The sequence below is a fragment of the Vicugna pacos genome, unplaced genomic scaffold (genome assembly GCF_048564905.1).
Source record: "Vicugna pacos unplaced genomic scaffold, VicPac4 scaffold_66, whole genome shotgun sequence".
Lineage (NCBI taxonomy): Eukaryota > Metazoa > Chordata > Mammalia > Artiodactyla > Camelidae > Vicugna > Vicugna pacos.
In genome coordinates this window covers 2,340,567-2,484,745 of record NW_027328747.1, presented here as the reverse complement: position 1 = coordinate 2,484,745, position 144,179 = coordinate 2,340,567, and the positions used below count along the sequence as shown (strand labels likewise).

At 44.5% G+C, this 144,179-nt stretch overlaps 1 long non-coding RNA gene and 1 pseudogene across 1 annotated transcript; one reads left to right on the top strand and one right to left on the bottom strand.

Moving 5' to 3' along the window:
- Window positions 1-27,017: 27,017 nt before the first annotated feature.
- Window positions 27,018-33,692, bottom strand: LOC140694613 (uncharacterized). Its single transcript, XR_012070194.1, has 4 exons — window positions 33,577-33,692; window positions 31,930-32,180; window positions 28,706-28,834; window positions 27,018-27,853 (listed from the first exon to the last, which is right to left on the bottom strand). It is a non-coding gene; the product is annotated as an uncharacterized lncRNA (long non-coding RNA).
- An 11,360-nt stretch (window positions 33,693-45,052) lies between these two features.
- On the top strand, window positions 45,053-117,215 carry LOC140694622 (melanocortin-2 receptor accessory protein 2-like; annotated as a pseudogene).
- Window positions 117,216-144,179: the final 26,964 nt, after the last annotated feature.

Below are 144,179 nucleotides of genomic sequence, written 5' to 3'. Positions count from 1 at the left end.
GGCCTCTGCTGCCCCAGTTTCGTGGAACTCAGGTTACAGGTCAGCCTGCTCCTGGAAGGCGGGTGCTGTGCTGTCAGGGATTGGCGGTGGATGCCATGGCTTGATTGGGGCTGCCCTGTGAGAGAGCGGGGTTTGCAACCATTTCCTGCTGCTGCTGCAGCCATCCCAGCACACTGATCGCACCGAGCCCACCTCCCAGGAGCAGACTGACCTGTAACCTGAGTCCCATGAACCTGGGGCTTTAGAGGCCGCCCCCAAGGTCAGCCCGCGGGGAAGATGGGAGCAAATCCAGGGGCTCTCATGGGGCAGCCCCCATTCCATCCGAGGCCCCGCGACTGCACCGCACCCGCCTCCCAGGAGCAGGCCATGGTCTGAGGGCTGGTTGGAGATGCTCCGGAGCCGTCCAGCACACTCCCACCTCCTGGGGCTGTACCTGCTCTCCTAAATCCGGGTGTAAGCGGCGGCACAAACGCGGGGTTCAGGAACTACTAATAGCGGGGTTACCACGAACCACAGCGGCGGCTGGGACCCGCCTCAGGGTCCTAGCGGGACGCGCGGCCGGGACCTCACCTCCGCACCCCTCCCTGTGCGCCTTCCCAGCTGCACAGCCCAGGCGTCACCCGCCGGCTCCCTGAGCAGCGGCCCCCACTAGCGCCCCCTTAACTGCCCAGCAGCGGCAGCCGAGCCGAGGGCAAGCGGCGGCCCAGACCCCAGGCCGTGTTCCTCCTCCAGGAGCTGGTCCAGGAGCAACCGGCTGCCGCCAGCTTCCACGCGTTCTGGGCGGTTCCGGCGTCCGCGCGTCTGTCCGTCTGCGCGTGCGCGCCCCTCCTCCTCCCGCCTACAGCGCAAACTGCTCGGGTGGGTCTCCTGCTTTACCGGACCTGGCCACTGGGGCCGGGAGGAGCCGGCTGGGGCCCCTCCTGCTCGTCCCGCCGGGTCTCCATTCCCAGAGCTTTCACCCCGCCACCGACTGGGTCCTGGCACAGAACTAGAACCACGACTGCCCTGGGCCAGGACACACCCCGCCAGCCCCACTTCCCCTGCTCACCTTCCCCTCCCTGTTACTACCCTCCCACCCCTGGCCAGGCCCAGTTTCCCACCAGACCTTGAAGACAGGGCTTCTTCTCCTCACACCGAAGTCCTTGCCCTGACACTCCGTCCTGCTAGGTCCTAACCTATGGCCCCTACACACTCATGCCTCACCACAGGACCCCCAACATCCTGAAACTGTACCCCTCACCTCTCAGCCAGGTCAGTTCCACTCTGAGCGGGCCCCACACTCCTCAAACTATACCCCCTCACCGTGGGATCCCCTTCACTCTGAGTGCACCCCTACCCTGAGCTGACTCCCTCACCCCTCACCCTGTGGTTGGGGTGGGGAAATCCGGGCTCCAGTAATGATGACTACTGCCACCAGTGGGGGATGCAGCCTAGTGTGCACCTTCATAGTTAATGTCTGAGTCTACAGGGCGAGGCAGGCTGGGTTGAAGGCGGTTCCAATTCCCGCCCTGGCTCCCTGATGCCCACACCCTCTGTCTCATCTGACCCGATGGGTCAGGGTGATCCCAGGCTGCCAGCCACTGGCCTGTGGGCCTTGGGTGGTTGATGGTCCTGATGGTGATCTGGATCCCTAGGGTGGAGGCACTGGGCACGCGGACCTTTGGGGTGGGGGACTTCAGAGGGTGCACTTGAGCCCAGGGGTAGACAGCAGATGGTGGGCTGTGTGCATGGGGCTGTGTGCGTGACCTAGGCTCAGCCCAGGTGGGTGCAGGGATCTTGTTCATTCACACCAGGCCAGAGGGAAGAGGGACGGAAGCTTTTAAAGCATCAAAGTTAGGAAGCCAAGGCTGGAGAGCAAAGTAGGAAGGTGCACTGTCCAGGCCACCATGGATCCTGCCGCGACGCTGTTCCCTTGCATCAGTGGAGAGTGGCAGTTGACTGGTGAATGAGACATCCCCTGCTGTGGTATAGTTTACAGGCAATTGAAGGGATTTTGACAGGTAATTTTAATCCAATAATTGTCACTTTCTCTGCGGGAGATTAGGTCCAAAGTCATGGGGAATCTGGCAGTGATCCTGCCTGAACTCCAGCCAGGGACAGTGGAGGACCCACCCAGGAATCATCATCATAGCTCTCACCAAAAGTCACTGTAATAGAGAAGAACAAATCTGACTCCATATTGGATCTGTTCCTTTTCCTTTAACCCTCTGCCGTGTTTTCTAGGCTTAGTCTTGCTAGCTCTGCCCCTTTTGTAATACAATGTTGCCTTTAGCCTGAAATAAACAGGAGAGCCTATTCTCAGGGCTCTGAACTTTAAGGATATTAACATTTTTGCACTCCTATAAAGATAACAAGTTGCAGAATAGAAAAAGTATGTTTTGTTGCAGGTTTTACATGAACACCATGATCTGACCCACGTGGACAGCTGCAAAGGATTCCAAGAACAAAGAAATCCTACACCAAGAAGTTTGCAACAACCAACCACAGCCCCTCCCCTTTTTAGTAGAAAAGGAGCCTGAAGTCTGACTTGGGGAAGATGGTTCTCCAACATATTAGTCTGCCATTATCTTGGTCTGCAGCTGTCTACGTAGACTAGGTCATAATGCCTCTGTAAACCCTCTAACAAAACAAAAGTTATTTTCTATTCTGAAACTTGTTGTCTTTATATAACTGCAAAAGTGTTAATAACCTTAAAGATCAAAGCCTTGAAAATAGGCTCTCTATATTTCAGGCTAAAGGCAACATTGTTTTACAAAAGGTGCAGAGCTAGTAGGACTAAGCCTAGAAAAGAGGGCACAGGGTTAAAGCCAAAAAACAGATCTTCTATGGAGTCAGATTTTTTTCTTTTCTATTAGAGTATATTCTATTTTAGTTTCAAGTTTATAATAATAAAGTTTAGCCTTTTCCCATGTTAAATTGTGCAATTTTCAGGAGCATTAAGTGCATTCACAATGCTGTGAGACCAACACCACTGGTTTCAGACTATTTCCTTCCTCAAAGTAAAAGCTTGTATACAAAGCGCACCCCACATCCTACCTCCCCCAGCCCATGTCAAGCCCTAATCCCCTTTCTCTCCCTATGTCTTTACCTATCTTGGAGGTTCCCTATCAATGAAATCATATAAAAGGTGGCTTTTTTTTCCTGTCTGCCCACATATTTTAAGTAGGGACGGGTGAATTTTTGTTTGTTTTCACATGAATCAGCATTTTTGTATTTTGAGAGGAAAACCCAGATGGATTAAAGATGAGACGTACCAAGTGAAGCCCTTTTAGTAACTCTGGCATAATCTCGGGGTAGGCACTGCTGTCCTAAGTGTGAAACCAGAGCCAGAAGGGAGATGCTTAGCTCTTCTTGTGGCAAAATAAAAGCAAACAAAAACAGAAAACAAAGGCCAAGAAAGACAGACGGAAAGACAGACCACAGCCTGGAAAAACCTTTCCTCTTGACCCAAGGTCAGAGAAAAGCTTCACATCCCTGTGGTCCAAAAACCTCTTGAAGCCCAGTGTTCTGAAAAGAAACAAAACACACACAGGCAGTTCCAACGAGAGGCAGTGCAGGTGGCCAGTGTCTGCTAGAGTTGTTTGATCTCTCAGGTGAGGACACAGGCAGACGGACAGACTGCAGACACAGCATTGGCCACCATCACACTGGTAGGTCTTTAGCCCGGTGATAACCAGCCCTGGTGGCAACGTGAACAGGCAGAGGCCCCAGGAGGTCCCCTGGAGGGAAGAGCAAATGTACGCTCCTCTCCGGCAGAACAAGGTGCAGGATACGTCAAAGTGCCACAGGTGCATCCCTTCCCTAGCAGTGCTGATCCTTAGGGAAGATCCCACCAACGTTCTTGCACAATTTTCAAAGATAATTTTTCTTCAGTAACATGAATTCAAAATAATGAATATGTCATCAAGGGGTTTTCAGACGTGACATGCCGTGGGCCCGAACAACACACACACATAAATACACACATATACATATAAATATATGTACACATACATACAGGAAAAGAGACAGACAGACTGAAACACAGAGAAGCAGGGGGAGACAGAGAAACAGAGAGAGAGACAAGACAGAGAGAGAGGCACTGATAGACAGAGACAGAGAGAAGAAACACTGGAGCTGGAAATGAGTGGAACTCACGCACATTTTCACAAGTCAGTCTACATGTCAGAACCTGGTCCCAAAGTCCATCCACCCTCCAGGGGAGGGTTTGGGGATCACACAATTGTGTGGGAACAGAAGGCAAAAAATAGGTAGCCACTGTGGGGCAGCCCACCACAGAGGCCGAGATGAGACACTGGACCTGTATGTCAACATGACAGAATGACCTAGGAGGTTGTATGCCAGAGCAGACGATGTCAGAGTTGTATTTAATTTCAGTCTCACGACTGGGAGCTGGGAAGCAAGCAGCAAGGAAAGTGACTTTCTCCAGACCCCAGGGCAGACCCCGGCCTGTGTGGCATGTGCTCTGCGCTCCGCCAGCCCTCTGTGGGGTCCTTCCTTTGCTGAGTCTGTGCACGAGCTCCCTGTGATGCCAGCCCTTGGGGTTGACAGAAGCAGTAGGTGTTTCTAGGTCTAGAGACAGGATGGCTTCTCTAGGAAGCAGGGGCCAGAATGATACCCACTGTGCCGATGGGGGATTGGGGAGACCCTGAGATGCACGTGGCTTGTCCAGGGGATAGCACTGCTGAGTGGGGAGAGCCGGGTATGAACCCAGCTGTGTCTTCAAAGCTGCGGCACTGGTTGCATCCAGGCCTCCCCAGGGCTATGGGGGGGCTGAGTTGGTGTCACTGTGTGTGAACACGGCATGGAGTGAGAAATGAGAGATCGGCAGCCCAGAAAGGCGCTTGGGGAGCTTTGTGTCAGGAGGAAGCTTGGATAAGTGGACCCCAGGTAGTGACCTCACTTCCCTGGCAATAGAGCCCAACAGAACTTGGAACTGAAGCGACCAGGCACCCACTCTGTAGAGAAGTCCCTACTCAGCTCACCTGGTTGGAGACAGAGGCATGTTCTGCTGCATCCCAGTATCCCGAGGCCGCAGCCCCCGGAAAGCCCGCAGCAAGGGGCTGTACCAACGCTGCCAGCGCTGGGTCAGGTCTCACTCAAGGCGCCTCTAGCCTTTTGGCCAGAGAGACCCACAGGAAACACAGGGAGGCCCAGGGCAGGCCCGCCCAGGCCGGGCCACCATTCAGATCCCACCCAGGTAGAACCACGGCCCCTTCCTGGCTGGTGGAGGTGGAGCAGTCATGTTGGGGATGGGTTTCTGCCTCAAGCAAGAGCAAGTCAGAGGCCTGGGGGCCCGGTCACATCCACAGCCCAGGTCAAAGCTGGCTGGCTGGGATGTGGAGAACCTGGGAAGGGTCCTGCTGCCCGAGGTGGAGCCCATGCTCTCTGGGTATGTCTTTTCCCTCCCGGGTGTCTGAGCTGAACAAGATCCCAGTCTGATCTGGCAGTAGAGGGTCGAGTGGACAGAATGAGGTGTGTTCCTGATCGGGCAGGGCTCTGAGACTTCCAGGCCGGTCAGCTGCTGGTCACTGTCATTGCAGAGCCAGATACCACATACTGAACAGAAGCTGATGAATAAGGACACCAACGCCCCCTCCCCAAGTGAAGGGCTGGTGTGCCACTCTTCTGAGGGCCAGCGCAGGCTCCAGGTGGGTCTGGATAATGATGAGTCCCCACCACCATGGCCCAGAAATCAGTGGGGCAAGCCTCCGACCCAGACATCACCCAGGGCTCTACCAGGGACCTGCTCGGGGCTGACGGGTAGCTCAGCACACCCGGCTCTGACCTAGAGCACCGTGCCCAACTCGCTGCAAGTCAGGTGGAGGACCAGGAGCCCCCGAAGCAGAGCCCGAAGGTCAGAAAGGCAGGGCTGGTGCATGTGTGTAGGTGAGGGAGGGGTGAGGGCTGGGCCACACAGGGAGGAGTCCCCAGAGGCTACTGTTGGGACCAGAGCAAAGAATGGCCTCAGACCACCTGTCTGGAAAAATTCAGTCACAGAACACATCCTGTGGGCACTTTCTGGGAGGGAGCTGTCTGGAAAGCTCTGGGAAGTTTTCTGTCTTTCAAGAGGCACATGGAAAAGGAGGCAGGTGGATAAATTTTTCCTCTCTCACAGCATAAGCTCTTCCACAAGACTTAAAACTCTCTCCACATCCAATAGTTACAGAGGAGGCAGGGGCAGGGGAAGATGTCAGAGACCAAAAAAAGGACGATCTGGATCCAGCAGGAGACCCCGAGCTCCCTCCTGCCGCTCCTGCAGCTCCTCCTGAACCTGCATCTGCACCTGGACTGCTGGGCAACGGAGAACCAGTTCAGGCATCACCAACACCTGGGGCAAAGCCCCCTCTGCACCCACCCACACCTTCTTCTCCAAAATGATCTCCAATATCCCACTGTCAGTCCCCCCCCCAAACTTGACGTCCCTTCCGCTGGAGATGTTTTCGTTTGGTTTTCTTTAGTTTCCTTTGTTTGTTTCACATCATTTATGGCATCCTTTATTTTTCTTTTTAGAGTTTCATGTACTAAAATATAGACTTTTCCCCTTTTAAATTGTGCAATTCAGGAGCATTAGGGGCATTCACACTGTTGTGCGACCATCACTACCATCTAGTTTCACACTATTTCTTTCCTCAAAGTGAAACCATGGATCCAGAGAGCGCACTCCCCTCCCTCCTCACCCAGCCCCTGACAACCCCAAGTCCTCTTTCTCTCTGCCTGTCTTTACCTCTCCTGGGTGTTCCCTTTCAATGAAACTTTATGAAAGTTGGCTTTTTGTGCCTGCCCACATGTTCTCAGCTGGGGCTGGTGATTTTTTTGTTTCCACTTGAAACAGCATTTTTATTATTTTAAGGGGATATCCAGGAGGATTAAAGATGTGATGTACAAAATGAAGCCCTTTTAGTAACTCTGTGCATGATCTCAGGGTAGACACTGCTGTTCCCCCTGTGACACCACAGCCAGAAGACAGAAGGGAGATGCTTAGCTCTTCTTGTGGCAAGAACAAAACCAAACAAATCAAAAAAATTAGAAAAAGCCCAGAAAAACTGCTTGAAACACAAACCGCAACCTGGAAAAAGCATTCCTCATAACCCAAGGTTGGAGAAAGGTTTCCCATCCCTGTAGTCCAAAAATCTTTTGAAACCCAGTGTTCTAAACAGAAACAGAGCAGACATGGGCAGTTCCAATGAGAGGCAATGCAGGTGGCCAGTGTGTGTTAGAGATGCTTGACCTCTCAGGTGAGAACACAGGCAGAGGGAAACACTGCAGAGACAGCACCGGTCACCATCACACTGGCGGGTCTTTAGTCAGGTGACAACCAGCCCTGGTGACAATGTAAGCAGGCAGAGGCTCCAGCAGATCCCCTGGAGGGAAGAGTGAAGGGACGCTCCACTTCAGGAGAACAGGGTGCAGGATGCATCAAAGGGCCACAGATGCATCTCTTCCCCAGAAGTTCTGATCCTTACAGTTCATCCCACTAAAATCCTTACACACCTATTCAAAGATGCCTTTTCAAGGGTGTTCATCACAGCACTGGTTGAAACAGTCGGAATTAAAGAAACACTAATGTTGATGGAGAGGGGATGGGGTCCACTCGTTCTGGTTCATGTGGATGAATGAATGCTGTGCAGTTGGAAAAGCGGGTGCCTGGTCTCAACCCAATGTCAAGGGAGGCCTCAGGGTGGAAGTATGCAGACCCACAGTCTGCATCCAAGGTCCCATCTGCACGACCACATACGTGAGAAATCAGTATAGATGTAAATTGATCTGATTGTGAGTGTGTGAGAGAAAGAGATGGAGAGAGACATACTGAGAGACACAGAGACTGAGACATAAGCACCAAATCATTCATGACAGTCACCTCTGTGTGTGGGAATTACTAATCTCTTCTCTTTTAGGCAATATTTCAATTTTTCGTACTGTGTATTACTCTACTAATTCTAAAAGGAATAAAATCCTATGTTAATGTGACCCATTTATTACTCATCTATGGAGTAATTAAAGTACATTAATCCTATTTTTAAAAGAATTTAAAGCCTTCTCAGGACTCAGTTCCATGTCAGCTCCATGGCAGTAGAGGTTCTCCAGGAGGTCATGTATCTTCTGAATCAGCATCCACAGGAAGTGAGGAATAAGTCCCAGACTTGGACACTGAAGACTACAATACATGAGAGATTCTGTCAAGAGAAATTAAGACCTACATTCACAGAGATTAATCCCATATTCATTGAACAGAAGGCTTCATTCTACTAAGATGACAGTAGTCCACGAATAGATCTAAGGATTCAAAGTATGCCTACCCAAATCCCAGGTGGTGTTTTGCAGGAATTGACAATCAATCTAAAATTCACGTGGAAAATCCAGGGGCTCAGAATACATGAGTGAATCTTGAAAAAGAAGAACAAAGTTCGAGGAATGGAAAGTCAGATGGAACCCACGGTTAATACAAAAGCCCTTTAGCTGAAGATACCTGAGATTCAATAGATGTAGAAGAAAACCTGTCATGGAAGCCAATTCTCTCCTCTCCCTTTGCCCTATTCAGTTAGGTTGATAACAAAGCCTTTTAACTTTCACCATTTAACATGGTAGTTACTTTTCTGGTTGGCTCCTGCGGTGTGTATAAATAAAACGTTTCTCTCTTTCATCTCCTCTTTACTTCTGTGGGCTCTTTGGTAGGGACTCTGGATGATGGGGACCTGTTCTTTTCTCACCTTCTTTAGTGATATCTTTTGTCCGTGGTGAAGTGATTAAAAAAAAGAAAAGTCTCATTGGTTTTGGGTCAGAATTGGAACATGTATACTTTGGAGAACCCCTGGAGGAACAAGGGGGTTCAATACTGCTGGGAGAATTTACTGGTTGTCTTGTCCAAATGCCTAACAAGACGCTATTTGCAAGGGTTTTCTTTTTTTAAAGATTCTTACCCTAAAACAAATACCCTATCTAAACCCCTTGGATGATCAAATAGAAAGAAAAAAGGAGAATCATGTCTGGCCTAAGAACACTTCCTTAACAAAACGGAAGGACAGAATCAGATTCAGAGCAAAAATTAAAATCCATTTATACCATCAACCCTCCCACTCTTTTGTACACTGTCCCCATGTAATCTGCAAGATGGCGCCCTGGAGAAGGCCCTTTGCCCAGAACTAGTACTCATTTTCAGAGCTTGGCCAAGTGGGAGGTTGGTCTCCAGGGCCTGAGAAGGGCTATTTGTGATATCTTCTCTGCTGAGACCCAGCAGACTGAAGGGAACTGTGTGCTCTGAGGGAGAGAGAGCACACTGAACCTCTGTGGAGGCATCTCTGAGGTCATCCCAAACTCACACAGCTCTAACCCTGGACACGGGAATTTTTGATTGGCATCTTAGTTGGAAATCTCCTCCTGCATAGAAAGAAGCAGATTCAAGATGCTGCAATTGGATGGGCAGGTCGGCCTCTCGAATTTGTCGATGAGGAGGACACGCAATTCTCTGCAGAAGTAGGAACACCCAACCCTACTCTGCTGACTTCATCTACAGAGAAACAGAGACGCGGCTCTAGGGGGAATTCAACACCCACCAACTCTTCTTACCGACGTCAACGTCCCCACTTTATTCTCCTGTCAGGTCTCTGCACAAAAACTGTGGCTCAGCCCCGGATATCACATACCCATCACCCTGAAGCACTCTGTGTCTGTGTCCAACTCGAGCATTAAGGCCTGTGACCGTTACTGCCAAATCGTGTCCCCATTTCAGCCCGTCTCCCGCCATCATCCCAGCCCAACCGCGGTGTCTCTCTCCAGGTCAGCAGCACTCTTCCCACTGGCTTCCCATCAGCTTACCTTGCCCTGCTTCCATTGCTTATTCCCCATATGTTACCCACAGCTGTCTCATTACACTATGAATAAGATCAAGTTGTTCCGCTTTGCAAAATACTCTCGTGATTTTCCATTGTACTCAGAAGGATATCCAGAGTCCCTACCAAGGCCCTGTGTGATCCGGACCCTCACCCGTCTCTGCAGCCTCAGTTCTCACCGTTCTGCTCCAGCCCATCTTCACCGCCCAGATGGTCCCCACCAGGACAGCTGTGTTTGTAACTCCAAGTCTCGTACTTACACTTCTCCCGGCCTGGGAGGCTTTTCTTGTCTGTTACCTACGTGGCTTATTCTTTTGCTTCATTCAGGACTTTGTTCAAATTATTTTACCCTCAGAGAGGACTTATCTGACCACATTATTTAAAATAGCACGCACATATTTCCTATTCAATCATTTTCTCTCCTAATATGTTTTATGTTTCTTTGTGGAAATTATTAGTACTTGGCAGTACATAATATATTTTTTGCTTACTGGTTTATTGTCTATCTTTCTTACTAGACCTATATTCACGGAATCACAAATAAATATTTTAAGCAGTAACTTTCAAACCACCTTTAAATGAATTCTTTATAAGGTGAGAATTTCAGGGGTTTCCACGGGTTGCTTAGGGGAAAAAAGAGAAAGGATTCAGGTTGAACTAGGTTATTAAGGACCTGGGAGTTGGTTATTTATTTTATTCATAGTAGTGTGTACCTGTTAATCCCAAACTCCTAATCTAGCAAAAGACTGAACTGATTACTATGTAGAAAATGTTTTTATTTACTTTTAAATTTGGGTTGTTTGAGATCTCTTTTCTTCTTTGTCCTTTTCCTTTTTTAAAAAAAAAGAATTTTTCTTATTATTTTTTTACATTGAGGTACTGGGAATTGATCCCAGCACGTACTCTACCCCTTCAACTATACCATCCCCTCCAAAGACAGTTAATTTTTCACTTTCACAATACCATACTGAATTAAGAATTTTTTACTCCATTTTCCCTTCAGAGAGTTTATAACGGAGGGAGAGAGAGTCAGAGGAAGCCCTGGGCCATCGCTTCCTTCTCAGCGGGTTACTACACAGCAGAGGAGCTCGGCTCTCGCCAGGCCCAGCTCACCTTTCTGCTCTGAGGGCCGACTCAGGCCACTTCTCTAAACAGAGGCGTGTTAGAAGCAGCAGAAAGCCAACTAGCGAGCAACAATAACAAAACTGAGCCACCTGAAGTTGGGCATCATCTGCTCTGAAACGAACTTCTTAAAGCTCTTCTTCCTATTTGTGGATTGTTTTCAAAAATATTCCCAAGGAGATGACTCTCACTCTATTTTTCTGGATTTCTTGGGCCTTCTATGACTTTAATGGCAGGCTTGATTTTCTGCACAACGTCTGCATTGAAGCCAGGCAGAAAACGTGAACAGACCCTGCAGGCCACGGCTGAGGCCTCCGGTCAAAGCATCCTTGTTGTGCAGAGCCTACGTTCATGGGACTATTTTCATGACTGCTGTAATTAGTTCTCATCCAAGTGTCCCACCGAAAATGTTTCTAGATGGAAGGTGGTCTGACGCAGGTAAGCAGTGGGGATGTGGGATGCACATGGCAGACAGACTGGAAGGAGAGACGGGAAATCTTTCCTCACGCTTCAGTTTGGAAGATTACTGATTTTCATATGGACATTAAACTGGGTCAGGCTGAAGCGCCGTTTGTTCTAAGACGGGGTGATGTACATGTATCCCTTCAACTTCTAAAAAATATGTTGAAGTTGGATGTGACAGCCTAGGGGACAGACAGCTTAGAGTGACACCTACGTTCCAGGATGCCTATGATCTCGGGCTCACAAAGAGGAAAAGAATACACATATTTTGCCTGTGTAGTTCTATGTGAAATTATTTTGACCCTTGCCGGATGGTGTAAGATCAGAGATCATGTAGTCTTTCTTACGTCGCAAAGACGACAATTCTTCTTGATGAGTCAGCAGACTGTTTCCGATGGCCTGGGATCTGTGCCAGACATTAGCTGTCTAGACAAATACCACACAGCCCCCATCCTTCAAGGAGATCACAGTGTGTCGTGGAAGAGACAAATTTAAATAGGTTTTCAAAACAATGTGGTAAGCGTCACTTGGCTTCATGTATATTGTATGTTCAGAGGGGCTCTTGCACTGCCTGGGGCAGGGTTCTAGAAGGTAGGGAAGGTGTCAGAGGAGAAAAGCTTTCTGCACTGACATCTGAAGGATTCCAGCAAATCTCTAGACCAGGAGAGTGCGTGGTGGGGACGGGATTCTCCGCAGCTTGTGTGTCTCGTGCAGAGGTCTGGTCGTGTCTATGAGCCCTTTGCACTTAGGGAAGGAAGGTCAGTGAGGCTAGAGGCTGTGGGGAACTAACGGAAGCTGAGGCTGAAAAAAAGCAACAATTAGGTGATGAGAAGGTGTGACGTTAAATCAGGGAGCGTGGACTTCCTCACATACGCAACGGGGAATTCTTTGGGGTTTTAAGGAGGAGAGTGACACAGATTAGTCATTAAAAGTGAGAAAAGTGGATTGTTCACTCTAAAGAACAGCACTGGGGAGACTAGCGACGGGTGTGAATTAATGCAGTGGGAAGCAAGAAGAAGGGACTTAGTTGGGGGTTATTAAGGAAGAGAATTTTAGTACTGATGGGGGTGAGGGAGTGGAAAAGTAAAGGAAAACTCCCAGATGTATGGCACGGAAAATAGATGGGATAGTGATGCCATTGTTTGAAGAAGTAAACTTAGTTCTGAGCGGGTGTAAATTCAAACACACAGAGCTTGAGATTTTTATGGGCTAATCAAGTGGGAATGTTTACTTGTCAATTATAAGTATATTTCTGGGACTGAAATGAAATGTCCTTGCTGGAAAAGATTTGACAGTTAATCAGTGGACAGAGAGAAGTTGAAGCCACGGGAATAAATGCCACCCACAGACAGTTTACCAAAGAAAAGCGAAGGAGGGCACTTCTGGTTCAGAAAACATGGCAGACCGGAAACTTGAAGACCCACTCACTGCAGACACATAAAAACGTAGGACACAATGCCACCAATCTTTTCTTTTCTTTTTTTTAAAGGCAACTTTATTGTGGTATGATTCCTGTATAGTAAATTACACATATTTCACATGTACTATTTGATGAATTTGATAGATGTCTACACCCAGAATACCATCACCACAATCAAGATAGCTAACATTTCCATAACTCCCCAAGAGGGACACTTTTCCAATTCCCATATTTATCCCTTCCCATCCCCTTCTTTCCCTGGTAACCGTAAGTTTGTTTCTCTATGTCTGTGGGTCAGTTTCTCTTTTGTAGTTAAGTTCATCTGTGTCATTTTTTAGATTACACATATAAGTGATATCATATGGCATTTTTCTCTTTTTCTGGCTTACTTCACTTAGAATGACTATCTCTACATCCATCCATGTTGCTGCAAATGACATTATTTTGTTTTTTTCATGGCTGAGTAGTATTCCTTTGTATAAATATACTACTACATCTTTATCCAGTCAGCTGTCAATGGACATTTGGGTTGTTGCCATGTCCTGGCAATTATAAATAGTGCTGCTTTGAGCATTGAGGTGCATGTGACTTTTTGAATTAGAGTTTTCTTCTGATACATGCCCGGGAGTGGGAAGGCTGAATCATGAGTTAAGTCTATTTTCAGTTTTTAAAGGAAATTCCAGACTTCCGGGCAAGATGGCGGAGTAGAAGGACGCTTGTAAGCCACCCTCTCCCACAAATACACCAAGACCCACATCTACAGACCCACTCAGCCAACCAGAGCACCTGCGGAACTCCAACAGATCATCGCCCTCTTCAAAAGACAAAGACGACAAAAATCTGGTAGGAGAAAAGGAAAAAAGAAAGAACAAAAGGCAAAGCAGCACGGGACGGGTCCCGCGGGGAGGGAGCGGCAAAGGAGGCCTGGTGCTTGCTCGCTGGGTCTCCCCTCTCCAACTGAGAGGCCAGCGGGACGGAGGGGGAGCCTCCGAGGCTCGGATCTGTACAGAGCAGCCCTTGTCTGACAGAACTAAGTTAAACGGGCACAGAGCGACCCCCCAACACCCAGCCTGAGACACGGGCCAGCAGCGGCGGGCAGGGCCAGGCTGCATAATCTGGGCGGAGGACGGGGGCGGCTGCACGGAGGAAACTCCGGGGGACTGCAAGGGGCTGGGCGACGGGGCTGTGGGTGTACAGGACAGAACAACCTGGGCCCTCCATAAAACAGCAAGGTTGATGTGCTCTCGGGGGAAGGGTGCATACCCCCATCTCTGAAAACACGCGGAAACTTTTCAGGGGAAGAGGGGCGGGGCCCAGGCAGAGCCGCCATATTCCCCGGCGCTTAACACCCAGGCAGGGGCAGAGACGAAACCTGCGTCCGCACCGAAGGGCTTAGCAGCCTCAAGGGCCAGACTGAGACGGGCCTACAGCCCTGGGCAGATAGGAACCTTCCATTCTGGTACCCCAGAGAACTTGCTCCACAAAGACAAACAAGCAGCTGGGTCTTGGCTCGGAGCAGGGACGAGGCTGCCCCTGGGTCTTCCCCGAGCCCACCCGCGGAGCGCGACCAGGGCGGAGCGCCGACCGGGGCGGAGCGCGACCGGGGCGGAGCGCGACCAGGGCGGAGCGCCGGCGCAGAGCGCGCAGCCGCACAGAGCAGCGGAGCTACCGGCGGCACAGGCAGGGGGAGAGCGGCCCCCCGCCTGTCGGGCAGGAACACAACCCCTGACCGAGGTGCTGGGAAGGGGCACGACCCGTCCTCCTGACTGGCCAGTCTGCAACATCTGTCTGCGGCATCCAGAGGGGCAGTGACCCGCCCGCCCGCAGCAGAGGAGAGCTGCATCTGACCCCGTGTTAGGAGGAGGCGCGATCTGCTTGCCGACAGGTGCTGGGAGCAGCACAGAAGAGGGCGCCAACGGAGGGCCTATGAAAACAAGCTGAGCTTCCAAAACAGGACAAGACAGAAGGACATCACATTAAAAGCACACACACTCCAGGAGAACACCAACAACCCCCTATTTTTGTTTTGTTTTGTTTTGTTTTTTTTGTTTTGTTTTGTTTTTTGTTTTTTTGTTTTTGTTTTTGTTTTTTTTAATCTGTTTTTACCTCTTCTATTTTCAATTACTCTCTTAATTTTTACTTCTTAATTCATTTCTATTTCTCTTGGGTTTTGATGTCCTGTTATTGATTAGACACAGGCTTCAAACACATATATTCATCTCCCCACCCCTTTTTTTTTAAAGGTTTTAAAAGGACGTCTCCACCTGATTAATACTCTGCTTCAACTCGCTCTTCTATTATTCATTATACATTGTTTTCAAACCCTCTTTCTCCCTTCTTTTAAAACTCTTTTTCTCTCTCTCTTATTTTTTTCTCTTTTTTTGTTTTTTCTTTTTTCTTTTTTTTTCCTAAGTTCTATTCCTAAATACGCATTAGATAGATAAAATCCTTAAGATCCAAAATAGACAACTGATACTCCATAAACCACAGTGCCAGAGAGGTATGGGCAAGACGAAGAAGCAGAGAAACCTTTCCCAATTAAAAGAACAGGAGGAATCCCCTGAAAGAAAGCTCAATGAAATAGACATCGATAGCCTACTAGATCAAGATTTCAAAAAAAGAGTGATCAAATTGCTGAAGGAATTAAAAGAGATAATGCTTAGAGAAATAAAATATGTCAAAAATGAAATTGAAGCTATAAAGAAGAGCCAAGCAAAATGGGAAAACTCATTGACAGAGATGAGGAATGATCTAACAGCTGTGCAAAGCCGACTAGTTAATGCAGAGGAACGAATTAGTGATCTAGAAGAAAGGGCAACAGAAAGCACCCATTCACAAGAACTACAAGATAAGCAAATAAAAAATAATGATAATAGCATAAGGGACCTATGGGATAATATAAAGCGTCCCAATCTTCACATAATAGGGGTCCCAGAAGGGGAAGAAGGATCAAAGGGAATTGAAAAGGTTTTTGAAGAAATCATGACTGAAAACTTCCCAAACTTAAAGAAGGAATCAGATATACAAGTACAGGAAGCTCAGAGGGTCCCAAACAGGAAGAACTCAAATAGACCCACAGCAAGACATATCATAATCAAGATGGCCAACGCCAAGGATAAAGAAATGATTCTAAAGGCAGCAAGAGAAAAGCAAAGAGTGAACTACAAGGGAACCCCCATAAGGCTCTCAGCTGATTTCTCTACACAAACACTACAGGCCAGAAGGGAGTGGCAAGATATATACAAAGCCCTGAATGAAAAAAAGATGCAGCCTAGGATACTTTATCCAGTAAGGCTATCCTTTAGGATAGAAGGAGAAATAAAGAGTTTCACAGACAAAAAAAAGCTGCAGGAGTTTAGCAACACTAAACCCATGCTAAAAGAAATATTGAAAGGGCTATTCCAAATAGAAAAGCAGCAGGATGCTACAGAAATGAGAAACGTACAACTGGAAAGGTGATAACTCATGAATTACAAATAAAGAAAACACGAAATTATAAAAGAAGACATACAAATCACTGAGAGTGGGAGAGGGAGGCAGGGAAATATAGAATTTTTTTTCTTTCTTTTTTAAATTTTCTTAACAGTAGGATGGGTTTGAGATCATGTTATTATCAGTTTATTAAAAACGGGTATAGGTTAATAGATTTAGAAAAAAGGGTAACCACAAGTCAAAAATTTACAAGGGAGTCACAAAAATTAAATAAAATCCATGATAATACAAAGGAAAATTACCAAACCACAAAAGGAAGAAGAAAGGAACAAAGAGGATATACCAATTCAACTGCAAAGATAAGTTCAAAATAGCAATAAACACACATCTATCATTAAGTACTGTAAATGTTAATGGACTAAATGCTCCAGTCAAAAGACATAGAGTGGCAGAGTGGATAATAAAGCAACAACCTTCAATATGATGCATACAAGAGACCCACTTTAGGGAGAAGGACACATATAGATTGAGAGTGAAAGGATGGAAAAGGATATTCCATGCAAATGGAAAAGCCAAAAAAGCAGGTGTTGCAGTACTGATTTCAGACAAAATAGACTTTAAAACAAAGGCCATAAAGAAAGATAAAGAAGGACATTTTATAATGATTAAAGGAGTGATACAAGATGAAGATATTACACTCGTTAATATATATGCACCCAATATAGGAGCACCTAAGTACATACAAGAATTACTAACAGAGATAAAGGGGGATATTGATGGGAATACAATCATAGTTGGAGATTTTAACACTGCATTAACATCACAACACAGATCTTCCAGACAGAAAATAAACAAGGCAACAGAGAAATTAAATACTACAATAGAAAAACTAGATTTGGTGGATATTTTCAGAGCTTTACACCCCCCAAAAATAGAATATACATTCTTTTCAAGTGCACATGGAACATTTTCCAGGATCGATCATGTACTTGGACACAAAAGAAACCTCAACAAATTTAAGAAGATAGAAATTATCTCAAGCATCTTTACTGACCACAATGCCATGAAACTGGAAATCAACAACAGAGAAACAAAGGACAAAAAAAGAAAAGCATGGAGATTAAACAATATGTTATTGAAAAAACAATGGATCAATGAGGAAATCAAAGCTGAAATTAAAAAATACCTTGAGACAAATGATAATGAAAGCACAACCACTCAAAACCTATGGGACACAGCAAAGGCAGTGCTAAGAGGGAAGTTTATAGCGATACAGGCCTTAATTAAAAAAGAAGAAAAATCTCAAATAAACAAGATAACCCACCACCTGAATCAATTAGAAAAAGAAGAACAAAAAGCCCCAAAAAGCAGCAGAAGGAAGGAAATTATAAAGATCAGAGAGGAATTAAATACAATAGAGATTAACAAGACCATAGAAAAAATCAACCAAACCAAAAGTTGGTTTTTTGAAAAAGCAAATAAAATCGACAAACCTCTGGCCAAACTCACAAAGAAGAAAAAAGAGAGAGCACAAATTAGCAAAATAAGAAAGGAAAATGGAGAAATTACAACAAACAAAATAGAAATACAGAATATCATACGAGAATATTATGAAAAACTATATGGAAACAAACTGGATAACCTAGAGGAGATGGACAAGTTTCTGGAAACATACTGTCCACCAAAACTGAATCAAGAAGAAACTGAACACTTGAACAACCCGATCACTAGAAAGGAAATAGAAATAGCAATTAAAAACCTCCCTACAAATAAAAGTCCAGGACCGGACGGTTTCACCGGGGAATTCTACCAAACATACAAAGAAGAACTCATACCAGTCCTTCTCAAACTCTTCCAGACGATTGAAAAGGAGGGAATACTCCCAAACTCTTTCTATGAAGCCACCAACACCCTGATACCAAAACCAGGCAAAGACACTACAAAAAAAGAGAATTATAGGCCCATATCACTGATGAACATAGACGCCAAAATCCTCACCAAAATTTTAGCAAATAGAATCCAACAACACATAAAAAAGATTATACATCATGACCAAGTGGGGTTCATCCCAGGGACACAAGGCTGGTTCAACATACGCAAATCAATCAATGTAATACATCACATCAACAAGAGAAAGGACAAAAACCACATGATCATCTCAATCGATGCAGAAAAAGCATTTGATAAAATTCAACACCCATTTATGATAAAAACTCTCACCAAAGTGGGTACAGAGGGAACATATCTCAACATAATAAAAGCTATATATGACAAACCTATAGCCAGCATAGTTCTCAACGGTGAAAAACTCAAAAGCTTCCCACTAAAATCTGGGACAAGACAAGGATGCCCACTATCACCACTCCTATTCAATATAGTCCTGGAAGTCCTAGCCACAGCAATCAGGCAAGAGAAAGAAATAAAAGGGATCCAAATTGGAAAAGAAGTAAAAGTGTCATTATATGCTGACGACATGTTACTATATATAGAAAACCCTAAAAGGTCCACAAAAAAGCTACTAGAGCTGATCAAAGAATTCAGCAAGGTAGCAGGTTACAAAATTAATGTTCAAAAATCAGTTGCCTTTCTTTACACTAACGATAAATCAACAGAAAAAGAAAGTAAAGAAACAATCCCCTTTAAAATAGCACCCAAAGTAATAAAATATCTGGGAATAAATCTAACCAAGGAGGTGAAAGAATTATACACAGAAAACTATAGACCATTGATGAAGGAAATTAAAGAAGACTTTAAAAAATGGAAAGATATTCCATGCTCTTGGATTGGAAGAATCAATATTGTTAAAATGGTCACACTGCCCAAGGCAATCTACAGATTTAATGCAATCCCTATCCAATTACCCAGGACATATTTCACAGAACTAGAACAAATCATAATAAAATTTATATGGAACCATCAAAGACCTAGAATTGCTAAAGCATTACTGAAGAGAAAGAATGAGGCTGGAGGAATAACTCTCCCAGACTTCAGACAATACTATAGAGCTACAGTCATCAAGAGAGCATGGTATTGGTACCAAAACAGACATATAGACCAATGGAACAGAATAGAGAGCCCGGAAATGAACCCACAAATCTTTGGTCAACTCATCTTCGACAAAGGAGGCAAGAATATACAATGGAATAAAGACAGTCTCTTCAGCAAATGGTGTTGGGAAAACTGGACAGCAGCATGTAAAACAATGAAGCTAGAACACACCCTTACACCATATACAAAAATCAACTCAAAATGGATTAAAGACTTAAACATAAGACAAGATACAATAAACCTCCTAGAGGAAAACATAGGCAAAACATTATCTGACATACATTTCAAAAATTTTCTCCTAGAAGAAATAAAAGCAAGAATAAACAAATGGGACCTAATGAAACTTACAAGCTTCTGCAGAGCAAAGGAAACCAGAGATAAAACAAGAAGAAAACCTACGGAATGGGAGAAAATTTTTGCAAGCGAAACCGACAAAGGCTTGATCTCCAAAATATATAAGCAGCTCATACGACTCAATAAGAAAAAAGTAAACAGCCCAATCCAAAAATGGGCAGAAGACCTAAACAAGCAATTTGCCAAGGAAGACATACAAATGATCAAAAAACACATGAAAAAATGTTCAATATCACTAATTATCAGAGAAATGCAAATCAAAACTACAATGAGGTATCACCTCACACCAGTCAGAATGGCCGTCATTCAAAAATCCAAAAATGACAAATGCTGGAGAGGCTGTGGAGAAAGGGGAACCCTCCTACACTGCTGGTGGGAATGCAGTTTGGTGCAGCCACTATGGAAAACATTGTGGAGATTCCTCAAAAGACTAGGAATAGACTTACCATATGACCCAGGAATCCCACTCCTGGGCTTGTACCCAGAAGGAAATCTACTTCAGGATGACACCTGCACCCCAATGTTCATAGCAGCACTATTTACAATAGCCAAAACATGGAAACAACCTAAATGTCCATCAACAGGTGACTGGATAAAGAAGATGTGGTATATTTATACAATGGAATACTACTCAGCCATAAAAACCGACAACATAATGCCATTTGCAGCAACATGGATGCTCCTAGAGAATGTCATTCTAAGTGAAGTAAGCCAGAAAGAGAAAGAAAAATACCATATGAGATCGCTCATATGTGGAATCTAAAAAACAAAAACAAACAAACAAACAAAAACAAAGCATAAATACAGGACAGAAATGGACTCATGGACAGAGAATACAGACTTGTGGTTACTGGGGTGGGGGGCGGGGTAGAGGGTGGGAAGGGATAGACTGGGATTTCAAAATTGTAGAACAGATAAACAAGATTACACTGTATAGCACAGGGAAATATACACAAAATGTTATGATAAATCACAGAGAAAAAAATGTGACAATGAGTGTGTATTTGTCCATGTATGACTGAAAAATTGTACTGAACGCTGGAATTTGACACAACACTGTAAAATGATTATGAATCAATAAAAATGTTAAAAAAAAATAAAGGAAATTCCACACTGTCTTCTCTAGTGACAATGCAGCCCGTTTTGTGAAAGCAGAGCCGTGCTCAGAAAGTAATGGGTATTTCTAGGGGCCAGACATGAAGCGCAGTGAGTGTGGCCTGTTCAAGAATCAGAGGGCAGTCTGCCAGGGCTGGAGGAGAGTGACAAGGGAAGTGTGGTAGAGGTAGGTTTCAGACCACGTGGGGACCTGACAGGCTGGGATAAGGAGCCTGGACTTGCAGTCATCCCTTGGTAACTATGGGGCACTGGTTCCAGGACTCCCCTCAGACGTCAACATCCATGGATGCTGACACCTCTTGTATAAAATGGCATAGGACTTGCATGGAACTTATGTGCACCCTCCCATGTACTTTTTATATATATATATATACAAACATTTTTTATTGAGTTATAGTCATTTTACAATGTTGCATCAAATTCCAGCTTAGAGCACAATTTTTCAGTTATACATGAATATACACGTACATTCGTTGTCACATTCTCTTTTGCTGTGTCCTCCTGTGTACTTTAAATCATCTCTAGATTACTCACGGTATCTAATACCACATGAATGCTATGTAAGTAGTTGTCAGTGTATGGCAAATTCAAGTGTTGCTTTTGGAAACTTTCTGTTTTTTCACGAATATTTTCAAACCACAGTTAGTTGAATCTGCTGGATAGGGAGCCCCTAGATACGGAGAACCCCCAAGCTCTTCCTTTCCACCTCCTAAATTTCCACTGCAAGCACTGAAGGGGTCCAAACATAGAAGAGAGCCATCTAACTGCTGGAAACGCTGAGGAATTCCTTCAGCTTTTGTAGCTCAGGAGAGAAGGTATAGGGACAACTAGTGGGAAAGGAGGGCCTGCCTGGAGAGGAAGGAGGAAGGACCGCATTGGAAGCCAGCTCGTACCCTTACTTGAGCTAGCTGATAGCAGTGAGGGACGCTGAGGAACTGAAGACACGTCACGTGGGGGGCAATCCTGGCCACCATGTGCAGGGTTCGCATAGCTGGGACCCAGTTTGCAAGATCAAAATTACAAGGGGGGAGAGGGGCTGCCTCAGTCCCGGGATCCTGACAACGGCCACAGCGCCGTGACCCCAGCTAATGCGGCTCCCCTAGTAAGCCAGAAAAAGGAAACTCTGAGCCAAGATATTGCAGATTCCACCGCAGCCACACGGATAACTAGATCTCAAAGCTGACAAAGTTTAACAACCAGAAACAGGAATCTTTCCTTTTCTCTTCATTTGGACCTTTGGACCGGGAGCCACACATCTCTGACGGGAACCATCTTTAATCCAATAGAGAGCTCACTTTTTCAGGAATAAGCATGGAGAAAAAGAGTGGGCTGATGGTTTAAAGTGGAAGTCAAAGCGGAAGCCCATCTGAGAAATGGTAAAAACATGTTTCTCAATGAATCCGAGTTATGGCAAAAAGAAGGAGGAAGGTTAAGGAAATCTCTATCCACCAGACAAGACTAGCCAGTCATAAAAAGACAGCACTTTAAATCAAGAAAACTTTTTTGCTTTTTTGGTGATGAAAAACAATGCCATATTTTAAAACAAGGCTTGGGCCATCAACAACAGGCTGAGAGTTGTTGAGGAGAACATAAAGCTGCATATAGACATGAAAGTGTTCCAATTCCACTGTTTGAAAAAACTTAACCTATCATGTGTCCAGTTGATTTGAAAATACCGATAAGTAAATAATTCAAAAGTGGGAAAGACATTAAATAGTGGTAGTGAGCAATGAAATCCAAGAAGTTTATACCTATATTTTCATTGTTAATATAACAAACTGAAAGCAACTGTCTAAAAAGTAGTAACTGGAGGACACACACAAACACACACACACACAAACGCACACACACACAATCTGGAACAGCAGAGAGGTAAAATATGCTAAATTTATCATTATTGAGGAACAGGATCTAATAGATTATTTCATTTTTGATAGTGTTATAGGAATACTGTTCCAATTACATGTAAAGTTATGAACTTAGAGATGATTTATAAAAATTTAGAGAGAATTTTCATTAAAAGGCAATATAGCTTCCAAATCATTGAAGAGAAAATAAACAATAAAAAAATTAATCAATCCAGCTAATATGGAGTAACAGAGACCATATTCACCATCCTAAAATAAACCACAAAATGGATACAATACATGAAGCAATGATTTTTAAGAGATGTGAAAACGATCATCCGCTAGGACCCTGTCCTGCCACCCACACATACCAAGGCTGCTTGGCTTCCTACTGCCATCACCAACAATGTCCACCAAGAGGCGACAATTCATTCCTCTGCTCCTACTGCAGGGCCAGTCCTGAGCAGTCCTTTTCCAGGTTTTGGCAGGCACCTCCCAGAAGTGCTCTCGTGGGCCTTGGTCCCTTTTGGCCACCAGCAAAGGGATCAAGGATGAGCAGTAAGCCTCCTTACTCATCCAAGACCCAGGAACCTATCTGATTTCTGAGCAGGGCTTCACTCTTGTCTGCTGTCTGGTACTCTCTGCCCGGCTTCCGGAGTCCCCGGCTTGGGCAGCCTGCATGCTGGCCGCAGCCCATTAGAATCTGTTCCCCCGCCAAGAGGCCATGCGTGATCGTGAGCAGGGCTCCAGGCCTCTGGAGCAGCGTGGCTTGGACTGCGTCCTGGCCCTGGGCGCGCGAGCTCCATGCCCTTGGTTGAGTCAGTTAACATCTCTAAGCTAAGTTTCCTCATCAGTAAAATGAAGACATATCAATATGGAAAAAATAATTCAGAATCAGGGGGCAATAAGTTTCTGGTGACTGAAGATTTTTTTAATATTGAAATATACAGTGAAAGACATCATACAAATTTTACGACTTCAGAATTCTAAAGGACAGCTTCTACTGTTAAAACTAATGCATGCATGTACACACACGTGCAGACACACTGACTCTGCTCTACATACATCCCTACACACACACGTACATGGACTCATGTACCACACACACACATACCATACACATAACCACACACGTCCTCAGGCGCACACACACACAGCATACACACAACCACATACATCCCCAGGCGCGCGCGCGCACATCCACACACACACTCACAGTCATGTACCACACAATTCCCCAGGTGCGTGCGTGCACACTCACACGTCATACACACCTTTGGCGTTATTCTAAATCAATTTACAATTGAGGGTCTCAGTGTCCATTGTTTTATCCCCTCAGATGATCCTGACTTCGGAGCGTGAAGCAGGAGCCCCTCCTCTCTGGAGACGGTCTTTGCCACTCCAGAGAGCCAACATAAATGCTCTGGACCTTTGGAAGTGCAGTTCCAGAGCATACCTGGGAGCTCACATCCTATATATCTAAACATTTTAAGTGCAGTAGGTTCTAAAGTCCTGCCTTTACAAATATACATTCATTATAAGGGGGAAGGCCAGGTTCAAAATTAGAATTCCCAGACTCAGGGGAGTCCTGCAAAGAAAGTGAGCGTGTGGGGAGAGCTGATTCCCAGACTCTGATCACTAGCCTGACCCTTTTCTTCCCAATGCTGGGTCCATCCCTTGCAATAAGGGGCCTTGGATGTGCACAGGGGGACACTCAGACTTCACGTCCGGGCTCTGCCTATAACCTCCAGGTAAACAGCTGCCCTTTGGCCTCTCTGTGAGTCCTGGAAATCTGAACTCCGGGGAGAGGCGGTGCAGGCACTAGAAATGGGTCAGGGGCTGCTGAGGCAGGGCATTCAGGGTCCTGGGTTTCTAGAGCACGGGATGGAGCCAATGACCATGCCCCCTTGGCCCTGCTGACTCCACCCGATGGAGGGCGTGGCCAGAGGAAGTGTCAGGGCCAGGGGGACCCTCTGCAGTGCAGGACCCAGGTCAGTGGGCCCCCTTGCCGGGGTCTAAGGCGAGAAGCCCTAAGGAAAGGTCTGAGGAGGCTGTAAGGTATTTTCATTCACATTAATTAAAAAAAAACAAAAGCTTACCACAGGTGTGCGTGAGAAGGGTTTTGTTATAACAAGGGAAGGCACTTGCCAAGGTCTGGCCATAGAGGGCTGGTGGGTTTGCCAGGTTGATGAGGAACCGAGAGGCCGTTAACATCCCCTGGGTCTAAACACTGCCTGAATTCCTCCAGGTGACACTTAAATGCAGTGAGTCATGGAACCCTCTCAAGTTGTTAAAATATTCATGGTGAGCCATTCAACTCTCTCCTCATTCTTGGCTACGAAAGCATGAAAAACACAGGTGGGAATCTCATTAGCTTGTCGGTTGGTTCACTGTCCATCTGGCGCCCCCTCTTGTAGGAGCCTTTATCACATCACCCGGGGCTGACCCATCTCAGAATTACAGCTGATTTTCCACAGGTGGCATCACTTGCTGGTGACACGGAGGCATTTTAGCCACCTCCCAAACACTGAGGCTTCTCCTGGGAGGAGCCTGCAGATCCCCAGTCCAGCCTCTGCACAATGATGCTCCTCAGTGTCACTCCCGGCTTGCTGCCCTAGCCTCTAACTCTGGCCAGAACCTCGCTGGATTGTCGATAAATGTCACCCATGCACCACGTCTAAGCTTGGGGTCCAGATGTGACCATGGTTCTTATTTTCTTCCCATCGATGGATTGTTTGATCTTCTTGTAATTGTGTTGGCAGGAAGGCCAGTACCGCCCTCTTGAGGCCTCCCCGATCCGCCTCTGTCTATAACTGTCCTGGCGCCCCAGGGGATCGGGTCTGAAGCCTGGCAGTCAGACAGGAGGATGACAGCTGGAGAGACAGGAATCCACTCCTGCTGTGGCTTCTGCTGAGGCTCGATGTGGCCATACAAACGGATCCCACAGGCCCTGACGTCACTTGACTCGCTGCAGGGATGCTCCCACACTGCCCCATTCCCCCGAGAGACCGAGGGCTTTCTGCTTGTTCCCGAAGGCCCCATCCCCGAGGGGGCACTGGGTCCAGTGGAGCTTCCAGCCTGGTTCCCCGCCAGCCCTTAGGGCTTTGGTGGGGCCTGGAACATCAACTACGCTCCCCTTAGGGGCCCGTTTATCCTTTCCAGCCAACAGACCTAGGTCATAAGCACTTTAACTCCCCTGAGGGTGTTTTCCTCACTTCAGGGGCAGTGAGGACTGGGTTTCTTCACACTCCAAGTGCCCCCAGTCTGGATGCAGACAGTCTGGCTCTCCCCCAAGTCCTGCAGGTCCCGGCCACACCTGCTGCTGGTCACTGAGTCTGTGCTGTGTTCTCTTCCAGGACAAGAGGTGCACTCTGCCCCCCACCCCGCCCCCACCAGCGGTGGCAGAGGCGGCGGACAGGCAGGTGAGCTGGGGCCTGAGACTGTGCCCGCAAATCAGCGCCCCAGAGGCCGCTGGTGACTAGAGGGACCACGGGGCAGAAGGTAGCATGGGAAGGGAGGAGGAGGAAGGTTCAAGATAAGGAGATGTAAGGGGGAACGGATAGCAATGTGAGGACCTCGACCATGAAAGGGAAGAGACAAGACAGAGACAGCTGGAGCGGTGTCGGCGTTAAAAGTTGCGGGCTTTTTTTTTTTAATTTTATTAATTACCAATATATATTGACAGATTTCTTATTTTATTAAAGATTATGTGCCATGTCATACAACAGGATATAGTATGTTATTATTTATTAAATAATACATAATAGAAAATATACTTGCATATTATGTTCTGTTTAATAGCAGATAGTATATAATACATATGTAGGTGTTTATATACATAATATATCATTCATGCATCTATATAATATATAACCCATAACAAATAATGTAAGACTATGATTAATATATAATATAACAAGATTACATAACAATAATGATGTAATATTACCCATTGTATGTTTTGGTTCATGACACATTCTCATCATAGGTGCCTGTCAGAGGTATTTATGTATTAAAATTAATATTATAAGACACATTTATGAACATATCACCCAGCATCATAACAGGAATATTGACAGTGACATACTGTGTCCTCTTTCCCTATCCTGCACTTGGCCTCTTCTCACAGGAAGTAACCAGCATCCTGAATCCTGGCTTACCCTTCTCTTGTGTTATTTTCACACACACAATATTTAAGATCAGTTAAAACAAATGAACTGCAGGTACATGCAATGAAATGGATGAATCATACACTCTATGTTAAACTGAAAAAGTAAGCCCTAGAAGGTAGCCTACAGTGTGCTATGCTTTTAACTTTGTATATATATATCAACTAAACTCACTAAATTAAGAACAACTACAGCTAGAGTGCAGGTGGGAGAAGGACAGATGAAAGGTGAGGTGAGCAGATTTGCTGCAGGTGAGCGAGTTTCTTTCCAGTAACATGTCATTCTCTCCAAAGCAGGAGGCAAGGCCATCTGCTGGGAGTCAGGGAAGAGACAGAGGGAAGCTTAGACGTGTGCAGAGAGCAGAGAATGTTGACACCACTGAGTGGTAAGTGGGGAAATGTGCTCACAAGAGAAATCCTGGAGGATTGCCTGGCAGTGGCAACATGGTGGGCATTGATTTGTAGTCTTAGAAATCTGTGCTGGGAGAGCCTGCTGCCTGCAGGCTCAGAACAAATAGAGCTGGGTGAAGCGAGATGGAAGTCGTCCTGGTGAGGAACTGAAAAGATCAAGGGTCAAGGGGGTTTTGTTTGTCATAAAGAGAGTGCTGACTGTGGATGCAGAGCTGGAAGGTGGGGAAGTGGAAGTAAGAGGAACGTGGACAGGCAGGAAAGCAGAGGAGTCAGTGCTTGATGCCCCAGTGAGGGTGAAGGAGGGCCAGGGAGGCTGGTGGAGAAGCAGCTGGACGGCTAGAGGTGGGCACTTAAAGGAGACAGGCTGGACCTGGGTGGAGACACGCCCGGGTATGAGCCCGGGGGTAGGATGAATGGGGGGTGGCTGGCTCAGGCTGACGGAGAAGAAGACCCTAAAATGACCATACTGGTTGGTGGAGGGAGAATGAACTTTGACATCTTGATGGTAGGAGGTGAGGCAATACAGAGCTGGTGGTCCAGGTGCTCCTGACTGAGGCAGATGAGCAGGGAGGCCAGGGTGGCAGACACTGCTAGGAAAGGATCTGGGTTTTCCAGGTGCTCCCAAGAGAGGAGGAGCAATGATCTGAAGGTGGAAAGTGAGCACAAGGAGGTCAACCCAGGCTCCTGATCAAATGGGGGGGTGTGAGGGGGCAAAGCGTCAACTCCAGAGATGGTTACCCAGGAAGCAGGGACCACGGGTGAAGTGAGGGGACACTCAGAGAAGAGAGGGAGAAAAGTCTTCTGGGTGTATGGGGAAGAGAGGCCCCAGGACAAAGGAGCACAGAGGCACAGTGATGAGGATGGTCTGGCTCTATGGTGACACTGAAGGGATGGCTGGATCTTTGTCCTGAGGGCTTAGCTTGGGGGGACTACTGGCCTCATGAGGACTCCCCTCTCAGCAGCCAGGAAAGACTCTCCCGCTCCTGAGAGCTGTGTGGCCACCACTGTTCCCGGAGGGCCTCTGCCTCCATCTTCTCTTATCAGACTTTTCTGCCCAGCCCCCGACTGCCAGCGAGGGAGCCTGGGCCTCGCAGCTGCTTTCCGTGGAGGGACACAAGCTCCCTGGAGAAGCAGGCTGATCTTACTTTTCTCCGTAAACCAGAGCCTAGCAAAGCGCCAGCCCATGCGTGAGCCATGTAGGGGCTCGGATACTTACTAAACTAACTCAAAGCAGTAGAATAGCAGAGCTGGAGGAAGTGACCACTGAGCTCACAGAGTTCACTGCCCACACCCCCATTTGACAGATGAGGAATCAGAGACCAAGCAGTGAAGCAGCCTTGGCCAAGGTCACGCTGCTCTTAAATGCTGGCCTGTGTCAGGCATGCCAAGTGATGAGCTGCAGTGAAGGGGCTGAGAGAGGGCTCTGGGGCCAGACAGCTTGGGTTCAAGTCCCAGCTCTGCCATTATTAGCCGTGTGATTAATGAATGTCCTTACCTTTAAAGTGGAACTCATAGTGGTGTCAACTCATTGGGTTGTCGTGAACACAGCGTTCCTGGAACAGCAGGACAGAGTTCTGTAGGGTTTGCTATTGCTTTGGTTACTATTATTATCACCAAGTGAACCCTGAAATAAAGAACAAAGGCAGCAAGAATTTTTATTTTAAAGGATTTTAAAATCCTCTGATGAAAGTTTCATTTCATCTATTCAAGTTTGCCTTTGACCCTTACTAACAACTACACAATGGATGACTTTTGAGGCAATCTTGCTTCATGTCTTTAATTCTCACTAACGACACAGGCTATTTAACAGGCAGCAGTTTCTTTTCCAGGAAGAGGGACAAAAAGTTAAAAATGACTCAGTGCCTCTCGGTCTCCAGTGAGTTGGTTGTGACCTGTCAACCCAGCTTTGGGGAAGTGCCCGCTCCCCCTGGGCTCGCTAAGCTGCCCCCCGGACTCCAGGGGGCGCTGTACCCCCACATGAATCCAGTCTCTTGGTTCCTATCTTGCTTCAGATCCCTCAAGGACTGCCTATGCCCCAGGGCCCCTTCTGCCCCACCAGCCTTGGCTGCTGGACTCCAGGACACTATCCTGGGTCTCATCCATCCTCTGTTCCTACGCCCGCCCCACTACTCTACATTTTGTCCTTCAAGTGTGGGCTCCTGTGGCTCGCCACACAGCAGGGGTCTCCCTGTCCTCCACCTAGGGTAACTGCATTGTCCTGCAAGGTGCCTAGCGAACCCGTGTGGAGGCAGGAAAAATACAGAACAACAGGTGCTCAGAGGGGCTGCCTTTCCCACTGCAGGGGCCCTAAAGGGCTTCCTTCCGGCTGGTTATTCACAGGCGCTGAAGCTGTGGAATCTCGATCTCACCAATCTAAAGGACATCATCACTAATTACAAAAGCAATCATTTCTTCAGTAGCAAATGGAGAAAAGACTTTGTGTTCCCACCTCCAACTTTTTCCCCCTACCTTCAGATGTTTCTCATCTCTGGGCAAGGGTAGAAAGAAACGCACAGAATATTATTTTTCAATGTTTTTTCCCACTCTGAAGATTGCTTTCCCAGAACCGATGAAGGCTAGAATGGTTTAGCTTTCCTGGACTGAGTATTCAGAGGCCTAGGGGGGGAGGAGGGAGGTGAGATAACTCAGCAATATTGAACCTAACAGAGACATTAAAAGGTTCTATTCTAAACAGAAAGGAAGCAGGATGCTATAGAAACAGGAAAACCACAGTTGGAAATGCAATAACGAGTTACAAGAGAATAAACATAAAGATGTAAAAATGAAAAAGGACATCAAAATAAAAAAAGGTGGGAATGGGAGAGGGGGGCAAGAAAATATAGATTTTTTTCTTTCTTTTTTTTCTTTGTTATTCTTAGGATGTGTTGGAGCCTACGTGATTATCAGTCTAAAGGAAATAGATATAGTAATGGGTTGATATATTTGAAGAATAAGGTAACCACAAATCAAAAACATACAATAGAATCGCAAAAAAAACAAAAAGAAACAAACTCAAAATGGCTTAAAGACTTAAATATTAGACAAGACAGTATAAACTTCTCACAAGAAAACATAGGCAAAACATTATTTGACATACATCTCAGCAATGTTTTCCGAGGGCAATCTAAGCAACCCAAGCAACAGAAATAAAAGCCAAAATAAATAAATGAGACCTAATTAAACTTATAAACTTTTGCACAGCAATAGAAACCATAAGTAAAACAAAAAGACAAACTACGGAATGGGAGAAAATATTTGCAAATGATGAGACTGACCATGGCTTAATTTCTAGACTATATAAATAGTTCATACAACTTAATAAGAAAAAAATAAACAACCAAATCCAAAAATGGGCAGAACAACTAAAGAAGCAATTCTCCAATGAAGACACACAAATGGCCAATAGGCATATAAAAAAATGCTCAATATCGCTCAATTATCAGAGAAATGCAGCTCCAAACTACAATGTTATCATCTCACACCTGTCAGAATGGCCATCATTCAAAAGTCCACAAGCCATAAATGCCAGAGAGGCTGTGAAGAAAAGGAAACCCTCCTACACTGTTGGTGGGAATGTAGTTTGGTGCAGCCACTGTGGAAAACAGTATGGAGATTCCTCAAAAGGCAAAAAAAAAAAAGAAAAAAGAAAAAGACTTATCACCTAATCCAGCAGTCCCACTCCTGGGCATATATCCAGAGGGAACCTTAATTCCAAAAGATACCCGCACCCCAATGTTCACAGAAGCACTGTTTACAGTGGCCAAGACATAGAAGCAAACTAAACGTCCACTGACAGATGACTGGACAAAGATGTGGTATTTAGATATAACAGAGTATTACTCAGTTGTAACAAAGAAGGAAATAAGGCCATTTACAGCAAGTTAGTTGGAACTGGAGATTATCTCACTAAGTGAAATAAGTCAGACAAAGACAAGTATCATATGATATCATTTATATGTGGAATTTTTAAAAAATGATACAAATGAACTTATTTATAAAACAAAAACAGACTCACAGACTTATAAAACAAACTTAGGAGTTTGGGATTAACAGATACAAATTACTATATGTAAAACAGACAAACGACAAGGATTCACTGTAGAACACAGGGAACAATATTCAGTATCTTGCAACCTATAATGGAAAAGAACCTGAAAAAGAATAGACTATGTATATGTACAACTGAATCACTATGCTGTATACCTGAAACTAACAAAACATTGTAAATCAACCACATTTCAATTTAAAAAAATTGATAAGCTCTAAATAGCTTTATTCAAAGAAAATCTTGAACTGTTCCCTCTTACAAAACTTAAAATGGGTAGTTTGAGCAGGACCAAATTATACTGGCTGGGCAGTTACATATCTTCTCCAGCACGTGGCCTATGCTACACACACATCGTGTTTTCCTACAGGTAAGAACAGCCCTGACTGCACAGGGAGCGAGTCCTTCTGGGACAAGGCCTATGTGGCAGTGTCCTCCTTGTCACTACTCCATCTCACTAGGAGGCCAGGTTTTTCAGAGGTGAGGGGACATAGAGCTCCTACACTTCAAATTGACTTCCCGAAAAAACTATGGAAAAACCAAATTCACCTGCAGTGTGGGAAACTTGAGCAGGGCCCCTAAGCAGACCGACAAGCCCAAAGTAAGATGGCCCGATGTTCATTCGGAACCAGAACAACGACCACCTGGCCCCAGTTAAATGACCACCACCTCACCTGCAATGAACTGCTCGTACTCAGTGTCAGGGATGTTTCTTTTGAGACTTGGGAGGTCAAAGGAGTCGGACCAGGGAATCCAGACCTGGTTGATGTCGGGGTTCTGCCAGTGGTAGAGGTGGCCCCAAGGGGATAGCACCAGTACCGGCTCTTCCATCTCCAGCAGGGTCTTCAGGAGGAAGGCAATGTGGATGCAGACGTTCCTACGGAGGCTGAAGCCCTCTGGAGGGTTGAAGTCACACAGAAGGTACCTGGCAGGGAGCAAAGGAGGGCGGGTCTTCAAGGCCAGGCCTCTGCACAGGAATCCCGGCTTAGATAGAACAGATACAAAGGGAATCCCTGCACACCCCATGGCCTAGACTCCAGACACATTCAGCAGCTTCTGGTTTGTAAACTGGAGGCACTGCCCACCCATCTCCATGTGGCCAATTACTTCAAGTCCGGGAGCAGTTGCGGAAGACATCTTGGCATCCGTCTAACACCACTAAGCACCTGACTAGCAACTGAGAACCCGTTCTCCAGGGGCTCTCAAACTTCTTGTTCTACAGAACCCTATACACTCTTAACAATTACTGAGAACTCCAAAAGGCTGTTATTTATGTGAGTTAAATCTATCAATATTTCCTGTGTTAGAAGTTAAATAAGAAGTTAGAAAAAGTGTATGAATTCACTTAAAAATAATAACAATCTACTATATGTTACCATTAATACTCTTAAACAAAATATAATTCTATTTTTCAAAACAAAAACCATTAGTGAGAAGAATAGCAGTGATTTTAATTTCTGCAAATCTCTTTTGGACTGGTGAGAGCTGAATTCTCCTATCTGCCTCTGCATTCCCTGTTTTGTGATATCACAGGCCAGGTTTTTTTCCCTGGAAAACCCCACAGGAACTCGGGAGAGCAAGAGTGTGCAAAAGGCAGGTGACATCCCGGCGTTTCTATGAAAATGGTCTTGCACCTCCGGGGCCTTGGATACACTTTCAAAACTGCTGCCCTATCCTAGGCGAGACTCTTCTACACAAGAGACAGGCAAGGGTCCTGGATTCTGTAATGAGTTACCGCCACCACACCCCTCCCTTCTGTGTGTTTCTCACAACCTCCATTACTGCAGATGAGGATTTAATCCTCAGCTGGGGCCTCTAATCCCAGAAGACTGCTAACTTCAAGAGAGAGGGTCCCATCTACCACCCCTACACCCCGCATAGTTTATTTTGAGTCAAGCCCTAGATAACTGCTTATCGGCACTGACCCTTGTGTCTTATTCCTGAGGTTGACTGAAGGAACCAACATCTGGATGGAACTGAAATTTCCCTGCAGATAAACAAGGCTGATAAACCACCCCATTCCAACATCTGATTCTGGGGCTCTTCAAAACCCGGGTAAGGCCCCGCTTCATCTATGATGGGTCCTCCGCCTGCCCTTCCCGGGGGTTTCTGGGAGGCCGCGGCCACCAAGGGCGACCCAGACTCGCGGCCCCAGCCCCAGGGCCTGAGGGGGAGGAAAGCTTGAGGCTGTGCCCAAGCCCTGCCCCGCTCCGCCCCAACACGCTCCCCGGCACCGCAGCCCTCCCCGGCCACCACCCCAACCCCCATCCCACCCCGGTTCATGTCCAACGGCCCCGCCGATGGCGCGGACGTACATTTACCGTCTGTGGGACGCCGCCCCAGACAGGATGTCTGCCGCCGACTGACCAGGCCAGAACTAGTCGCCCGGCCGTGCAAGTCGCCATCCCCAGCAGCAAGCACCGCCATGGTCCCTGGCAGCTACACACTTCCGGAGCCCGCTCCCCGCCCCAGAAGCGCACGCCGGTCCGCGCGGAGCGCGGCACCTGTAACCATGGCAACGCCGCGGGGCCCTCCCCTAGCGCTTGCGTCGTGCGTCCTCCCGAGTCTAGATGTGCGAGAGCAGAACTTGCGGAGCCAATGGGAGGCAGGGCGCGGCCCGGACGGGGGTGGGGGGAGGCTTATGGGACAGCTGGGCTGGGCCGTGGCGGGCGGGGCCGCGCGGAAGTCCTGACCTGCAGGTGGCGCCGGCCGGAGGCTGGGGCGGTGCTGCCACCAGTGGGCGGGACGGCGGGGCGGCGGGGCAGCGGTGCAGCGGGGCGGGGGCACCCTCACCTGTCCGTGTGTGGGGATCAGCCTGGGCTCCGCGGCCTCCGCTTGCACTGGACGTGGACCCAGGCTACCGGTGGGCAAGATAGAGGACTGAGCCCAGGCACGCACGGCTGGCCAGGTAGGGCATCTGAAGTGCAGATCCGCCGGGCCCGCTGCCGGCCTTGAATACGCGCTGCTAGGCAGTTTCCAAGAAGACGGGATCTGTCATAAGAGGGGAGGTAGGGCTGGGGTGCCAGATGCCGGGTTGGGTGCAGTCTCACAGGAGAGCCACGGTGAGAGGGCGCAGAGTGGCCCCTGTGTTGTTGGAGCTAAGAGTTTGGGGTATAGGGTGGGGGTGGTGTGTGCCTTGCTCTGTGGTCTCCCCAAGAACCCTCACTCCAGAGCAAGGGGCTCTGCTCCCCCCACCCCTCACTGCACTCCCTGCCTTCCCCAGCACCACCAGGGGTGTGGTCATGTCTGGGCAGGGAAGACCCAGGGAAGGGGCTCATTCAGGGGCAGGGGCCACTCTGCAGGGATGCTGGACCTGACAGCGATGTGGTGCTTCGGAACTCCCCTGGGCTGGGTTTCTAACCAGTGGGATGGAAGGGCCTCTCCTTCCTGGGGTGCAATTGGGGGAACTAGATCCATCATGAATGTCAGCCCTGAAAATGGAGGCTGCGCTACATGCATTCCTGGAAAGAAAAATCAGGCCCCTCCAGCCCAGGTGACTCACAAAGTCATTCAGCAATTTTCGGGGTCCCCAGTTTAGGCTTTCAATTAGAGCTGAGCGGCTCAGGAGGCCAGATCCCTGTCCGTGGCTCCAGGAGTAGGCTTTCTGCTGGGGGACAGGATCCTCACAAACACCTGTGTCTTTGTGGGCCACTCCCCTCTGACAAGCTGGGAGGCAGGGTGCAGTTGTGGGAAATCGTGTTTCCATGAGGAGAGGGCCACCAAGTGGTGGGGGCACAGGAGACAGTGAGAAAGAGTCCCACAGCCTTTCTGGAATCAAAAAACTGGCAAATGTGAAAAAGTGCATAATTTGTTTTATCGAACAGGCTGCTTATGTACGTTTGGAGGGCCAGGTTCAAGGACCCTGCATCCCTGCAGGACAGTAGCCTCAAGAGAAGAACACACAGAGCAGGAGGAGATGTGGGGTTTCTCCCAGGAATGAGGCGGAACAGGGATTTCTGCAGATTTGCAAGGAGACCCCGACCACTGAGCACGGGCTTACAACCCCACGTGACCCCTGTCGTGTTTGGCTTGGGCTCTGGGTCTGGCCTGAACATGTATTCTTCAAGCTGAGTTCCAGAAACTCAGAGGGTAGACTTAGAGAGGCTGCGTTTGGAACCCGGTGTGGAGACGGAGGGACCTTTATCCTGAGTCCCCTCAGCCTAATCACTGTAGCTGAGTTCCAACACCACCCAGGCCCCCAGGGTGGCCGTTGAGGGAGAGCAAGCCTGGCAGGTGACCCAGGGGTCCCACTGCTGTTCCCTTCCCTTATCTTTGTTCCCTTTCACCCCGGAAGGTGTGATTGTCTCATGTCATGGTGACAAGCCATCTCTCTTCTCTGTCAGGTGGGGTCCCCACCCCTGCTCAGCCTTCTCTCTGCATGGATGCTGAAGGACAAGGCTCACTTGAATTTCTGAGCTTGAGCAGTAAGGTGGAAACAAAGAAACCAATGGAAACAAAGAAACAAGTCATTGTGGCAAAGCTCCCCACCACAGAGAAGCTGCCCTGAGTGGAAGGGAGGGTGTGGGCATGCCCATTTGTTTCCTGTCTCCCAGTGCTCTTCACTTTCTTATTGCAGACCTGCATGGTTACAACAAAATGATCTGCAAAACTGAAAATATTTACTCTCTGGCTTTTACAGAAAAGGCTGACCAGCCTCTGGTTCCCGGTCAGGTGATTGGAGTACCTTTCCAGTTTGGAAACATCTGGGCAGGCCCAGGTTTGCAAAATTCTTTGAGTAGTTACGGAGTTTTGCTTCTAAGCATTTTTACGGCTGTATATTTCTGAGCTGAGGTTGTGCTGTGTAATTCTGAGCCGGGATTTTCTCAAACTGTTTCTCATTTCTTATACCGGACACCCCTAAATTCCAAGGGGAATGGGATGTTAAGGAAGCCATGGAGTTTAGGAAAAAGATACAGATTTCATTTCCATGTAAGCATCGATGTATCTCCATCCTAGGCAGTATCGGTTCTGTGGTATTGATAGGGGAACTAAATAGCAACCAAATTTATAGAAAATAGTGGGGCATTGGGTACACAAGTTCTTCTTTTCAACATTTTTGTAATGTTTGCAGTTTAAGATGACCATTCCTGAGAAGCAGGCAGCCTCTTAGAATGAAATAGCATTTTCCCTGAACCATAATCAATTTTTATTTTGTAGACAGCAGGAAGGGCAATCACACATCCAACACTTGGGGACCTCAAAGATAAAATGCAACTTTCTGAGAGCACACTCCCCCCGTCTCCCTGTGCTCTTTTCACTGTCCCATTGTCCCTGAAGGCTCTTCCGTATCTTCTGCTCATGACTCCAGTAACTCTTCCTCCTCGTTCCTCAGCTGGTAAGTTTACTTTTCTACTTTGACCAAGCAAACTGAAGCCAACAGAAGAGAACTTTCACCAGCAACTCCCAGCACATCCGCTTGCCTTCTGATGTCTGTGACCTAACTCTCGCTGCCCCACCTCTTATTACAGGTGACATCGAAAGCCAGATCATCCAAAAGTCGCCAGGGGGCCCATCCATCCAATCTTCTCCAGGCTGTCACTCCCACATCCATCCTCTCTGTCACTAACTCATCTATTTTGTTCTCCTGCTAGTTGGCTCCTATCAGTATATAAAAGCCCCTCCTCTTAAAAGAAACAAACAGCACTCTTTGACCCTAATTCACCCCCACCGATTGCCAGCCCATGTCTTTGCAGCAAATCTTTAATGAGTAGTTTAAACTCACTGTCTGCATATTCTCCTGAGCCATCCCCTTTTGCACCCACTCTGGCTTTTCCCCTGATCCCTCGCTCTATGGAAACTGCTCTGTCAAGGCCATCAGTGACCGCACGTTGCTAAATATTGTGGTCAGTTTTTAGTCTTCATCATGCGTGGCCCTTTGGCAGCATTTGACCCAGCTCTGCCATCTCTCCTCCCCCGTGTTCCTGCTTTACTTGGCCTCCAGCCCATCGTTCTGCTTTCGATCCACTGGCTGGTCTTTTGCCAACGTCTCCTCTTTTTTCCAAACATTTACTGTGAATGTGCCCCGGAGATGGGTCCTGGGTCTCTCCTCTCTCTCTCTGCTATACCTTTGGTGGAAGCAACCAGACTTGGAAATTGACATGCCATCAATTTCTCGATTTGTCCAAAACTCCCTGATTTGCCCTTTCCATTTGGAACTCTCTCCCTGATACTCAAATTCTTTTTCTTTCGTTCATCTTGCTTTCACATTCATACATATGTTCTACTGTGTAAATTACTTTTCCAAATTTTGAATCAGTCCATACGTATCATGTAAAATGCTCAGATCTCTATTATTTCCACTAAGATGCTTATTCTACCTTAGAACCTTTCTGCATTTCTGTATTTATGTCAATAAAGTGAATAGTATTTCTACAAGCCTCATAGTTAAACAGTGTGTTGGTTTGGGGCTATTATGTAACATGAAATAATGATACATCAACATAGTCCTTTTTCATTTAATTTTATGTAACACCAAGATGAGGTTTTTGCACTGAAGACTGGTTTTATTGAAATTTAACCTACGTTATGGACAGTCAGTTTATGTGAAAGCACTCATTCCTCCCCTTTTCTGATATATTTTCCATTTGGCTATTATAATGTATACCTTGGCATGAAATAAAATTCCAAACTCATTCACATAATAAAATTAATACATTTAAATTATATTTTTTAATATTAAAAAGAAAGAAAACAAAAAACCACACTCCTCTACCTATTGGGCATTTCTGTGGCAATATCTAATAGACTCCTTAACCATGACATTGAAGAACTGAGCTGATTCCAGCCCCTTTCCACCTGCTCAGCCCCATCTTGTCCCATCCCCTGTGGATGGAGAGGACATCCATCCCATTTTCCAGGTCCAGATGTTGGAACCATGTTCTTTCTCTCCCTTTCTCTTACACACACACAGCAAATCCAGCTTGTTTTTTCTAATTTTCTAATTCTGGCTACTCTGTCTTCATTAACCACCTACTCCCTGTTCCCCACCTTCCTAGGAGCCACCTTCAGCGCCTTCTTGGACACCAAATAGCCTCCTTCTTCCATCTTTGCTTTTCTACAATCTCATCCACACAGAGTCAGAGGGATCCTATAAAAGCATCCATTGAGGTGGTGGGTGTAGCTCAGTGATAGAGCGCATGCTTAGCATGCATGAGATCCTGGGTTAAAACCACAGCACCTTCACTAAAATAAATTACCCTCCCCCCCAAAAAACAAAACAAAAGCAAAAATTGGACATCACCCATCCCATCAAAACTCACTAAAAGGGTCACCATTTCTTTAGGAGCCAAAGTCGTCCCAAAGTCTTCCAGGATCCGGCATGCTCTGTCTCTCCATCCACACTCTCCCCATCACTCTGGGGGCCTCTGGCTCCGGCTCTTCCTTCTTCCTCCGGATCTATTCTGCTTCAAGTTCATTACTCCGTGAGATCTGCCAGGATTGCCTTTTTCCCTCCTGCCTGCCTCCCACCCCACCAGCATCACCTGAGCTTGCTCATATCACTCTTATTTTTCCCCAAGCTCTTGCTACCCCCAACATGCTGCCTGTTTCCTCTGCTAAAACTCTGAGTCCCCAGTGATGAGGAATCGTGTCTATTTTGTTGACTAATAAAGCCCAAGACCCTTGGGAATGGGTATAGTTACTAGATTCCCATATGTAGTAGGAGCTTATACAGATTTGCTGAATGAATGCAGAGGTCCTGGTCCAATCCGATGGAGCACTTCGGTGTCCTGCTCAAAGAATAACTCTCCTTTCCTCCTGAGAGGGGATGACCACTTCCTTGGTGATCAAAGGCAAGATCTATTTTCTTTATGCTGTTAAGCTTAGGCGGGGAGACTGGGGGATCTTCATTTATATTTTAAAATTTGATTCACTCTGCAGTTTGTCTTCTGTCTATGTATCCTTTTGAGAAACCATTTATGAGTGATCATTCTTCCATCAGACTGAACAGGATCCAGGGGTAAGTACCAAGCCTGTCCCATCGGCCATCCTGTGTGTCATGTCCTGTGACCCAGTGGATGCTCAGCACGTAAGTGAACCGACAGGAGTGAGTGAAGAGATGGGAGCATCTCATTATTGTGGTGGCTGCACTCTGTCCGATGCCTTGAGGTTTGGGGAACGGTTTACAAGTGCGGAGGTGTGAGGGCAGGGCCTCTGTGCTCTTCCTGAGTGCCCTGGCCTTACCCATTCCCCCATCCCCCTCTGGGCAGCTAAGCCCAGGAGCTGGGCCACCGGCAATTGTGCTGATCAATAATCCACCTCACCCAAAGTCAGGGGGTAGGAGGGACAGCACAACTGGTTGTAGACTCTGTAGTCTGGTCCTTGGAGGAATTCCTCACTGAACCATGTTTTGGGCCTTATATTTTTCTCTATAGCCTCCAGCTGAAGAAACAGTTAGCCTTAGATACATGAAAGTTGAGGACACCTACTATCCCCATGGAGCCCAGGTGGGGCTGGGAGTCTGCTGTTTGTACAGCCGGTGGGCTCGTGTTGCTTTGGGCATCCCTGTGCCTGAATTCCTGCTGTACACTCGGTGGTAAGACCGGGGGTGCCTGGCAGGGAGGGAAGCGGGTCGGGAGACTGCACAGCTGGGGAGACGTTAACCTGGGGTGAGCGGGAGCCTGCTGATGCATGGAATCTCGGTGCAGGGAACTCTCCACACTCAGAGAGGTTCCCACTCCCGCAGGGTCCCTTTGATCAGGGTGCTGGGCTGTCAGCACAGCAGGGTCCATGTGAGGATCATGGTGCCTTCAGGCAGCGGGAAGTGAGGGGTCCAGTGGCACTTAAATTAACTGTGCACCCGAAGCCAACCCCCGTGTCTTTCAGCCTGTTTCCTAATCTGCAAAACTGGAATGATGTCAACCATCCCGCAGGTTCGTTGATGGGCTGGGACACACTAGACAGCCAGGGGCTGGAATTCCTCTGTCCCAATTGTTTTCCTTCCTTCCCACTATTTGCTCTCACAAGCTCAGTCTCTTTGTCTCTCTCTCATTCACTTGTAACTTTCCCTCCTGCTCTGGTTTCATTAGATTCCCACCCTCCTCCCAATCCCCAGATGAGTGAAATTAATTTCTGTATGTCAGTTCCAAATTCCCGGGAAAGATGCTCTGTCCCCTCTGGATTGGTTGTCCAACCCATCAGTTGCAGCCAGAGGAGTGAGTCCCACTGTGACCAGTGGAGGGGCTCTGCCCAGCCCCCCAGCCACCACTGTGGGAGCACATAGCTCTCCGAGGAGGAGGTACTGGCTGTGACTTGGTGTCACTAAGTTTGAATTTATGTCTCCTCTTGCCCCACCTTCATCCTCCTAAACAAAGATGAAAATTAAACACTCCCGAGATTTGTGTCATGGAACACTCAGGGTGGGGGCTAAGAGGGCTGGATTCCCTGCTGAGTGTAAGGGGCTACAGTGAATCCCCAACGAGAGCCTGTAAAGGGAACAGCACCAGCCCCACCGGACACTTACGGTGCTGAGTCTGCGTGACACTGAGCCAGGCTTCTGACCACAGCTCAGGGGTCTGGTCCGACCGGTTAGTCTTTGAAACCAACCAGCTTTGGATTCCTCAATCCCTCCCTGTGGTTTTACCTGAACTACCAGCTTCTGTATCTCTGAAGACAGATGATGAGGACCCTTCACGTAAGCCGTTCGCACAGCCCTGTGCAGGCCTTTGTGCTGCACGGTCTGCCCGGCGAGCTGACCGAGGTTGGTATTTTACTGATCTTAGAAGTAGTCTGGTTTCCTGATGCACTGTTTCACTGAACAAGCAACAGAAGCCACCTCTGGCTGATAAAAGCAAAAAAGGGACTTAATGAAAAGATACTGGGAGGGTGCATGGAGTGGCCCGGACCAGAGCCGACCCGGAGGCCGTAGGAGATGTTGGGGAGCCCCAGGCACCAGGCTGGGCAGGGTGTTACCGGGCCCCCTGCTGCTCCAGCAGGGACCCCCGCTCCTGACACTCCACCTCACTGCAGGTTCATGTCCTGGCAGGGCCAGGTCACACTGAAGCCACCAGCACACACCTCAATGGGGGAGTTGGCCCCGTCTCAGCTGAGAGCGTGCCTGGCGTGGGGAGAGGCCCAGTTAGAGGAAGGCAGTTCCCCTACTGTTCCGAGTAAACGTGCAAGTCAGTGCCCATCACTCAGGAGAGCCAGGCTGGTCTGACCTCATTGAGGTGACTAGGCCGTCTGAGTTCACTTATTACTTTTTAGGTCGGAAGGCCCAAGAGAGAGAAGTGGAGGTTCCAGTACTTATTTTATATTTCCCATGTACCAGGTATAGTAAGCAAGCCACTTCAGACAAGGCCCAGAACAAGCACGTAAATTGTCCACGGAGCAAGTCATGCAGTCAGGCCACTGCAGTCCCGAAAGCCGTGTCCTCATCAGCTCCGTAGTTACCAGTGGAAGTTGTAGGGATTTATGGGACTGTGTGCTCCTGTGGGGGCTGGGATGTGTGTGTTTAAATCCACATCTTCAGAAACTCGGCTAGAACCACAGCCACTGATTGTCTGCATGGAGGCAGAGGAGGGGAGGCTTCCAGCCTCTGGTCCAGCTTGTGAGGAGCTCAGAAGTTGCTCCTTCTGTCCTGAAAACAATACCAGAGCTGAGGGAGCTGAAAACCCACTGGTCTTCTTAGATCCACAAGAAAACTGAGGGGGAAAGCTTCTCCCAACCCAGAGAGGCAGCCGGGCAGGCTTGGAGAGTCACAGTTCCCAGGGCAGAACCCGCTTTTGTAAGATCCCCGGGGGCAGGCAGATTTAGCAGGTCCCTGAGGCCAGCTGGAGGCTCAGCGTGGGGAAGTCTGAGTGTGACAACTCCAGGGGGCCAGTCAGAGGATCCCCCTGCTCTTTTTCATGCATTTTACTTCCAGGACCGTACCCTGTTCTCAGAGTGAAGATCATAGGAAAACTCCTCATGCTTTCTGCCAGGAAAGGAAAAAAATAGCTCTATTGAAATACACCCAGAACATTCTCTTCAATTGTGGGGGGTTTTGTTTTGTTTTGTTTTGTTTTTTAATGAGAAGTTATTTTACAGAGCCTAACCTACCTGGGAGAAGGGAAATACCATCTGTGTCACCCAAATTGGGGTGGGGGAGGGAGACATACTTGTGGAGGTCACAGCTCAGGGCACAGGCTCAATGAGAACTAATCACAGGACTACAGATGCCCTAATCTGTCCCGCTCCCCCAACACCTTACCTCCATGTCAGTAGGGCCCCTGTGTAATAACAGGAATAAAATTAAAAGAAGTAAATGTCTCAGGAGTGTCTAGGGAAAACCCAAAGACAGCGGGGAGATGAAAACAAGGACACACAGGCGGCTTTAGCCCCTCGCACGAATAGCTGTAGCAAACTACACACAGCCCAGCCTCAGTAGATAAACAGAAATCCTCACAGAAGAAACTATTTATTTTGGTTCTCTTACCCAATGCATTCCATGGTGCATCCTCGCCTAGAATTGCGTGGAAGCAAGTCCATCTCAGAAGGGACATAACTGAAGGGGAAAGGCTTTCCAGACTCTGAAGGGCAAAGAAAGCACCAGCCTGGGTTAGAGAAAGGTGAGGGGTGGGGTAGGGGGTGGGCTGCCTTCTTCCCCAAATAAGGAACCTTCCTGAGGCTAGCACAGTGGGAGGGAGGGCCATGGGGTGGAAGCAGCCAGACTTCTTCCTGAGAACTGACAGGATGCCTCCAAGGGAACATTCAGGTGCCCAAACTGGGTCCTGAGGGTGGGAGCCAGTCGGTCTGCCTCAGAGCCCAGGACTGAGGTGGGCGCACAGCAGGCTGGTCTTACTTGGCCGGATCCGTTTCACTTCTCCGAAGCCCTGTGTAAAACATGAAGCGTGGACCGCCTGCTGAGCACAGCTCTGCCCTCAAGAGCAGTTTCAACTCCTCTCTTCCCAGAGAACAGCATCTCTGAGCCCGTCCTGGGTGACCTCCCAGAGATCACCCTAGTGTCCCAGGCTAGTGACCGGGAACATGTACCTTCCTGCAGCCAACCTCAGACGTCCACTGATGCATCATATACTGGCAAAGAGTGAGTCCCTGTGCATTGGTCTAACAGCAGAGACTCTGCCACAGGCCCAAGAGGTGGTGTGTGGGACATGCAGGGGTGCAGGAGTGTACGCAGTGCAAAGGTGTAAGTGGTGGCAGGGGTGCAGGGGCTGTGGAGGGTGCAGGCAGTTCAGGGGATGCGGGGGTGCAGGCAGTGCAGAAGTGCAGAGAGTGGCAGGGGTGCAGAGGTACAGGGAGTGTAGAGGTGCAGGGAGGTGCTCAGGCACGTAGCCAGGATCAGAAGGCAAGTGCACATCCTTGCAGTCAGCCTGACCCCGGGAGGCTAGTGCAATGGTTTGGGGCGGCGGCGGCGGCGGCGGCGGCAGGTGGGAGGCTGCCCGGGCAAGCCGGTCGATTTCTTCTCTTCCCTGCAGCCTGGACTCGGGGGGGGGCCTTGGCCGCCGGAGATTCGCCAGATGTTGGACTCCAAGTAAGCTTGCTCCTGGGAGGTGGGGCGGTTAGGTCAGCGGGCGGCGGCAGCGGCAGAGGGGCGGAGCGCGGCTGCCCCTGGCGAACTGGTGGAATAGCTGCCTTGCCCCGGCTGCCGGGCCTGGGAGCGGCCTCTGCTGCCCCAGGTCGCCGGACACACCTGTCCCACTCAGCTTGCTGAGTGGGGAGTGGAGGCGGTGTCGTTAAGGTGCGGGGCCCACGTTGGTAGGGGGCCTGCCGCGGGGGAGCCGGTCAATTCGCTCCGCTCTCCCCCGCGGTGGAGTCTAGGAGCGGCCTCCGCTGCCCTAGAGGCGGGACGCCGGCCTCCAGGTGTGCTTGCTCCTGGGAGGCGGCAGCGGCGGCGGCGCCAGGGGGAGGGGGGCCGTTCCAGGGAGCTCTGCTCCATTTCTTCTCTCCCTCGCGGCCTGGCCTGGGGGCGACCTCTGCCGCCGGAGATTTGCCTGAGGTCCGACTCCAGGTGAGCTTGCTCCTGGGAGATGGGTGCGGTGCGGTCAGGGAGCTGGTAAGGTGGTGGCTGCGGGGATAGGGAGGCTGCCCCGGGGTAGCTTGTGGATTAGCTCCATGTCTGCACCGTGTTGCCTGCAGGCGGCCTCTGCTGCCCCAGGTTCCGGGACACCCCTGTCCCACTTAGCCAACTGGGGGCGGGAGGCAGGGTAGTCAGGGTGCAGGGGTGGCGGGGGTCGGGGGCCTGCAGCGGGGAAGCGGGCCCATTTGCTCCCATCTTCCCCGAGGCTTGTCCTGGGGGCGGTCTCTGTTGCCCTGGGTTACGGGACACGTGTATCCTAGTCAGCCTGACCCCGGGAGGCGGGCGTGGTACTTTGTGGGTGGTGGCAGCAGCGGCGGGTTTTCCCATGAAGCCGGTCCATTTGCTCCCATTTCCCCTCATGGTTTGCCCTGGGGGCGGTCCCTGTTGCCCCAAGTTCGCCGGACGTCCATCTCCAGGTCAGCCTGCTCCCTAGAGGAGGCCACCGTGAGGTCAGGGGGCAGGAGCGGTGGCTGATGCGGGGGGATGGGGATGCCTTGGGGAGTTGGTGGATTGGCTCCCGTCTCCCCGATGGCCTGGTGTGGGAGTGGCCTCTCCTGCCCCAGATCAGCAGACACACCTGTCCCATTCAGCCTGCTGGGTAGGGGCGCCCTGGGCGGTGCCTTTAAGGTGCGAGGGTGGCGACGGCGGGGGTAGAGGACCTGCAGCGCGGAGCTTGTCAATTAGCTCCCCTCTTCCCTACGGCCAATCCTGGGGGCGTCCTCTGCTGCCCAAGAAGCCGGATGCCCGTCTCCAGGTCAGCTTGCTCCTGGGAGGTGGACGCGATGAGGTCGAGGGGCAGAGGCAGCTGCGACTGCCGGCTGCCCCGCCTAATGGGGCCTCTTCTCCTTTCCCCTGACCTGGCCTGGGGACGGCCTCTCCCGCCCAAGATTCGCCTGACACAACACACCAGGTCAGGTTTCTCCTGGGAGGTGGGCGCAGTGAGATCAGGGGGTGGAGAGGAGAGGGGTGCTGCCTATTGCGAGCTGGAGGATAAGCTCCCTTCTCTCTGGAGGCCTGACGTGGGGGCGGCCTCTGCTGCCCCTCGTTCCCAGGTCACCCTTCTCAGGGTCATATTGCCCCGGGGGTGCGTTAAGTTGCGGGGGCGGCGGGGTGATGGCGAGGGTATGGAGCCTGCCACTTGGGAGCTAGTGGTTTAGCTCCCATCTCCCCAGCAGCTTGGCCTGGGGGCAGCCTCTGTTGCCCCAGGTCGCAAAGCACGGTTTCCCTGACAGCTTAGCCACCGGAGGTGGGCAGGATGTGCTGAGGGGGCGGAGGCAGCCACCAAGGCAGCGACGGAGGGTGCTGTCCCAGGCCAGCTGGTCTATTTGTTCCCATCTCTACCTTTGCTGCCCTAGTTTCGCAGGACGTCCTTCTCCAGTTTATCCTTCTCCTGGGAGGTGGGTGCAGTGCATGCAGCCCAAGGTCTGGGCTCTCCTCTGGGGAGGGGAAGAACTCTCTTGTTCTCCTTTGTCTTTATTCTTCAGCAAAGGGGTTACTTGACCCAATTCTTAACCCTGAGAAAGTGTAGCCTGTGTTACGGAAGAGCTGCTGGACAGTGTGGTTTCTAGGTGGGTTTTCACATCAGCTGATGCCCAAGGTAGGCAGGAAAGCTATTACTCAGAGGTTCTTAGTGTGGAGTTGGGGGATGGCCCCACTGTCCTCACCATACTTTTTAAAAATGTGTTTCTCCCCTCTTTTTCCTAGGTGACATTTTAGGTTATTGGGTCACAGATTGCTGGCACACTCATCCCTGTTCTCAAACATCTTTTAAACTTGGGTGAAGTGATAAGTAGGGGAAGAAGATGATTTACTGAATGGTAACAATACTTAAATTTGCATTAAAGTTAAATTCTGTCAATCTTTCTCAAATGATTTTCCTCGGATTCAAAATCCATGACCTAGTGAATGTTGTACTCCTGTGTAAATCATTGATCTTCACATCACATTTGTTAAATGGTCAATGAGATTTGTTAAGTAGATTATTCCTGAAAGAAAAAGCTCAGGCTTTTGAGACTTCCTTGTCTGATGTCACCCAGGCAGTCACAGTAGAAGACAGAGCTGATATAAAAAATCCCTCAGCTGCCTGAACTGCAAAGCTTCTGGGATTACTGATCCCTGAAATGCAGGTGACTCTTGATGATATTCTGGGGGATGGTTTACATGATCAGATTGTTCCAGTCCTGTAAATGGGTTCCGTGGCCCCAGCCCTGGGAGAACTGGTCATAAGGGCCATATCGTGAGGGGTGGGATGGGAAGGCAAGGTGTAAGAGCTGGAATCACTGAGATTCCACACTCGCTAAACACAGACTCCAGAGCCTAATTGTTGTCAGGTTCTGTTCTGGATTTGAGAGTGTGTTCAGACATGATTCTTGCCCTTCAGGAGTCACTGCCTGGGTGGAAGTAACCTTTACACAAATCTGGGAAGGATGGCAATTAAGTAGATGGGCTGTTATGGTTCTCAGTGTGCCCAGGCTCCCTCTTCAGGCACTCGTGGGACTAACGAGAGTCATGTTATTCACTCATTCACTGATTTATTACCCTTGAATTGATCATTTGTCCCATAGTAAGTGAAACAAGGGATCAGGGACCTGAGTTTTGTCCCCTCTCCTATCACTGATGGTATCTGTCAGTCGGGCGCCCTGCGTATGCATTGTGAAGTGGTGGTATTTCTTGCCCAATGGGGCTGCACTGTCAGTTCTGAGAATCAGGGGAGTCTCGTGGGTAGATCAGCACCCTGACACACATGACACCCCCCCACCCCGTGAGACAGCACTGTCGATGCTCAGGTGACCCGATGTAGACGGCGGTGTTAAACGTGAGCGTGTTTAGTGATCTTGCTGGCTCTGAAAATACAGACTACCGGTCCCTACCTCTGGAGACGCTGAGTGTCTGTACCCCAGAATTCTGCATTTTAAGAGGCACTTTAACTAATTCTGATGAAGATGATCTGAGTGTCCCATTGAGAAACAGTGTTGTGCGGTACAGCAATATTGAAGATTCTCAGGGAAAGATGTCTTTTCAGGATGGTCCAAGGGCCCTCACTTGAGACTTTTGCCTTGGGTTTAATTGTATGTGTTCAGAAGTGATGTCTCTCACTTCCAGTGCTTGTAAGCGTGCTCTGTGCAGGGACTTGCACTCAGTAGATGGCAAAAACTATGATTCTTCAGGTCACTGAGCTAGAGTGTGAGCGATCTTTTATTTTGGTTTTCTTTATAGCAATGCAGAGTCTCCCAAGAAGAGATTCAGACTGAACAGCTTTGTGTCAGACTTTGGAAGGCCGCTGGTGCCCAAGGTGTTCTCTGGCAGCGCAATGACGAATCTAGGTCCCTCTTTCACTGCTACGTCATTGAAGTGGACCACTTGGGCAAGGCCAAAGCTGGTATCTCAACCATTGCCCTTGACAGTGATATTCAGCTCCAGGAAGCCATCAGATGCAGCAGGTGGCCAGAGGAGGAGCTGAACAGGCTAATGAAATGTGACATCCCCAACTTCATCAACACGGACCAGAACTCTTCCTTTGGGGAAGATGATCTCCTGTTTTTGGACCCACCAATTGTTCTAGAAGATAAGCCAGTTGCTCAGACCTCACACAAAGACTTGAATTGAGAAACGTGCTTTGTCAAGTGTCTTTCTGAAGATGTGAAGTCTGTCTTTGTATGGCAGGAATTCCCCTTTCACAAAATTGTATGTGTTTGTGTCTGAGAGAGAGAAATGGAGACAGACAGAAAGACGGAGACAGAAGAGAGCCCCTTCAGAAGAGAGCTGGTTAAGGTGAGTTTTTGTGCCTTTAAAAAACATTTGGGGTTTTGGGGGGAACAAAGTATTTACACTGTCTCATTCTCCTAGGTGGAGACCTTGGCCCCATACTCATTGTTAGCGGCCTTGAACGGGGGTTGGCACGGTGCCACTTCCACGCTCTGCCTTTAGCACGTTGCTTTGCCTCTCAGGGCTACCACCCTTTTAACTGTAAGGAGAGGAGTCTGGAGTAGGTGATCCATCCCAGCTCTGCTGTTTTGCAAATTTCTGATTTCGTATTCGGATGAGGATGGGATACACCCAGAGCAGTATAAACCAGGCCCTAACTCCTGCCTATTGCTGGGGCATCCCTCAGGTCTGTGCCTTCTACTCAACCCTTTACTGAGGAGCCCAGCTTTTGTCAGGAGCCCAAGTGCCTACCGAGATGGCAGGGGACGTCTCTCGTGGTCACGGTGGCCATCGTTTCTGTTGGTTGTGCTGAAACAGCTCTTCTGAGATCTCCTGGCCACTCTTGCTCAAACCTGAGGACAACCCTGTCATTTCTTTCCTAGGAGGAGGATCAATGCATGGTGCATTTTATGACAGTCCTGTCCGCAGGAATGCACGGAAGTTTATCAGCTGAGTGAGGGGAGGTGCCTCTGTGTCCCTGTGTCCCTGTATCTCTGTCTGCTCACAGTGCTCTGCCACCGGCTACTGAGCAAGAAAAGTGCTTTTCACCATGATGTGTGTTTTGCAGACGTGTAGGTGATGGTCGTGTGGCTCGTGTGTGGGCTTTGAGCTGGGATGTTGAAGGGCTTATACATACCTCGTCAACATGTATTCGAGGTGGCCTGGTGCCACACAGACTTGATTCATGAAGGCATCAAGCCTGCACACCTGTTTGGAAACAACTTGCTTTTGATCAGTCACACTGCATGCATGACTCGCTGCTAATCTCTGGGTGTTTTTTTCTTTTTAGATTTATTCACCCAGTGTCTTGCTTAAGCTGAAAAATAGTTTTATTTCACCAGAATATTCTCTGATTCTTTGTTTTCACACATCCAGTTTTTTAATTCCTTTAAAAATTGTTCTGTGTTTATAATGCCTCCTTATTTTGATCATCTCTAGGTTCCCAGTGGCCTGAGCCATGCACCAGATTTTATGTAGGAACTGTAACACCAAAAGAAATCCCCTCGCCATAATATCTTTTGAGGAAATTATTATTCTTTAAGACTCTAACTCTAAATCGTAGAACAAAGCATGGAACATTTCTTGTAGTTAATACATGTTCATGCAAAAAGAAACTTGATATTTTCATTGAAGAATGTTGATTTTAATAAATTTTACTAATGTGAATATTATTATTCATAATTTAAGTAACCAAATAAAACCACAGTTATTTATTATTAAGATTGAAAACTATTTACACAGTCTCTCATTTAGAAGACTGAAGTGTACTTAAAAGATGATAAAATACCCATGATGACACCATCTTTTTTATTAACTAAATATCAAGAACTGTGCAGGGTTAAGATTTGACCACCTGCAAGCTGCCAAGTTCGCATGAGGTAGTTTGTGGATGCTGCCAGAAGACAGGACACTCCCCCAGGATCAGAGACAAAGGACTTCCTGCCAGCACAGCAGGCAGCCTGTGGTTCATGTTCATGTTGGTTCCTGGGTTCCTTTCCTATTGCTGTTGTAACAAAGAACCACAGACTCAGTGTCTTAAAGTAACACACATCCATTGTCTCACTGTTCTAGGGTGCAGAAGTGCAAAGTCAATGTCAGTGGGCTAAAACCAACATGTGGCCAAGGCTGCGTTCCACACCGAGGCTCTTGGGAGGGATTCATCTTCCTACCTTTCCCAGCTTGCAGAGGTGCTCACACTCCTTGGCCCAGGGCCCTGTGTCACTGTGACTTCTGCTGCCACTTCACATGTCTGTCTCTGACCAATGTGCCTCTCTCCACTAAGGACCTCCGTGATGATGTTTGCTTTCCCACAGTGATCTGCTATCCCAAGGTCCTTGACAGTCACACCTGCAGAGTCCCTTTTGCCATGCACTGTGACATATTCCCAGGGAATTCTAGGGATCAGACCGTGGACATATTGGGGGCCATTATTCTACCAAGTTCTTCCCTTTGGCCCCACTGGTTCTTGTCCATCCCACATGCAATATGCACCCACGTCATCCCAGCACCCTCCAGAGTCTCATTTACTATACCATCAACTCAAAGTCCAACATGTAGTCTAACTATTATCAGCTCAAAAGCCTAAATATTTTCATCCTCATCGCCTAAGTCAGGCATGATTGAGACCCTGGGTGTGATCTTCTCTGCTCAAAATCCTGCAATGGCTTCTCATTTCACTCAGTGAAGAAGCGAGAGTCCTTATGGTGACCTTACAGCTTTCCTCCCCCTCCCCAAGCTGAGCTCATCTCCGGTTTTCTCCCTGGCTCACTCCGCTCCAGCCACACTGGCCTCCCTGCTGGCCCTTGGGGACATCAGACATGCACCCACAGGCCTGTTGCCCTGGTCGGTCTCTGTCCAACTCATATGCTGAAGTCCTAACCGCCAGGACTACAGAGCATGACCCCGTTTGGTAATAGGGTTGTTGCAGATGTCATTGGTTAAGAAGAGGTCATTAGGGTGGGCCTTAATCCAGTATGACTTGTGTCCTGATAAAAAGGGGCAATGTGGACACAGAGACACGTGTACATGGGAGTTGACGGGTTGAGATGTGGAGAGAAGACGGTCGTCTCCAAGCCAAGGAGAGAGGCCTGGACCAGCCTCTCCCTCCCAGCCCTCAGGAGGAACCAGCCCTGCTGACACCCTGCCTGCAGACTCCCCGCCCCCAGGGCTGTGAGACCGTGAGCCTCTGTGGTTCACGTCACCCAGCGTGCGGTGCTGTGTTAGAGGGAGCTCAGCAACTAGCACCCCCTTCTCAAGGTCCTCAGTGAGGCCAGCTCTGGCCATCTCATTTTAAACTGGAAACTGCCTTCCCCTTGTCTCTGCCCCAGAAACCCCCTCTCCCGGATCATATTATTTCTATCACCCTCTATAATACCATATATTTCACATGACTGTCACGACTGTAGTTTATGTTCTGCTCTTCCTCAGTCCTACAGGGACAAGGATCCTTATTTGTTCACTGACGGACCTCAGGTGGCTTGAGCAGTACCCGTGGCACAGCAGTCAATACAAATTGGCCGGATGGAAGGAGGGATCGTTCCTTACATTCACAGGTGAGTGAACGAAGATTCCGGGGGATTGAATGTCTCGCTCAGGCACAGAGCTGGTAAGTGTCAGGCCAAGGTGGGTTTCAGGTACCTATGAACCTGAGGGAGGCTTGAGTGATAACATTTCCATTGATTAGTATTTCTCAGGTGTCTCTTTTTCTGGCTCTAACTTTTGACCTCTTTCTGTTATTCTTCTAAGCTTTCAACCAGTTTTAAGTTTTAATTTTGCTTTGTCTCAGTTAAACAAATGAAATCTGTAAATCTTTTAACTCATTATTTATTTCATCTAAATACATTGTGATTAGTGATGATGTTTTATTTCTGGCATCTTGTTTTGTGACTTCTATTTGCTTTGCTCTGCTTTTCTCCTGCATGTTATATACCTTGCAGTCATGGTTAAGAGCATGGCGTCTAGAGACAGCCTATCCGGGCTTGGTTCCCTCCCTTGCTAACCATGTAACCAGGATATGTAATCCGTTTGAGACTCACTTTCTTCGTATACAAAAAGTGGCACTATCCACCTCAAAGACTGTGAGCAGTAAGTGATAAAATAGATGAAGAACTTAGAATAGTGACCGGCCTATTTTGCATTCTTCATTTTGACTCCTTTATTTTTATTCTCTTTTTAAACAATTACTTTAGAGATTTCTGTTGAATTTTAATGAACACCCTAGATATTGAAGATTAAAATTTACTTAACCCATACATTGAATTTTATATACCAAATGATATCTGTATTTTGTTTCCATAAGTTCTGTTTAGTTCTCTAAAAAATTGATCTGTTTTCTTTTTCATGATGTCCTGATTGTTCATTACGCTATATAAGATTCATTTTATCTTTTAATGATTCAGTCATACTTATTTTATGCTCTCTCTTATATTTTGTCATAATTTTAGGCTCTGGAATATTAATCATCCTGTGTTTTACAGTTAGCTCTTTCTTCCCTGTGGCACTTATTTCCTTCTGGTTTTAGTTGTGTGTCTGTGTGTGTGTAGAGTTGTGGGAGTTTCTCTATAGTGAGTACAATTTTTTTCCTATGATTGTGCCTTACATCCTGGTTTTTAAAGTTTCCCTAGAGAACAATTTTGTGTTGCTTATCCAAAGGCTCCAGGTGATATGATCAACCTTGAATTATTGTATTTTTTGGTTAGGGAATTCCGGAATCTTAAGTGGAGTATCAATTTGGATTCCACATTCATATAAAGCAGGGGCGTGGAGATTAGATTTTTTTAAGGGAGACTTTGTTTTTCCCTAGAGAACCGGTTGTTTCACCCCTTTCCTGTGTGCACATGTGGAGAACTTTGAGTCTCCCTTTCAGTGAAGAGGCAAGTCTTCCAATACGTCTTATGCAGAGGTTTCTATAAAGGAAGACTCTTCTACATCTGGTATGGACCCTTTTCCCTAAATGGACATTGTATCCCTATTTATGTGCAGATGAAAACCCCTTCCCTCCAGGGTGCGGTGGCATCAGCTCACAAGATTACCATTTTGGCGTTAAGTGTCCTCTTTGTATTGTCACCTGGGAACTTCTCTCTCCACAGTAAGCTCTGTGTTACTTTTGTTGTTGTATTTTATCCGGCATTACTGAAAGTTTTACTTCAAAGGGATCCTAATTAGCTCTGTTTACCTGTTTCCAGAGCTGAAAGCTTCAGTTCTAGAGTATCTGTTTGATTTTTCTTAAAAATACATTCCATTATATTTCTCTGGGGAAAGTCTTGACCCTGTTATCTATTCTCCCATCATTTCCTTATTTTCTTGAATATATTAAAAGTATTTTATAGCCTCTATTGGTAACTCTGATGCTTACATCACCTGGGGGTTTGTATCCATTGTCTAACGTTCCTTATTCTCATTTTATCTATCATAGAGTCTTGACATGTTGCATGTCTAGAAATTCTTTATTACATGGCAGACATTGCAAATGAAAAATCCATATCTTATCTTCCGTGAGAGGTTTTCTACCTTCCCGTTAGGCAGACAGGGTGAGGGACTGATCATCTCACTCCAATCAGGCCCTGAGTTGTGTCAGGACAGAAGTGCCTTTTTTCTAAAGACAGCTTTGAGGTATACTTGGCAAAATAATTTTCACACATTTAAAGTGTACAACTTAATATGTTTTAACATAAGTATATCACCAAGAAACCATGACCATATTCAAGACAGTGAACATACCCATCACCCACAAAACTCTTCTCCTGCATTTTGTTGTCCCTCCCTCGCTCCCCATCTATTCCCCTGGAAACCATTGATCTGGTTTCTATCACAACATAGTGGATTGCATTTTCAAGATCATTGTATGAATGGATTCATGCAGTATCTACTCTATGTTGTCTGACTTCTTTCATTTAGTGTAATTATTTTGAGAGTCATCTGTGTTGCTGTATTAATAGCTTATTTTTCTTTTAGCAGAGTATTGCTTAGTTCTGAGTTTTTCCTGAATAGTTTATTGTGAGCAGTGTTTGGATAGACCATCCTTTGTTTCTCCATTTACTTCTTGATGGATGCATGGGTTATTTATAACTTGAGCTATTATAAATGATATTGTAGTGAATATTTGGTTACAAGTCTTTGTATGGACATATGCTTTTCTTTTCTAAAGCATCAGATGAGGAATGTCTGGGTTATGTGGTAGATAGGTGTTTACCTTTTTAAAAGAAACTGTTAAACAGTTTTCCAAAATGGTTGTGCTACTGTAAATTCCTCGTGGTGTGTATCAGTTCTGGTTGCTCTATTTCCTTGCCAGCACTTTGTAAGGTCGGTCTTTCTAATCGTATACATTCTAGTAGGTATGTGTAGTAGTATCTCACTGTGGTTTTTAAAAACATTTCTCTAATGACTAATGGCATCTTTAATCAGCATCTTTTCATATGCTTATTATCCATCTGGATATCTTAACTGAAGTGTGTTTTCTGGCCTCATTCATTCATTCAGGTGTTTGCATTATTATTGAGTTTTGAAACCTTTTTATTCTGGATCAGACACAAAGAGAGACACTTACCAGATATATGATCTGCAAATAGCTTCTGTCTATGGCTTGTCTTTTCATTTGCTTCACAGTGCTTAGAAGAGCTTTGAAGAGTCTTCATTTTTGTAAAGTTCACTCTATCAGTTAATTTTTAAAATAGATTATACTTCCGGTGTCATAGCAAAGAAATATTTGCCAAACCCAAGGTCATAAAGCTTAACCCTATGCTTTTTCTCCTAGCTGTTTCATAGTTTAAGATTTCCTAATAAGATCTATGATCCACTTTGAGTTAATTATTGTATATTTTGTGAAGTGTGGATCAAAGTCCATTTTTGTTTTTTGCATATCACTATCTAACAATTCCAGCACTACTTGTTGAAAAGATCCTTTTCTCCACTGCATCCTTTTTGAGAATCAATTGTCTATATAAGTGTTGGTTTAGTTCTGAACTTTCTATTCTGTTTCATTATTTTATTTTCCTGTTTTACACCAACACCATACTTTCTGATTACTGTAGCTTTATAAAAAAAAGTCTGAAAATCAGATAGTGTAAGTCTTCCAACTTTGTTTTTCTTGTTCAAAGTTGTTTTGGATATTTGGGATCCTTTGCATTTTTATATGAATCTTAGAATCAGTTTTTAAATTCCTTACATCCTTTTCTGCCAAAATTCCACCCATGTCTTTGGCCATCTCCAAAGCCACATTTTCTGAAGAAGTCTCTCTAGATCCCAGGTGAAAGGAATTTCTCTTTCATCTGTGTTCCATTCACATTTCATAATATTTGATTACATTTATTCATATTTGGCTGTATGTACTTGTCTGATCTTTCCTGCCATATAGTAAACCTCTCAAGATTAGGAATCTTGACTTGGTTCCCTATGTCTGCTGAGAAAACTAGTTCTATGCTTTGCAGGAGTGAGCCCTGAAGTAAGAGGTATCTGCAGCACACATCCAGCTCATTGCTTGCATATTGTCAAGGAATCCTGCAGATTTAGAATTGTTTATTGATTGTTGTCTCCAAGATGGCTCAGTCTTTTTTATTTCTATTACTACTCCTGCAGTTTCAAAGAACAATGGGCTAATTATTTTCCAAATATCAAAACGTAGTGTAATTGAGTTGTGATGCAAATTATGAGCTGCTGTGTCTTAAAACCTGCTTAGTGTTCACAGGCTCCTTCACTCATGGAACTTTTGGGAGAATGACATATCCTTAGAGATAGCACTGCTGACTTTGGCGACCTGAGCAGCAGTATCTGAACTCACTCCTCCTGTATTTCCAGTGTCCCGTCTAGCCCTCCTCCAGCCCTCCATGGGGGGACCTGCAGTTCTGCCCTCGAAAAGCCTGTTGCTTCTCAGGAAGACTTCCCTATGAAACATAATCATATCCTTCTTGTGGTGACATTCAGTCCAGTGACCTGACAGCAGGGGAAAATGTTTAGTCTGCTCTTAGTAGAGCCTAAACTCTTCCATACTTATTAGAAGCAAATCCAATGAGGGAACTGTGTTGGCATTTAACAAATCGGCATAAATGTCTGATGAGGAAGATCAGCTTCCCCATCCCACTCAGGCGTCATGTTGATGTGACACTCACCTTGGCTAACATTTTCTCCTGTGTGCAACGTAAGTTTCAAGGCATATGAATGGCTTTTTGTTTTTCTTCCTTGGTCTTTCCACATTCACTGTGTCTGGTGAGATTATATGAATCCTGATTATTTTCAAACCAGCGCTTACACTTTTTAAAGGATCACGTGTTTGAAAGGCTAGTGGACAATTGGTTAGAAGATAGAAATCCTTAGATTTTGGTGCTAGAGTTGAATCTTGGTTAGGGGTGAATGAAAATTCCCATTAAAATTTTAAATTCAGTGTTACAAAGTTTTAAAAATAGTTAAATATTAGTCAATTTCATTAAACACTTTAGCAGTTATTTAGTTTTAAGCCTGTTTCTGGGGCAATTTTGTAATGATTCCCTCCCTTTATTGATTCCCTCTTTATCAGAATCCTTGAGAGGCCCCTGTCATCACTGTCAGTATCATCATCATCATCATCATGGAACTGATTCCTCTGGAAGATTCTAGGAAAATAAAGAGATGGGTGGGGTTATGTGTAGGTCAGTGTGTGCATATACAATAAGAACAGTTATCAGACATTAGATGCAAGATATCCATTTTATTTGGAGAAGAATGTGGTCATGAATTCCTGATGTGGTGAGTGAAGGAAGCAGTGGGAACATGATAGTCAATGGAAAGGAGGAGGAAGTAAGTGAAGTGGGGAGCATAGATCCTTGGTTAGGCGATCATCAAATTGGTGTGAATGAGGGTAGAGTGGTGGCAGAATCATGTTCCTCCCCCGCCACATGTTGGCCAACTGTGACATGTTACTGTACATGGCAAAAAGGATGACAGATATATTTGGAGAAAAATCTTAGAGGATTTCTGTCTTCTAAATTGTCTATTAGCCTTTTAAACCCATGGTACATTATTAAAGATTAGTGGAGGGCCACAAATAAAAAGGATTCATATAATCTCACCACACATACTGAATGAAGACTAAGGAAGAAAAACAAAAAGTCATTCATAAGTGCCTTGAACCTTAAATTGCTCATGAGAGGAAATGTCACACAAGGTGAGTGTCACAGCCACATACATAATGCCTGAATGCGAGGGGAGAAGGGGATCCTGAGATGAGACAATAGGGTGAGTAGCCTGGATTGTCCAGGTGGGCCGAATGTAATCACAGGGGTCCTTAAAATGGAGGACATAGCCCAGCTGAGTTTAAAATCAGAGGGAGGTGTAGCCATGGAGCAGTGTTCATAAAGGCTGCTGGCCATGAAAATGGAAGAAGTCATGGGGCACAAGCTAAGGAAGGTGGGTGACCTCTGGAAACTGGAAAGAAAAAACAAAAACAAGGAAATATTCTCTTCTAGATCCTCTGGAAGGAAGGAACCCTACTGGTAACTTGAATTTAGCTCAATGAGAACTGTGTTGGATCTCTGACCTCCACAGCCATAAGGTGATAAATCTGTGCTGGTTTAAGCTGTTAAGCTTATGGAAGTTTGTTACAGTGGTAATAGAAAAATAACACAGTGAGCGGTAGTGTAAGGGATTAAAGTTCTAGGCTGGGGTGTGGAGAGGATTCTGACATTTACACCTAAAAAACAACCAGGTTCAGTGGGAAGGTGTTTTAAGGAAGACCTACCTGGTAGGGCTGTTAAGAGGACTGTTTGGTGTGAGGAGAGCATTGGAGTAGAGGAATCAATTAAATCTCTACCAGAAAAATAAGGAATAAAATATAACAGGGCTTCAGTATTAGTGGATGCAGGAATGGAAATGGGCAGAGAGATATAAACATTACTTTGAAATTAGCTACAGGTTTGATGATTGCATGTTGGGGAGAGTTAGCCAATGTGTGGACTGAATGTTTGCATCCCCTCAAAACCCATATGTCGAAACCCCATCTCCCAGGGTGATGGTATTGGGAGGCGGGGCCTTTGGATGGTGATTACTAGGATAAAATGAGGTCATGAGAGTAGAGTCCTCATGAATGGGATTAGTGCCCTTATAAAGGGTCCCAGATTGCTTGCTTCTCTCTGCTCTGGCCCATGAAGATAGTGGGAAGACAGCCATCTTCGAGCCATGAAGGCTATCCTCTCCCAGATACATTGACCTCAGCCTCCAAAACTTAAGGACCATGCTGGTTGTTTAAGCCACCCGACCCATGGTAATTTGTTACAGCATCCCAGACTGACGAAGACAGTGGAGAATGCCTCTGAGTTTGGCACTGATTGCCTGGAGAATGCTGAAACCCAGGGAAGTGGGCAGCACAGACGCTTACTCATTTAACCCTGGCAACACGGTACGAGATAGAGTCTACATATTCCTCGCTATTTAAAAGGGAAGGAAAAAGAGGCACAAATAACAACAACAACAACAACAACAACAACAGCAATAATTTTTCCAAGATTCACACAGAAACCCCTGGAGGCAGAGTGAGAATTTATACTCAGGCAGGCTGGTCCCAGAGCCCCTGCTCATAACTACTAAGTCAGATCACCTTGCTTATGTGGATCAATTTATTTCAAGTGTGATATGAGGTTACTGTGTCCAGTAACTTATAATTTCAAAATTACTCACTGTAAGGGAATCATTAGTTGCAGGCATTGCAAACCACAGAAAGCTAGACATACAAAAATAACTCGTTAGGGCAAGATAACCAATAATGTTTTTAAATATTATACTTGCTGAACCTTTGCAATAAAATGTGTATTTATAATTCTGTCTGGCTACAGAATAACTTCATAATCCTGAATGTGGCTGGTGGCTCCCATGGTGGACAGCACGGGCCTAGAGAATTTAAGTGACTTGTCCAGTCTCGCCCAGGAAGCTCGTGGTGGGATCAGAGCTATAGGCTGGGAGTTTTCCTTCCTATCCAACAAGTCCCTCATGGAGGCTTAGAAGCTTCTCCTTTGGTGCCCAGCTGTCTATCCGTACTTATGACATCTTGTCAGGTGTCCCAGCCTGCTCCTGAACAACAGTCAGTAACCACTTCTGCTCTTTTCTGGCCAGGTAATACATTCTAGCAACTTCCATTGACTTCTTGGCATCAGTTCTTACCTGGAAGGGTAGTGCCTAGAGATGCAAATGTGTCCACATGACAGGGTTTTCATAAACATAGCAGGAGTTGTCAAGAGAAGAAAACGTCAGGAAGACGAGTGGAAGCAGGTCATTTAATATACCAAATGGGTACTTTCAATGTATTTTTGTGTTTCCAAGTCCAGACTTGTTCTGTTCGTGCATTACAGGCCAATAAATCGGGAGACCAGGACTTGGGGCAAGAAATAGCGACTTTAATTTGGAAATCCAGCTGAGAAGATGGAAGTCTAATGTCCTGGAAAACCATCTCCCAAAGTCAGAATTCAGGCTCTTTTTATATTAAAAAGGGGAAGCAGGAATGCTTGGTTGTTGCAAACTTGGTTTATGAATTCTTTGTTGTTAGAATCTTTTGTTCTTGCAGCTCTTCACCAGGGTCAGATCCGTGTAAACCTCCAACAGACAAATGTTATTTTCTATTCTGTAACTTGTTATCTTTATATGAGTGGGAAAGTTTAAAGTCAGAGCCTTGAGAATAGGGTCTCCTGTATATTTCAGGCTCTAGGCAACATTGTTTTATAAAAGGTGCAGAACCAACAAGACTAAACCTAGGAAACAGGGCACAGGGTTAAAGTCAAAAGAACAGATCTAATACGGAGTCAGATTTGTTCTTTCTTATTTCAGTAGTGCCATGCAGAAGGCACTTTGGGCAGCTTGTTGTAGGGTCCTGGAGGCTTTCTCTCTCAGCCTCTGGGCGCCTATATTGTAAACCCTTCATAGCTGTCTGGCCTGCTGGAAAACCACTCCAACTGTTTTGCCTGGAAGATGTGTTCTGTTTATAACTCATCTCTACAGCTTGGAAAACAACTCAAGAAAAACTCAGTTGGTTTTCCACCAGCCCTGGGCAGGGGTGAGGGATAGCATGTTATTATTTTATAAAATAAAAATTAAAATTAAAAAAATAATAAAAATAATAAAAGAAGTCTTAAAACAGCACTGGGCACATAGGAGAGAGTCAATAAATGTTTCCTGGCTTAAATTAAAAGTGATGGATCAGTGATTCCATGGCTGCTGTATTTGCTGTGCTAGTTACTCCTTTGCTCCATTACAATTTTTTTTAACTGAAAAAGAAATACATGCATATGGTTAAAAAAAATTCAAACAGAGCACAAAAATACACAAGTGAAAGAAGTTTTCCCTCATCCTCTGTTCTTTCAGCCCTAACTGGAGATGCCGCTGTTTATTTTCCTTTGTGTGCTTTTCCAGATATGCTATGCACAGTCCCACCTATGTATGTAAGTTCCTTAAACTTTTACTTATTTTTAACTTAAAGGGGTTTAAATCCTCAAGTGCCTTCTGCCCGGGTAATAGAAAAGAACAAATCTGACTCCATACTAGATCTTTTCCTTTGACTTAAACCCTGTGCTCTGCCTCCTAGGCTTCATCTTGCTTGTGAAACAATGTTGCCGAGAGCCTGAAATATACAGGAGAGCCTATTCTGAAGGCTCTGACCTTTAAGGATATTTAACACTTTTTCATTCATAAAAAGATAACAAGTTGCAGAATAGGAAATAGCGTTTGTTTTGCTGGAGGTTTACAGATATTTGACCCAGGCAGATAGCTGCAAGAACAAAGGATTCTAACAAAAAAGAATTCCTACACCAAGAAGTTTGCTACAACCAAGCACATAGGAAAGGAGCCTGAATTCTGCCTTGGGGAGATGGTTTTCCAGGACATTAGTTTGCCATCAAGGTATACAGAAACTTGCTATTCCATGCCCCAACACCTGGTCTCCGAACTTATTGGCCTGTCCTGCACTGAGGAGAATAAATTTGGACTCGGTAACACTCCTGTCTACCTAGCAAGCTGGGCACTGGAATTGAGGACAGCTCTCCCACACCCAGGGACCTACTGTGAGCCCTTGATGGTTCCCCTAGGGTGGGCTGTGGTTTACTCAGGAGGGATGCGGACTATGTACCAACAGTCAGGCAGTCTGCTCTGTCTGGGGCTCTGATCTTTTACCTGCTGCCCCCTGGCAGCCCAACACCTGGGACATTGGAGCTAAGGCAGAGACCCTGCCAGCCTGTTTCCCAGCGTGTAAAAGGGGAATATGTACTCTTCCCAAGGTAGTTCTGAGCGACAACACTTGCGGGTGCTTGTTTCCCAGAGCAACAGGAAACCCAGCTCTGCATGGGGGCAACGGGTGTGATCCCCATAGGGGTTCTGCACAGGCCTTGGCTGGAGGGCTTGACCAAGGAGGTAAAATTTGAGCTGCAGGCCTTGAAGGGTTAGAGTAGGGTACAGACGCAGTACTGCCGCCTCTTTCAGGGTGCCCCCAGAGGTAAAGCTTTTTCTCTCCATCTCGGCTACTCCCCTCCCCCCTCCAGATCCCTCCCTTCTCTCTGCACCTCCTGTCCGTCTCCCTCCACTTTTCCCCTCCTCTCATCCTCCTCCCAACATCTCCCTCCCTCACTTCCCCAGCTTGTCTCACAGAACCCAGAGGATCGCTGGCCGTCCTGCGCATGCGCAGTCGGTGCCAGCTGGACCGCGGGTTGGAAGCTCCAGCTCCGAGCCGGGGATCGGCCCCAAAGGCTTCTCAGCTCTGTCGCCCGGTAGGCCTTTGGCTCCTGCCCGGTGCCGGGGCCTCCGGCTGTGGACGTGCAAGGTGGGGGGCTCACGGGAAAGGTTCAGGCGGCTGCGGGAGGGCGGTCCGCGTATCACAGCCCGCCAGGGCGCGAGTCAGCGTGTGTTCAGCTAAATTGCTCGGGCCAGGCCCCTCTGCCCGCGCCACCTGCCCCGGCGCCCCGGCCACACCTGTCCAGGGCCAGGTGTGCACCTGCCGCCTCTCGCCCAAGCCGGACTCCCCTCAGTCCGCGGCTGGCATCCCCTTCCCCTCTCCCGCCCAAGAGTCCTCTCCTCACGGGCTTCCTCTCCTCGGCCGCCTACCCGTCCCCGCCCCTGGGTGGGCTGTGTCCCGGAACGGCGGTGTCTGTGGACCCGGACGGGAGAGAGCGGCTGGGGCTGGGGCTGGCCTCCGAGCGGGGCTGCAGCCCGCGTCCCCAACCCCCCGCTTTCCCTGCCCTGTGACCCCGGGGCTGCTCTCCTCTCCCTTTCTCGCTCCGTCAGGACCAGCTCAGTGGCTTGGGCACTGCTCCCCGGGCTGAGAGCCTCAGGCTGTAAATTCCAGCTTCTCCTGGTGAAGTCAGGAAAAGGGAGCGTCAGTGCTATGGGAGCTTCCATCTCCTCCCTCAGTGTTTCTACCCCAGGTAAGTTCCTTGAACACTTTCAGGTGCTATGATGGCGGTGCTTGATGATGTCGCGTGTTTTTATAATGAGGAGGATTACAGTGTTGAAAGCAAGGCTAGGTTCAGTTAAAAATGAGCTGAAGGCATGAGTCTGTGACATCTTCCAGGCTTCCCTGTCCCAGGGTGAAACGTGACCATCGATTTTAGAAAGATAGTTAGAGTCCCTAACTAGTCCAGCCCAGCTAGTGTGTGTTAACAGGAACAGCACCACCAGAGGCGTTGGAGACCCAGGGACATTGCAGTCCTAAAGAGCTCCTGGCACAGTTTGGTTTGTTTTGTTTTTTTGTTTTTCTTTAATTGTACGGCAGACTAGTTGTATACAGGGGAAAATCATGGTCAAAAAATATTTTTTCATATAACACTTTTATTGTGATATTGTTCACACATCATGAAGTCCATCCATTTAAATGGTACAATTCAGCAGCTTTTAGCATATTCACAGTGGTGCAACCATTATTATTCCAGAACGTTTTCATCACTTCAGAAAAAACAGTGGAAACCAATGACCTATCCACCCTTCCCCAGTGGTGGTTCTAAAGAAGTTTCTTGGCTGTTCCTGACCATAAATTAACTTGTTACATTCCATGAAATATCTGGTAGAAATTCTTAACAGAATTGCATTGAATCTGTCTATCAAAACAGGAAGAATTAATGTCTTTATGGCGTAAACTTCTTCTACCCATGAATATATCTGAGACCCTATCTTTTCATCTGTCCAGAGCCTGGCCCATGGGAAGTCCTCACTAATTGTTGGGCTTGTGAATGATTAGATTCTATACATTGTTAGTTGCAAATGTAGCCTTTCACAGAAGAGAAAAGTAACCTCAGTGAAACCAAGTGACTCTCTGATGGTCAGAAAGGGTGACAGTCAGTGCTGGAGTGATCCAGTGAACTTGCTGCTTGCAGACAGAATTCTCCACCACCTACAGCTACAGGGATTACAGTGTTCTTTTATTTTTTTAATGACTTGCTTTTATTTTTCTAATTATTTTTTATTGAAGTGTAGTTAACTTACAATGTCAGTTTCAGGTGTACAGCAGAGATTCAGTTGTAAACATATGCATATGTATATACATACATTTTTGATTGCTTTTAGTACAACTCATTACAATAACTTGAATATAGTTCCCTGTGCTATATAGCAGGTCCTTGTCATTTATTTTATATTTATTAATGTGTATCTGTTAATCCCCCATTTCCTGCCTGCTAACCACAGTTTGTTTCTATGTCCATGAGTCCATTTCTAGCAGCACCATTTTTCCTAGTTAATATATGGTGCTTGGCTGCTTTCAGTTTCAGTAATTCCATCTTATCTGTGGGTGTTTTTCTTCTGGTGGATCTGTATGTGGTTTGCACACGTGGTAATAGAGATCTGTATTTGGGAGAACTCCAGGCCTTGTGTAGTCCCTGGTACAGAGCGCCCTCTGAGATGATGTTTGACCTGGGAAAAAAGCATAGAAATTGTTGGAATTTCCACTATGCTTGAGACTTCCAGGTTTGTATAACCTCTCTAGCCCACCTTAATGTGGGCTGCACCCATACTGGGTAATTTGGTGGAACTCCATGGTATGGTGATGTAGAGACAGGGCCTTGTATGCTTCTTCTCTTTCCTTTTTCTAACACTCATTCTCCTGGGCCTCCCAGATCCTCCCACAGCAGCGCCAAGGGCTGGCTTGGTTCTGCACTCAGGCAATATTTGTTAATAAGGCCCTTTCCTCATCTCTTTGGAGCCTCCGTTTCCTCCTCTGCACAATGAGACCGTAGACTAGATAAGTCCTTTTCAGTTTCTTTTTAAGCCATGTTTCCTTTGAGAAACAGAAAATGCAAATCTCTCCTCCCATTTCAACCCTTTAGATTTTGATAAGTCCTCCAAGGAGTGACATAGCTCTTCGTGGAAAACTGATGTGATTGTGATTCCAGGTGGCACAGAAAAGACTCTTCAGAGATTTATTGCAGGGAAAGGGCAGGAAAGGGGCAGTATTTCACACTTTCTAGTGTGAGCAATGGAGCAGGGGATTGGGTTTAAATACGGTGGCTGATGTGGCCTCTCTCTAATTTTGCACAATGTGATAAACCTCTCTCCATCAGTTTCTTCATGTGTCAAGTTGGGGTGATAGTATTTTAGGGTTTTTGTGAAACATTATACACATAATCCATTTGTGTCTCGGTAGAAACAAGACCTGCTAGGGAGTCAGTGATTTCTTTAAAAAAAAAATAAATCTTATCCGTAGTACTCTGTGTGTATTTTGAAGTTCCTGGAGGGTGAGTGTTGAAACTGAAGTCCATCGTGGGACAGGTGGCCCATGGTTCTCTGTGCCCCAGATTGCCCCCTCCTCCCCAGTCCTCTTCCCCTCAGTCCAGGATGAAGTTCCCTAGTAGATTTACACAGAGTTCTTGTGGAAATGGCTTTTCATTTTATTGTTTCACCAAGAAGGGCTGCCATCATGATCTCTGTGGTCATGTTTTGGTGACCTGAAGGCTATGCAATTGGGGGATTCTATTTAATAAAAAGAAAAAAAATACAAATACAAAGTTAGACCTAGGGTCGTGACAGGGGCTCTTGGAAGTGGGGACCATTAGCTTTGTTAGCTTCAGGTGCAGTAGTCTCTGGCCACGAGGACCCATCCTCGTGCTCTGAAGTTGGAGGGACCAGAGGGTTCAGTGGGAAATTTAACTGAGTGTATCTCATGGTCTAGGGATTGTCCTATTTGTGCTGTGTGTTCCTTATTTGTGACAGTGAGCTCATTTAATCTCAATAGCCTCTTTAAAAAATTAGACTTTTAATTTTGTGATGTTATGTAGATTCCCATGTAGTTGTAAGAACTAATATGGAGAGGGCCTATGGACACTTTGCCCAATTTTCCTTAATGGTTCCATCTTGCAAAATTCGGGTACAATTCATTACTGACTCACTAACCCTTTGAGGTTTGTGTTATTGCCCTCATTTCTATTCATGATTAAACTGGGGCTTAGAGAAGCACACAGGCCTGCCCAGGTCACCCACATGGTTAATGTAGAGTCGGGTGAACGTGGGCTTGGGATTTCCAGGCAGTACCATTATGATGGTCTGTGGCAGGGAGCAGCATTCACTTTGCTTGTTTATTCATTCATTCAACATTAATTGAGTAACCTCAGTGTGTCAGATGCTTTTATAGGGTTATCAGATTCTTCAGCAGTACTGAGAATCAGGTAATGTTTCCTTTATTTTAATCTGAGAAAATTAGCTCTGAGAGGTTATAACCAGCCCCCAAAGGTAATAGAGCTCATAAAGGAGGGATAGTAAATTTGTACAGTCCCCCCTTTTTATGCAGGTTGTAACCTAGGCATTTTACATTTGCAAACTTCCGTAATCTAGATATATTCTTGTAAGGCAAGGAATTTTTTTTAATTGAATTATAGGCAAGTTTACAGTGTTGGGTCAATTGCAAGGTGTTTTTTTAATTTTGAATTAAAAAATATTTTTTGAGGAGGGTAATTAGGTTTGTCTATTTGATTCATTTTTTAAAGTGAGGTACTGGGGATTGAACCCAGGACCTCGTACATGCTAAGCACGTGCTCTAACACTGAACTGTACCCCCCTCCCCAAGGCAAGTTTTCTTATCCATTATTCTGCAGCTTAGGAGTTCAAATAAATTGGAGTTGAAATCCAGATGTTTTGATCCCACTGTGGCTCTTTTCTTTATATTCTGCTTAAAGGGTTGTGGAAAGCAGTTCCTTTGTTCATTTTTTATTCAGCAGTTTTGAGCACTGACTTTGCATCAGGGTCTGGCTAGGTGCTTGGAGCAGAAAACAAGAAATGACCCTGCTCTGCAGGGGCAGGAAGCCTAGACCAAAAGCTGGGTAATGTGATCCGAGCTACGGTAGCCATGTGCAGACGCTGAGGACAAACTGTACCCCCGGCTTTGCTTGGGCTTCCCTTGCCTTCTGGCTGGTACACACCATGTCACCACAACCCAGAGGGGACCACAGCCCACAGCAGAGTATGTATCTCGATCTCCTCTCCCCTCTCGGCAGGGGCTGCAACATGAGCATCCCTGACTATGTGCAGTGCACTGAGAACGACCAGATTCTCCTTGTGGTGGTCCAAGCCATTGGGTTCATCTCAGAAGAGAATTTCTTTTGCATCTATAAGCGAATCAACTTGGTGAGCCAGATCAGCCCGTGCGGCTCCCATTGGGCACTCTGTATCCACTACAGGCACCACTATGCGCCCAAGAATGGGTGGAGAAACTCCCAGACCCACAGCAAAGTAGTGGGCCTTGTCACCATTACCGACTGCCTCTCGGCCAAGGCCTTCGAGAAGCTCCAAGTGCAGAGGAGCTGTATGGCACCTCATTAATGACTCTCAGCACTTTGTCTTTGTGCTGCATGGGGAAGTAGCCGAGCAGACACGCACCGACGTGGCCTTCAATCTACGAGGACTGCAGGTTGTTGGAGAAGAGGATCGAGGACTTCACTGAATCACTCTTCATCTTGCTCAAGTTCAAGTGGCTGGATAGGGCCCCCAACAAGTCTGGGGACAAGATCCCCCTCCTCTGCAACTTGATTGAGAAGGAGGACTTCATGGGACTGGACACAGACATCAGGTAAGTCTACCTGAAGGCCCGGCTGCCCTGGCTGTGAGCCGGATTGCTTCCGGACATCCAGGAAGGGATCAGCAAAGAAGAGAGCTGTCTTGTAGCCAAGGGTGGAGGGAGGTGCAGCCCGCCGGTTTACAGACATTTAAAAGTGAATCTGCCTTTGTTTCAGAGAGATCCTTTTAGGGTTAGTGTGGACACTTACTCCCGCGTTTCAGCCAGGACCCCTGGTGGGACCCTTGGACTTGCTGTCCAATAGAGTAGGCACAGCCACTGATGTTAGGAGCGCTGGGGAGGAGGCTGGTCTGAGCTGACATGTGCTGTAGGTCAAATGCACATCAGACGCTGAGACTTATCTAGTAAGAGGAATGTAATCTATCTTGTTACTTTCTATATTGATTACATGTCAAAATGATAGTATTTTACATACAGTAGAATAAGTGAGATCTGTTCTTAAAATCAGTTTCTAGCAATTGTTTTTTGTTTGTTTGTTTCTTTGTTTACTTTTTAAATATGGCAACTGGGAAACTTTCTTTACATGGATCTCATTTCATTTCTGTTGGGCAGCCTGCCCTGGGACAGTCTCATCCCTTTGCTTATACATGAGACGCTGAATCCCGAGACACATAACGAGGCTCTGGTTGAGCTGGGGGTGGTGCCGGTGTCTCCTGACTCCTAGGCCCAGCACCTGCAAGGCTCAGGCCCTCTCTTCATGCCCAACAGCCACCATGCCAGGTTAGGACATCAGAAACACCGCCAGGGTCTTCCGAATGAACTCCTTATACAGGGAAAGTCGTGTCACAGGGTATGGGACAGAGCAGGGAAAGGTTCCTCCTCACTTTGTCCCTGTGATCAGGTCAAAGGCCTCACTTTGCCTCGGAAGTGCAGACAAGCTCTTCTGGGCTGCCTACCACCCCACCTTCTGCTCTGTTTCCCCGTGTGTCTATCGTGCTGTCCCTTGGGCAGAAGAGGGTGTGATGCCTTTGCCAACAAGTGGTCCCCCTTTGCTGAGGAGAGTGAGGGAAGTTGTGTCCCTCCGGCCTACAGCCTCGGGCCTTGAGTCTGGAGAGCGCTGATGGCGGTCCCACAGGTGACGGTCGGAGGACCTGGCACGTGCTGCCGGGCCCACTGTGGAGGTGGTGTTCTGTGATTCTTGAACTTAGCTAAGATCAGATCCTACTTTCTGGTTGTTGATCAGTTGGAGGAGAAGATGCCAGAGAATTGAGAAAAAGAAAGTCCAGACCAGCCCTGTGAGTGAGAGGCACAGGGGACCCGAGTCCCACCTGTGTGTGGTGCCTGGCGAACTCTGGTTGAATTTTCAGTTCCTCCCCGTATATTCCTCTATGGCTTAAGGAAGGGGCAAGGCATGTCGTGGCCATGATCTGTACTTGTCCTCACAGGGCCCTGTGATCTACATGTCCGCACTCCCCTTCTGCTACTTGGAGATGAGGTGGCAGTTTTAGGAGCCTGAGCCCTGCTGAAGGCACAGCTGCCAGCACCGGTCTTCTCCCAGAGTGGCTCCGTTCACCTCACCTGTCACCTCCTGCTGAGCCCCCAGGCATTAGTCAAGGTAGGTGCATCGGAGAAACGTAAGCAGGGACCAACTTCTCCCCCTGGACAGACTGGTTGGTGAGCAGTGGAAGCCTGGGGCCCTGCCCCAGCCTGCTGGCCAGTGCCTCCTCTTTGTCATAGGAGTCACTGGTGACATTTTTGCTCAGCAACTGCTTGGCTCTGAATCTGCAGACCCACCAGAGAATGCCAGCTGGATTTTGCCTTTTGAAGTCTGTCCTTGGGATTTGGCGGAGTAACTGGATGTGTGCTTAGAGCATAGTGGTTGACACTGTCACCATTGTTTACCCAGAACCTCGTGTACCAGGCATGGCTCTCGGCATCAAAATATAGCAGTGCATTAAACCTCCCTCCTGGTGGGTCTGTTTTGGTACAATAAGCGTCCAGCCAGCATCTGAACGTCAGGGAGATAACGCGGCCAGTGAGCTCGGGTCAAGCACGTTCTTCTCCAGTCACTTTTACTCCATTGTTCCTTTTACTATTCCACAGTCATTAATTTATAAAACAATGCTTTGGTACAGGAGCAGAGCCTAATTCTCTCGTGCTACTCTTGGTGGGAGTGAGTAAAAGTGTCCAGCCTGAAATGCGGCCACATTTTGTAGCTCAAAAGCTATCTAGACACATGTAGGTGGAGTTTTGCTTTGGGGCTCTGACCACGTTGGTGTCCCCCGGCAGCGCCGCTCCCCACAGGCCCCTGCCTTCAATGGAGCAGGAGGTGAGTGTGGGTGTCACCGTCCCCACGTCCCTGTCCTCATCACACTCACGTAAGTTCTTGTATAGGCTGTCAAAGTCATTTTTGTTCTTGTGTGTTTCTAATTTTCGCTTGTTCACCTTTTCTTTTTCTTTTTTCCTTTTTCTCTTGTACTGCCCTGTGAGCATGTTGTTGCGTCTGAAAAGGTGGGCTGTGCACACCCTGCATTGGAAATAGCTAGATCGCCCTCCATGCTGTCTCCATCGCTTTAAAAAGCAAAAACTTAACAGCTGCCTTGGTCCTTGTATTATCCTAGTCATCTTTTTATTTTCTAATTTTTTGGAATATTTGCTTTGTTAGCACATCACCCATTGGTGTTTGATACCTGTTAAAATCCTTGCTTTGTGGAATCTGTTTTGTCCTCCTTATATTTAGTGACAAATGCGCCCTTATTAAATTTATTTGTTTGTTTTGAAGAAGTGAGATGCGAATTGATTTAGGCTGCTGCTGAGGGATTCTTTTCATGGAGTATTTAAACTTGGAAAGTCAAAGTCTGCAGCATCTTGCTCGATTTCTGCTTTTACACAAAAGTGCTCAGCACACGGTTCCTGGCTGTCGCTGTGTGACGTGCGTGATGGCTCTTCCTGGCCGGTGGTCACTGGTGAGTAAGTGGCCGTCTCGGGGGTGAACAGCTGTTGGAGGAAGCAGTCACTTTTTTTTTTGCATTCAACTCCCCCGTGCCATTTACTTTACTTTGCCTTCATAAAGGGGCAGTATCGGTTCTAAAATCCATGCCACTCTTTTGTTCCCTGTATGAGGCTGGTTTTTCTGAGTATCAGGACAACATGGCCTTCTCCGAAGAGGCTGGCTCACCTGGATCTGGTGGACAAACGGACCGCTAAAGGGGACCGTAGGTTCCACTCTGCTTCAGCCAGTGGGCATTCAGAGCCGGGTCTGTGGTTTGCCTCAGCAGCCATGCAGGCCTCCCTACACCGGCCTTTACTTTTAACCCATGTTGGCAGTAAGTAGCTGACTCGTTGTCTGTTGCAGCTGACATCCACCATTGACGGCCGTGTCGTTAGTTTGCGGTAGTGAGTGTCCAACACCCCAGTCAGCCGTGTAGGAAGAAGCTTTGGCCGACCTAGGACCTTGGATTCTCACCCCCACCATGTTTCATCTCACCCGGGGGAAGGGTTTGGCCACCACCATCATGCTGACCATGAGGCCTTGTTTCTCCTTTCATGTTGTGGTCCAAATGTCGGCACTTCATCCTTCACTGACTTGGTCTCGCTTGAGACAGGCCAGACTTTCTTAAAGAGTCCATCACATTCTTGGGGGGAACAGAACAGAAGTAAGTGTCGCAAGTAGAAGGAGTCTAGGCTGTCCGGGTTGGCAAATGCAGGCTGGGATCTCTGATGGCTGGGCTGTGCCCTGGACACAGGCTTTTCCCGTGGCTCCCGAGGGCCCAGGGGTCGGAGTGAGAACAGCCTTGCCTGGGTTCCTCCATCCACATCTGCTCACTGGCAAGTGTGTCTGCTAATTAGGAGCTCCCCCAGACCTCGGGCCCTTCAAAGTTCAGACCACGGGAGAACTTTGAGTCCCTTCTCCTGGGCCTCCTTTGTGAGAATTCAGTGCCTTCTGAGGTGCCCCGAGCCAGGAGATGCCTCCCCCTCCAGGGAGCACCCTTTGGAGGATTGTGACTCACTGCACCATGCTGTGAGCTTGTGGGGTTCTTTCCGTGGTCCCTGCAGAACCAGTCTTGAGATGGGCTTAGCAACGGAAATGACAAGACAGGTTCCAGGGCAGGGCTAGGGGGAGGGAACAGGGGAAATTTAATGTGACTTCAAACACCTAGGTGGGTTCTGGAGCTGTTACTAAAATGGGGAGCCTGGGAGGTACCTGCCAGGAATCGAATTCCAGAGTAAATGGTGGACATGAGGGATATTTAAGATGCCATTTGTCATCCAAGTTAGGACTTCAAAGAGGCACTCGGGTCTATGAACCTGGGGCTCAGGTGAAGGAGCCGGACTAGAGATACACATTGGGAGTCGTCATTCTCAGCTGGTGTTCACAGCCGTATAGGGGGCTGAGCTCATCTTGAGATGTGCAGACTAAGGCTGAGGGGGGACAAGGCTGTGCCTCGGTTGGAGGAAAGCCCAGACCATTCAGCTTTGGTGTGTCAGTCAGTGGCATTTGCGATTTTCAGAGCAATGCCATTTATCCTTAAGGGGCTAGGGGGTGGGGAGGGCCACCCAGGAAGAAATCTGAAGGGAAGGTTGTGGCCACGTGTGTGCGTCTTGGGACGATGCAGAGGGTGCAGGGTCCTGGAGGGGAGACTCTTCAGAAGCTGGAGTTGGAGTGGGGAGTGGGGAGAAGGTAGTCACACTCACCTGTGAGGGAGGGAGGGAGGCCTAGGGAGTCCCCAACCTACCGGACTTGCTTTCCCATGAACAGAAGGCAATCAGACAGAGGATCTGAGGTGAAAAGGGATGGGCGCTGGGTGAGGAGCCAACCTGGAGAATGGTGCTTGGACAGTTCTGGAATAGTCTCCCTGCAAACTAGAGTTAAAAAATCTCAGACTCTTAAGAACATTGATAGTGACTGGGGAGGAGACAGTTCTTTTTCTGGCCTCCTAAGGGTAAGGCATGTATCCGGGGATACACAGAAGAATCAGGCAGTCTGTTCCATTGGTTTGACCCTTACCAGGGGGAACAGAGCAAGTTTAAAGGGGGAGAAGGGCAGTGGAGGGAAACTAGCAGGGCCCCGTGTCAGGTACCAGTCGGCTGCCCTACTTGCGTGTTGCATTCACATCCATGCCTCCCAGGTGGTCGGTGGCAGCCCCCTTTTGCAGATTGGGAAGCCTTCTCAGAGGGGTTAAGGAATTGGTCCGTTTAGCGGCTAGTAAATGCTGTAGCAGGATTCAAGCAGGGCCTTGTCAGACTTCAAGGGCATGTTTTCTCTACTAATTCTGGTACCTCCCTGTTGTACCTGGAATGGTGAAGGGGGTCAGTTTTGGAGCCTTTCAGAAAAAGTGCGATTCATGTGCCTCAGGACTGTTTCACAAAGCTCAGTGTTCTTTGATGGTTTGGAAGCACCGCAGTGCTTTTCGGCCCATAGAGGTAAGGTCTTACTCCTTTGACGATGACGTGGTTGCAAATGATGTACAGGTGCAAAACCAGACTTAGCAGCTTCTGAAGGGAAACTCTCCAGTTCTCCCTTGATAGACTTTCTTCCACGGGATATAACTGTGCTGCAGGTTAGGCCTGAGCTTTCCATATGAAGTGAGGGTTTCTTATCCAAAGTTAGCATAAAACGGTCAGATGAAGAAAATCGACGTTGACAATTTATTTTTGGATTTCATTAGACAAGATGTACTATCAGTTCATGGCCCATGTAGCGAATGAAATTGAGTACAGAACATTGCATTTCTTACTTTCTATTTAGAGTTCTCTTACAACATAAGGTTGCCTGCTTTGGAACATCAGCTCCACCACCAGGGCGCCTGTCGGTGTGTTGGTGTGATTGCATTTACACAGTGAATGTAATCTGGGCTTCCTCAGCCGCAAACACTCCAGTGCAGAATCACGGGCTGTAGCCATCTCTTAGTCACGCAAATACTTCTAAAATTATATGATGCCAGAAAAGAAAGAAGAGAGAGAGAGAGATTGCCTTTATCAAAGATCCTTTCAATTCTAACTGCAAACTGTTGTTGAGCAGCTCTGGTTTCATTTGGATATGAATATATACATTTCTTTGCATTTAACCTGGGTTTTGGAATAGAACACCAAGCTCTTGCTGTCCACAAGCCACAAAAATAGTAGCCAAATTGCACTCTTGTGAAATATTTTATTCTTTTTTTCTGAGAAAGGATCCTTGAACTTGGGACTTGGGCTGTGATTTATGCTTTTTGCTTTTCCCACCCCTCTTGTAATCTCACTCCTTCCCACATGGCCCCCAAGAGGTCGTGGTCTCAAAGGAGCGGGCAAACACACAGTTGGTCACCATGCAGTGCTGCTGTAGAGGGAGCCCAGCCAAGACCTAAAGGACATTATCAGAGAGGACTTCCTGGAAGAAATGGGCTGTACATTCAGTTGTGAGGACATAGTAAGTGTCAGTCAGGAGAAGGCATCAAGAGGATGGCTCACGTGGCAGGTGCAGCCTGGGCAGAGGCCTGGAGGCTTGTGGGGTGGGGACTCGGGGAGAGTGTCTTGTGTGGTCCAGGGTGGAGGGTGCCTTGCTTGGGAGGACACTGGAGATGGCCTAGGGTGGAGGGCTTTGGAAGAGTTTGGGTTTTACTAGACCTGTCACAGGAGGCAGTGAAGGGTGTCAGCAGGAAGTGACCCTCAGGAAAGGTACTTCTGGTTTTGCTTCTGATATTCTACAGAAAGTAGGGTCGGGACGGGCGACAGCAGGTATGTCTCTCCCTTTGAGACCCACCCCGTCATTCATTTATTCATAACACTAGCACTTCTGAGTGTCTAGGGGAGAGAGGGTGGACCCACATTAGTAAGCAAAATGTATTTGCTTCTTGGGAGCTTAGCAGTGTCAGAAGTTGACTTAACCTAGAATGTTCTTGGAAGAGAGGAACAAAGTGCGGAGGTTGGAGGGAGGGAAGGCTTCCTTGAGAAACATTCAAAATGAGCCTGGAGGCAAGTGGGAAGTAGGAGCAGGTCAGTGGGCCCCTGAGGTCACTGGGGACCTGGGTACTGAGGTGAAGCTGGGCGGGAAGTGTCGGGGGTGCGGCTAGAACTCCACCAGGGAGCCTCTGAAGGGTTTGAAGTGGGGATGATGTAATCAAATTTGTGCTTTGGGCAGGCTGCCCTGGCTCTGTGTGTGTGTGTGCGTGTGTGTGTGTAGCAGGGAAGAGGGGGAGGGTGCCACCAACTGGGGGGGGTCATTAGAAGACCATTCACAGGCTGGGAGGTGACCCGTGGGAGAGGGGCGTCGGGGCTGCTTGGGAACTGCAGGGGCAGTGTGGATGCCGGATTTCCTTATGGGGAGGGCTTGTTAGCGGGGCCGCCCTAGCGGCGCCTTTTGGCTGGAAGTAAAAAGATGGAGGCCGCTAGGTGGACTTTCCTCTTCTCTCCTTCCCTGCCTTGTGTGATTATCTTAGCTCAGCCAACATTTGGAATAGAAGAGCTAAGTTTCAGGGTAGCCCAGGAATTTGTTGAGCTCGTTGGAGTGAGATCTGATAGGATTTAGGTTTGTTCTGCATGTTCACTTAGCTAGAAACGTCCCGTCTTTCGGATTTCCATAGGGGCTTTATTCTTGATAAAAATTGCGTTCTTGGTGAGAAGAAAATTAATACAGCTGTTGTCTTTCTCAAAAAAAACATATCTTTTAAGAACATTAATATTCAAAAGAATAGGAATATATAAAAATGATAAAGTAAGGCTTTGGTGTAGTTTCTTTGGTTTCTGAGTTAATGTGGAGTTACAGCGTTTGCATTACTTAATAGCACATCCTTATCAGTATTTAAAGAGCTGTTAGTGAGCGCCCCAGGCCCCACCTCTCAAAGCATCATTAGTTTGCTCTGAAATAGTGAGGTCATAAAGGTCTTGATTACAGAAGCCAAAGAGTTGGTTTATAATATGCAGCATAGCTCCCTTTAAAAAATAATAATAGGATCAACATTAAGAAAGTGGAAGATAATTGATTTTTTGAAAGCTGAAACATAAACTTTCTTGTGCTAATGTTGCAACTGGAAATTTTGAAAAGAAAAATCCTTCTGTAATATCATCTACGTGGAATTCATATGTGCCTTTCACGTTTAAAAAGTAACTGCGCAGTGGTTTTTGAAGTCAGGAGCATTCCAGCTGAGATACTAACATTGATGGTTGCTGGTTTTCAATGGAAGGGCCTATATTTGCCTTCTTAGCTGTTTTGTTTGTTTGTTTGTTTGTTTGTTTGTTTTGTTGTGAGAGGGTTGAGTAGTGCTTTGCCAGCAAGATTTTGGGGCAATTTAGGGGCAGATGTCGTGTACCAGCAGTGAGAAATTTCCATGCATTTTATTTTCTGGACATCAACGGGGCACATGTGGGGTTTGTGCCTGCAGGATGGAATGCTGCAGGACTCCCTGATCCATCACTGTTATGTCCTGGAGCTGCTCCGGTCAGTGAATGATTTTCTGTGGCTTGGAGGTAAGGTGGTCTGATGTAGATGATCAGATGTGTAGTTAAAGTGCTATTACTTGAAGTAAGAGAAACACAGAAACATGGCTCTAAAAATACAGGATGAGGGAGGAGAACTGGCTGAGCTGCTTGCAGTGGGGCGTCTTCTCAGGTTACTTCCTCACCGTGATTCCTTCCAATATCCGCCCCAGCCCTGCACGGTAGTCCTGCCGAAGCAAGCATTCACTTTGCTCAGAAACTCACTGAATTTCCTTGTGCCTCTGTTTGTTGGCTTTTTTTTTTAAAGAAAATCTTGCCCTTTGCTTAAATGCCATCCCTGCTACTCACCTCTTACATTCATTCTTCTGGACTTCGTCCATACATAGCTGCTGAATGGATGAACAGAATGTAGTATCTCCATGTAGTGGAACATTATTCAGACGTAAGAGTGAATAAAAAAGAAAAAAAAAATAAAGGGGAAGATGAAAAAGGCCACCTGTTCTGGGAAGCCCACCCTGACTGCTCAACCCGCCCTTTTCCCTTTGAAACCCAATCCCTTATGCTCCACTCTACTCTTTTTGATAGTACTTACCACCTTCTAATAAACTTTAACGTTTTCAAAAAAAAAAAAAAACAGAGAGAGATGCTGATGCCACTTCAAAATGGACGAGCCTTGATAACAGCATTTTAAGTGAAAGGAACCAGACAGAAACGGCCACATATTGTTGATTTCAGTGATCTGAAATGCCCAGAATAGGCACATGCAGAGGTAGAGAGCAGGTGTTGGTTGCAAGGGTCTTGGTGGAGGGGGGATGGGGAGTGACTACTAGTGGACAGGGGGTTCTTTTGGGATGATGGAGTGTTCTGGAAATAGATGGTGGTGAGGACTGCACAACCGTGAGTGTGCAGAAGACTGCTGAGTGCTGTCTCTGGGAGTGCCTGTTGTTGGGGCGGCTTTATCTTTTTCTCACCCTGCAATGTGAAGTGTCATCTTGTGCTGTGGCATTTCTACTCCTGTGAGTGGTGAGGATCAGAGACTTTGCAGAGTCATGTTTCTTTTTTCCCCCTTGCTAAGTGTAGGCAAAATAGGTTTATGCCTGAGAAATTGCTCCATCTGCAGAAATGTCTTTCAGTTTTGCACAGTGTAAAAATCTTGAGAGCTTTTTAATCATTGAGCACAGACTGTGGGGGGAAACAGCCCGTGAAGCCTGAGTGAGACATGGAAGATGCGCGCTTTCCTCCCTGACACGGGTGGGGATTTCACCCCCGTTCATACAGTGAAGGGCCCAGACCCGTGAGCGGAGTTGACACTCGTGAATATTTACGTGTATCCACTGCATCATCTTGGATATTAATTCCAAGCTGAGTCAGTTTGTGGCGGCAGCCTCATCCTACATCAGGAATTTATAGTATCTGCTCTTTGAGGTGAAGACCAGACAGACTTGATTATTCAACAGCCTCCCTTGAATTGATATCTCAGATTCCTTTGTCAAAAGCAAAACAGCAGAAATACAGACGTCCTTTAATGTCGATGTGACTTGGAACTGGTTTAGTCTCAGTGCCTCAGTGGCCTTATCTGCGGGTGGGGGAGATGATAACAGTGCTTCCCTCAGAGGGGCTGGTGAGGGGGGAGTGAGAAGCACAAATGTAGGACTTACACGAGATGCTCATGAATGACCGGATTTAGTGCTCTCAGCCTGGTGAGGCCTCAGGGGCAGAGATGTCAGAACAGCAGCCCTAGCCGGAGCTCGATCCGCGTTGGCAGCTGTTACGATCACTATCACCACTGTGGGTTATCAGGTAGTTTTAAGACTTGGTAATATGAATTCGCGAATAATGTTAAAAGACTAGACATCTCAGATCCAGTTTACATAGTTCTCAAGATTTCCTCTTGTTACGGAAATGACAGGCCAGCCAAGAAACAAGCACCACTCGGAGGGTTGGAGTACTCAGATTTATTACGCCGGTGCGCTCAGAGGGGCTTCTGCTCCGAAGCTCTGAGCACCTCCAAGACGTGCACATGAGGTTTTATAGGGTTAATTACAAGTATGGGGCTATTAGCCAATAAGGTTGAAACAACATAAAGCAAGGAATCAGTACACTGGAGCTTATCAATTTGGAACAGATCACGTTACTGACGCTAGTTGAGCTTGGATTTACGAGTTAGCTTGTTAGCCCAGTAAACTGACACTAAACTTTAGATTTACAAGTTAGCCCAGCAGAACTTATATCAGTAAACTGACACTTATCACACTTAGATTTGTGACTTAGCATGTTAGCCCAGCTGGGCTTTTCCTTCACACTCAGAAATAGATGTTTTTTCCCCATCTTAAATCTGAGTTGAGTCTCTAACAAAATTCTGTATTCCTCCATTTTTTGCTTTAATTCTCCATTTCTTAAAAAAAAAGTTTTAAAATGGTGTTATCGGGGACTGAACTGAGGGCCTCATGCATGCTAAGCACATACTCTCCCAAATGAGGTATAATCTCCCCCCTGATTTTTTTTAAACTTTACTTTCTTAATATTCAGAGGTTAGAGGCCTCTAATTCTTTTTCTGGAGACTTGTCCATGAACCTGTAAATCTATAATTAATGGACAAAACTTGGTTTAATAAAAAAATCAATAGAATATTCTGCAATCCATCCAATAGGAAATGCTCATTGACTTAAAATGATTCTCCTTTATGGTGATTTCTCCTTTTTGGTCTAGCTTAATTTATTAACAGCCATCCTCATCATCATAATGACCAAACTCACTGTAAGTGGTCACCTACCTAAGGCTAAAATACCTTCCTCAAGTTTTACTTCATAGCAGGTGTTGGAGGGTAGGTATCAGTGTCTCCTTTTTTGCAGCTGAGGGATTGAGAGATGGGCCAGCTTGTCCCAAATCACACGCAGCTGGCGGTGGGTAGCTCGGTGCTGGAACCCTGGCTGCACAGGCTGCATTCTTAATTGCTCCTCTAATCATCCTCCCGTTGAGTTGTTTCCCGAACTCCTCTGAGCCCATAAATGACCGATTTTTGTGATCTCAGCCTGATGAGGCCTTGAAAGGAGAGACACCAGTGAGAAAGTGAGACAGAGTGGCATAAGTTAAAATTGTACATTTTCACAAATGTTTTATTTTCAGGTAGTTACTTAAAAATTTAGTATTTAAATTTAGTGCTCTGTAAGCACTAACAGCAAAACATTAAAAGTAATTATAGTGCAAAAGAGAAGTGGGCTTTGAAAATCCAACCATTGCTAATGATGTTACTTGTTTTTCTCTAGTGGCCCTTATTGTCAGAAATACTTACAAAGACTGAATTGGTTTTATGTAGTCTTAGTATGGAAGAAAAGATTGTCAGAGACTATTGTACGTAAAATCCTTACTCTTTTCTTTCCTGATGATGAATATGTTAGTTGTTTTCATGGCTTAAGCACATTTCGTCATTTGTGAAATTTGAGTACTATCGTTTACCTTGTCTGACTGTGAGAGTTAGACGCCTTGTATACAAAGCACCCAAGAGGTGCTTAATAAAAATATGCTGTCACAATGACAGATAGTTTAGAAGGATCAACTCTGAATACTAAAGAGGGTGGCTTATTTCTGATGCATATTCAATATGTATATATATGATATATATGAAAATGGTTTAAAGAAACAAGGGTTCTTTTTTTAGTGCAGTATGAAGTTTTAATGAAATCTGTAACATTCCAGTGAGACAGGGACTAGTTACATTGCCTTAAGCAGATGACCTTGAAGGTTATTTACTCAGCATATGTATTGTTGCAACTCAGAATTCATGTTGCCGTGTAACCATCCACTCAGACATTTAAATTCGTCTGACTCTGAACAGATCCATTAAGTTTAGGAAAGTCCACATTGATCATTTTCAGGGAGTAAGCTTCTCTATTTTGTGATTAAAGAAAATTTTGATTATTTTTTTCTGCACTCTTAACAGGTTTAAAATATCAAAACATTGATTTGACGTGTCACTTTTTTAATAGAGAGAATAAAGCTCATGCTGTTGTATTATGTAAATAAATGTTTTTGTATTTCATCAAACTTGTATGATTTCCTGGCTCTTTGAGAAGTATTTTGCAAGATACTTAGATAACCTGCTGTTGGAAAAATACAGACGTGACTTTTATGAATGTAGGCGTAGTACAGATCTGTTGGTTTTTGCTACAGTGCAAGACACGAGGCCTAGGAGAGCATTGCTGCGGATTGCCAGGAGGACAGATCCCAGGTCTCAGTCTCCCCTCCTGTAAAATGAAGTTTCTGGACTGTATTCTTCCCTCTTTTAAGACGAGTTTCCATGAGCCTATGACTTCTGTTTATATCCAGGACTATTAGCAATATCAGATTAAATACTGAATACCCCTCCCTTCCCCCGAATCAAAGTGTAGTATGTGGTACGTAAGCTTTTAGTTACCTGATTCTCATTTCTGATCCTACAGGCAATTTTTGTGTTGCATCTTTCCCGGCAACCTGGAAGGTCTTTTTAGCCATAGGTGGCACAGATGCACCTTCTTACAGTCTTAATTTTCCTGTTTGTCAAAGAAGGCTTAAACAACGTGATTTTATTTTGATTACTTTGCTTAACGCTTCAGAATAGCACAATGTCCATTGTGTCTCTTTACCTGGAAAAATTATTCTGCTTATAACTTTGTTTTATTCTGTCATCTCGCTGTGAACATTTCAGACTTGCTGTGCAAACAGTGGCAAAATCTGACTTTGCTTCCAGTGTTAGAAACCAGTGAGCCAGGATTTTAAAAAAGAGCTAGAAGTGGCCTCTGGTACACCTTAAAGGTGAAAAGTGTATTGAGTTCCCTGAGTATTGACCCCGCCGCTGTCTGTTAATTGGTGGGAGGTGATTTGGTACATATACGAAGGGGTGTAGTGTTTTGAATTGGGTTTGCGTGCACGTGCTGCCACTGAGCCACGTGAGCCTGAGTCAGTTCGTTCTGAGTTTTTCCCTCGTCTGTGAGATGGGGACGCTGGTATCTGCTTTGTAGAATTGTGAGAATTAGAAATTATGTAAAGTGTTTCCCACAGTGTGTATGTCAAGAGGGCTCTTAAACTTTAGCTGCTGTTTTCTGTGAAGCCATCATTTATGGTCTTTGGCAATTACTAAGAAACAGGAAAATAAGAAAAGCTGGTTTTATGATGAAAGATATTTGAGGAGGTTCCATAGTTCCTATACCCATAATTTAGCATTTAGCAGAGTTAGAACTGTTACACAGTCGCCCTGAACCAACGTTAAGCCACAGAATTTTTTGTTACTTTATATATGTTGGGGCTTAAGGGGATCCAATACTTATACACATGTTGTCTCCAGCAGCCAACTGAGAGATGACACAAAAGACTAGGCAGGCGATAAATGTGTTCTTTGTTACTGATGAAGCCACGTTCTCCATGAACTTCAGGGCTCTGGGAAAATGCGTGTCATGATTCTGTGTCCCAGAAGTAGAGACTCACCCTGTCGCAGGTATCTCTGGGCCACAGCGAGCCTTCCCTTGAGAGGATGTGCCCCATCATGCACAGGGCTGTCCTGCCATGGAGCTGAGCATCCCGGTTGCTTCCCAATGGTGGCCAACACTGGAGGGAAAGTAAGGGTTTCATATGCCTTGCTTGTCTCCCCGGAATCACAACTCACTCTGTTAGTGTGACGAGGGCTAGCTGTGGGCCAGGGGTCAGGGTTGTGAAGGGAGAAGCACTCTCCATGGCCCAGAGGAGTGGGGAGGAGGCATCCCCTAATTCAGTTTAAACTGGTGGTGGGATGGAACAGAAGGCTGCTCCCCAAGAGTTTATAAAAGGAGAAATAAGGATTTCCTTTGGGACTTAGTCTAGCCAGGAAACACAGAAGATGATTAGAAGGGAGACTTGTAAACCACTTTAATATTAAGTTGACGTTTGTTGAGCACCAAAAATGTGCTGCATTCTTTTCTGAGAGTTTTACAGAAATGAATCCTTCAATCTTCTCAACAAGCGAGTAAGGAAGGTTTGATTGTTATCCCAGTTTTACAGTGTGGAAATTGAGGCACACAGAGGGTAAGTAATTTGGCCAAAGTCAGAAAACTAGTAAGTGGCAGAGCTGGTATTTTAACCCTGGCTGTCTGGTTTTGAGGCTCACAGAGATGAGCTTTGGTTGTTTAGATGTACCTGCATGCCTTGATCTCTGTACCTCTGTGCATCATTTAGCCCAGAAAGACAGAGAAAGGAGAGTTACACAGGTGCTCACAGTCGAGTATCGGCCACTGTCCACAAAGAGTGCACCGTGATAAGCGTTAATTGTTTTCCAGGCAGTAGAACTTTTCGTATAACAGAAATTTAGTCCATTGAGTTAATCTAGAAACCCTTCCTGCTCTGCTTCTGTCCATGCTTGCCATGTGACTGCCTGCCCGTGATTAGGCCGTTGAGGAGAAAATGTACTCATGGTTGAGCTCTGATATTGCAGCCTGGTTCATAGTTTCACATCTTCTGTTACATTAATAAGTTAAGTTTCTGGTTTTCTTGCATCAGTGTCTCATGAGTTTGGTTAATGTGAAACCAGTCCATGGGAGCCCAGGGGTGCTGACTGCATAATTTTTGAGCACGTTGTGGCACTTCTACCCATGCAGTCCTGACTGGAGTATGTCCGCCTTCCGCACTGATTTCCCCCAACAGCAGGGTCCTATCCCACACCCGGATGTGAGGCTGGGAGCTCTCTGAGTAGGCCAGTCAGAGGCCAAGTCCACTAATCAGAAAATGATGAAGTACCTGATAGTGGGTTTAATAGAAGAAAAGGGCTTCCAGGAAGTCTGATGGGCTGTTCAAGTCCATTTGGTGAGAAGCTGTCCACTGTGTGTGGTTGAGCTTCTTCTTTGCTGTTGAAAAGTCTGGAGTAGATGAAGGGACTTTAAAAAGCAGAAAGGAGTGATTTCAGGTGGTACATCCACACCGGTGAGAAATGATGGATGACCACCTGTGTGAGGCATAGACAGAGTCCTACAAACTTCATAAAACAACTTTAAAAGCTCTTCCATCTGAGTGCAGTTCATATGGGGTCCAGTTAATCACTGGTTGCGCTGAGCGGGCAAGTAACTGATGATGACAGAAAGGACACGGAGGCATCAAAACGGTCTCAGTCATGTTCCCTGTTTAAAGGATGTGGCACAGTGTAATATATTTGAGCTGGTTTTTCACTGAACAATTTTTAGTGTTTTCTGGGACTCCCCAGTGCCCCAAGTTTCCATGCAGCTGGGAGTCCCCTCTGTGCAGCTCCGTCAGCGCTTGCCCTGGGCTGATGCGGTGTCCCGGGGAGCAGGACGGTCAGCGTCCCCGGCTACTCCGAGCCCCATCTCCTCATCCGCAGGGCCGGGTTTCTCATCCATGTCTACTTAGTAGGGTTGCTGAGAATCACACGTGATGGTTATCAGGTGTGATTTCTGGTTGTCTCTGTGATTGGCATATAGTCAATATTTGATAGAAACACTTGTTTTTTTTTATTGTAATTGTGGCTTTTATATTGCAGTGGTTTTTAGTCTGTATTTTTTATAACTTTATTCTTATTTTTAAATATGCCCTTATTTTTATTTATTTTTTGGAAGTACTGGGGACTGAAGCCAGGACATTGTGCATGCTAAACAGGTGCTCTACAACTGAGTAATAGCCACTCTCCTTGTCTGCACTTAAAAATACACATTGCAATACACAAAAGAGCTCTTAAACACCATCATGTGACCTAGTCTCTGTATAGGCAATTGAACACGTATACTATTTCAATAAGAATAAATGTTGTTGGGACATACATTTCTGAATCTGTTAATGTGCTTAAAAACGATCGTAGCTAGTGATAAACACAAGACTTGGATCCAGAACTTCTTAGGGTCTGTTTTGCCATCATGGGAAATTACATTCTACAGAAAAGGCTAATTGGGTCTCTTTGATATTTGGATGGTTTAGCAGATGATCAAGGCTTTCAAAAGCTGACAGTTTTGTATTTTAAACTAACTACAAAGTTATCTTCTAGAAGTTGTAAGTCTTAAGCTTTTGAAGTGCCCAGTAATCCAGGGGGTATGTGTCTGGGTCTGTGTGAACGTTTGTGTGTGTGATTTCAGGAAGGTAGAAATAATTTCCATATAGACTTTGATACCTTTCTCCTCCAGTTCAAGGTATAGGCATATATTTACAAAAATAAATTGATTTTCTTTTGTCATTTGGCATATTGGTGGGAATAAGTGGTTCTCATACTTGTTTCTGAAGTGTTGTGGAGCATGAGCTTAGAAAACGGGAGGAGAAAGAGGCAAGGAGGCACTTCACACTTTATGCAGGATAAGAGAAACAGTAGCTTTTCTTTTCTCTTTTCTTCTAAAGCAAACTGGCACTGAAATGTAACATACTATTACTTAGAATTGCTTTTCTAATCAGATACAAGGGCCTCAGGTTTTTCAAAACAACATGAATGATGAAATGTGTGTTAGCATTTATCTTTGAAAGTAGTTTTAATTTTCAAGTAAAAGGCTATAGCCTGTTCTTTCTTCCAGTGGTACATGAAGTGCTCATTGATCCAGGTACATGATCTATGTGCTTAGTTTCTTTGGGTTTTTTGTTTTTTTAAGTGCTTGTTTCATTGTGGTGAACATTATGGTGAAACATTATGAATGTTTAAAATTTTTGGATTTTGATCTTTAGAACATGTTGATTTGTCAGAACTTTTAAAAACCTGATTGTTCTTTGGTCGTAGTTTGGTGGGGCACCCTATTGGTTTCTGCTGTCTGTTAAAGAGTGAAATTGTTCCTCTAGCCTGCAGATCATTAAGTGAATGTTTTGCAGTGTGCTTTAAAATTCATTGAATGCATTGAGCATGTTTGTCCAGTGAATTTTGAATTCACTCATAGTATTACTTTGCTTTGGTTCTGTGGCTTTTGCTCCTCTCCACAAGAATTTGAATTCTCTGTTGCATTTTGTATACGTGTTCTTAACAGGGGAAGATATTTTGCATTTTTTACAGAGGTGGGTTTTCCCATCCCCTCTGAATGTCTTCTGTAATTGATACAACAAAAATCTGTTATTGCAGTGCTAAATTATTTCATAAACTATTTTTTGGCTTAATCAGAAACAATGACAAAGAGTGATAATAAAACATACGAAAACCTTCCTTCCTTTGAAGAATATGTATCAGGTGGTTAGGCTCACGCATGCTTTGTGCCTGACACACTTATTCTCATGTCATTGTGTATCATGATTCGGAGATGGAAATACTTCAGGTTTATAGATTTTTGTTTTAACATTTGTGTTGAATTCTATCTTCAGGCTGATGTTTTCTGTTGGGTTTGTGGAAAGTGTAGAAGAAGGGAAACAAATGCTTTGTCTTGTTTTCAGGAGGCCTGAGTTGCTGATGATAAAAGAATTGAGGGTGGGCTGAGGAAAAGAGTGACACTCCCTCTCCTCCCGGTTGAAATTGATGAAAATGAAATCAATTAAGTGTATCGGTATTTGACCAATAGAAGTTAGCGAGACCAAACTGGCTAGTTATGCACAATGGAAAGTATTGAATTCACCTGCAGAGTTAGGTGCTTTACCAAGTAGCAGCAGCTTAGAGCAATAAGAAAAATCAGTCCTATGATGAGCTATAAAAATTATATAATATCTTTTATTTCTGAAACATTTCTACTTAAATTGTGTAGAGCTAAAATTAAGTTTCACACCAGGAGTTAAGAATGTGGGTGGTTCTGTGGGATCGTTATTCAGGGATGTGCCTAGACCCTGCTAGAGTGGCTGAAGCTGGCAGGAAATGACCCAAAACCAGGATTTGTCATCCCAGGGTGTTCTCCATAATGGTTCCATTTGGGAGCCCTTGATTGGGTTAACAAATTGTAACAGACCCCAGCCGCCTGTCAACTTTAAGAAGAAAAAATATGCTTAGTAACTGCTTTGCAAGCAGGGGCCTGTGCATCCTCACTCCTGTCTCCTTGCCTTAAAGAGCAGAGACAATGCTTTGCTTGCATAGTTGAGGTTTTAGATAGCACTCTGCTCATTGCAAAGCAAGGACCCAGGACCTCAGCTATAAAAGCTGGGCTTGTGTGCTGTTAGATAGTCTGTTACCCCCACAACAAGGACCTGGCTGGTCTGGTTGTCTGCTTTGTAATTCACATATCTAAAGAATGTATTTTGTTCCTCTCACCCCATGACTTCCCTAAAGATACACTAAGACTATGCACTCCTGGTGGATTCTACAATCTCTGTCTCATACAGACTTTGCCCAAGTTCCTGCTTACTATCACACAACTGTTAATGACTATTTTCTTTGATTAAACACAATAAATATGGGAGAATTTGAGAGGCTCGTGGAGTAGGCTCCCTACTCCCTATCGATTTCTGGACTTTTTCCACTGTCTTGAATAATCATTCCGTGTCGGTAAGATTTCTGCCAGCCAGAACTCAGAGTTCCAGGTGAGAAGGATGCAGTTTTATCTCTCCTACCGGAGGGAGAGAGAGAACATAATTGAGATCTGCTTCCTTGTGGTTCACCTGCAGCCTTCTGGCCTCTGCTCACAGGGCCTCTATCCCAGGACTGACCACAGCCTTTTCTTCCCTTGTCAACATTTCCTGTGCCTTTCAGAAGTTGGTCTCTTCTCTACAATTCAACCCTGGCAGATGTGATGGTGGTCAGCGTGCTGGTGGGCAGTCACTTGGGGCTCCCAGGAGCCATGCTGATACTCCTGAGTCTCTCATTCGGGATAACAGAACTGTGGAGCACCGGAGGAAGCCCATTCATGCGAGGTCAACACAGCATTGCATCATTTTCATTTTACTTTTGAATTTTCAGTGGAGTAATTACTTGTAGCAAACTGTTCCAGATTTTCGGCCACCTGCTTTCCTCACCACCATTTCCTTGTTGGCTCTGGTGCTTGTTTGAAGAACCAGGTTTCTTCTCTGGTCATTTCTAGCAGCTGGGCTTGCCGAATCCTTGATCATCATTTGAAGCAGAATGCTTCTTCGTGATGTCAAACTGATTTTCCTATTTGTGAATATTTCATGTACACTCAGCAACTGTTTCAAGTGAAATGCTCTTATCCAATTTCGGTTAACTCACATTTGCTGATCTCCTGCTTTCATGCTGAGGGCAGTTTTTCTTCCTGTAATAAAAGCTCGCAATTTGCATTTACTATGGGAAGGTACTGGCCCGAGGTGGCTTTTGTTCTTAAGAGTTTTAATACAATTCACCCATTAACATATACAGCGGTTTTTACCCTATGCCGAGAATTGTGCATCCCAGTGAATCTTAGAACATTTTCATCCCCCCAACAGGAAGCCCCGTACGCATAAGCAGTCTTTCCCATTTTCCCCATCCTCCCCCAGCCCCAAGGAGCCACTCTTCTCTCTCTGTGGATTTGCCTGTGTTGGACATTTCATGTAAACCCAGTCATTTCAAGTAAATGGAACCGTCTATTGTGACTGACTTCTTTCACACTGAGTAACGTTTTCAATTTTTGTCCATGTTGCGGCCTGGGTCAGTACTCTATGCTTTGCCATTGCTGAATTATATTCCACTGTATGGCTGGGACCCACTGTTTACCCATTCATCAGGTGATAGGCATTTTTTTTGTTTCTGCTTTTTGGCTGTAATGAATAATGGCGCCGTGAATATTCCTGTAGGAGTTTTTATGTGGACATTTCTTTTCAGTTCTCTTATGTGTGTGCCCAGAGAGCAGAATTGCTGGGTCATCCAGAAACCAAACATTTCACTCTCTGAGGCCCTGCCAGGCTGTTTTCCAAAGTGGCCACGCTGTGTTACGTCCTCACCAGCAAGGGCTGCGAGCTCCAATTAGTCTGTGTCTTCATTACTGCTTGTTACACTTTTTTAATTATAACCTATTGTAGTGAGTGTGAAGCAGTTTCTCCTAGTGGTTTTGACTTTATTTCCCTTAAAGCTAAAGATATTGAACATCGTTTGATTGTGCTTATTGGCCATTTGTATATTTTCCTTGAAAAATACCTTTTCAGATCCATTATTCACTTTTTAATTGAGTTGCCTTTCTATTGTTGAGTTGTAGGAGTTTTTTTCTTATTTGGAGATACAAATTCCTAATCAGATAAATGATTTGAAAAAATTTTCTCCTGTGTGTTTTTTTTCACTTTCTGTATGGTGTCCTTTGAAGCAAAGTTTTAAATTTTCATGAACTCCAATTTATCTCTGTTTTCTTTGTTCCTTGTGCTTTTGGGGTAATATTTAAAATCCGAGGTATTTTATTTAAACTTTTATATATAAAATAACTTAATTCTTAGGACCGTTCTAGGAGATGGGTGCTGTTGTTCTTCCCAGTCTGTGGATAGGAGACTGAGATGCAGAAAATTTCACTGACATATCAGTGTTACAGCTACCCAGTGTTGTGGGAGTTCAGACCCTCATGTTTGTCCCGAGCATCTGTGCTCTTCCCCTCCATGCTCCACTCCTTCCTGGAATCGTTAATGAAAAAGTCTTTCCTTTTTTGATTTCTTGTTAGTTTGTTTTCTCATTGGGGACCGCATCACCTCATTTTCCTTGCAGAGGTCAGTGTAGCTTTATTTTAGGTCTCATGTAGGCAGAAGCATTGCTATCAGTTAACTTCTTTATTACTCACCCTCGAGTGATGATTGTTGCTAGTTGACCCAATCAATTCATGCTTAAGTCTCTCCTGCTCATGACACTAAAAACAGTCATGACTTACAGAATGCTCAAAGAAGAAAGTACCTGATTGATTTCATTTTGCTACCCAATCAAACCAATCAAATAAAAACCCCGATGTTGACACAGATTATAAGCCCTCCAGAATATGGTCACTGTCTTCTTTGTGTTTCATTTGTTTGGTCACAGTGTCTGGATAGTGCCTTGCTGTCCAGCAGTTTTGTTAGGATACGGTGCTCGTGAATCATTGTAAGGACAGTATTTGGACAACAGACTGTGTTGTTCATTTCACGAGGGAAAAGAGCATATAGAAATACTGCTCAGTTCTATTTTAAAATTAAGCTTGGAATTTTGAGAAGAGTTCAAGAAACCACACAAAGCTCTTTTTCACTAACTTTAGATCTATCTTATACACATTATGGTTACATAGCAGAGTAACTTATCAACTAAATTTGACAAGAAGAGTGTATTATTGATTATTTGTTTTAGTTGAAATATTCTACCTGGGATAAAGTAATCAGTGCCCATAAATGAACAAATATGTTTGTATTTCTATGCAACATGGGAGCAGACTTCATATGTTTCTATATAATATATATGACTGTGTGTTTTAATCTGTCTGTCAGTGTTTTTATACTTTTTCAGCAATGTTGTAACTTTAGAATTCTTCTAAGAAAATCACCCCCGATTCTAGTGCAGTTTGTACAGTGTATCCTCTCTTATGCATGGGATTCCACTGTCCCCTCAGTGAGGAATTTCCTCTCCTATTGAGTCAGTAGCAGAGTTAAAGGAACTGTGATTTCTAGGCCTTTGCTCTCCATGTGTTTGCAGTTGGCTGTCAATCACAGTTTTCCCTTTCTTGAGTTTTCATTGTTAAATTAGAATTATGGAAATAACTATTAATATGTTGCATCGGTCTCCCTAGAAACTTGATGTGTTTGTGCTTTTCAGTTTTCAATTTATGAAAAATTTAAACGCACTTTTTTTTAAGTAGTCCTTTCTCACTAGATATTTGTTTAACTCTTTATAGTTAAAATATTTTTTTCCCAATGAATGAATCGGTGTGCATGTTTTAAAAGGTACGTTACTTTTTAGTTTTCATATTGTAACAGTTATATTCATTGTAGAGAATTTGGAAAATAAGGATAAAAACAATAATAACTTAAAGATGGCCTCTAACCTCACCTGGAGATACAGTTGTAAGGTTTGATATTGAGAATTACAGGTCCTCTCATGTTGTTCTTCTTCTTCAAGTATGTTTTTGTCACTTAGACCCTCGAATTCCCATATGAATTGTAGCAGCAAGCTGTCAGTTTCTGCAGAGGAGCCTGCTGGGATTGTGATCGAGACCACGTTGAATGTATGGATCGCTCTGGGGAGCACTGCCATTTCAAGAGCGCTGTCTTCTGATCCAGGAATGTGCGTGGTGTGTCTGTCCAGGTATTTAGGTCTTCTTTAATTTTTTTCAGCAATGCGTTGATTTTACAGAGTATTATTTTACTTTTTTTTCTTTGCCTTTATACTGAGGACAAGTGTGCAAGGTACCGGGATCAGAAGTGTATTTGAGCCCCGCCACTTGCTGCCACCATGGACGCTGTGCTCTTGCTTTGCCCTCTGTAAAATCTTCCACAAAATAAGACCTCAGTAACTCTCTCTTGAATGAATGATTATATGATTGTTGGATGATGCTTGAGAGTCCTTGTGATGATGTCTTTTTCTCAGCCTTTCCCCTCTTCTTAACTATGCCCTTTCTCTTCCTTTCCTCCAGCCTGGTTTTCAGCCTGCCTGTGGCATTGATTTTCCCTGTCTGTAGACTCTTCCTTTCACTGGTACATGATAATGTTACATGGGGGCTGTGGAAACTTGCTAGATATCAAGAAAGAGCAAATCCATTGCATGCTAGTATTTTTAGACTGTGGTATTTTTTATCGATTGAAATTAAATGAGTCACACCACCGGAGCCCTCCCGTGAGCTCTTTTCGCCTTCCTACAGGTGATACTGCTCTTGTTGCTGCATGTGCCCTGCCCCCAGCCTTGGTTTTGGAATTGAGAAAGTCACCCTCAGTGGAGCCCTCTCTTTAAAAGATGAAGAGAACATTTGCTCCTTCTCCCTCGTTGGGGACTTGGATGAGATGAGGTACCAGATAAAGAATGGAGCCCCTCCTCATTCTGACCCCTGCTCTTTCCATTCCTTTCTCCAGGGGAAAAGAGTACAATTGAACAGTATAAAGATTGATTGTGAGCTAATGAGATAGACAAGACAACCGAACATTAATTAAATATCCTTTCATGCCGGAAACAAATGAATTATACACACAAAAAGCACATAAATCACGGTAGTACTGTGGTTACAAACATGGGTCCGAGTTCGAGTCCTGCTCTGGAGTGACCAGCCCTGTGAGTTGGAGAACTGGTAGGTCGGCTTAGCCTCTCCTGGACTTGTTTTCTGTCCTGCAGAGACGGGGCTCGCTAGGCGTCCCTCCCCCGTAGAGGTGCTGAGGGGTGTAAATGATGCGCGTGGGCAGCCCGAGCACAGCTGCTCGTTCCTCATAAGTGCAGGATAGAATGGATTTGCGGAGACGGCTTTATGACCGCCCCGTGTAGACTCTCAGTGCTCCAAAGGGATGCCTTGTGGTTTGGAGGTGGGATTCCCACTTCTGTAAATACCCAAGGATTGTGTTATTTGGCCCTGCTTATTTGAATGTATTCTTTAGTAAGTACATATTGTAGATATATTTTTCAAGCATGCATGCTTTTTTCTTTTATTATTTATATTTCTACCCTCTCGTCTCTTGGTGTGACATTTCATGGAATCCAAGAAACAGTCCTAAGCTACCTGCCTCTTCACACTTCTCCATGGTGGTTTTCTTCCCAGACTAGAAGAGGGTTTTGCATAGGAAATTTTCTTTGTTCCCCTTTTCTTGGAGTCTCTCTGTCTGTCTGCCCATCTCTCACCTGTCCATCTGTCCATTTCTCTACCCACTCGTTCTTCTGACTTGTTCCAAGAAGCATTTCAGGCAGCTTAGAGAAGAACAGATACCAAATAAACAGGTGAGAAAATAGGGCCAAGTTCAGACAGTGAGGCTAGGAGGCGAGCCTGTTTGAGGGTTGCAGATGTGAGACACACACCTCTGCCCTGTCATTTATAAGATGGACAGCAAGAGTGTGCCCGAGGCTCCCACCAGACACAGGGTAACAGAGTTTATGGGAAATGCTCACTGGCTGTGAAATAAATAAGTGGCTTAGGAGAAGCCCAGTCTTTCCTGCTACTAAGGCTTAGGAGAATATTTTGACTGTCTTCCAAAATCAGAGTATTTCATCGTTTCTTTTGTCAGAGTTCTATGTATAGTTGGTTACATTCTATATCTGGAAATTTCTCCAAAACTGCTTCCCACGTGAGTCCCATGGCTCAGGAATGGGGTGGTTCTGCTCATTGACCGGGGTTGGCCAGAAACAGAAAATGACAGCCTCAAAGGAGCCTGTGATTTCTCAGTTATGTTTTGTCAGTGCTGTACATTTCAGAGAATGCTTTCACAGTTTCTCTCCATCTGAGGCGGCAGTGTGCTCTTACCAGCATCAGGAGCTCAGGGCCACGGGATGGTGGGTGCTGACTGCACTGCCGTCAAGACAGCTAAGGTAGTCACTGCAGGCGTGGTGCTTTTACGTAGTGCATTTCATGTTCTTTAATAGAAGGCTTCAACAGGGAGTTAATTGAGTTAATTAACATTTAATAAATATGATGCTGTTTTAAAAGACAGTTATAGGCAGAATATAAGCTGTGTAGACTTTAAAAACGGTTTCATTTCTGAAATTTCAGTAGGGAAGGTTCACAGTTTATCTTATTTATGCCTCTCTTATAAAGTAACAAAGAAACAAGACAGAAAAAGCAGAGGATGATTTCTGTTCTTCGTCTCGGCTTGCAGGTGCCCCTACCTCCAGTGGCATCCATCCAGACACCAGCAGTGACACTGGCCGTGCTCAGAACTGCCTCAGCCCTGAAGACACAACTGACAAATAGAAGGGGACCGCGTCCTGTTACAGCAGGTGCTCTCCCTTTGTGGGTCCTTACGTAACTGCGCGGTGTTATTCAGGATCGCCCGTTCCACATTGTGCGACGCTACTGCGGTGTCTCCTAGTTACTTGTTTCTGTAAGTACTCGTGTATTTTCTCCAATGTGTGGTACTAGACATCTAAAAATGCTTTTTTTCAGATGAAAAACAATGTGTTTTTAATATAATAAGTCTGAAAAAAGGGGTAAGAGAGGCTATCCTGGTCCCACTACTCGGAGATAATAATTAACACTTTAACGTCTATTTTTGTCCTTTTCGTCAGTGTGTATCACCTCTGTCATAAAAACCAGCGAGCACTCTGTGCCTGTTTACTGTGTGGAGAACTCCATTTTCCATTCGGCTTTTTATATTTTTTCTGCAATATTCTATCTCCCCTGGCATGATTTTTAATGACCAGTATAGAATTCTGTCTTGTGGAGGCATCGTCCATTTTACTTCAGACTAAAATAAACTTTTAAATTCCAAGTATACTTTACTGAAATACTGAAAAGAGAACCGTGGTGGTACCGAAAGTCCCCTACCTCCCTTCCCCTTATTTCCTGAAGGTAAAAGCTGTTGACAATGTGTATATATTTCATGACCTTTATGCCTAGGACATATATATATACACATACATACATATGTACATACATACACGTATATGAGAAATCTATATATATGTGTGTGTTTATATGCTTTATTGAAAATTAAGGCCATACTATATGTTTTCTACAGCTCACTTTATTCACTCAGGGGTATATCATAGACGTCCTCCCACTCCAGATTCACCCGGTCCTTTCAGATACAGTGGAAGGGGTCTTCTGATGTGCAGGTGTGGTCTCTTTTGGAAGGACACCTTTGGTGAGAGAGTGCTGTGGACAAGGCCCTGGACCATGCCGAAACACCGGCCCCCTCAGAGCCCACAGCTCGCCGTGATTTACTGCATAATTTTCTTGATGGTGGACGCTTAAGTTTTCTCCATTTTCCACTGTCAGTAATGATGTTTGACTGGCATCCTTCTTGTACAAACATTCCTGTAATCTTGTATGAGTATTCCTTTAGTTAAGGCTTCCTGAAATTTAGTCCCTGGATGTGACATTTACATTCATCACAGGCTCCTTTCAAGAGACTCTAGAAATTCCTTCTCCAGTGGGGAATGAATAGATGTAGAATAATTTCTGTAACCAGTTCTATATCGCTGGATATGATTTCACTTCAGCTTTTCTTCCCAGCATTGTAAAAAGTGCTGTGTAAATGCCCTGATGAATACATCTTTTTGAACTGATTTTTTTTCTAAACGAAACGATTCCTTGAAGCTGAGTTGAGTCTGTGTGTACACACGTTTTTCAGTGTTTATATATCCATTGACATGTCGTCCTCCAAAATGTCGCTCAAAATTTGTTCTCTCACAGATGGATACTAGCTAGAATATCTTTTATAAATATTTGCCAATATGATGAGCAAAAGTGCTTTTTCATTGTTTTAGCTTGCATTTGATGACCAGTGAGGTATTCAGTATTTTTCACTCATTAGCCATCTGACTTTTTAAAAGTGAATGATCCCTTTTGTCCGTTGCACACAGTTAAGTGAGGGAGCTTCTTGTTGCTTTGTGACAGCTCTTTGTATGTCATGAACATTAACCCCTTGTCTTCATCAACATGTATCACAGAGCTTTTTCTTGTCATTTCTTGCCTTTCATTTTGTTCAGTAGGTTTATTTTTGTTGTGGCCCAACATATTCTTAAGGTATTAAATGTCTTCCTTTTGGGTTTTAACTTTGGTATTATTCTTAGAAATACTTTCTTATAATGGTACAAATCTCTTCTGCAGGTTTTTAAATCTCTAAGATGGAGATGATAATGGTAATTGTTCTAGTGAAGAGAAGTTGAAGTAATATGAGCAAAGGGTTGTATTGGCTCTTATTAGTACTTTCTAATATTTACATCACTATCTGTAATTTTTCTTGTGGTCATTATGACAGGAATAGAATTTGTTCTTTGCAGGGGATTCTCTGATTGTCCCAGAACAATTATTGAATTCATACTTTGCTCTTTGATTTGAAATCCCACGTGTACAAAATACTTATGAACACTAGAGTCTCTTTTTGAGCTCATGGTATATTTCTGTAAATCTTTCTTTCTTATTCCAGCTCTATATCTTACATATTGTAAAAATTTATTTAATATCTGACAGTGCAATGTTTTTTCATTCTTTTCTTCCATCCCAAAATTTTTGGCTAGTATTATGACTTTATTATTCCTGAAGAATTCTAAAATAATTTGCTCAAGTTAAAAAAAAAACAGGTAAGAGTTTTCATGGGATTTTTTAGTAAGTTTTGAATTATCTTTAGGGGAACTTACGTCTTTACAAAACTGCTTTCCTCCATGCAATATGTTGATGTCCATACATTCACTCCTCTTAATTTACCCCTCAGTACAGTCCTGTAGTTTTCTCCATGTAGAACATGGGCATTAATTTTGAGTTTATTCAAGATTATTGTTGAGGATTTTGTTAATTTTTTAAGGGAGAATTTTTTGGTATTACATTTTTTAACTGTTTAAACTGACACCTAGGAAGGCAGATTCGGTTTGTAAATACTCACTTTGTAACTTGTCATTTAAAATTGTAATTATTAAGTACTTGTTCCAGAATGCTTTCTTTTCTGTTTTTAAAAGTTTGTTTCCAAGATTATCAAAATGGTCATAGCTAAGTAGTACACGTGGGGAGACAGATGGAGAGAGGTAGTGTGGTTCATGTACAAACTGTGAGCAGTTTCATGGCTGCCTTTAGGCTGGAGAAGCCACAGAAGAGTCCAGGAAAGACCAGGGATAGCTTTGTATGCACTTGAAAGCCAGCTTTCCTGCCTTTATGGAGAAGCCTGGTGCGCGTGGCAGGTAGATGATCAAGGTCCGATGGAGGTCATTGGCTGGACACAGCACTGTGTCTGTGAGAAGTGGAGACCAGTGCCATGGGAAATGCTTGGTGCCAGGAACACTGCAGGGAAGCTGGGTAGCCTATGCGTTAAGGATTTTCCAGTCCTGAGAGTTGGAAGTTCAGACTCTGCATTCAGATCTGAGTTTGAATTCATCCTCTCTTGTTTACTGGTCCTCAGACTTTTGCCAAGTTATATACCCTCTTTGAACTCCTGTTTTCTTGTCTCTCAAAATAGGAGAATTACGGCCTGCTGCTAGAGTGTTTGATCAGGGTAAATGATTTGTGTCTGTAACATGCCACGTACAGTCACAAGCTCAGTGAGAAATGGGCTGTCGCCTCTTCTTCTGCAACTCAGTGCTTGACAAGGCATGGGAGAAAGCCAGTCCCTAATTTGTGTGTGATGCAAGAAGGAACAAAATTAATGTCTTGCCTATCCCTAGCAGTATTCTTACTCCTTAGCTTCATTTACTTCTTTCCTCCTTTCCTTTCTCCTTTCCCCTCCTCCACCAAAAGAGCCTGAGACTCTCTGAGAACACTAGATTCAAATCACTTTAAAGGTTGTCTCATCCTCATGAAATGATACTAACATAAAAAAAAATCTTTACACATCCCAGAATTCATTGTATTTGATTTACACACACACGCGTGCACGCACACACACGCACACACACACACAATCAGGGTACCTCCCACTTGCTGAGGGAGGAGGACCACTTTTTCTGAGTTTTCATTCAGTGAGCGTGAGAACAAAGTCTCTTATGTAGACATTCACCCGGCTTCGTGCATGGTGTTTTCAATTGGATTTCTGCTTTGTGGCCATAGACATATTCTCCTAATAGAACACAGTAAGTGAAGACATAGACATTTTGCTGAGATATTGGTGTCATCATATTTGAGTTGGAATGGGCTTGAGACAGCAGAGTCATAACTTTTTATGGGTGAGAATCCATTAAAGTGTAACTTGGACAAAGACCTGGGTCTTCTGCCATCGTGTCCAAGCAGATGAAGAGGCAAATGGTTGTGGGATGGCAGGGATCCTTCTTGCTTGGGTTCCAGGGTCTTGCTAGTTTTCATTGCTCAGCTGCCTTTAGTTTATATCCATGTGGCCTCTCATGGGAAGGTCACTCTGTCCTTATAGACTGAGTTTCTAATCAGCAAAAAGCTCTGGATCCACTCATATTTCTCAGAGTTTTTCTGCTGACCTGCTGACACTTTATATAAATGAGACCTAAGAAACTACCGGATATAAAATCCTTACTGTTATCACTTGCCCTCGATTTCCATAGGAATGGGGTGCTGTCTCAGGCTGTCTAAGGCTATATTTGAACAATGATAGGGTGTTAGGCTGTGCTACTGGACCCTCCACAGTCGAATGGGATTTCCACCTTAGTTTTTAGAATCAGGCAGACGCTTTCAAATCTTGCCTTTACCAGTTACTAGCTTTGTGACCTTGGGGAAGAAACTGCACTTATTTGTGTCCAATTTTCTTTATATGTAAATAGGTTCAGTATTTATTTTAATGTTTTTGTTATAGAATTGAATGAGCTAATTCCCTCATTTATACCTAAAATACTGATCGTGTGGTTCAATGGTGGTGCCTTGGTAGTTGATTACTAAGGAACTCGGCAGTGAGAATAGGGGTGGGGGACCCCTGGATCATAGAGCTTATATTACAGGATATGCTTGTAAAAGACTGGATGTGCAGTGGATTTTTAGTAAATAGCCATTCCTTTCCTAATCCTCATTGATTGTTTATAAATCTTTATACTAATATATGAGCAATTTTTATTGCAATTTAAATATCTTTGTAGTATTTAATATATGTAGCTATAACAAAAATACGTGAAATAAAATGATTTGATTTTTTTCAATAAGCAAAACAAAAAAATAGAAAAGAAAAACAGTTTTGAAAGAGTAGAAATAATTTTATTTCCATGGAATCAATTCCCAAGATAGGTTTTTTGGTTCTGTTGTTAAACAGCAAATAAAATTGATAGGTTGTGACATAATGGAAATGAGGAAACAGTGGAGACATACTACCTCCAATACAGTCATTTTGTTATCAAGTCCCATCTCGTTCTGCTTACTGCATGACAGGCCAATAAATCGGGAGATGAGCTGTTGGAGCAAGGAATAGTGACTTTATTTGAAAAGCTGGCAGACCCAGAAGATGGCATACTGATATCCTGGGGAACCCTCTTCCCCAAGTCAGAATTCCGGCTCCTTTTATACTAAAAAGAGGCGGTGGTGTGGTTGGTTGTTGCAAACTTCTTGCTGTACGAATTGTTTGTCCTTGGAATCCTTTGTTCTTGCAGCTGTCCATGTGGATCAAAACATGGTGCCCCTGAAAAACCTCCAAAAAAAACACAAAGTTTATTCTCTGTTTTACAACTTCTCATCCCTATTTAAGTGCAGAAGAGCTAACAGTCTTAAAGATCAGAGCCCGGAGAATAGGCTCTCCTGGATATTTCAGGCTAAAGGCAACTTTCTTTTACAAAAGGTGCAGAGCTAGCAAGTCTGAGCCTAGAAAACAGGGCACACGGTTAAAGCCCAAGGAACACTTCTAACATGGAGTCAAATTTGTTCTTTTCTATTACAATTTCTTTTTCCACCTCATAAATAATTTTAGTAAGAAACATGAACAATTTTTTTATTTTTGGTTCTTAATAACGGATAAGTGGGCCAACTACATTTTTGTGATCAGGGATGCTGTTCGGGCCTTGGGGTCACAGCAAACTCTTGTTGGGGGTGGTCAAACCTGAAACATGTCTGATGCCCTGTAAGTGTTGGTGAGGGTCCCTCTAACCAGGGGCTGCCTTCAGGAACCAGCATATGGGCATTGACCTCTGGAGACCTCTTTTTCAGCTGCAGGAAATTTTTTCAGATACTGTGATTGAAAAATCATTCCAGCTGGGGATAATTAGGGAATAAAGGAAGAGGAAAAGGGCTTGGTGTAGAGTAGAAGAGAGGGACAGAAGATCAGAGAGCCTGGGGAATAGGCAGCTGGGCCTCAGGAAAGAGAGGAGTAGAGGTGGGGAGGGGCACGACCCTGGAACCAGCTCCTGCACCGTCCCCGCACCCAAGCCACACAGCTTTTAATTGGCCCAGGATGCTCTCCTGTCTGGATGTCACCCTGGGCAGAACCATGAGAATCGAATGTAAGGGGTGGGCAGCACTCACATAGGGGTCACTGAGGACTTTGATCAAGTCCACAGTGCCTTTTCTGGTCATGTGTCTTCCCTTGCCCTTTATCTTAGGATCTGAAAAGCAGGAGCAAGGAACTCAGGGAGAGATCCAGGAAGACATCTGACTGTGTAAGAGACGACAGTCACAGCGACACGGGGAACGAAGACACTTGCAGCAAAGTAAAATAACTTCACAACTATTGCATCAGAGCTGCAGGTGTGAGAGAGCCTAAGCCTGTCTCAGAGTGCAGGGGACAAACGAAAAGGAATGATAAAATTACCACTGACCATTGAAATTTTATTAAATAGCCTGCTCCTGTTAATTGTATCAATTGATTATGTGTAGGTGTATTTCTGTGAGCATTTATATGTTCAAACAACCCCACCAGCCCCTCTTGCCCACATCGGGGATGGGCTTTCTCAAGCACAGTGCCCCACCTGCTTGGGTGGGCCACACTGCGGGTCCTCGCCTGGGGCCGGGCTGCTGCTGGGCATTGAGTCCCCGAGGCCCGGCCTGTGAGACACGGCCCCAAAGCTCTTGACTGAGGGCCTCCTTTTCCTCCTGCAGTGTAAGAATGCTGGTGACTCAGTTAGAAGCATGCTTCGAAGCTGTCCGTGTCCTTGCCATCCAGAAGCAGAGCCTGGAAGCTTCCAAATTTCTCCAGAATGTGGTTTACTTTCACCTTCGACAGGTGAGTGTATGTCCACTTACAAGTGGAGGAATTACTGCAGTTTTTCTGAAACTTACTCACCACTAGTCCATCTGATTTTCCTGTGCTAGGATTCAGTATGACATGCTAAAAATTCTGGAGTCAGATCTTGAATCCCTGATGAAGAGGATTATTTATTTTATTTCTTTATATGATAGTATTTTACTTTCAAAATTCAGAGTTTTCTGTTCTTTGAGGAATTTTTTCGGGGGTTGGAGAAACAACTTTGCTCTTACCATCTTTGTGACCTGTTTCTATATGCCTCTCACATGTCTTGTCACTTGTGAGGCAGTTCCATTTGTGACCCTGTGTGGGTTGTTCATGTTATAAAATATAAAGCCTGTAAAAGTACAGTCCCTCTTACTTCAAAGATATTCCACAAATACTACTTAAATCTGGGTATGGTTTTAAGAATACAGAATCATTAGAACATGTACTTGCAGGTTGCTAGTGCAAAATCCCCAAATCAATAGTCTAGCTCAACATCTAAAATCTTTCTTATCTTCCTTGGATGTGTGTACATAAGTGAAGCAGTTTGCCAAGAAGTCAAGACCAGGTTTAGAAAACAGGCTGGTGTAGCTCAGCAGGTCCTCAGAAGCTGATGCTCTGCCAGAGGGCGGGGCCGAGGGGGGAGGGCGTGTCCTGCCCTCCCTGAGCTGACAGTTTCATGGTAAAGACCTTCACCAGGTGAAGAACTGGGAGTTTCTTCTAAGAAGAGTGGGTTTGAAAAGAGTCCTAAAAGCACGGGAGTGACACAATCCCATTTGTCTCAAGTAGGGGAGAGCGGCTGTGGGGCCACTTGGGAGACTCGTGAGTCCAGGTGGGCAGTGTTGGTGGCTTCCCCTTGAGCTGTGGGACGGTCAGTGGGTAAAAGTGAACAGAATGAAGACATGTTTAGATGGTTAAAAGGAAAGGATGAATGCTGTCTGTGAAGGTAGGATGGAGTAAGGCCCAGGTTTCTGTGTGGATTAATGAGGTAAATGATTGTCATGCTGTGCTCTGAGGAGGGAAACTGCAGAGGGAGTTCCGGGGGGGAACTAAAGAGTTCAGCTCTGGGTAAAGTGAAAGGCTGTTCGATGTGTGGTCTGGGAGCTCTGGTGAGAGCCAGTAGTGTGTAGGGGGAGAGGAGAGAGACTTTCAAATCATTTTGTCTTGTGAACATACAAATAAGTATGAGTAATGACAGACTTAACACCTCTATATTCTGGATTTAAAGCCCTGTAAACTTTTGCTATATTGACTGCAGAGGTTCTTAATTTTTTTTAATAGAAATAAAATAAATGGAAACTAAATAGTGTATTTAATGAACATCTAAGAGTTGATGTTTGTCCTTGTATGTATTTTGATACCTCATCTGTTTATAAACATAATCTACAAAAAGTTAGCTTGCTTAGCATAAGAGTTAAAAAGAGGGACGGGGCACACAATGTTGGGGGTTGAGGCTGATCTTCTCGGGCAAATTTTGTAGGCTTTCTGTGCCTTAGTTGCATCTTCTGTGACTGCCCCCGGGCCCCTCATCACAGCTGATTTCCTAGACTAGATGTTGGGAGGGAGGCTGCTGAAAGGAGTAAGAAGTGGCAACTGTTAGGGATACTGAAGAGAGAGACAAAAACAGATTAAGCCGATAAACTGAGTACAAATACCCTCAAAAGAGAAAGAATCCTGCAGTGTTTTGAGCCCCTTAGCATAAGGGAAACAAGATCAAGTGGACCCAAACTGTTGAGAATGTGAGTATTGTGGGTGGGAGGGTGTCATCAGAAAATGGTTGAGAAAAGGGCTTTTGGTTTCCCTTGACGTTTCCAGTAAGGATGGGACGCAGAAGCGAAAGCCCCCCCGCTTCACAGCGGAAGCTGCTGTTTTGTGCGAAACTGACCAAAGTTTGGAAACCAGTCATCAGTGGTGCTGGCAAATGAAGAGACTTCTGGATTGGGTGGGGCACTTGCTGTGACTTCCAGGTGACCTGCTGGCTGGGGGCTGTGAGGCGGACAGTAGGTTTGCAGGGTGGCCCGGGCATGATCCCTGGCTCTAAGGCTGCTGGTCTGATTAGCAGACCTTGGCACCCACAGTCCTAATGGGGCAGCTCGTGATGTGGCCTGGGACACCTGCCATGCTGAGGGGGAGAAGAGGGCTCCCCTGAGTTGGTGTCCCTGCGGAGAGTGGAAACATCCTCCTGCAGGGGAGGAAGATCCTCTGTACAGGTGGCCGAATGCATAGGCAAGACCAGCCTGAGCACGGAGGGTTTGGGGAGCTGGAAGTCATACAGTGGCCCGAACAGCCTTGTTCCTGAGAGACTGGAGGGAAAAGATGCTGAAAAAGGCAGGCTAGTGTCTGACCCTGTGGTGGGTTATGAGTGACAGGAAAGGACTGGTCAGGCAGGCACAAGAGAACCCTGTGGGCGTCCCAACTGGGGCATCTCGCTGGAGGGAGTAGCAGAGTTATAGACTTTTCAACTTATTAGCTGTGTGACTTTGAGCAATATCACCCCACTTCTCTCTATATATATCTTGATGTGTAAAGTGACAGAGTGACCAGCTCGTGTCATCAGAAGGCTTAGTTTAGCTCTGATCCTCTGTGTCCAGTCCTGTCAGTGCTGCCCTGCAAGGTTCTGCAGCGGCTGCACTTACCCTGAGATGGGAGGGTGTAGAGGGACATTGTAGCACACGAGGACAGGAAGGGACTGCTTTAAAAGCAGACATGTAGCCTGCTGAAGCTGCAGACCTGCAGGCAGTTTGGTTGATGGTCGTGGAGAGGACTTTGGAGGCCTTAGCGTCGCCTTAAGACTTGTTTTCCCTTGGGGACCGGATTTGCCTTTGCAGAATAATATTGAAGATTTGGGCTTCTGGCAAAGCTGTTTTCAGAGATGGGTATATACGTAACATATCGTATAAAACAAAATGATTTATTTAACTTGTGGGACTTTGCAGCTGTTGGGAACAGCTCTGTTGGCCTGGTCTCCACGGAGGACACTAGGGGTCAGCAGAGCGTGCGGGAGGGCAGGCAGCCCGCAGTGCTGCTGCGGGGGGTTCTCCCCAGTAGGGCGCTCTGCTGAGTTGACTCTTCTCTGAGTTTGGATGCCAGATGAGCAGACAGCAAAGTAATGAGTTCTGGTGGGATTGTATAATGACAGGTAGAAAGAGGAACCCGTAGTTTTTGGGACTAGAACACGCTTCTGGTTCCTGAACCCGTGTGTTCCATGACAGAATTGATGAGTTTTGTCTATTCTGGGATTTGATTGAAATAAACGTTCAGCCTAAAAGTTAAGAGTTATGTTTTATTTGGCGGGAAGCCTCGAGCCGGGATGACAGCCTCTCAGATCACTCTGAGGGACTACTCCCAAGGTGTATGGGAGGATCTAGGATATATAGGAGCTTTACAACAAAGACCAGGTAGTTGGAACAATAAAACATTGCTTGTTATCTAAAGAAAGCCAGGTGTCTCAGGCTCAAGAATTTAGTGCTTTTCTATGTATGGGAGGAAGCAAACATTTTGGTCATTGAATTTCTTCCTTCGACAAGCACCTAGCTATCTAGGGCCAGTGTCCTGTCGTTTCTTATTCTGAGTCCGCTCAGAGGGCACCACTGTGAGTGGCTAAGAGGTTGGGCTGCAGGCATGTCCTCGCTGGAGGGTGGCAGCAGCCGCTGATGACTTGGTTTCAGCATTCTTTGTTTACTGACATGGTTGCAGTATTGTCATTCACATTGTAGTACTTTCATTCACAGTGCTCCCCCTTGGTCCTAAATTCGACCAATATTTTGAGAGACATTTCATGGCCTATTTTGTCCCACGGTGCTAGGATGGCTCATTCCTAGTTCAGGTGAAGAATCTTCTGAACTGCCATTCAAGGTGTTAGGTGTTTTTATCAGGCCCTGTTCATACTAAAGGTTCTCTGGATCTCCTGTCTTACTAGTGTATTATGATCCAGGAAATGTTCGCCCTTCGTTGGTCATTCCCATACCTAGAATCACACTATAACAATTATTTTATGCAGGGCTATAAATTTTATCTATTTCTTCAAGATGTTTAGCCATCATCAATCTTGTAGGCCTAGTTACACATAGGGAAATGTAAGAGACAACAATTTTATAAAATAGACAGGATATAAGTAATACAGCTAGTAACGTTAATAAAGTCATGAGTAAGAATTTAATAGCCGAGAAGTTATATTTTTGGGTTAAAATTTTTCTTGTGTTACTAATTGAGTTTGAGTTACCTTATGAGAAATTTCATATTTATGGGCAGGGTCAGAGCAGGTATTATTTGGCCAGGTGAGGTCACCCACCTTGTAAGATCAACAGTGGCCTAAAGAGAACTATAATTTCCTTTTTAGAATAACGTTTCTGAGGGCTATCTAGTTAGAGCCCTTTGAGTAGGGAAACCCACCAAAGTAACACAGAAGTACTAGACATAGGTAATTTACCATAAACTTAACAATAGGTGTAGTTCATAATCAAAGGTAGGAGAAATTATCAAAGTAATTGGTATACAGGCATGGTCCGTTGTCTTGGGTCAGCTGTCTACGTCAGAAGTCGTCTTCTTCTCATCCTGGCCTGGTAGCTTTTACTCCATTTGGGCATTATTTTAAGGTGAGCAGTGCTCTATAGGCCAGTGCACTGTAGGGTCTGTTTCTGATAGGAAATGAATCTGAAAGTCCATTTCCTTCAGCCTTGGTTTGTATGGTCTAGTTAAGAGTACTTGATAAAGGGTCCTTCCATTCAGGATGGAGACAGTTTTTTAAGTCATGCCTGTTCCAGTATGTATAATCCCCTGGCTGCAGGTCATGGGGCATTGGAACTTTACCCAAGGATAGATTACTGAGCTTCAGAAACAAACCTAGAGTATCCTTTTCATAATTCAATTAAACTTTACAACAATGTGACATAACAGCAAGGAATGATCTGGGAAGTGCCTTAGTAAATATAGACCTCAATTAACAAAACTAGAATTTAATATCCTCTAAAATATAATCTTTTTTCTCTCTAAAGTTACCCTCATTTTTCTCAAATATAGCCAAATGAAGATTAACTTTTTTACAAGTTAAGTCTGATTATTTGATCATATAGGCTTTTTTAAATTGGCTGTGTTGGAACTTTTAATAAGGAGTCTCAGGGTAGAATGTTAATAAGATTTCCTAAGGCCAAGAAAGCCACGTCAAGGGCTTGTCATGGGTTTCTGCCTTACAGACTTAGGTAAATCCTTTTCTCTTTAAAATCCTTAAAATACCTTGAGATTCCTATATCTGTTAGGGGATGATCTTCCTCATTTGTCTGATAGAGCCACTGGGGACCTAAGAGTTTTTAGTCTCTTGAGGGATCAGATAGAGAGAAAAGATAACTGTTCCAAGTCGGATTACATAGGTATAATTTATCAAATTGCTGTGAATCATAACTAGCTTAAGGAGAATAGTTTCTTTATGTCTGTGAAACAGGTAAAAAGCCAGGAGTATTTCAGACAAAATCAAAAATTATAACCATATTCACCAGTTTACTCAGTCCCATGTAATTAATTCATTTAATCAGAGTTTTCATTAGACCTTTAAAATTTCATACCCAGTTTAGTTCAGTGTTATAGTTTGAAATTTATTAGAAATCAGTAAATTTCCTTGAAGAGAAAGCATTTTGCAAAACCATCAGAAGAAAACAATTAACTGTCTATAATGACAAAAGATTTAAAATCATGGTTAAACACAGTTACACTATAATCAATAAAGAAACCTGATCACTACAACCAGAATTATGACTGGTAACATTTCAGATATACCAGAATTTTAGGGAGTCCATATAATTTCTAGAATATCTATGTTAATAATATTTTCTCATACAATATTACCTAGGAAGATTTATTATTCAGTTGACAATACCATGTTATTTAACATGCCAAATGAAACTTACTAGTTTAAAATCTCTCTTTGGGATGTTTCAGGGGCCCTCTGTAGCATCCCAAACTTAACTGGAGACTAAAAGAACTTTAATTGGAAATTGATATTTGGGTAGCTTGTTAAAAGATTTGAGAACACTTGGTCAGATAAACTTATAGTTCACTGTAAAGAAGTACTTATTCATTAACAAGAAAATACTTCAAAGGTAAAGGCAGAACAGATCAGTTAAGTGGTATAAGAAGTTTTACAATTTGTTACTGAAAGTGGATTAACATTTTAAGAAAATTTTGTCCTCTTAACAGTGAAAAAACCAAATCTAGTCTTGTACCAGCTTGCTTCTAAGATTCATTTACTTTGCCCAAGTTCATTGCAAACTTAGCCAATTCCGACCACGTACAAAACTCTTTCCTCAGGGTTCCTCTTCCACAAGCCTTCCACAGTTTCTATACTCATATTAGTGTGTCCCTTATTTTCTCTTCCATTCAGAAGTAACCAGCTTCAGGAGAAAGTCACTATTTTTCCTTAACAAAATATAATTCCATTCTTATATCTTCCTTTACACATTTCTCTTACTTTCCTAGGATTCTGAGATCATTCCCTTAATAATAGAGACTATTTCAGGGTGGCACCAACCATTTATTAATATTTCTAAACACCTTTAGTTTCTCTGTAAGAAGAAGTTACATGTTAAGTAATTCATATTTCAATCTTATTTTATCTGAAAATGGCATAGCTATTTAGTAAAATCCTATCAGTTAACTTAATTTAGCACATCTCTAGAATTTAAAGATACCAATCATTTAGAGATTATCTTAAGCATACATTTTAAAAATGAACCCAAAGCTCTCATCTCATTTGCATTTAATTTACTTAAAATTTTACCACACCACATTTCTATTATTTTTTTCTTGACAAATCTGCAACAGATATAACAGGATCTTATTTGACTTTCATTAAACCTAGGTACAGTAAAGGTATTATAGTTAATATTGATGACTTTAAAGATGTTTATATTAATTAGAACGTACTTAAACTGAACAATATCAAATATTATCGTAATATTGAATACTTTCCAGTTCACGTGAAGCTGAAATTCAATTTGGTCAGTTTCTATTTTAAAAATACTTCATTTGTAATCTCTTATTTTTTATGCCAATTAAGCAGAGCTCTTTGACTTTGATTTTTTTTTTTAGCTGTAGAAATATCTCACGTCTATAATGTGCATGCAGGCTTATAAAACGACAAAAGCTAGAGATCTCATAGCTTCACTTTGAAACTTACTTATAAGATAGGTATAATAATAGCTGGAGTAAGCTGAATTTGCTTGCTCAAATCACTAAGGCTTACTATTTATGAAACAGACATTTAAGATTTCTTGACAAAGTCTGAAGGACCCGTCAGAGTTCTGAGTTCTAAAATGCCAAAAATTTCTTGGCCTTAAGTTTTATCTCATTGAGCTAATTAGGCTCAGTCCTAGGTCACTGTTTGGTGAATTTACATTTCTGATCTGCAAGACAAAGACACACGCTTCCAGTTCCCCAGAGAACTGCTCTGTCACCCAGTCCCAATTGTATATCCTTAATTTGCTTTTTTGTATCAGTGAGAAGAGCTGTAAACAAAGAATTCCATGTTTTAAAACTTTAAGGTTTACTTTATCATGTCTTCCAAAGCTTGCATAACGCATTTAGTAAGGCCTCTTTTCCTTGAGTTATAAGTTAAACCCAGGGTAAACCTCTTATTATATGTTTTTATTAGCCACTGAATATTAGTTTTTAGTTTTACGTTATACTGGACGGCTCATGTAACTCTATTGGTTTCCTTTATTTGTACAATTAATATTTTCTGAGGGACAGATATGGGCCCAGCCTTATAATACCAAGAAGGGAAGCGTTTTTCCATTGAAACATATCTATCCCACAACACAATTAAGCAGAAAGTTTATATAAAGCCCATTTAAATATACCAATTTTAGAAACTTTTATCTCAATTTTATTAAATCTTATACCTTTAATTTTTATATTTATTAGGTTTAATCAGTAATTCCTATTTCTAGAAGGAGTGCCAGATGCTTTTTTGTGTGTGTGTGTGTTTGTGCATTGTATCTAATTTTATAGAAAAGTCTCTAGGATCCCCAAGTTTGAGCCAAAGGGCTTAGGGCCTTCTCAATTTTTAATTTGACTATTTGGTCTGTTGTTCCAATCATTGATCAAGTATTTCAGTCTATATATATATATATATATATATATATATATATATTTATATTTTAGCCCTATAAATACATATATTTTAAACTGTGTTAAATAAAACGGACTTGTTTGAACTTTAATGTTGGGGGCAGTAGGTGATCCCTTTGGCCCTTTTTCTTAACTTTACGTAGTGTAGTATCAAAACCTAGTATCTAAATCCAAAAATGTCCATTTTATTTGTCTCATTCAAAATAACCATTTAAAAATATTTATCCATTTGGGATAAGCCCCTTATCTTTTTTTCCGACATTTTTACAATCGTTTTTCCAATTATCAGCCTAATTAACATTAATTATTCTAAGTTTTTATTAGCATCTCTAAAACCATTGATAGGAAAGGAAAAACACAAATGTAGCATTTCAAACCAGTTTTTTTTTAAACTAAGTTCTTAGGTTAACCATTAAATATATTCTTCTACCTTTAAACTTGATTTTAATAGGTACCAATAAAATAGCTGTTTATAATGAGAGCTCTTTCAACTTTCACCAATTTAAAAGTTTTTCCAAATTAAAGGATCCATCATATGGCCATCAATTTATATATATGTAGATCGTGATTTTAAACCAATAAGATGAAGATGCATTTCCACATGAGAGTGGGGGTGTTGCCTAAATAAAATTCAAAAGTTTACTCTCCAAAAGCTAGAGGCCTTTGTGGCCCAGGCTGATGCAACAAAGGTTAAGATGGCAAAATGTCTGAAAATTAGTACTACAAAAGGATTGTTGAGAATCCCAATTTATTTGCGTGGCCACCATATGTACACAATACTTGTACCTTTTGCATGGCAGAGCCCAAGGTTTCCTTTAAAAAAAGGAAACACATATATACATACATACACACATATAAAACACTCGGAGAAAGATAAAATGTTTACAATTCAAGGACACAGGAAGAGAAATCCAAGTTTCCCCTAAAGGGGATTTCGTTTTTATAACTTCAGAATTCCAAAAACTGTTTATATCAGGCCTGGTTAGTTACTTTCAGAGTGAGATTTTTTTTTTCTAATTCCCAAATAATGTTGTAAGTCTTGTACGTATATAAACCTGGCTGGGGTATTAGGTGGAGGCTGGCAATCTGTTATTTCTTTTTCTTTTCTTTACTTTTTTTTTTTTAAATTCTATTCCCCATTGTAAGGTCGGGTTCTCAGAATAAAATTGCTAGTAAGATTTCCCACAGGGACAACTCTATGGCATGAAGTCTTTGCCCCTACCATTCCTGCAAGTTTCTCTGTCACGGAAGAAAGCTGTTACCAGCCAGGAGGAGGGTCCCATTTTTGGAGTTGAAAGGTTCCTCATAAGAGTTTTACTTTTATCCCGAAAAATTCAATGGAGGTAACCAAAGTGAGGAAAACATTAGACCAGCCTCTTACCTAACCACTCAGTCCTGAAGCCAGTGTCTTTCAACTTGGACCCGCTCAGGACGTCTCCACTGGGTGAGTATTTTCCTGGTATGTTTCCACCAGCCCCACTTCGGACGTCTATTCAAGGTGGCTATTTCCCGTTATGTTTCAACCAGGCCCCACCCAGTATGTCCCCACTAGGTGGGTAATTCCCCCCAGTATCTTTCAACTGGAGGGCCAGGTACCTGGAAAAACCGCCAAATAAATCTCAGGATCATCAACCAATATGGGAGATCCTAGAACCAGGAGAGACTCACCCAGGTTCATCTGGACTCCCCGAGGAGGCGGATGGGCACAAAGGGCCACTGCTGGTACCAAGGCTCCGGTTACTCGGGGAGTTCAGGTAGAGAGAAATCTGCTCTGGGTCCCTTTATGGTTTCCAAAACTGTTGACTGAAATACATGTGCAGCCTAAAAGTTAAGAGTTATGTTTTATTTGGCAGGAGGACTGAAGGCCAGATGACATCTTCTCAGATCGCCCTGAGGGACTGCTCCCAAGAGGTTGAGGAGGAGCTAGGATATATAGGAGCTTTACAACAAAGACCAGGAAGTTGGAACAATAAAAGACTGCTTCTTATCTAAAGAAAGCCAGGTATCTCAAGTTCAAGAATTTAGTGCTTTTCTATGTATGGGAGGAAGCAAACATTTGGACTCGGAATTCATTCTTTAGACAAGCACCTAGCTATCTAGGGCCAGTATCCTGTCCTTTCTTATTCTGAGTCTGCTCAGAGGGCACCATGGTGAGTGGCTGCAGAGGCTGGGCTGCAGGCCTGTCCTTGCTGGGGTGTGTTGGCAGCCGCTGATGACTTGGTTTCAGCATTCTTTGTTTACTGACATGGTTGCAATATTTTCATTCACATTGTAGTATTTTAGCTCACAGACTGATTATGGATAATCTGCAACCTTGGAAGGCAGCCGAGACCGAATTACTGCAGGTTCCTTCTACTTTAATAAGCCGTGTGCAAACATAAACATGGAGGAAGCAGACATTTGGATTTAGTGGTGTAGGGAAGGGTTTCTGCACATTACAGGAGAAGGCATGGCAGAATTCCTCTTCTTTGTGGGCAGGGACGTGAGTCCACCTTTCTTTTCTGTAGTGGTTTCTGAGAACAGTTAATGGTAATTAACCAACATTGACAAACGGTGGCACACATTGCATTTAAGAGCTGGCCGGCTGCAAACTTGTGTATTGGACAGGTGGATTTCATAGGCAAGTGGTCAGGTGGATGGGAGAGAGATGGAGCCCAGGCCTGGGCCCAGATTCATTTTTAAATCACCATTTCCTCACCATAGGGCCTTGGACTAGTATGTAACCTCTCTTAACTTGTTAGTGAATCTGTGAAATGGGCATGATAATATTCGTTTTTTCCTGGGATTGTTGTAAGTTGTAAAGAGTATTATAGCACACGTGAAGCACTTAACACACTGGCACTTAGCAGTGTTCACTGTGTGCGGCTTTCCCGCTTGGCGTGTGTCAGAGCCGTAAAGGCAGCATTTGTCTGTTGAGGATGCACTGGTAGCCCCTTGAATAGTTTGTGAATTTGGTGATTTCCTTTAATCCTTGTAACTCTGTGTGCCATGGGCAGTTCTTTTCATGGACAGATGAGGAATCTCAGGGTAAAGAAGACTGTGTAATTTGCCTAAACTCAGACCGTAATTTTGGGTGCAGGGCCTCAGTTCAGCATGGGCCCCTGTGCTTTCTGCCCTCTCCATTCAGCACCAGAGCACGATGTGGGTTCGGCTGTCTCCCAGCCCAGAATATCCAGCAGGCAGCAAGACACACCTGGCCCTGTGCTGCTTGAGCAAAAACTCCGGAGGGGAGGCAGTTACAAAAGGGATAAACATAAAAACAGAAGACTGCAAATTGTGATCAGCTCTGAGAAGGAAAGGAACACGCCTCGCCGTGCAGAGCTGGGAGATTTCCCGTCGGGGCTGCTCTGGGGGCGTTCATCTCAGCTAAACAAGCTCCGCTCCTGCACCAAGGCAGGAAGGCAGGGCAGGTGTGACCAGGTAGACTGGGCCTCGTTGATCATACTCATTCCCCATTAACGGCAGCTGTCACGGGCACTTAGCTAGTAAACAGATGTCGGCCACAATCATCACGCACCTTGCTTGGTAGTTTTATTGGCCCCACCTTTGAGATGAGGTCATTGAAACTGGGGAGTTTGTTGCATGCCCGTGGTTACCTTGGAAATACGGCCATTGGTCTTTCAACTTAGACTGTTTTGGCTGTCATGCCCCAACCCTGTGAATGGCATTGTGTAGCTTCTCCCAAGTGGCCCAAATGACTGACATTGATTCTCTTAATTCGTAGGAAATGGTATGTGACAATAGGAGAAAAAGGAAGTAAGAAATTATTTGGAAAAATTGAAAAAAATCCAATTCTTCCCCAGCTGGGGGAGCGTACCCTGTGTCACTCACCCCCCTCACTGCCTGGCACCTCCTCCCTGCCGACTCCGTGTTCAGAAGCCACTCTGAGCCTTTGAAGAACATTTTGCCTCATGACATTATTGACTAGGACCTGCGACCTCTCTGTCCCTGGTTTACACTCTCTTCAAAGCCATTTCAATTTTATGCAGGCTTCTCGGCTCATATGTAAGAATAACCTCTTTAAACTTCTTGATGCAGCTCCTTAATGAAGACCTTGCAAAGGAAACCTAGCCAAAGCTTGGGAGGTATGCAGATAGTGACTGTAACCTCAGCACTTTTTGATGTTCAGAATCAGAGGGGTGGGAGACTTAGGAAAGGCTTTTTAAGGTAGAAAGGGGAAAGTGAAAGGACGAAGGCTGTGTGAGACTGAAACATCTCTGTCTCAGCCAGCAAGGCACTTGAGTTCAGGATGGTGAGAGGAGAGTGCAGAGTTCTGACAAAGAAAAAATGGTGGGATGGGAGGGAGGACAGTTAGGTTCTTTACTGGGGAAGGAAAAATTGGGCTGAGCATTTCCTGGTTGAACAAGAGGATTGTGACATGATGTGCTTGTATTTTGGAGAGAAGGGTTTTGTGGGGACAGGTCTAGGGAGAACGCTCTCTGGATGGGGAGTCAGCACAACAAGGAACCACAGACAACCGGGCCGACCCCAGCGCCCCTGCTGGGGGAGAGGCTGCCCGCCAATTCGAGCCCTGGGGGCTGCTTCTGTCCCTTAGCTGGGGCCTCAGAGCTCCCTTTACAACCCAGTCCTGTTGATACAAGAAAAAATAAGTGGAGCATGAGAAGGGCTGTGTCCCAGGCTTTGGTTGGGCCCCTGGGATGTGCCTCGGCAGATGTTGGTCCTAGGCTTCGTGCAGGAAAGAATTCAAGAGCAAGCCAGTGTTGGGTAAAGGTAGATTTATTCAGAGAGATACATTGAACGGCAAGAGAAACACCACGAGGTGTGGGGGTTTGATGCTCAGATTAAAAGTAGGTACCCAATCCACAGACAGTGTGTGGGCCTTCTCCGAAGAGGGAGAGACAGGGGTGACCACGAGGCTGCGCTGTGTTGCTGGTTTTCCTGGGCTTGGTGGTTTCATATGCTCTTAAGTAGAAGGACCAGCCTAAGGGCAAGGGGATGGAATTCCCAGGGAGTTGGCCATTTCCCACCCTTTGACCTTTTGTGGCTAGTCTTGGGACTGCCATTGTGCCTGGGGGTGTGTTATTCACCATGTTACTATTACAATGGGTGTATAATGAAGCTCAAGATCTGCTAGAAGTTAAATCTCTTCATCCTTAGCCTCAAGGCCTATTGGGGGTTGAATCATTCACCATTTTGGTGTTAATTGCTGTGGCCTTCCTTGAATGGCTGTGCTTTGCCCCCTTCCATCCTGTCTCACTGTGATGACACAGAGAGAGCAAAGGTCTGACCCTGCCTGTGCTCCTGCATTTAACAGGGAGAGGTGTGGGGTGGGCTGAGGATGACTCTGTGTGGTGAGAAGAATGTTTCAGATTTTCGCTCGTGGGACATGGGGACCTTCCAGCAGCCACCTCAGATATATCTCACGGACATTATCGCTTGTGTCACTCATCTTTTTCTATTTTTCTTTTTTTTAAGTATTTATTCTAAATTTAATATCAGGTTTTTTAGGAAAGAAATTTCTCTTTATCTTTTCGTTGAGGCTCTTGTGGGGGGGGGAGGTAATTAGGTGTATTTATCTGTTAGTGAAGGCCCTGGGGCTTGACCCCAGGACCCCGTGCATGCTAAGCACACGCCCTATCACTGAGCTCTACCACCCGCCCCGTCATCTTTTTCTTTTTGCTTTAGCTGCCAGGAATCTTACAGCTGAATTTCTAGTCGGCCTTTAACACTTACCCTGACTTCATGGCATCCGTTTTTATGAATTTACCTCCCCCTTGTTTCATTTAAGTATTGAATCTCCATTTTCTCTTCACTCTCACCTTTGTCTTTTTGTTGTTACTGTTGTTAAGCTGTGTTTAAAAAATGTTAAATTTCTCTTTTAGCAGGAGGCTGAAAGTAAATATATATGTAAACAATCTTATCACACTTAAATGCATTTATACATTCTAAGCTGTTTAGTAGTTACTTAAAAACTGAATTGAATACTAAAGTGATACAATTTTTAAATTATTTTTTAGTTTTTTATCACGGTATAGCTGATTTACAATATGATATAAGCTTCTGGTGTACAATAGATGCTCCATTTATAGTTATTGTAAAACATTGGCTGTATTCCCTGTGTTGTAAGATACATCCCTGTAGCGTGTTTACGTTACATGTAGCAGTTTGTATAAGAAAGTTGGGTACCGCAGAGTTTGGGGCGTGGCTGTATCTGACCCAGGTTCTCGGTTCCCCTGCCTGTCAGAGCCCAGGCCCTCACTCTTGTCTGCAGGGGAGTGAGTGGAGGCAGCTCTCATCAGCGCTGGCACCACCCTCTGAGTAACAGTGACAGCAGTGACTGTGGACATGCAAAGTGTTGTTCCAGGACCTTTACATGCATTTCTTCATTTATTATTTAAAGTCCTCCTGTGAGGAATCGTTTAATGTTTTTAATGAATAGTACACTTTATTTTTATTTTGATAGACCAAACTTCCGGAAAAGTTACAGGAGTAGTACAATGAACACTTAGATACACTTCACCTAAAAGGGCAGTATTTGTCCGTTTGTGTCTGGCTTATTTTAGCATACATTTTGAAGGATCATCCATGTTGTAGCCTGAAACATTAATTTATTCTTTTGGTTTAATAATATCTTTTTTCTTTTTTTTTGTTTTTGGTGTATTTAAAAATAGTTTCATTGAAGTCTAGTCAGTTTATAATGTTGCATCAGTTTCTTGTTTACAGCACAACACTTCAGTTCTATAGGAACATACATGTATTCATTTTCATAATCTTTTTCAACATAAGTTACTAAAAGTTAGTAAATATATTTCCCTGTGCTATACAGTATAAGCTTGCTGTTTATTCTATACATAGTCAGTATCTGCAAATCTTGAACTCCCAATGTATCCCTTCCGACACCCTCTCCCCTCTGGTAACCATAGTTTGCATTCTATGTCTCTGTGCCTGTTTCTTTTCTGTAGATGTTGGTCTTGTTTAGTTTTGTTTTGTTTTCTTTCTTTTAGATTCCACATAAGAGCGATCTCATATGGTAATTTTCTTTCTCTTTCTGGCTTAATTCTCTTAGAATGACATTCTCCAGGTCCATTCATGTTGCTGCAAATGGCATTATTTTATTATTTTTTATGGCTGAGTAGTAGTCTGTGGTATATTTATACTACAACCTCTTTATCCAGTCATCTGTCATTGGACATTTAGGTTGTTTCCATGTCTTGGCTATTGTAAATAGTGCTGCTGTGAACATTGGCGTGCAGGTGTCTTTTTGAATTAGGGTTCCCTCTGGATATATGCCCAGGAGTGGGATTGCTGTGTCATATGGAAGTCAATTTTTTGTCTTTTGGGGAATCTCCATACTATTTTCCACAATGGCTCCACCAAACTGCATTCCCAGCACAGTGTAGAGGGTTCCATATTCTTCACAGCCTCTCCAGCATTTATTGTTTGTGAACTTCTGAATGATGGCTATTCTGACTTGTGTGAGGTGATACTTGATTGTAGTTTTGATTTGCATTTCTCTGATAGTGATATTGGGCATTTTTTCATGTGCCTATTGGCCATTTGTATGTTTTCATTGGAGAAAGGTTTGTTTAGATCTTCTGCCCATTTTTGGATTGAATGGTTTGTTTTTCTTTCTTATCAAGTGTAAAAGCTGTTTATATATTCTGGGAATTAAGCCCTTGTCAGTCTCATTCATTGCAAATATTTTCTCCCATTCCATAGGTTGTCTTTTTATTTTGCTTACTGTTTCCTTTGCTGTGCAAAACTTGTAAGTTTAATTAGATCCCACATATATTTTTGCTTGTATTTCTATTGCTTGTGTAGACTGCTCTAGGAGAATATTGCTGAGATGTATGTCAGATGTTTTGCCTGTTTTCTTCTAAGAGGTTTAAAGTGTCTTGCCTACATGTTTAAATCTTTAAGGCATTTTGAGTTTATTTTTGTGTATGCTGTGAGGGAGTAGTCTAACTTCATTGATTTATATGCAGCTGTCCAGTTTTCCCTACACCATTTGCTGAAGAGGCTATCTTTACTCCATTGTATTTTCTCAGCTCCTTTGTCAAAGATTCAATGACCAAAAGTTTGTGGGACTATTCTTGATCATCTTCTTTATCCATTCATTGATGGATGGATATTGTTTGTAACTTTTGGCTACTCTGAATGATACTGCTATGAATATTGATGTGCAAGTTTTTGTGAGAATATGTTTTCATTCTGTTGGCTGTAAAGTTGGCCCACCATATCTGTAGATTCCACTTCATGGATCCAGATGGCTGATTGTAAAGGGACTCGAACATCCTTGGATTATGGGATCCAGGGTGGTGGGTTCCTGAATCCAACCCCCCGAGGACACTGAGGGATGACACTATATGTAGGAGTGGAATTGCTGAGCCATATGATAACTCTAGCCTTTTGAGGAAACACCAGACTTTTCCAAAGAAGCTGCACCGTTGTCTCTTTCTACTGGCTGCATATGAGGGTTCCCATTTCCCTGCCTCCTGTCGGACACTTGTTATTGCCCATGTTTTGATTATAAACATCCTAGTGGGTGTAAGATGAGATCTCATTTTGATTTCGATTTGGCTAGTGATGCTGAGCATCTTTTCATATGCTTATTGGCCAATTGTGTATCTATTTAAATCCTTGGCAAATTTAAAAATTGGGTCGATTTTCTTTGTATTGTTCAGTTGTAAGCATTTGTTTTATATCCTGGATACTAGTCTCTTATTAGATATATGCTTGCAAAATTTTTCTCCTAGTCTGCAGATTGTCGTTTCATATTACTTTTTTTAAACATTAAAACAATTTCTTTATAGGGGAGGTAATTAGATTTATTCATTTTTTTTTACCAAGCATGCACTCTATCACTTGAGCTACCCCCTTCCCCTTTCATTTCATTTTCTTGATGATGTCCTTTGTAACAAATGGTTTTAAATTTCATGAAGTCCAGTTTATCTGTGTTTTTTTTTTTTTATCACTTCTGCTGTTGGTATTATATCTAGGAAAGCATAGCCTATCCTAGGACCACAAAGATTTATACTATGTCTTCTTTTAGAAAGTTTATAGGTTTAGATTTTACGTTTCTCTCTGTGATCCATTTTGAATTAATTTTTATTTGTTGTATACAATAGGGGTTCAAGATTCCAGATTCTTTCTTTTGCCTGCAAATACCCAGGTGACCCTGCTCCATCTGTTGAATAGACTATTCTTTCAATGGTGTGTTGTTGGCACTCTTGTGGAAAACTGACTGTAAATGTAAGTTTCCCCCCCTGGAGTTTTTATTGTGTCTCATAGATTTACGTATCCAAACTTATGCCAGTACCATAATGACTTGAGTACTATAGATTTGTAGTAACATTTAAAGTGAGTCCTCCAACTTTGCTCTTCTTTTTCCAGATTGTTTTGGCTGACCTTGGTCCCTTGCACTTCCATATGAATTTTGGGATCAGTTTTTGCAAAGAAGACAGCTGGAATTTTGATAGGGATTCCATTGAATTTGTAGATCACTTTGGGGAGTCTTAATATTTTTAACAATATTGTCTACCATTCCTCGAACATGGGATGTCTTCCATATATGTAGATCTTTTAAAATTTTTTTCGGTGAGACTTCAAAATTTTCAACGTACAAACCTTGTAAATTTTTGTTAAATGTGTCTCCCATTTTATTTTTAATGCTGTTGTAAATGGAAAGACTGAGGTTCTTAAGGGTGGGACTATATATCAATTTGTTTATTTCTAGGATTCCTACACAGCAAATACACTAGGTATATATTTGCTACATAAATCTATCCACAACTATTCCCTCACCCGTGTTATAAGAAAGCAAGACCCAGGTTAAGCAACCTGAACACCTACATGGAAGTGAGAAATGAGACCCTTGGGTGGGGCTTTGTGCAGATAATACTGAGAGCTTATTTAGGATGGCTTCATCTAAATTTCTTTTAAACAATCCTTTCAGTGTATATAGTCAGATACATTAAGAACATGCCCTTTTGATGTGCAGAGGAGCTAAGACTATGATTTTCAAATAATTCCTAGGGAGAATGTTGTACTTGAAACCTAATTTGCATCAATCTTTGAAGATTTATGTTTCAGGAGCTTTGACTAAAGAACACCTGTCTTTATTCAATAACGACAACTAAATGCTCAAGCAACATGTAAGAGTTTGAGCAAACTGCCCCCGCCCCGTAGTGCTGGTTGGCTGCCCCTGAAACTGGAGCCAGCGCTTACCTCTCCCAGGACGCTTGTGCTGATCTGCTCAAAGGGGTTCGTCCAACAGTTTGTCTGTAGTCTGTTGGACAAAGCCATAAAACATTGATTTAAGTTTGCTGGAATGGAATCTATTCTTATTAATATTAAGTAAGCACATATTGAGTGCTTAGTGTATGTTGGGAATTGTCACTCAGCCTCACATGAATATTATTTCTCTTAAAACCTCACATATTTCCTTGTTATTCCCACTTTTCAGATAAGGAGACTGAGGAATAGTTCTTCTCTCTTTTGGCGGAAGCTCATTATCAATGACTGGAAGTTGTAAGGAAAAAGATATTGATTCATCCAGAGAAAACATTTTTCTGAGAGTCAGTATTGAAGAGGGTGATCATTGTTCGAGTGAGAAGAGCCCCAGGTTGTACGGAGTCAGCATCCTTGTCCTGGACACGGCACGTGTAGAGCTGCGTGGTGGGTGAGGCAGCGCGGCCGCTCAGGGAACGAGGACGCCGGGCCATTGGGCTGTGCTCAGGCGCGGTGGGGCTTTCCCTTAAGGGCAGTGGACCGTCATTGACAGATTTTAAGTAGGGGAGTGGGGTGCTCTCGTAGATCACTTTTGTGCTTGTAAAATGCTTGCAAACATTTAGTAGGCTCGGCAGGAGGTGATGTGATGAGTCAGAGTAGGGTGGCTGCGAGGTGTAGCAGTGTTCAGTTTTCAAGTGGTTTTCAGTCCCAGGTTTTTGGCTCGGTAGCCGTGTCACTTTGAACGATGCACTCAAGGAAGTGAAACAATTTATCTAATCAATTGAAGCAGTGATGTACCCACTTCCTAGGACTGCTGTGGAGATTGAGTGAGATAACATGTGCACAGTGTGCAGCATGGACCCCAGCACAGAGTCAGTGCTGAGTGAGTGCCAGTGAGTACCTGGTAGGACAGGTGTGGGTGGTGGGACTCAGTGACTGAGGAAATCTGGGCCCTGAAGAAGGGGTCCAGGCCCATCTGTGAGTGATGGACCTGAGCTGGAAGAGGCAGTGAGACCTTCCCCTCCCGACCAGGGTTCCTGGGCAGGACGGCTATGGGAGGAGATCCGTGAAGTCAGCTCTGTGCAGGTAGAGTTGGAGGTGCCCTTGAGACATCTAAGTGCAGTGTCACGAGCTCAAAGAGGAGGTCTGGGCCCGGGCTGTGCATTTTCCTATAATCTCAATCCCTCAGGACGCCGAGGTATTGATCACTGAACGTGAAGACATACTTTACAGGACAAGTGAATAGTAGTATCATCTCTGTCATTAAAGCTCACGTCTCTTTATTCATCACTCACTTTGCTAATTGGGTACTTACAGAGCTCACTTCACCGCCCTCCCCTGGGCTCAGGCCCCACAGTAAAGGGCTGGTGAGCCTCCCTCCTTTCCAGAAGAAGACACATGTAGCTGGTAGCCTTCTATACCTCGCCAGACTTAGAATTTTAATTTGTTGTTTTAATTCAATTTTCTGTTGGCCATCTCCTGACAGGAGAGAAGTTTTACCTCATGGTCATGTTTCAATTAGCTGTTGCTGAGAATTGCTGATCTGATCCATAGTGTATGTATTCTATTAACTTTGTAGAGTACTTATCATTTTTCTGTCTTTGCCCTTTAATTTTGTTTGCCCCTTCAATGTTCTATCCTATTAGCGGCCATATTTTTTTTAATTAAAAAATGTCTGTTAGCAGTTAAGAAAACTAAAGCAAAGAAAAAATGCACATGATTCCTAAATTTAGAAAATATCTAGTGTGTTTTCTGTCTTGGCAATGGAGGATTCTAGAAACTTGTGAAAACCTTCATTACACAAGTTCCTTAAAATGCTGATTAAGAAATAAAACCTTCCTTCCTCATCTTTCATGCTGCACAGCTAATTGTCAAGAAAGTGAGGGGAAATCCTCAGAAGCCAAGACAAACCAGAAAGCAGAAATTCTCGGAGATACACGAGCCTTAGAATCCCCGGGGTGCTGGTTGGCTCCTGAACTGAGTTTCACTTGCCCTGACATGAGGGTCGGAGGTGAGCCCCAGGCCTCTGACACTGGGAGTTGGATGGCTGTTCCTATGTAAGGCCAAGCACATCCTGAGAAGCCTGCTTTACTAAAGGGTGAATTAGAAAGAAAGAAAAAAAAACATTCCTCAAGGCAAGAAAATAAGGAAAGTCAATTTTTTTTGGAACAGGGGAAAATAACAAATCCAAGGTAAGGATTTAGTTTAAAGCTGTTCTGGCATGAGAGTGACCACAAACTCCTGGCCGAAAATCACAGCTTCTCCAGGAATGAGAAGTTGTGTTTTGAATGAATCAGTGAACAGCCATTCCAAAAAAGACCTCCAGAGTCTTCTGGATCAAGATACTGGACCCAAACACCTCTCTTCCAAGGTCTCATTTAAATAACCAGAAAGCTTTTAAAGGAAAGAAGCCATAATCATAGTTCTATTTATTGTCATTACTATATGCTAGGAATTCAGAGGTGACTATGGAGTTGTCTCCTCTTTGATGGACCTTACTTTCTGTTTGTCATAGTTGGGGAGCTGGGTGGAGGGAGGTGTTAGTCTGTTGCAATTAGCCAGGAGAGGAGATTAAGAAAGCAGTGAAGGGTGGGTGAACTTTTTAGCTGAGGACAGTCCTGTTCAGTTGGCTTTTAATTGCAGGCTCGATGACTTGTCACTGGAGGGAATTGATCTTACAGAGGATGGACTTAACTCAGGCCTCTTCAGAATGGACAAGTGAACCTGGAGAAAGACAGTCAAAGCTGTGCAGACATTAAAGACCACGTGAACGTGCTGTATCCCTGAGCCAAATATAGGGCAAGTAGGCAGCACTTCTTGAGGACAGAGGAGTGGTTTTTAAGGTTCTCCAAGAATGAATCCCAGGGAACTGAGATGGTCAGTTGTCAAACTGTGACATTGCTCTTTGGACAGTGTACCCACCAAGGGTATTGGCCGTTTATAGGTTTTCATTTCTCTTTAATACATGTCAGGTGATGATGACGTGGGCACAAGCGTTTGACACCTTGTCGAGGTGACTTTGGGTACCTGCCTAGAAGCGTGGGCACAGCTGCAGCTGCGTCATACATCTTGCCGCCCATCCCGTTCCCCGGCTCCGTGATCACGGCAGAGTGGCTCCTTGACGACTTGTCCATCTCCTCTGTGACATCGTAACCCAACAAAAGACTGGAGTATATTAGCTTGGCTTTGTTCTTTTCCATCCTTCTCTTCGAATGTTGATGACTGATAGTGGACCCAGTTATGTTAGCAGATGTTTTACAAGTAGGGCTCTTAGAACAAACCTTGTAATCCCCGCTTTGTGATCTAAAGAAAGTTACATTCTTTCCAAATAGTTTTGATGCACTTATGTGGGAAATTGTTGTAAGTTTGAATATGTATTTCCTCTCTGAATCATCATAGCTAGAGATCAATGTGGGTAGACATGGAATGTGTATTCTGTATTTGAACTGCATGGTCCTCTAAATTCTCCACAGCTTTTTAATGTCATCACTGGAGTGCTACCTCCAGAGTGTCCCAAAGCATCCACCACTGCCTGTTCTTCAGATACTATGAGTTTCCAAGTTGGAGAAGGCTGCTGGCTGGTGAGGCATTCTCCGTCACATCTCTGGCTGGCTGATGTGGTCTTAGCACCCAAGACTTGGCAGACAGTAACTAACCACGATCACGTCCATTTCTGGAATACTCATGGAGGATTTTAGACCTATGCTAGTGGCATACGTTATTTCATTTAGTTTTCCCAAGAATCATAATTAGATTTTATCACCTGTATTAATACGGTAACTGTCAAATCGAGTGACGTGCAGACTTTGGACTGGAAATCGGGTCTTTCTGATCCCTGTCTCTGTTCCCTCCCGGGCCTATCCTTCCAGATGGCCAGGAGACTTCCTCTGTCTTGAGTTTCCTGCTGATGTTACCACTCTCTTTGTTTCTAGGAGAGGAAAACAAGTCTAAACTTACTTTCCAGTTGGAAATGGAATGGAGAGTTAACGTTGGAATCCGGGAGAGTCTCTCCTGTGTTGAAGTGGTCTCCAAGCCACTTCCACTGGGACGTCATGCCACTCTCTGGGCCCCTTGCTCAGCCTGTGCACAGGTGACAGCGCAGATGTGCCGAGCAGTCCTCCCGGACAGGGCAGTCGGTTGGAAATTAGTTTGGGGATTTGGTTCCATTTCATAGGTTCTTGAGTGTCTTGGCCTGGCACTTCAAGTGGGAGCATTCCCTGTCGCACAGACTCATGCTCTGGGCCCGTGCAGACCTGACATGGCCTCAGCCTGAGCCTCAGGGCCTGTGGTGAACCGGAGCATTTTAGTCCAGGTTCTACTGGAGGCTCTGACACTTCTGGGTCAGGGGACTTTTTCCAGGATGATAATAATTCCTCCCCGAGTTTCAGATGTCCTTGCCTGTGAGCCGGGGTAATAATCGTTTCTGAGATGATTGTAATGATTCAGTAAGGGGCGCAGCGTGTGCTGGCAGGTAGCTGCTGCTTAAGGAGCAGAAGTCGCAGTCACTCTGTCAGCCTCTCACTGTGTGCTCTGTGCTTTGAGAAGTTGTGTGTTTGGTGAAAGTCCCGTCCAAACCCTAGGGTCTAGATGAACTGTTGTTCCTTTACTTTCCCTTCCTTTTCCTCTTTCCCTTCTCTGTTTCTCATGTGTGGTTATCAGATTCCTCTGTTTCAGGGAATACAGGCCTTTCTAGTAAAAGGACAGGCTGAACGCAGAGAGGTGGGGCCCGGAGGGGTCTGGAGCATCTGCACTGCGCTGCTTCCCTGCGTTTCTGCATCCGGTCCCGTCAGTGCACGAAGTCAGCCTTCCTCTTCCTTCCTGTGTCATCGGGTCTCTGTTTTAAGGGAAAACTTTTATTCCGGGTCTTTGTTCACTTACATGTTTCGTTCAGATGCTTGTTGCTTTTCTCCCTGTGCTTCAGCGTTCTGAGGAGAGAATTCAGCAGTGCAGCATCCTCTCCGAGCTCTATGAGTTGATCGGCTTCCACTGCAAGTCCGCCTTCTTCAGGCGGGTGGCCCCCGTGCAGCGCGCGGCCCCCGGCATCCCAGAGCCTGGCGGGAAGACCTGCTACTGACTCCTCCTGCAGACGCTTCCTGGCTACATTCTGTCACTGGACCTGCAGGACTTCAGCAAAGGTGTTGGAACTAAAACATTGCTTCAGTCACATTAACCATGCCTGGTTTGGGCCCTGCTGTCCTGTCCCATCAGGGTGAATTCTGATTCGTGTAGAACAGGGCTGAGCAGAATTTTCTCTGTCAAGGGCTTGGAAGTAAGTATTTCAGAGTCTGCAAGCCTCCTGATCTCTGGTGCAGCTGCTCAGCTCTGCTGTTCAGACGCCAGAGCGGCCGAACAATCCACACACCCGCAGAGCTTTATTCACAGCGGTGCCTGGGGCTGGATTGGGTGTATGAACTGCAGTTTGTCCCCACAGCCTCCTCACTATTGACGCCTGCACCAGAGCGTGCATTTGCGACAATGGGCGAACCTACACTGACACGTCATCATCACCCAGAGCCCATACTTGACACTAGGATTTACACTTGGTGGTGTGCACTCTGTGGGTTTGGACAGATGTACAATGACATGTATGCACCGTCACAGCCTCATATAGAGTAGTCTGTCTTAGTGACCCTAAAAATGCTCCGTGCTGCACCTCATTCATTGCTCCTTCCCCTCTAGCCTCTGACAGCCACTGATCTTTTAGTCTCTGTGGTTTTGCCTTTCCCAGAACACCATACAGTTGGAATCAGACAGTTGCAGAACCTTCCCAGATTGGCTTCTTTCACTTAATAATATGCATTTAAGGTTCCTCCATGTCTTTCCATGCCTTGATAACTCATTCCATTTTAACACCAAATAATAGTCCATTTTCTGGCTGGACCACAGTTTATTTATCCATCCACCTACTGAAAACAGCTTAGTTGCTTCTGAGCTCTGGTGATTATGAATAAAGCTGCTATTAACATCTGTATGCAGATTTGTGTGTAGACATAAGTTTCCATTTTGTCGAGTAAACACCAAGGGGCACAGTTGCCGGATCATATGGTAGGAGTACGTTTAGTTTTGTAAAAAATTGCCAGACCGTCTTCCAAAGTATCTGGGCCATTTAACATTCCCACCAGCAATGCATGGGAATTCCTGTCGCTCCACGTCCTCACCAGCATTCGGTGCTGTCAGTGTTCTGCGTTTTGGCAGTTCTGACAGTTGTGCAGTGGTACCTCGCTGTTTCAGTCTGCATCCCCTTGATGACAGATGCTGTGGAGCATGTTTCCATAGAGTTCTTTGGCATCTAGATTCCTTCTATGATGAGGTGTGTGTTCAGGCATTTTGCTCATTTTTTAATCAGGTTATTCATTCTTCTTGTTGAGTTTAAAGAGATTTGGGTATATTCTGGATATCAGCCCTATTTCAGTGTGTCCCTGTCCTTCACCTGCAGCACCGGCATTGTCCTTTGGGTCTCAGTGGAGTGTCAACCCTTCAAAGAGGTTCCCTGTCTTCCCTCAGCCTAAATACAGTCCTTGTATTTTTCTCTTTCATTGACTCATTTTGTTCTTTTTAAATAGCATTTCCCATAATTTGTAAGTACATTAAAAAATGGCAATGATTGAACACCGGCCCCCCACCAGGCTGTGTGCCCTGTGAGAGCAGAGACTCTGTCCCCACTCACCATGTCCCATGACAGCACATGGCAGATGTTCATGTAAATGTGTGTAACATGGGGCCAAACCTGATGAGCAGCTATGACGACATGTGTTGGCTAATATTTATTGAATAGAGTTTGTTTCTTGATCTTAATTATTAAGTCACATGAATGAAACATGTTTCTTTTGAAAAATAAAACAACAAAGCACACCTCCATGTGACTGGTACTTTCTACGTAGCCTTCTGACCCAGGAGGGGACGTTCACCGTCATTTTGTGAGGTGGTTGGAGAGGTAAAGTAGGAGAGTGAGATCAAATAATCTAAAAATGATAACTATCAGCTGGCTTTATTTTCACTAAGACATAAAAGTTACTTTAAACCCTATCTCAGCTGTTGTTCTGTTGTTTTAAACACTTCTCATAGAATTAAATGGAAGCCCACTAAACCCGGAAAGTGAAATTGTGTGCTCAGGTCCTGAAAAGTGTTTATGACTATTTCTTGAGATGCACCTTTTCCCTGCTGCTTACAGAAAGTCGAGGCGGGAACACAGCAATGCGCTGTGTGTGTCTGCCGGCTTCACGGGCTGCTCACAGTCATTTTCATTTTCTTGTGTTGCAGTGTATGAAGATTTTCCATCAGACCGTTTGTTCAGCCCTTTCCTGAATGAGGGATTGAATTTTCCACAGGAAATCTTATGAAAGAGAGTGACAAGGCACATGGGTTTCCCAAAAAGCAATAGTTGATGTAATAAACTCTCACATTGGTGAACTTTTTGAATACAAGCTGGTTGAAAATTTTATCACTAGGTCATATGCCACAAATATGTCTTAAGAATAAAAGAATTCAGATTCTTCTTTAAGAAGAAGCAGTTTGAATCAAGTAGAAATTATAATTTGTACACTATTTGGTGTTAGAATTTATACTCAGTCTTATCATAATTGCCTGTGGTAGGAACTGGGTCGTTATTTATTTATTTAAAAAAAAATTCGACTAGGTGCTATTTACCCCTTTCTTGATGCGGCAGTGCTGAGGTTAGTTAAGTTGGGCCATTTAGAATTCCTGGCTAGGTTTTCAGGACATTGATTTCAGCCTCTTTATCTTTTTTCGAATCTCTTACTTTGTGTCGGTCTTGGGTCTCTTGACAACGTGGAAATACTGCACGGATCTGTCTCCCTTTTTTCTTGTCTTTGTGGGAAAAGATTTCTGTAAGACAGACTACTAGGACATTAAGGATTTTGTGTGGGGTAAATTTGGTCAGCTCTAAGGATTTCAGTTAATACGTATTAATACTTGCTCTTCAGCTAATGGTAGTAAAATTATAAAATAACTTAAGTATACATCAATAAGAATAGAACAATAAGCCCATCACCCAGATTAAGGAATTCACAGACTTTTCCGTATTTCCTTTATTCAGACCTTTGTTCTTTGCCTTGTCCTTTGTTGAAGTATTTGACAGCAAATCCCAGAAGAGATGTCATTTTACCCTATGTACTCAAGTAGGCATGTCTGAAAAACGAGAGCCTTTTCTTTGATCACGTTTTTCCATTTGACCCATGTGCTCGTTAAGTACCAGCTGTATCAGGCTTCTCACTAGGCATTAGGGATCCTTGGGGCAATGAGACAGTCCCGGCTCCCAAGGAAGTTAAGGGCTGATGGAAGAAACCTACACAGGAGCTTAGGTGCCTCACCGAAGGTCCCTACGGGATGACACCAATTGGACAAAATTTGTGCACAATACAGTGGGATTCACAGAAGGGACTGGTCAGAATTGTAGGGCAGGCAGTGAGAGAGGCGGTCAGCAGGGCTACAATAGGAGGAATCGTTGGATCAGAATCTGAAATCCTTTCCGCAAACCTTCCTACCAAGCCCCCAGGGCGCATCACAAACAACCCTGTGCTTTAACTGTTTTTGATTCCTGTTACCACATACCCTTCAGGAAGGATTTTAAGGTGGAAAATATTTAAAATCAGTAATTGCTGCCAGAAGGGACATTGAAAAAGAAACATGGAAACAACACAAATGTCCATCAGCACATGACTGGATAAAGACGAGGTGATACATATCTACAATGGAATACTACTCAGCCATAAAAGATGCCATTTGCAGCAACATGGATGGACCTGAAGACTGTCATTCTAAGTGAAGTGCGGTGGAAAGAGAAAGAATAATGCCATATGACTTCATTTATGAGGAATCTAAATTTAATAACAATAATAATAAGACCGCCAATGAACTAACTATTATTTTGATTTCTTGAATATGTGTAAGCACATCTGACTGTCCTTTGTGATTGGATTACCATATTCTGTTTATTATTCTTTTGTAGTTGGCTTTATTCCTCTGGTAACTATGTAAGTTTAAAAATCTAAAGCTCTAATCTGTTCTTAGAAACAATAATTAGTACATATATGTAAACTAAAAAATGCAGTGTACTCTATACATGTATTTACACGCAATATGTGTATGTGGAGTTGAACTGTAATAATTCTACCTAATAATACTGAGAAAGGAAAAAAAATAAAATAATTTATTAAAAAATAATCACCTCTCTTTAAATATTAAAATGTTCAGTTCTGAGATTCTGTGAAACACAACATGGAAGTAGGTTTTTAAGTTTTTCTCCTTGCGCCTCAGTGAGCAGCCTGGGCTGCAGAGCATGGCCGCCACAGGCACCCAGGACTTGCCGGCTTGCTCCGCACTTCTTGGGAGGAAGGTTAGCTGCTTCAGGAGTACTTATACTCTTAGAAGTTGCTGAAAACCCCACAGAGCTTCTGTTTACATAGAGTGTATCTGTCAATATACCCCATTTTAGAAATTAGAACAGAAAAATTTAAACCCAAGAACTGACAAGCACACGCTGTCCCAGCACGTGGTCAAAGCAGTGCAGCCATGCTGGCTTGTGTTGGTTCTAGAAAAAAATTCACCTTACACTCAAGAATCAGGGTGATCCCACAGATCTCATCTCAGCAATGCTATGAAGAGTTGGGACCCAAAGCCCCTAAAACAGTGCTGAAGTCCCCAGATGTCCCAGAACACACAGAGCCATGGGACCAAGAATCCAGTGTCTCGTGGATCATCAGCCGAGGAGACCACGTCCTGGGTCAGGAGAAGCAAAAGTAGGGATACCAGGCACACAGTCCTATTGACAGCAAAGCTTTAAAGGTGTTGAATTGACTAAATTTTGGCAAAATTTGCATTGAGAATACTACATTTCCTCTCCTAGAGACGTTAGAAGGATAACACTGATTAACAGAGGATGATTGTAATGGATTAATTATGATACTGATGATGTGGGCTGCTCACACTAACCCTGCACTCAGTGTAGAATAAGCCTTTTATGTACACACTTCATTAGTTCTGCACACCCCTGCAAGGTGGCATTAAGCACTCATACAACCATGAAATCAGTGACTATAAAACAGTCACAAGGCTTCCTTTCCAGCATGAGGTAGCAAAACCAGCAATGATTTTCAATGACAAAGGCCAAAATCATATATATTTGGAAAAGAAAGCAAATGAAACTCTGAAGAACAATAAACCAAAAGGGCAGAAGGAATGGACATTTTATTGAAGAAAGCAATGATTGATTCAATTAAAACAGCTAATGTCCCTGGTATAATTGAACCATCAATCCAAATTTTTGGAATAGTGGGTTGTGAAATTACTATCTCATTTAATATTGGAATTCCTAGTTGGACCAATTTGATATGCATCACTGGTGCGATGTTAGCTATTTAGGTAAATAGCTTCATATTTTTTAAGTTAACAGAAAACATAACACAGGACTCCAGATTTAGGGAGAGAATGCAAACAACTACTATCATACTCCATCCCGTAATGACACGTGTCCCTGCGTCACCAAAGCAGTGAGAGATTGCACACAGAAAGCACAGTTCTCCAGTTGTGACAAATACGAGACCGTGAGCCATGAATTACGAGAAAAAGCAACTGTTTAAATGCCATGGGCAAGTTTTTTTTATCATCCTGAAAACATCACTGATGCTCTAGGTAAGAAAAAGAATTGTTTTACTAACAAATCTAACTGACACAGGGGTTTTTCCAAGTGAAAATGTAATTCCAAAAAGTGCAGTAAAATGAGTTAAGAGGATCTGTGCAGTGACGGAGCCGATCTTAGACTGAGCAGCATCACGATTCCCGGTTTTACACTTGCTCTCTGCTCGTCACCTCTGACACAAGAGTGCAGCATATGATTTTTTTTTAAGAAAAAAAAATAAATAAAATCTAACTACAATATGTGGTATGAAAAGCGGTAATGAAGTTGTCTAACATAATAATGCAGCCAGTGTAATGTAGCACTTATTCGGGCACTAGAATTTTTAAATCATGATTTATTTTATAGCCTATTTCTATCCTAAAGGAGACACTTAAAGTTTTCTACTTTATTCAACATACCTTGGGGGGTTGTGATATACACTGGTATGGCAGCTTTCAGAGATTTAAAATCGCCTCTGTAGTTGTGGACAGGAAAGGCAAGACTCCCTCACAGCTGCGACGGAGAAGGAATCCCCGGAGTCGGCCTCCGGGCAGCTTCCGAACAGCATTTGCTTGCACTTAGCACAGGACACCATCAGCAAGTGTAACTCTGACAAGGAGTTTTCCCCGGGGCCTGGAAGGTGTTTTAACATTTTGAAGCCACTTGTTTCCCAGTTAGGTAAGGCTTGGAAAAATAGTTTATTGTCAGTGACTTCCTTTGTATGTGCCTTTTGTCCTAAGAGGTCACTAATTAGCATAGAATATAAAATACCCCATAATATAAGGACTTAGGTACTCCATCTTTCCATCTACCTATTTGTTTATCATATTTATACTTAGGTTACACTTTCTATGATGTTCAATTCCGGGCACCAAAAAAGAAAGGTTACAAATAATTTCTTATAAAAAGCGGGCACTGGGTCTAAGGGTTAAAAACCACTACTGCTAACAATAAAAACCAGATAATATTTTTAATCTCAATTGCATCAGACCTTCCCGAATTCCTCCCTTAAGTTCACTGTTACAACAGTAATGGAATCTCTGTTCTTCTAAGACTCGGGCCTGATCGCCACCCATCCAGACATCTGTCCGTGGGTCCCTACTTGTCCCCGAGGCCCCCGAACACACCTTACAGGGTGAACCTTCTTCAGTGTTCCTACTGTAGCAGAAACCTGGAAGTCCCAGGCACTGTCCAGGAGTCACAGCTACCAGTAAAAATCAAACTCATGTGACTGAAACGGGACAACCCAGGTGGTGTGATAGGGCTGAAAGCTCACCAAAAACAGGTTTGGGGGCCTTACCCAAGCCCTCCGGCTCCTCACATGAAGAAGGACAGGGAGGCCCAATTAGCCACGAGGCTGGGGGCCTTCATTACTCCATGAATAAAGGATTTGTGCTAGTGCCACCTTTAGACAGGGAACCCCAGAACCCAGACTTGGAAGCACCCTGTCACCTCCCCTCTGAACAAATATTCTCTCAAGACACATAGTGAGAGATGGGAGCCCCTGTGAGCTCTGGAATAAGATGCAATCTGAAAGACTGCTGGTAACAAATTGTGTGGAGTTTGGGCAGCCCCCAGGGCCAGCAGCCCTTCTGGTACCACTGATGCCCACAATTCCATCCACAACAGTTTCTTCAGGACACTTATGCACACATAATCATCACACAAAAATGATTGCTTAGACATATTTTAAGAGAAATAACATTATGAGAATGCCAAATTCATGACAAGTCAGAGTCAAGACCCCAGAGTATTTACTGAATGAGATCTCACGTGTGTTCCCCAGTGAGCTTTAAACCCTAAGGACACAGTCATGGAACAGTAGGCATTTTCTTTCTTTCCTCCAAGTTGGCTTTACTGGAGAACTCCATAGACACAGGAAGACTCTGGATCCCACCTCTACTACTTAAACAAAGGGCTCACCATGTGGAGTGGAATCAGCGCTGGTGCGACCGGCTCCAATGTGAGCACTCCCGTGTCCAGCTCCCCGAGGAGCAGAGCTCCAATCACAGAGCAGAGCTCCCCCCACGGGCACTGCAGTGCCTGTAAGAATCAGGTGTCCGATGAGTGAGCCTGGGGCGGGCAAGACAGGAAGCAAACACGGCTCCCTCACTCTCTGCAGGTGACCTCTGTGTCATCTTGAATAAATACAGTCAGCATTAAAGATGTTTGACAAGAGGGTAAAAGGTAAGGCCTCCCCAAATCTCCACGCATTCCTTTAGTGGGAGTCCTGGTAGAACACATGGCGACAAGAGACGCTGGCTTTACATGCGCACGTTGGCCTCAGGGCTGCAGGGGAGGCCACGGTGCTGTCTCTGCCCCACCTCCTGCCCTCGTCCCCTAGACCTCACAGGGGCCGCTGACTCGTTTCTCTGACTTTCTCTCCTTGGTGGTGCTGCTCTTCCAGCTTTTAAGGGCTCATAAAAACCTCACCAGCAAAATCTTTAACAATGAACCCAAGTCAAATGAAATCAACCAAAGAGACACACTGCCTTCATCATTACTTTATATTTTAAGAAGAAATCCTTGAAGACGACTCCCTGACCTGAAGGGGAGGATGGAGGAGAAAAGAAAACAAGACAAGCATTTTTTGGCCCATAAAAAATGACAGGTAACCAGATGGTGGCTAGTCTTCTTTGCACCTCTCTGCCCGTCCCAATTTCACATGCTCCTCCCATCTGAACGCATCAGAACTCGACTGAAGGAGATGGATGTGCAAATTCATCGGAAACCAAAGAAATCACTACAGAAACAGTCTCTCAAACCCAGCGAGAACACTGTAAGCTGACCAGTGCCAGGATCTGAATACTAAAACATGCAGATCCAAATTCCGACCCCCTCCCTGGTGGGTGTACTGACAGTGGGGGTGTCGCTGTGCACTTTGTCTGCATCCAACATATAAAAATGAAAGGGACTCCAGTTTTCAACATTACAGTCCCTCTGAAACAACTGGTGGTCAATTAGCGTTTGTCGGCAGCAAAAGTCGATTTTCTCCCCTGCACGTGGACGTGAACACACAGAAGTGACTGATGATCCCCGCTGCGAGTGTAGCTAAGTGTTTCTAAGCAAACTGTCTCCATCACCCTCCTGATGATCAGGGGAGTGTGTTAGCCGCAGGGCTCTGCACACTAACGGCCAGGCAAGGAGGGCGCTTCCGTACTTTGGGGAGAAAAAGGCGGGAGCAGCACTCGCTGGAAATAAATTCTAATTAAAACTCCAGGTGCGGTTCCTGCAGCGGAACCCACGCCAATAGATGAGGCTCCCTCCGAGCTGTCCAGTCATGTGAGCCAGGCTCATTAACATACCTGTGTGTTTGGTATAACAAGTGAATCATGTCTGTTTTCTGGAAATTACATGAGGGTGGAAAACCTTCCACACATGTTCATTTATTTGCTGTGGAATTTGCTTAATCCTCTTAAGAGCATTTAGAATGACAACCTTCTTAAATTAGCATCTTTGCCCGAGAGACCTTTCCAGGCACATGCGCCGAAACCTAGGACAACCCAGAAGCAAAATCAAAACCGTTTCAGCTGCACAGCACCTCAGAATCTGTCCAGTTTGAGAATCAAGGATTTTTTCTCCACACACTTTTCCTCCTCTGCCCAAATTAATCAGCCTCTGCTGCTCTTGTATAATGAGTATCGTATGACTCATCTTCTCTGCCTGTAAAATGGAAATACTAAATACTTCTACCCAATAAAATGTCAAAGAACTAACCCCTAAAATTATATATATTAAAAAAGAAAACCAGGGCTTTATGCTGTCCAGGGATATGAATCAATTATTTAATGTATCAATTGTTACTAGAATAAACTTTTCAAAATGTAACAGCTCCTCAGAAAACTTCAACTACTATTCAATAAAAAATCACAGAAAATTTCTGAAAAGGATTTAAAGGAAAATCATTTTTAACTGAATCATATTCTAGGCACACTGAATAAATTCTCTTTAGAGAACTCCTGCTTTTTTTTAGTAAATGACCCATAAAAATACACCGAGCATTAATCAGTAAATCTTCATTCTTTATTTTTAAAATTCTTAAGGCATGCTATTTTTTTTAAACCAAATGAGGAGGTATTCGCAAGCCAATGGACAACGGAATTACCCAAGAAGACATTATAAAGCAGCAATTTGCCAAGCATTCTGCCTGAGAGTCACTGTACCATCTCATTTTGACCTGACCACTTGTAGGTGAGCTCCATCAGCCCATTTAACACATGAAGAAACTGAGGCTATGGGTGGTCATGTTTTCAGTACCTGGTGGAGCCAGGATCCAAACCCGGATCTTTGTCTATAGAGCCTGTGCCTTTACCAGATCACACTACATTTCTCACTCTTCAAATGCTCTCAGTCCCCGAGGTAACACACCTTCCTTGCATTTCTAGGAGTTTTAGGAAGTACTGAATTACAAGGACTGAGCAGACATTTGTGTGGGCTAATTTTTAATTTTCTGGTTTTCCTGACTCAGTTCAGGCTGAATTCATATTACTTACGAGGAGAAGACCTGAGGCAGAAGAGACAGGGGAAGATAAGCCAGACATAAACAATTTCAAGAGATCCACTTCATCAAGGAAGCAAAGTATTAAATAAACCACTTAAGCAACACGCTTGTCAATAAACCTTGGTGTCCTTGTCTCAGCCTGAAGGAGGGTAAGCTCTACAGCCGGTCTTCCTTCCTGCCACTTACCCTGGATGATCTTGGTTCCCTCACCTGTGACACGTGTGTTCTCCTGGGACTCTTTGTGGAGATTAAATGATAAAACTATATGAAAAGGGGCTACTTCATTGCCAGACAGTAGGCACTAAACAAATAATACAATTATTTTGTTTCATGAAAATGGGAGGCAAGTCTCCCAATTAAACATTCCTGATAGAATCCCAACAAGCACTTTAATTTATCTGCCAGAAAGTGTAAAATTGCATTTCTTTTTTGAAGGCTGTATCCATTCTCCCTACTTTTTACCAATCCTGGCTGTTATCCTGAAGATCTATTCCCAGAACTTGGCATCCATCTCCCATATGTAAATCCTTTAAGTTTGAAATTATGATGAAGCTTGGGCACATAAAGATTCACACCATAATTCACAGAATAAACAAAGACCACAGGAACAGGGCCGTCTCCAGACCCCATGTGCTCAGGACAGGCTCCAAACTTCACAAAATCAGATGCATGCTGTTTGAACAGAAAGAAATTTGAATGTGTTCAAGGAGGCTGACAGAACACTGGCCGGCTCACGAGACGACTCCTTCGCCCCCTCATCTGACCTAAGTCATCTAACACAGTTATCCGTTGATCTCTAACTAAAACTAGAACACGGGTAGGGTTGGAAAGTAACATTTTTTCCTACAATATATACATATTGTCAACTAAAAATTGGCACTTGTCATCTGCCTCTGATTTGATTGTCATGAGCCACTGCAGCTGCTGACCTTCAACACCCTCTGAAAATAGTTAAGGGTGGAGATCAGGAATGGGGCGCTCTGTGCTCTTGGAAAATGGGCAGAAAAGCCTTCAGATAGTTAGACATTTTCAGGAAATCTTATGAGCCCAAATTCTTGCATCTCCTCCTACCTAGAAAAGCACTAAAATCATTAACAGAGACACCTGCTCCTCGATAAGCTGCAGCCTCTGCCTAAACGTGTACTGGACCACACAGCCCCCTTCACTGAAATCTCATATAATGCTGAGCTCCCCCTCCTCTTCAGAACAGTTCATCCGAGCTCTCGGCGATGCTGTCACCTGGGCTCTGGTCCTCGTTTTGCCCCAGATAAACCTTAACCCACATCTCTCACATTGTGTGGTTTATCGACAGTACCACAAAAATTAAGCTTACATACTTGAACTCATAGTAAACATTCAGTATCAAATATTTCTTGACTTAAATTCCTTTTTAAAAGTAAATAATCATTCAATTTCTTAAACATAACATCTTTAAATATAAATTAACAGATATTTGTGAATCTTAGGAAAATATATTCTAGAAAAAATTTTAGCTAATTAAAAAAAACTATTGTGTGGAGCTTTAGAATTTCAAAAGTGGAGGAGAATAGTATTGTAACTCAAGTTCTTGTTTTAAATGCAGAGATCCTGAGGCCTCAAAAGTCATATCAATTTGCCTGATTTTATACACTTTCCTTTAACAGGAAACCTAGAACTAAGTTCCTGGTCTTTGAGAAGCCAAGACTTGCTCTGCTGGTGCAGGGCTGAATCTGATGAAAATGGGTGGTGAGAAAGAACCAGAATGCGGTGGCCTGGGCGAGGCAGCGGAGGAAAGGAGGGTCTCACCTGGTCGTGGGTGAGAAATAGGCTCCCGCAGTGCCGGTGTGATGGGCATCCCTCAAGTGCCTAAAAACTACTATTTAGCACACCTGCCACCGAAACGCACACGAGCTAGAAGGCTGACCAGGAGGCTTCCTCAGTGACACAACAAGCTATTTTCACGTTAACTCTAAAACTACAGGAAGAGAAAGAATAGAAAACTGATATTAATTATTAAAAATTTACACCAAGAACCAAGGAATTTCCAGGAGAAATAAAAAGACTTGTTGGACATTTCATTATGTGACCTTACTGCCAATTCAGTTGTCTTAAATGTTGTGCTATAAAATATATTGTCCTTTGTTGTTCCAAATCACATTTGAAAGAAATAATGTTTCTTAAGGGTGTTTCTGGAATTTTCTTCTATTTTCTAACACCAAATCTCAGACCTTTAAAAAAATGGGGGTTTGGCATTTCGTCCACTGTTCTCTAGGCAATTTGTAGTTCCTTCAATGAACAAGGGGGGAATCACACAGAAAAGCATTTGAGCATCAGGCTGCTTACATTTCCTCCGGAAGTCTTGGAAAATAACATGGAAATGAACAGCAGGACAGAAACCTGGCGGGAGGGTCACTGGCTAGAAGGTGAGAACAAATGTGTTCTCCAACGTGCTCTGGTAGCCACTAGTTTAAATGAACCGAGCAATTGTTCCAGCATACACGCACCTCTACGTGAAAATCTCAACGGTTACCAGCCGCTCAGTGCAGCCCGAAGCAACGGACGGACTGCGGAGGCCCCCGGCGGCTCATCGTGGTGCCTTACACCACGTGTAGGATGAGTGCTGCCTCCCCGCCCCCTCCCTCCCCTCCCCTCGAGGGAGATGGCCGGTCCTGAGCTGAGCTTACCTCATAGCAAGCTGTCTCTCAGCCCTCTGTCTAAAGCAAGATAAAAGCAGGAAAGCTACCAGAGACTTCACAGAACCATCCCAAAAGGGAACTGAAGCACCTTTCTTCCCTCCTGTCTGCTGCCTGGAATGTGGCCTGATGGTTGACCCTCAGGCAGACACTTTGGGCCATCAGGTTGACGGGCTGAAAGCAACAGGCATCTGGTTCTCTGACCCTGGGGCCTTCATGCCAACCAGCCCTGCGGTGCTGATTGCTTGACTTCTTTATGTAAGAGGGAAATTCAAGTTTAGCATGTGTAAGCCACTGCTGTTATCTGGGGAACTAGGTATTGTATATTGCCACGGTAAGTCCTAATAATAAAGTTAAAATTCACCAAAAACTATTTACCAGATAGTTAATAAATGATAAAGAGATCTTGATTTTTGTTTTAATGCTATGAAATGTAACTCAAGTTTCAGCATATGCCAGTAAAACAAGACACTGTGGAGAATAAGCAAAACAGAGATTGTAGAACAGAGACCCAAAACATCCTCTTCTCCAAGGCATAGGAGGACAGCCGTGACTCTACGTGCCAAGGCTGGAGTCACATGGGCTCCCTGTTTTCCTTGTCTTGGGTTGTGTTTTGTTTCCAGCCTTGAGAAAAATGGATAAGACTGCTGGTCAAATCATTTCAGGACCGGCTTCCATCGTGTAGAACCCCTGTCTCTTCCTTTCCTCTGCCTCCTGGAATGTTCTGACACAATTAATCAGTCCAGCCTTCTAAATTGAGTAAATGGAGCTCAATCAATCTGGTTTTAGACAGAGTTAAGAAATAGACATTTAAAAGCATAACTAGGAAATCTTTTCTCCCAGAGGTCATTGCACAGAAGAAATAGGACAATATCTGTGAATCACTCTGTTAACACGAAGTACAATACAAACAATAGTAGTACTGATTCTATGTCACATTCATCAAAAAAGGAAAACAGAACCGTTTTCTACCAGAAGGAGAAGGTGCTTTGCAATTTTCTGTCTCTTTAATTCTTCAAAAGTTTCTATAAAATTGATGTCTTTAAAACAATCAATGCACATTAGGGACTAATTTTAATTCCTTCATCTTCCCCTGTTTAACAGATATCAAGAATGATACCATTTCTAGATATTTTATTTAGGAAAGCCTTCGGTATACATGAGGCACAGAGCATGACAAATTGTCAGTATCACTCAGGATAGGAAACCCATGTTTGATACCCGTAGTTGAAGACATGAAGAAGATGCCTGGCATGTCCCACTGACCTTTCAAGCTATTCTTTTTCAAACATTTGTTTCTTCTTGGTCCAGAACAGACCCGCATTTGTTGATGTGAGACTCTTTAAGTGAAAAGGTCAACCCATCATTACCACTTTAGAGACTGAAATCTTACCCTCCCCATCCATGTGGACATAGCATCCTTACTGATTCCTAACATGAAAAATGACCACTGATGACATCTCTGGAAGCTTCAATGCAGAGGTTCTCTGCTGCAGTGAGGAGGAAAGAGCCGTGTGCTTCAAGATGTACTTACTGTCTGTAGCTCACTTAGCAAGACACAGCAACTTGTCTAACCTAAAGCTTAAAAGTGGAAAATAGAGACAACATCCATGGCAAAGGGCTTTCAGAGGCTAATTCCTTGACCCCACTTCATCCCTTCTCATGAGCCTTGGGCAATACCTTGAGAAAGGCAGCAACATGGTACCCAACTCATCAAAAAGCTGCACCTCCTACTAATCGACAGTAAAGCAAGTGTCATCTGGCTCAACAGATCTCCCTGTGTCTCTACAGTGTACATCTACTTTTTCTTTATTTTCTCCTTTGGGGGACACTCCTTTTTTGAAAATCCCCCTCCCTGCAGTAGAAGATCTTAGTTTCCCAATCAGAATGCAGGCTTGAAGGGGGGACAACAGAGCTGACAAAACATAGATCAGTATTTATTCCTTGATATATTTTTGGCACATGGACTAAAGATCATTGGGTCAGTTGGACATCAAGATCATATCTAATTTACACAATTGTCAACTGTCATTTTACTACAAGCTCCTGAAACAGTCACGTGGTCACTAGGTTTTTTCCTTCCCTTGACCCATGGATTCGATGATTTCTCCCCAGACACAATAGCTTTTTGAAAACAAGTCTGTTTCACCTTTTGCTTTTAAGCTAAACTTGCGTGCTTGACCCTGACTTCACTCTAACATTCACAGAAAGCTATCCAAGGACAACCACATTTGACATCATCTCTAGATGTCTTGAGAACACTGCTGAGCTAATTCTTCCAGATCATTAAAATATATATGCACATTATGCTGTGGTCCTCTCCAATTTGTGGTGTTTTCAGTAATCATTACCTCCTTGGATACTTTATTACACATTTACTAATTCTTTATCCAATTCAGTTACATTAGTATATAAGATTTCAGAAGAACTTGTTTCTCCAAATGATGATATTTAACATCTATGGTCTATTTTAAATCAAGTAATTCAATAAGGCTGTCAAGAACAGCAGTGAAGTTTGTGTGTGGTGATTGCTGCTTCAGCGTCTCCAGTCCTGCCCCATGATCTTGCAGGTAAACACCTGCATCCTTGTCAATGTCATCACATCAGTCTATTAGGAGCTGAAATTAAACTACCTGGATGCTAATTTTTCTTTTTAAAAACAATAAACTCAATTTCCCCTACTAAGTCTTTATTGTTTTTTTACTGAGGCTCAACACTTTTTCTAATATATATATTTGGTGGGGAGGGGGGCAGAGCCCTGAAAGCCTGCAGACAGCACCCACCCTATAAGAGTAACCAGAGGAGGCCGTGGATGTTGTGTGACTTCAGCCACTGAGCACGAGCACCTTTTGTCCCTCCAACTGTTCTGCCTCCATTGCTGACAGTACTGAAGGTCACTGCCTCTTGTAAAGTTCTACAACATTACAGTTCATATATTTTTAAAAGGTATAAAATTGTGAAAGTCGTCTGCTGTTTGTGTAAAATGGGGGTACTTGCCTTTGCTCATTTCAGGCTAAACTAACTCCAGAAGGACACACACACACACATACACACAAACACACACACACACACACACACACACACACACGCAGTTCTGAATGCCCCCAAGGAAAAGTTTGAAAGGCTTCGGGAGAGTGGTGGCACTCAAACCTTTGGAATTTTGAGCTCTGTGAAAGCATCACTTATTCAGAAATTAAGCAACATAATTCTAGAGGAAGAGAATCAGAATCACCCACAAGATAATTACCAGAATTTTTTTAAAGAAACTATCGTCCCTAAAATCCAATGATTATTCAAATATTCATGGAAAGAAAATAGTTCAGTAATATCAAGCAATAATTTCTACAGTATTGCTGATTAGCCTTCAGCCCCAACCAAAGGACATAGAAATGAGACACCTGGAGATAAAGAGATGGAAGAGAGGTATTAAAACAACAAGAATATAAAAGAAGTAGTGGCCTTATGGAAACCTGCACATTTTCCTTGAAATAATTACTTGGTTAAAGGAACTCACACGTGAGTATCTGGAAATGCAGCAAGAGGAAATCTAGCAGGGTAAAGGAGCAGAAGCAGGCCTCAGTTTTCTCCGAGGCTGCTCCTAAATGAAAAAAATTTCCTTGGCTTCCAGAATAGACAACCTGCATGGTTCCCTTAGCAGAAGAGTGAGGAGGAGAGAAACCCGAATGTTTGTGCCAACCATCCTTCGCCAACCCTGTTGGAACACAGAATTTTGGTGTTAAGAGCACTGACCAACCTATAAATATAAGAGAAGGAACAAGCTCTAACAAGTTTTTTGAGCAAAAAGTGCTTTTAGCTTTAAACCTACTCTAGGAAACATGCTGAGAAATCATGGTAAGTGCTTGAGTTGTAGCCTTGCTGTTTAGGTTAGATAAAGGAATGCTTCCCCACATGTACCATTTTGGGAACGGAATCTGTGTGGAAGCCTCCTTCATCTAGGTTTTTGGAAACCCAGTGTTTCTGGCCACGGGAAATTAAGCTGGTTACATATCTGAAGGGAGGCAAAAACTCCAGGGCGCTTTTCCATTGCAAACCGCTTTTACCTGAGACCAGCTTTAAGAATCATGCTGAGAAATCAGAGTGTTTCTACATGTCACTCTACCTCTTATGCTGGATGAAAGAACGCCTCTCCACATGCTCACTTCTGACATCTCAATCTGTGTGGAAGCCGTTGTAAAACTAGATTTTTGGGAACACAGAGCTTCTGTCTTAGAGCATCTACACTACTTACATATGTAAGGGGAGGCACAAACTCCAACAGGGTTATCTACAGCAAACGACTTTTACTTTGAAACCAGCGTTAAGAAACATTCTAAGAAATCAGAGAATGCGTGTCTAGAAGTCCCTCTGTCTTTTATGCTGGATGAAAGAATGTCTCTCTACATGCTCAATTTTCAGATCTGTATGCATGTGGAGGCCGTCCTTCCAATAGCTTGTTGGGAAACCAGAGTTTCTGGCCTAGGAAAACTACGCTGCTTTCATATATATGGGGATGTACTAGCACCAACTCGGTTTTCCACTGCAAATCACTTTCATTTGAAACCGGCTTTGAGAAACATGCTGAGAAATCAGAGTAAGTGTTTCTGTATGTCACTTAACTTTCAATGCTGGATGAAAGAATGCCTCTCCACATACTCACTTCTGACATCTGAAACTGTGTTGGAGACGTCCTTCACCTACCTTCTTGGAAACCCAGAGTTTCTGGTCTTGGGGAACTACACTACTAGCATATCTAAGGGGAGGCAATGGCTCCAATTAGTTTTTCCACAACAAAACACTTTTACTTTGAAAGCGGCGTTAGGAAATAGGCTGATAAATCAGAGAATGTGTTTCTAAATGTCACTCTGCCTTTTATGCTGGATGAAATAATGACTCTCCACATGCTCTGCTTTCAGGTCTGTATGTGTGTGGAAGCACACCATCACCTAGCTTGTAGGAATCCTAGAGTTTCTGAACTAGGGAAACTCCGCTGCTTTCATATATATGGGGATGATTAGTACCAACTCGGTTTTCCACAGCAAACCGCTTTTCCTTGAAACCGGCTTTCAGAAACATGCTGAGAAATCAGAGTGTTTCTAAATGTCACTAAACCTTTAATGCTGGAAGATAGAATGCCTCAGCACATGGTCAATTCTGACATAAGTATGTGTGTTGGAGCCGTCCTTCACCTAACTTCTTCGAAAGCCAGAGTCTCTGGTCGGGGGACCAACGCAACTTAAATATCCAAGGGGGAGCACTCGCTGCAATTGTATTTTCCACTGAAAACTACTATTACCTTGAAACCGGTGCTTGGAAACATGAGAGAAATCAAAGAATGCGTTTCTACATTTCACTCTGCCTTTTAAGATGGATAAAAGAATGCCTCCACACATGTCAAATTCTGAGGGTTGAATGTGTGTCAAAACTGTCAATCACCTAGCTTGAAGGGAAGACAAAGTTTTCTTTGAGTGGGTAACTGGAATACATACATATATATGGGGAGATACGAGCTCCAACATGGTTTTACAGTGAAAATTACATGAACTTCATACCGGCACTAAAAAACCATACAGGAAATCAGAGTAAGTCTTTCAAATGCTATCCATTTCTTCTATGCTAGAAGAATGAACGCCTCTCCACAGCTAATTTCTGAGAGTTGAATGTGTCTGAAAGCAATCAATTAAATATTTTGTTGAGAAAACACAGTTTCTTTTGAGTGGGGAACCACACCACAGATATATCTAAGGGGAAGACTATCTACAATTTGGTTTTACACTGAAACTGCATGAAATTCAAACCAGCAATAGGAAAACAGACTGAGAAACCAGAGCATGTGTTTCAACTACAAACCATTCCCTTTATGCTAGATGAATGAAAGATTCTCCACAAGCAAAATTCTGAGAGTTAAGTGTGTGTGAAAGCCACCAATCACATAGCTTGTAGGGAAAACACAGATCCTTTTCAGTTGGAAAATTCACTACTTACATATATATGGACGGGTACAAGCCCCAAGTTGGTTTTAGAGTAAAAACTGCATGAAATTCAAACCGGCACTAGGAAAACATACTGAAAAACAAGAATAATTCTTACTATAGAAATCACTCCCCTTAGGCTAGATGAACGAACATCTCTACATGCTCAATTCTGACAGTTAAGAGAGTGGGAAGCCATAAATCCCCTAGCTTGTAAGGAACATGTTTTTTTCAGTGGATATCTACACTATGTATGTATATATGTGGAGGAACAAGTTCCAACACTGTTTTACAGAGAAAATTCAATGAAACTCAAACCGGCACTAGGACACAAAACGAGAAAATAGAGTAAGTGTATCCACAGCAACCCATTCCTTTTAAGCTAGATGAATGAATGTCTCACCACAAGCTCAATTCTGAGAGTTAAGGGTGTGTGAAAGCTGACATCACCTAGCTAGTTGGGAACACACACTTTCTTTTGAGTGGGAAAATACACAACAGACATAAACATGTGGAGACACTAGTTCCAACACGGTTTAACAGTGAGAACTGCAAGAACTTAAAACCGGCAATAAGAAACATACTTAGAAACGAGAGTAAGAGTTTCAACTTCAAACAATACCATTTATGTTAGATGAAGGAACGTCCCCCCACATGAACAATTCAGGGTAAAATCGAGTTGCAGCTATTACATCCCCATAAACATATATAGTTTAGTTTTAAACTGAAAAGAAAGTTTGTTTCCAAACAAGGTCGGTTATTGAAGGCATTCACACACACTTAACACTCAGAATGGAGCATGTGGATGCAAGATCATTCTCCTAGATTAAAGGCAATCGTTTGAAGAGGACACAATTACTCCCGGTTTTCAGAACACTTCCTAGTGCCTGTTTGAAGATACTGCAGTTTTCACAATAAAACAAACTTGGAGCAGGAACTTCCCCATATAAATGTATGAAGTTGAGTTTCCAACTGCAAAAAAAAAATTGTGCTTCAAACAAGCTAGGTGAAGGACGGCTTTCACACACAATTATCTCTCAGAACTGAGCAAGTGGAGAGACGTTCGTTCCACCAGCACAAAGGTAACGGGTTGTAGGAGAAACACTTAGACTGGGTTCTCAGTCGGTTTCCTAGTGCCGGGTTGAAGTTCCAGCAAATTTCTCTGTAAAAGAGTGTTGGAGCTAGTACCTCCCCAAATATATGTATGAAGCCGCGTTTCCAACTGGAAAGAAACTTTCTTTTCCAAACAAGGTAGGTGAAGGTCGGCATATACAGACAATTATATCTCAGAATTCAGCATGTGGAGAGACGTTCGTTCATCAAGAACAAAGGGAACGTGTTGTAGGAGAAATATTTACTCTGCTTTCTCAGTCTGTTTCCTAGTGCCGATTTGAAGTTCCAGCAGTTTCTAATATAGAGTCGATTTGGAGCTAGTACCTCCCATATATATTTATATAGATGAGTTTCCAACTGAAAAGAAACTTTGTATCCCCAACAAGATAGGTTAAGTTCGTCTTTCACACACACTAATCTCTCAGAATAGAGCAGGTAGAGACACGTTCGTTTATCTAGAAAAAACGGAACCGGTGGCAGGAGAAACACGTTCTCTGGTTTCTTAGTCTGTTTCCAGGTGGTGATTTGAAGTTCCTGCAGTTTTCAATATAAAATAGCTTTGGACCTTGTACCTCCCCATATATATGTATGTAGAAGAGTTTCCAACTGAAAAGGAACCTTATGTTCTCAACAAGCGATGAGAAGGAATGCTTTGACACACACTTTAATCTTATAACTAAGCAAGGGGAGAGACTTTCGTTCAGGTAGCACAAAGGAAACAGTTGGCAGTAGAAAACCTTACTCAGGTTTCTCAATCTGTTTCCTACTGCCGTTTGAATTTTCCTGCAGCATTCACTGAAAAACCGAGTTGGAACTTGTACCTCCAAAAATATATGCAGATAGAGGACATTGTAACTAAAAAGAAACTTGTTCTTCCATTGAAGCTAGGTGAAGGACGGATTACACACACATTTATCTCTCAGAACTGAGCATGTGGAGAGACGTTCGTTCATCTAGCACAAAGGGAACGGGTTGCAGGGGAAACAATAACTGTGGATTCTCAGTCTGTTTCCTAGTGCCGGTTTGAAGTTTCTGCAGTTTTCACTGTAAAAGCGAGTTATAGCTTGTACCTCGCAATATATATGTGTGGAGTAGACTTGGCAACTGAAAGGAAACTATGTGTTCCCTTCAAGCTAGTTGAAGGACGGCTTCCACACACACTTACCTCTCAGAACTGAACATGTGGAGAGACTTTCGTTCATCTATCACAAAGGGAACGGGTTGCAGGAGAAACATATACTGTGGTTTCTCAGTCAGTTTCCTAATGCCGGTTTGAAGTTCCTTCAGTTGTCACTGTAAAACCGAGTTGGAGATTGTACCTCCCCATATATATGTATGGATTGCAATTTGCAACTGAAAAGAAACTTTGTGTTCCCTTCAAGCTAGGTGAAGGACGGCTTTCACACACACTTATCTCTCAGAACTGAGCATGTGGAGAGACGTTCGTTCATCTAGCACAAAGGGAATGGGTTGCAGGAGAAACAATTACTGTGGTTTCTCAGTCTGTTTCCTAGTGCCGGTTTGAAGTTCCTGCAATTGTCACTGTAAAACCGAGTTGGAGCTTGTACCTCCCCATATATATGTATGGAGTGGAGTTTGCAACTGAAAAGAAACTTTGTGTTCCCTTCAAGCTAGGTGAAGGACGGCTTTCACACACACTTATCTCTCAGAACTGAGCATGTGGGGAGACGTTCGTTCATCCAGCACAAAGGGAACTGTTTGCAGGAGAAACCTTTACTCTGGTTTCTCAGTCTGTTTACTAGTGCCGGTTTGAAGTGCCTGCCGTTTTCACTGTAAAACCGAGTTGGAGCTTGTACCTCCCCATATATATGTATGGAGTGGAGTTTGAAACTAAAAAGAAACTTTGTGTTCCCTTCAAGCCTGGTGAAGGACGGCTTTCACACACACTTGTCTCTCAGAACTGAGCATGTGGAGAGACGTTCGTTCATCCAGCACAAAGGGAACGGGTTGCAGGAGAAACCCTTACTCTGGTTTCTCAGTCTGTTTCCTAGTGCCGGTTTGAAGTGCCTGCCGTTTTCACTGTAAAACCGAGTTGGAGCTTGTTCCTCTCCATATATATGTATGGAGTGGAGTTTGCCACTGAAAAGAAAATTTGTGTTACCTTCAAGCTAGGTGAAGGGCGGCTTTCACACACTCTTATCTCTCAGATCTGAGCATGTGGAGAGACGTTCGTTCATCCAGCACAAAGGGAACGGGTTGCAGGAGAAACCCTTACTCTGGTTTCTCAGTCTGTTTCCAAGTGCCGGTTTGAAATGCCTGCCGTTTTCACTGTAAAACCGAGTTGGATCTTCTTCCTCCCCATATATATGTATGGAGTGGAGTTTGCCAGTGAAAAGAAACTTTGTGTTCCCTTCAAGCTAGGTGAAGGGCGGCTTTCACACACAGTTATCTCTCAGAACTGAGCATGTGGAGAG